We start from the raw sequence: 144,179 nt of genomic DNA, 5'->3' as shown, positions 1-144,179 counted from the left end.
GAAGGAATAGCGGTCTTTTCTGAGCTGTCTGGTAGGGTAAATTTAATACAGTTTCACAAAAACAGTGCTGCCGAGAAGGTAAACGTGATGATGTACAGGATACCAATGACACAGAGAAAAGAAATATGTGAAGAAACTCAGAAAATGATTAATGTAAGTGTTATTAAATTATCCAGTAACCATACACTTGCAAGCAACAAATGTAAACGCTCAGTAATCTGGGTCAATAAAGGCTGTCTTCCATATAAATCCACCACTACCAAAAGGCTTTCCAATCCAACTGTTCCTTTTATTGTACACGAAAACACAGATTTAGCACTTTCATCTCCAAACCTGGAGACCTCATCAGGTTTTGTAATGATATTTGAAAGTACAGTGATATATCTAGAGTTGAAACGTACTCAATGCTCAATGTGCATGAACGTATGCATAGCATAGATAAAGCAAGGTTTCTAGTCACTGTAGATTTCACCAGGTGGCACTTTTAGATTCCCCTGAATAATGAAGTCAAATAAAAAACAGCATTCTCTAACCTGATGTTCTTTTCCATGTAGACTTACTCTTTGGACTTCATGGAGTCCTTGCCAAAAAGGCTCATGGATGAAGTTTAAAACCTCATGCCAGTTACTCAGCAGTATAGCTTGATGACTTAGCAATTCATTCAGAGGATCAGGAGTCTTGTTTATCTAAAGTGAAAGCTGCACTAAATTTGTTGACAGATACAGGACATATGGTCAATGCTCCCAAAAGCAAGCTTTGAATGACAGAGGTCATATAGTTAGAATATGTAGTAGGTAGAGTGGTAATAAAACCACAAGCTGAAAATAGCAGAAAAATTGAAGAACTAACACATATCAACATCTACAAAACAGGTTAAAGTCTTCCTAGACCTGACTGACTATTGATGAAAATTTGTTTAGAATGCTACCACCATAATCTGCTCACAAACTGATTTTTCTTAATTTTTTTGTCCCCCCCCCAAGAAATTATCCCTACAGCAGTGTTACCTAATGCCCTACATCCATGCTGACTTACTCCATAAAACACTGGGGCTGATCATGGAACCTAAGGGTGCCGTGGGGGGGGGGGTCTCAGACATCTTTCCAGCCAGTGATTTCTTTCTTATTATTGCTATCATTATTAGCCACTTTTCTGAAACTCTCAAATTTGTTCAATGACCTCTTTTAATGGCTACTTCCATCACTGAACAACTCCTCCCCTTAGGGAACATTATTGGAGAATGCCCTCTATCCCAGGACAGGCTCGCCCATCCCTCCCTGCAAGCACCTCAGATGTCTGAAATGGTATGCTCACTAAAGAAAGATCCTTTACATCACTGAATGATTTGATAACTTCAGAAGCTATTCTCCTGACAACTGAGTTCTCTACCCCATTTGCAGAGGTTACAAATGCCTCAAAAGTATGTATATGGGTAGTTTTATTTCAGGATATGAATAGAAAGAAACATGCTGTCTATTTCATTAGTAAAAACTTAAGCAAATCAAAACATAGGCAATCAGTCTTTGGACAAGGATGTCAAGCTATTAAATTGGCCATCTAGGTAATTTTGCTGTGCTAGAACCCATAAAATATTGGAGCAGAATCCTTTGGAGAAGTGTACAGCATAGGATTCAAACCCATAAAATGCTGAAATGGTTGCAATATAAGGCCTGCACCTGGACAAAATAAATTCAAGTTACAGTAATACACATGATGATTTGTGAGGAGTTAAAGTAATTTATGTTTCTCAAAAAAAATCTACTTTCAGAAGATGAAATGTGGAAATTATATCTCTAATTTTTATGTGTGATTTCTGGTCATTGCCATCATATCATTATAATTTTAATAAATCTATATATAATCCCCTTCCAACCTGATGACCCTATTGTTTAAGCAATATTTTACTGCCTAATTCTAGCCACATGAAAACAGTTGCATAGATGCATCTGTCCCCTCTGAAGTAAATTCACTGTCAAAGTTATGAAGAAATCTCTGTGGTAGAATTCAAATATAAATATGCTCTATAATAAAACAAAAGAAAATCATTGTATGCCAAAATAAATTTAACTCTCAAGATGATAAAATTCTCTTGCTAAACATAACTGTGGAACTCAGGACCCTGATCAAATCAATGAAAGCCAGATATGAGATAAAAATATAAAACCCCACTCACAAAGAAAATACTACACTGACTGAACATCCTGACATTGTATGCACTGCATTCAGCAAATACTGTTGCTGTTTCTGGGAGATGATATAGTAAAGTTAAGGATGCTGAGAGTAGCAGACCATGTGCCATGCAGTTTAATAGTGTGCTAGACAAGAGTTACTCTAAATGATAATGCTTAGTGAACCATTATCATTCTGAATGTGTGTGTGCATGTGTGCGTGCATGCGTGTGAGTGTGTGCGTATGTGTGTGTGTGTGTGTGTGTGTGTGTGTGTGTGTGTGTGTGTGTGTGTGTGTGTGTGTGTGTGTATCTGTGTGTGTGCGTGTGTGTATGCATGCATGCGTGTGTGCATGTGTGTGTGTGAATGAGAAAGAAAATCAGAGAGAGAGAGAGACAAACAGAGATGTCACAAATATATGCCATTTATTTCTTATTTTGCCTTATCATAAGAATATATGCAGAGCACCAAACAGGCTGAGTACACATAGGTTCAACTTTTGGTAGTTGCTGTTATCATTCAGAAATGCAATCTCCTCAGAGCAAAATGCACTGATAAACTGCAGTGCTCACAGTGTTCTGTGCATTGCTGTTATCACTTCACTACACTCACTCTCTATTCTAGCAGCAGCCATGGTAATACAATATAATGAACATGATTTGCAGTGTCATTCATTCATTCTTTGCAAATATTTCTCTTTCTAGTCATCCAAAGCAGTATTATCTCTGTGTGCCCTGTATGGTACTCAGTACTCCCTAGGACTCAATAAACTCTGTGCTAGAATAGAACTATTCTTGCACGGAGTGGTTCGTGTCCATATAGCACAGCAGCACGCCTTGCATATTCATGAAGGCGTGCTGTTGTTCAACCTACATGGACATGAACCTTGAACGAGTGCAGGGGGCATGTTCAAATAGTGCACAGATATTGAACACGCCCCCTGCACTCAGAAAGAGCCATATGCACTTTTTAATAGGATTTGGCATAATATTCGAGAATTACTCAAATATGATGCCAGAATTTCACTGTTGGGGTAGTCATTGAAATGAAATAAATGATCATTTCAGTGTCCGCGGACACTGAAATACACACAGCATCAGGAAAGCAATGCAGGGGGTGTGTGACAGGTTCTGTGACATACCCAATGCATTGTAAAAGTACCGTATGACACTTCTGCAACCTGCTAAAGCAAGAAATGTGTGCAAATGCACAAATAATGGTGGATAAATCCCTCAAAAGGGACGCATCAAAATTATTGCCCTCACAAACTTAAAAAGTTGATAGAAAACAGGTCATGATTAGCATGAATTACCAAAGGATAGAGGTCTGAAAGCAAATGTATGCCAACATTCCCTGACAGCAGTCAATGTGGACAAAGGCACAAATAGTTAGGGGGAAAAACAATAAAATAGGGACACTTATGATAAATTGCCCTCACACACTTGAAAAGTTGATAGAAAACAGTTTATGTATTAGCAGGAGTCTCTGAAGGATAGAAGCCTGAAAGCCAAATGAATGCCATTATTTCCCAATTGCAGTCTTCAATGACTTGTCAGAACACCACAATACTCACTTATATAACATAATAAAATAATAATAATATTATATATATATTTTTTCTAGGCTAAGGAATGCTTAAGAGTAGCTAAGCGGGTGTGAACGTTATGGCCCACTGCTTACTATAGCTTAAACATCTCATAGGAGATAAATACAAATATAATGTTAAAGTTTTTAAGTTGAGATAGTATAGATGTTAGAGTTCTGGCTTTACATCCAGGTGTTCACAGTTCAAGTACCGAAACCGTGACCTTATTTTTCTATGGGAAAGTAGTGTTAAAATAATTTTTTGTAAACTTAAATTATGTAGCAACTGTTTTTTGTCAACCAGGGTAGTGTAGCTGGTGTACAATGTAAGTGTGAGTGCATATAACATGTGAAACCACCCATGTATACACAAGTGCCCCATACGGTATAGACACATTCCTTGCCAATGTAAGGAAAGTACATAGAGAGATGTCATGTAAAGTATACGATATGCATTTAATAAATGAAATTAGTCCTCTGACATATTTAAAAAATTAAAAGTGAGCAATGGTTAGCATTGTTCAACTATGCTTAGCAAGTATAACCATTGCTAAGATGTGATTGCTAAGCAGCAGGTAGCTCAGCTAAATGGATTTGCGCACAGTTAAACACTGATCAACATCTCCTTTAAGAAGTGTTAAAACTGGCTCAGCGGGTTTGCACAGTGCTTAGCAGAACTTAACCTTTTCAAAATGGTCCAACGACAGCAAAGGGTGGGAATATTGCACTTTTTAAATGGTGCAGGCAGGAATACAGCCATAATCTGTTATAGTCCATCTATGCAGATCCAATGGCTGGCATTGGAGAGGGAGTGCACTTTCAGGCACAGCGCTGGAGCATTCGGGGAGTGCAGGATCATGGCTGGACTCCTTGTTAAAAACCATGAGGAGAGACTGCTGCAGGGCCAGTACCAGGGTTTCCAATACAAAACGGAGGCCTGGGACCATCTCGCACATGAACTCACCAGTGCTACTGTCATCCACCAGACAGGTGAGCAGGTACAGCACCACTATGTTGACCTAAAGCATAGGAAGGGGGTGCTCTTAGTCCAGTGGATCCAAGATGGATGGGCTCATAATGCTCCAGTAGTGTAAGTATCACTACCAAGTAGTTTGTAGCAAATATTAGCCTGAGAATGTGATAGACAGATATGCATAATGTGTGTTTTTCTCCCCTACAGCTGCAGCAGAGAGGGCTAGTAATGTGGAAGGCCATGGTGACAGAATGCTGAGGCTGCACCGACAGGCTGGTGAGTACAAATCTATTTTGCTGTATTTGGTTCAAATAGCTAAGAAGGAGTACATTGCTTACTGCTAGTAGGGTTACTGTTACTGTATGAACTGAATAAATAAAAAAGTATGACTGACATATATTGAAGTCCAATAGACCTTTAAAAAGCTGTTGTGTTTATCCTGGTATGTTGTATATATATATATATATATATATATATATATATATATATATATATATATTGCATACAGGTTATTCACAGCAAATATGGCTGTGACAGCATACATTAACTGAGGTGCATCTGTGAGCAAGCAGTTAGGAGAAACCATAGATGGTGTAGCTGTAAATCGAGATATAAATGAAATTTGAAATATATACTGCACCAAGCTTTGAACCCTGAATAGTAATATGTCAAGTTTCAAAGTGTGTTCCATCCATCATTGCCTTATGTTAACCTTTGCTTTCAAGATTGTAGTAATCCAAATGAATAATGCACGGTACAATAACTATCTGTCATGAATGCAGCACAGAATTATAAGTTTAGACTGTCTAACCAAGAAACTATCAGGCAGAAACCATTGAAACAAAAAAAATAAAAAAAACAGCAGTTCCCCATTAGCCCATTGTGATGAGCAATAGCTTAGTTGTTACTTTTGCACACCCAGACATGGTTCGAATCGAGGGAGTGGTACTAAGATGTGTGCATATCTACACACAAGAAATCAGGAATAAATGTAAAAACAGTCAGGTATTGTTAACAGATATTTTCCCCACAGGTTTTATAGGTAAGTAAATGTTGCCAGTAGCTGTATGAAGGGTATACTAAACTGTGTACAACTGTTCAATTGTCCCACCACATGCCTGCAAATGACAGCAGAGTAGGTATATACAATATGCACTCTTCCTGAATCATACCTCCCAACTGTACAGATATTCACTGAATGTTGAGATATTTGTCTCAGATTTGTGGTCAATTTTACATAAAGTAGTGGCATCATGGCAAATCAGTGGCAAACCATTATAGACTGAAGTTAGAAAATAATGTTAGACATACAAGTGTCATATGTCATATTCATCAGAAAAGCCATGCAAATGCAATACCTGTAATTTTATCACCTTTCTAAGAGCAATATCTAAAAATTGTCCATATTTATGGGCCTTTGTCCCACTCACATGTATGGCTTTGTCCAGATCTCATGCTCTATGAGGTTGAGAAGTATGTTTCCAATACATGTCTCTCAAGTGTCACACTGTCACAGCTAGTGGTCACTGCTGCAAACAATCCTGGACACAGATAGGAAACCAGTTGACGTATGCCTGTAGAACACTCACATAACAGCAGTTCAGGGTACCACTCCTGTGCCAGATATGTAACCCTGACATGTACGAGTCCTCTCTAGTCATGTACCCAGAGTTGTCACAGTTTGCCTCATACCATTCCAGGCTGACAGTTTAATAGGTATGTTTGTACTACATAAGCCATGAAATGTGTTGTTCATGACTAACCAACATATTTTGTAAAATCTCAACACCATAGCGAGTTTGGAAAGGCAGATCCCAGCGGATCCGCCTGTTCCACCTCATCTGGCCATGGCACCAACCTAGATCTCTGTCGTCTGCTGGTCCTGCATCACCTTTGGGTGGAACCGCCACAGGGGATGGGGCCATGACCCACCTGGGAGTGGGTGCAGACTGGAGGACATCACCCCAGTCAGATCCAGGATTTGATGCATAGCACCCTTTGATCCCAGTTTGGAGAGCAGCTGTGCCAGATTGATGGCAACCTGGCACACCTTGAGGAGCAGGCTGCCCCTCATGTTCAGTCCCCCAGCACCGCCACATTTGGGGCCATGAAGGTGCCGTGGTGACTGCCCATGGGTGGGGATCTTAGTCCCATTGTAACCATATGGGGGCCCATGGGCTTCGAATTGCCAACCACCCTCCCCGTCACATGTGTTTACCCCCTCATGTGTCATATACTGCCCCTGTCTGCTGTCTTGTCTGTCTTTTCTGTCTACCTACCCAACCTATCTCCCCAGACATACCTACAATACTTCCCCAACATCCCACTCTCACCTTAAAAAAAAAGAAAAGGGCATTTGTCCCAAAAAAAATATCACCCCATACATAGCTGTTCATTTCACACACATGTCCACTGGACACATGCAATCTGGTCCAATTGGCTTGACAACACATTTTTGTTGTCCTGGCCCCTGTCTCTGGGGTTTGAGTGTCCAAACTCTCCTCCAAATTCTGTACAAATGCACAGCTGTTGCTGTATAAGAAATGGACAGCTACGGCCCTTCCCTACACTGTCCTTCAGATCCCTAGCTATCTTTCATATTGATTTTCCCTCTGCATGCCCCTTTTTCACCACTTTCCTATCACCCCTTTTTTCTTTTCTTTTAAAGAAATTAGCATGGGTGTAAGCATGAGTAAGTGGGAGTAAGCGGGAGTAAACAAGTTTGCGCATTGCTAAGTGAAGCCAACACAGATTAAGCATCTGTACATTTAACCGTGTGTTGGCATCACTTAGTGTCAGGCAAACCCATGCAAACCTGCTTACAATTGCTTAAAACTGCTTTAATCACTGTTTCCATCAGCCACTGTTCTGCCTAGCAACAAAATGTTCAGCCCTACCAAGTCCCAAACCCAGGGCCGTATACACCATGGTCAGAGCACTGTACCACTACACCATTTGAGTTGTAAAGACTGCTGATGTTTTTTCAAACATATCATGCAGTAGAGTCATCCAACAGAAGGAAAAGATTCCTTATAATCAGTCAGGATTTGTATATATACATATACACATGTATATATGTATAGAGATGCATATATATGGAAAAATATATACATAATATAAATAGAGATATACATATTATATATATATATATATATATATATATATATATATATATATGTATAAAGAAAAAACATAATGAAAAAAATATATATTTTATGTATATATATATATATATATATATATATATATATATATATATATATATATATATATATATATACTCATAACATGTAGTGGAGTCATACCTCAGAACCATACATCTCAACCTCTTAGTGCAAGAAATCTGGCCAAAGGCTGTCCCAATGGGGGGACAATGGGCCAGAACTAGGGACATATTTAACTATTGCTCTTATAAATGTAGAATGTTGCCAGAGTGACAGGGTTTGTCTCAGCATACATGTTCTGAAGGATGTGAGTTCTGAAACTGAAATGTATGTCATCATTTAATGTCAGAAATCCTCAGATCATCACAGTGATTGATTTACCAGGGAAATAAAAATAATGCATCTGTGGAACATGCCAGAAATATGAGCAATAAACCTGGACATTCTGAAACAATCCAGCTAGTCATGAGGTAGGCTCACAACCCCTTAGTGCAATGAATCTGGACCAAGCCTGACAAAGTGGGGAGAGAAAGCCATGAAAATAAGGACATATCCAAAGTACTGTAGTAGATAAGCTGACACAGTTGCTGCAGTAACACCCTCCTGTCTGTCCTAACATATAGCGACTGAAATAGCACAAGTCCAGCAGTCAATTACTTCTCACTTGTTAGTGACTTAAATCCTCACATCATCCCACTGATGTGTCAGAACTACACAACACTTATGGGGTTCAGGCAACAGTACATCCTACAAATATCTGGACATAACATCACATTAGGGAAACTATACTCAGCTGCTAAGCAGGTCACCAAGCACCGTTCAAACTACAGTCAGACTGACACAACACTAACCCAACTCTACTGGGAATTAGACATGTATTTGTAAATATATCAGGCACTACAGGGATGTCACAGCACTGAAAAACAGGCACCAGTGTGAAAGTGCATACCCACAAACAATTCCACCACACAGTCACAGTGACATACCCGTAAGCCAAATGAACAGTACAGTATAAGGACTATGTGAACAAAAACATCTCAACATGTTTGCCACTCACACACTACCCTTGCATATACTGGTCCAATTCACAGTGTAGTATGGCACCTGACCATGGTATAGGACATGTTTAAGTCTGCCCCTACAAATGTATACAGCCAACAGACCACCAGAAAATGGAGCAGCATGCACAGGCAGATAGAAAATGAGCCATAACACATGCATCTACTCCCCTCTCTACAAAGGTCTAATAACATTGCCATACGACACTGCTGCACAGTCCTGACAGTCTGTCAGCAATCACCATAAATACACAGACCTCTCAGCTGTTCAGAGTCCCACAGAATGTTTAGGCTTTATCCTCATATATAAGGCCTCTTACACATAACATGTCTAGCAGTCTGATACATCACTGAGATGCTATCAGGAATGAAGCCACTAATTAATGATATACCCTGCATATGACACTCCTACTGCATGACCTCTGGACAAATCCTGACATACTTGAGGGACAGAGGCCCAAAAACAGGGGCATATGTGAAATATTGTTATTATAAGCTGAGACAGTTGCTGGTGTAACAGGGTTTGTTGGAGCATATCTCTACTGAGGGATATGAAGTCAGAAACACAAATGGATGCTACCACTTACTGACTGCAGTCCCCACAGTATGCTACTGATTTTATAAAGACAAAAAATATCTGAAGAACACACCAAAGATGAGAGTCCAAAATCTGGCCATTCTGCAGATAGCCCTACAGTTCAGAATTATGCCAATGACATAACACTGCCAGACTTAACATCATGCAGAAAAGCCATGTCCACACAAAGCTTGTTAAACTAATATTAAATCAACTGTATAACAACAATACTTACATTCTGTCCCTATGTCTGGAATATTCTCCCCCAGTTTGTTGGGTTGTTTCCACAGTTTCGTTGTAAGAGGTATTTCCAACTACCCTCTGTGATGCTGTTGTTCACACACCTCTATGAAGTCATCCTCACAGGCAAGGAAAAGGGGCAACTCCCACATGAAGTATTCAATTATAGGAGACTTTTGCCATGCTACTGGCTATAGGAACAACACCACAGCTGTTCTGCATGCAGTTAGCAAGTGGGGGACACCAGTTGGTGCAAAGACCATCAGCTGCGCATGAGCATTACCTACAAAATGCAAGTTGCTGCCTATGCAAAACATATGTATACCCTACATCTGGGAGAGAGACAGACAGACAGACAGACAAAGAAACCAAGCAACACATATTGTAATAAAACCAACCATACTTGGAGAAAGGAAAGGTATGTCAATCAAGTAAGCATGTAATGGAATGCAATAGGGGGTATGTAATAATGGGAAATAGGTAATTCAACAAATATGTCTCAACAAGACTTTCTGTACTGATATATTGCTGATCACAACCTATGGACATAGCAACTGGGTCTGTCTGCAGTGACATAGATCACAGCTCAGACCCCTGCGTCACCCCAGAAAAAGCTGGCTCATATAGGACTACTACTGGAGTGTGTGTTGAACAATACTGACTGTGGCACTGCTAGGCCAGCTACTGAGATGTCGTAGATATTCATATGTTAACTGTGAATACAACTGTGATATACATGTTTGTCTCAGAAATGTTTGAGACCTATACAGCATATTTTCATAGTGAAATACTGTTGCAGATGTGTATGTTGAACTGCATGTGATATACTGAGTTCATAACATTCACCTGTCCAGTGTTATGCACACTGACCATGTGTGTGCCTCATATTTGTAGTCATTTACTCATAGAGTTGTTATGTCTGGCAAATCATTGGCAACCTGTAAAGACATCTCCTTCTCTTTTTTTTGGCTGTTCCCATTAGGGTTTACCACAGCGGATCATCTGTCTCCATTTCCTCCTGTTCTCTGCATCTTGCTCTGTCACACCAACCATGTGCATGTCCTCTATCACCACATCCATACACCTTATCTTAGGCCTTCCTCTTTTCCTCTTACCTGGCAGCTTCATCCTTACCATCCTTATACTCAGCATCCCTCCTCAGCAGATGTCCAAGCCAACATAATCCCACTAGTCTCTGGCTTTGTCTCCAACCTGTCCGACCTGGGCAGACCCTCTAACATACATATCCCTAATCTTGTCCAGCCTTGTCACACCCAGTGCAAATCTTAACATCTTTAACTCTGCCACGTCCAGCTCTGACTCCTGCCTTTTTGTCAATGCCACTGTCTCCAACCCATACAACATAGCTAGTCTCACTACCATCTTGTGGACCATCCCTTTTACTCTTAATTGTACTCATCTGTCACAAATCACTCATGACACTCTTCTCCACCCTCTCCATCCTGCCTGTACTCTCTTCTTTACCTCTCCCACACACTCATTACTCTGAACTGTTGATCTCAAGTATTTAAACTCATCCACCTTTGCAAACTCTACTCCCTGCATCCTCACCATTCCTCTATCCTCCTTCCCATTCACACACATATATTCTGTCTTAGTCCTGCTGACCATCATTCCTCCCCTCTCTAGACCATACCACCACCTCTCCAGGGTCTCCTCAACCTGATCTCTACTCTCACTACAGATCACAATGTCATCTGCAAACATCACAGTTAAAGAGGACTCCTGTCTGATCTTGTCTGTCAACCTGACCATCACCACTGCAAATAAGAAAAGGCTCAGAGCTGAACCCTGATGTAATCCCACCTCCACCGTAAATGCACCTGTCACACCCACTGCAGAACTCAGAATTGTCACACTACCTTGTACATATCCTGTAGCACTCTTACAGATTCCTCTACCACTCCTGACTTCCTCATACAATACCACAACTCCTCTCTAGGCACCCTGTCATATGGCTTCTCTAAGTTCACAAAGACACAACACAACCCCTTCCAACCTTTTCCATACTTCTCCATCAATACTCTCAGAGAAAATATTACATCTGTACTGCTCTTTCCTGGCATGAGCCCATACTGCTGATCACTAATCCTCACCTCCCTTCTTAACCTAGCTTCCATTACTCTTTCCCATAACTTCATGCTGTGACAGATCAATGTTATCCTTCTGTAGTTACTACAGCTCTGCACATCACCTTTATTTTTATAATCTGTACCCAAACACATTTTCTCTACCCCTCACACATCCTCTCACTTTCGAGGATTACATTAGACAATCTGGTTAAAAAGACCACTGCCGTTTCTTCTAAACACCTCCATACTTCCACAGGTATGTCATCTGGACCAACATCCTTTCCATTCTTAATGCTCTTCGTAGCTATCCTTACTTCCTCATTGGTAATCCGTTGCACTTCCTGATTCACCATACCCACATCATCCAACCTTCTCTCTTATTCATTCTCTTCATTCAGCAGCCCCTCAAAGTACTCTTTCCATCTGCTCAACACACTCTCCTCATTTGTGAGTACATTTCCCTCATTATCATTTATCACCCTTATCTGTTGCACATCCTTCCTAGCTTGGTCCATCTGTCTAGCCAGTTGGTACAGGTGCTATTCTCCATCCTTAGTGTCCAACCTTTCATACAACCCTTCATACACCTCAACTCATCCTTAGCCTTTGCCACCTCTGTCTTTGCCATGCACTTCATCTCCTTATATTCCTGTCTACTTTCTTCATCTCTCTGACTATCCCACTTCTTCGTCAACCTCTTTCTCTGTATACTCCCCTGTACTCCCTCATTCCACCACCAGGTCAGACTCACAATTACCCTTTTTCAGTTCCCACCATTTGATCCTTGGTGGTGCCCTCACACTCCTCCTCTCCTTGATCAACAACATCATCCCACAGACCAACATTCCATGCTGCCTAACTACACTTTCCCGTGTCATCTATTTACAGTCTCCAATCTCCTTCAAACAGGCCCTCCTGCATAAGAGATAATCTACCTGTGCACATCTTCCTCCACACTTCTATGTCACCATATGCTCCTCTGTCTTGTTAAAATATGTATTCACCACCGCCATGACCATCCTTTTTGCAAACTCCACCATCTCACCTTCTGCATTCCTTGGCTTAACACCATACCTACCCATCACTTCCGCATCCCCTCTGTTCCCTTCACCAACATGCCCATTGAAATCTGCTCCAATCACCACAGTCTCACCCTTGGGTACAGTCATCTCCACTTCATCCAACTCACTCCAAAATGTTTCTGTCTCATCCATTGCACACACAACTACCAGAGCATGTGAACTAACAACAGTCATGTTTACACCATCAATTTCCAGCTTTATTAGCATCACTCTATCCAACACTATTTTCACCTCCAAAACACTCTTGCCATACTGTTCCTTCAGGATAACCCCTGCACCATGTCTCCTCCCATACACACCATGATTTGACCCAAATCCAATACACTTAGCCTTATGCCCCTTCCATTTGGTCTCTTGCACACACAATATATCAACCTTCCTTCTGTCCATCATATCAGCTAGTTCTGTCCCCATACCAGTTATACTGCCAACATTAAAAGTTCCTACCCTCACTAACCCACTCCTAGCCTTTCTCCTCTCTTCCTGCCATATGAGCATCAGACATTCTCCAGGGTATGTCTGTGAATGCAGAGGCTACTGTGCTATCAAATGACTTAAGTGTGTTACAGCAATATTAAGAAAATACCACTAATTCTGGCCCATCACCCCCCATGTATGTGTGAACCCTCCAGCTGTCCTGCTCTAACAGGTTGACAGAAATGACTAAGCAGCAAGAGTGTAAATACAGTGTGCCATATTGACATAAAACAGAAATGTATATTAGTATTACCTGTGCATATCTATGCATGAGTAGGTGTACCTGGCTGCTTCATAACAACAGACATGGGATGCAAAATGTCAGGTAAATAATCTGTACATGTTGCACATGTGTGTAATCTCAGTTTCTGTGCATCCAACAACGTTAGATTTCTACAGCTACTGGTTGTTGCATTGCCCTGACACAGACATGGGTACTAGAATAAGCATGATTATCAGGTTGAAATTTCAGAGGTGTCCAACTGTGTTATGACCTTGTGTCCATGCCTACTACAAACAGCCATATGACTATCAACATAGGTATATGGAGTCAACAATACCTTACCTGTAAAACCTGTGTCCACCAAACTAGAGTAATCCCCCTTGAAGGACAGAAGCAATACACACACTACCTAATTGGTTGCTATATAGGCTGTACAGGTCAGAGTAGGAGCAGGCACCAACTTGGAAGTGAGTCAACCTTTGTCTGAATGAGCATATACGGTCACAGATGGATTACTGTAAGGCTAACTATGAGCACAAATTGGACACATCCACCAAGGGCAATCACAAGGCTGTCTTCACATACGTCTGGAATCTCAGAATCAACAACCCAACCCACCCTGTAATGGTGGTCAATCACACCACATACAAATACACCATAGCTATAGCCAACCTGCTGCAGACAGGTTTAGGGCAAACATCACTCCCCTGGCTCACCATCAGTGTAGGTGGATATGCACAGCACCCACACCCCTCCTCTCTTCATCAGGGAGCAGGTGCATACTGCCTAATTAAAGTCAATAAAAGCAAATCTTCATGGGAACTGAGAACATTCCTGTCTGCATCCTACATGAACACAGGCATATGCTTCAACCTCCATTACACACTGTATGCAAGAAAAGCCTGAGCACCATTGATATCCCATCTACACAGAAGACGGCCACTGTCATCCCTCTACACAAATGTCAATGATGAATGTTGGTTTATGCAATGTACTGGCGCTCAGTGGGTGGAACATGACACATCAGGACCAGGAGTGCAATGCAGGTTCATACTGTGCTGATAGATGACAGGGGTATGACGTGGTTGTAAGTGATGGCTAATGATAAGCAATACTGATGTGCTGGCTCTGTAAATAACTCTGGGCAATGTCTGAGATCCTGTGATGTGTTTCTCTGTTTATGTCTTCCAGGTGCCATACAGCATCAGGAAGCATATTCTGCAGAGGAGACTGCAGCTATTACTGAAGCAATAATACAGCACCTCTTTTAAATATACTTAACATAGGTAACTAAATAGTAAAATTTTGATTTTTATGATATAAACCTGTTTTCCTCCTGGAAAAAAAAATAGAAATTGCTACTGTTTATTCTTTTTGTAGCTAGCTGCTATTTGTAATACAAACTGTCTTTGACTTTTCATGTAATTAAATTGTTGTTTTCCTGTTGGAGCTTTCCTCCCCGGGCCTCCACTGAAAATGGGCCCCCAAGCCCAGTGGACCTCCCCGGTAATCAAACTGAAATAAATAAATAAATAAATAAATAAATAAATAAATGTGGTGCTGTTCGGCCAGAGCCGACAAAATCTGCGGGAGCAGACTGCCCTGTTGGATGACATTGTACACAGATTGAACACCATGGGCCACCATGGCTGCACATATGATCAGGTCAGGCATCAGGCAACTGACCTGATACATCATACCCAGCAAAGGGCTGCTGCCGTGGCCAGGGACCGTACTGCTATGAGTGGGGGTCCAGCCACACATGCTTCACTTATGGCAGCAGAGGAGCTCCTTGCCAACCTTTGGGCAGCCCCACACAACACCCAACACATGAAACACCATTCGTGGAGGTGGTGGCACCCAGTCAACAGGCAAGGAGCGTCCAGGTAAGGCCACAGTGCACATCAATTTATTCATGTAGGAGTCATATAGTCTTCAAAAGAGTATCTAGATACATATGTAAGTTCAAACTGCATTTGTGGGTGGGGTTTAGTAATGTACACAAATGCACATCTATGGTGAGGGACAGCAAATTGTGTACTATCATAGCTTGTACTGTACCTGTGCAGACATGTACCATTCATCTTGTACCAATGTCAAATGTGAGTCTGCTGACAATACCTCTCCCCCACAACTACATAGGTACCTCTGATCTGCATGTGAGACAGAAGTCTGAAGCTGGTGAGTATGTGATTTTCCTGTTGTGGCTCACCAGAACCCCAGGCATGTTAAGGTCATGTATGTGACCATGCACACAACTGTTGCTCTTAGCTATTTTGCAATATCTGCATGTTTGCTTGTGGTGGGGTTAACTGCATAGCATCACAGTGGTCATCAAAGGGGCCTATTTGCAGCAGATGTCACATATCTGTAGCATACCTCACAACCTGTCATTGCAAGAAATCTGGACAAAGACTGACAAAATGGGGGGACGAAGGCCCAAAACTAGGGACATATTTTATAAATTAGTGTTATACGGTGCATATAAATGGTGTACTCACACCTGTTACAATGCCAGGTATTTGTAAAATAAAAAAAATGAGAGCACAATAACACATTTCTGAACCCTTCCAGACTTTCATGTGACTTATAACCTGTACACTTCAGTTGTAAAATAAACAAATCTGTTAGGGGAACAATTATGACACAAAAAAATTGCAAGAATCTAGATGCATACATGTGCACAGACTGGCGCTAATACTGTGTTGAAGCAGCTTTCAATATTATTACAGCATTATGTCTTCTTGGGTACACACCTGCCATCAATTACAGAGACTCTTTGATTAACTGTAAATAACCGCCAGCTGTCCTACCAGGATTATCCTAAATTTACTCAGTTGTCTGCTACAGCAACAGCCATAGTTTGCATACAGCTTACGAAGCAGCAAAGGAATCTCATTTGTGAAAGGTATCAGCCCAGAGAAGGGTACACACACATTTCCACAGCATTGCATATACCATAGAACACAGTGAAGACAGTCATCAAATGGTGGTGGAAATATGGGGCAACAGTGACATTGCAAAGAACTGGACATCCTTCCAAATGTTTGGAAAAGACAAGGCTCAAACTGGTCAGTGAGGCTGCCAAGAGACCTACAGCAACACTGCAGGAATCACTGGCAAGTACCAGTTGTATACTACATGTGACAACAATCTCTTGTGTGCTCCACATGTCTGGCTTATGGAGTAGGTTTAGAAGATGGAAGCCTTCTCACACACAGAACATCATCCAGGTCTGGCGAATTTCTCAAGAAAAATACATCGGGTCCCCCAATAGCATGTGGGGAAATGTGTTGTGGTGTAATGTGACCAAGGTTACACTTTTTGGCCACAATACCAAAAGGTTTGTTTGGCACAAGAATAACACTGTGCATCACCAAAAGAACACCATCCTTATAGTCACATTAAACAGAACCTGCTGGAGGGACAGGTTTCAAACTCAGAGACTCCAAATACTCCAGAATAAACTCCCCATTCATGTCAAACAGAGCATCTCACTGGCCCTCTTCAAGAGAAATCTTGATGAGTGGATGAGAAATAGGAAATTCACCCCATGGATCACTTCAATTGCACTGCTAGATAGGGGCACAGGGATCTAATGTCTGGTAAGCCAGATGACTGGGAACACTATTGGGCTAGGCTTGAAATGTCTCCAAGGCCGTTAGTCTACTACTTACCTATGAACCTATGAACTTATGGTGAAGCATGGTGATGGCACTGTCCTACTTTGGGGTTGCTGTTCATAAGCTGGAAGTGGGCCTGTAGCCAAGGTGGAGGGGATTAGGAACAGTTCAAGATACCAGTCCTTTTGGCACAAAATCATCATGAGTCTGCTAGAAAACTGTGGATGGAGAGGACTTACACCTTTCCACACATCACTGACCCATACCATACATCAAAATCCATAAAAAAATGTCTTCACCAGAAGACAATCAATGTTTTGGAATGGCCCAGCCATGGTTCACACATGCATCCAATAGAGAATCTGTGAGGAGCCCTGAAGAGGACTGTGCAGAAGTGATGCCCTCGCAATCTGACAGGAATGGAGGGCTTCTGCTAGGGAGAGTGTACAAATATTGCTAAGTTGAGATGTGCCATGCTAATACACACCTTCCCAAGAGGACTGATTGCTGTTGTGAAATCAAAAGGTGCTTTAACAAAGTATTAGTTTATGGGTGTGCATAGTCATCCAGCCAGCCTATTGTACATATTTCAAATTCTGCGTTACCCCTAACCGATGTATTTTTTATTCAATTGGATTGCACAGGTTATAGGTCACATTAAAGTTGTGAAATGTTATCACATGATTTCTGTGGTCTCATGTCATTTATCAGACAAACCTGTCATGTTAACAGGGATCTCTACACTTATAATATCCCCTGTAAGCTTAGAAGGTTGTTAGTGTAACCAGTTCTGTTTGAACATACATGTACTGCAAGTTTTGAAGTGTAAGACTTAAAATATTTCATTAAATAGTGACTCCAGTCCTCATATCATCCCAGTAATGTGTCAGACAAATACAGGATTTATGATGAACAGACCAGAAATATGAGCCACGCATGTAGACATTCAGCAACACTCTGCACAGTTGGGAGGTATGTTCTGTAGGAGTTGCCACTGTGCTATACAGGTGAACAGCAATTATGTGTACATGGGTGCAGTGTGTGCTACTTGAAGGCCCATCACCTATTAACACTACTCACATATCACAGAGGTGTATATAAGTTGTAACAAGAAGTGGAAAGGGCTGCAATGCATGATGCTGAGGGCCTGTCCAGGGTGTGTATGTAGTGGTCTGACTGTGTTGTGAATGTCACCAGTTGGCTATTTTGAGGTCTGCCACCTCACCTGTATGTGTGTGCATGTGCGTGCATGTGCATGCATGTGTGTGCATGTGTGTGCATGTGTGGCAGCAAATGGTATAGTGCAGGTATTAATTTATATATGTTGTCTTTCCCCCACAGGTGGTCAGGGGTTTGCGGCCCCTCCCGCTCAGTATCTGATTTCACTGTCTTTGCAGAGTCTGGCAATGATGATGGTCATTTTCAGGCACAGCTGGTGTTGTCAGGGACTGAATCCATGCCATTGGTTGGCATCCCACAGTCATCCACAATGTCCCCTGCACACAGTCACAATATCGACACATGCCCCATCCCCAGCCGCCACAGATGATGGACAGTTGGTAGATGGTGGCATGGAACAGTCTAGGGTGGTAACTATGGTAGGTGTGAGTGTAGACACTGTCGATAGCCAGAGTGCAAGCGAGGTCCCACACAGACAGTTGGACAGCGGTGCTCACAGGAGGACTCCTGCTCATCAAGCCACTGTCGCAAGTGTCACAGCAGGTTTCACCACATGCATGCTTCAGGCTGTTATGAATGCAAATGCACATAGTGAATGCAACATCAGACAAATACTCAGGGTGGTGGATGCAACTCTTCCTGATTCACGTGATGACATACGTTACCTTGTTGAGGCCACATGCCAAAATACTGAGGTCATGAATAGACGGAGGTGTAAGACCTTGGCAAACCTCAACTGTAGCATGTGTGTGCTAGACCATGTGGTTGGAGATGGGCATCGGCCATTTGGACATAGGTCAGCACCAACATCATCTGAGAGTCTATGGGGCCATGCACCTTCACACTTCTGCAGTGGCAGTGACACCAGCACTACTGAAGGGGAGTTGCTGTCCACATCACAATGGAGCAGGGGCACGTGGTCCTGGCCGGTCCCATAGATACACAGATCCAGCAGACAGCAGTCACCATCAGGAAGCAGTACTACATCTGGTCTTGGGCCTGGTGATGCCAGTGAGACCCCTGGCAGGACCAGTTCATGTGTCAGTGGCCAGAGATGGTGAACTGGACACCCTGCCATGTACGGTCCACAGCTGTCCAACATAACCCTGTGTAGGGAAGCCACATGGTGTGACTGTGTGCATATACACACACACACACACACACACACACACACACACACACACACACACACACACACACACACACACACACACAGACACACACACACACACACACACACATCTGTATCACAGGCAGGTCACCTTCAGACACACACAGCACTTCTGCACAGCCCATGTATATGATATAGGTTACCCCTCCAAGCACATGCACAAGGATGTCAACCATATGGGCCAGCCAAGGCCTCTGATAAACCTACACCACACCCTGTGCATATGATGATACCTGTGCCACATCCCTGTCATCAATACCATCAATGCAGGGACAGGCTAATATGGGTCTGATGCACAGGGTGAATATAGTACAGAGCAGCTATGTAATACTGTGTAAGGTGCTGTCTCCTTGCAGTTGTTATGGGTACTCATAAAGGTGTATGTACCTTATTAGCCATGACGCATTATTGCTGTCAGTACCACTGACGGAATGTAGTCTGACATGCTGTATTCTGTTTGTGTTCCAAGTTTCTGTGTGTCTGCTGGCTGTGGCCCTGCAGACATTTCCAACATGGAGTATGACAGAGTGGAAATACATCACCCATTTCATAGCCAAGGTACAGCTTTATATGTATGTTTACCAGGTGTGTATGAATGCAACACTGTTGTCAGACAGTGTGACCTGGCAGTCATATCCCTTGTCAAAGGCAGGTAGCCTTCAGAAATGTCACCTCAGTGCTGCGTAGTACCACAGGCTCATACATATGGGACAGGTTACTAGAGTACTGTCAGTAGGTCCCTCACCAGCTTAGCTATTAGATAGACCACAACAGAGTCACATGTCAGCACCTGTTGCCCCTGCCATTTTTTTCAGATACACTCAAACCTGATGCAGTTGGTGAGGGCATGCATGGTACTGTTTATGACAGGTTTGTGGTATGTATTCCTGAGTTCACAGGGTGGAGCGGGGAGACAACATGGTATATTCTTTGCATGCACACAATAAAGACTGACACAGGGGATGTGCATACAGTAACACAAACACAGTTAGCGATGTACAGATTTGTAAACCTACACATCCACTTTAATGTACTATAGTGCTACATACAGATGACATGCCCCACATAGATTATATGCGTGGGATATAACCCACTACCTCTTACAACATGTAATGTTGAGAATGCCTCCATGGCTGGTAAGATAACCCACCAGAAATAGCAACTGGAGTCATCTATTGCTCCTACAAGCCTGGACAAGTGACAGGGTAACAAATATTGTATCAACATGATGTTTACATCAGGTATATTATCTGATGTTGGCATGTGTGTCAGTACACTGTGACCTATTTGGCAACAATATCACATACATGCCATTGTTAGGGGACATAGACCACATATGGGTTGTAAACATCCAGATATTCTGTAGACATCTGCACAGATGACTGGAATGGCCTGTACAATGGTTTAATATGCTGCATGTGAGACAGATGCTATTAACACCCTATATAAAGTAATATCATCGGGAGGTGGTAAACAGGTGTGGATGGTACACACATTAAAATGGTATAACCCACGCAGGATATGACTCTCACCCAAACACAAACACTCTCACACACACAGACACACACACACACACACACACACACACACACACACACACACACACACACACACACACACTTACTTGCCAGTATTGAGATTAGAACCCCTGCCTATTTAGTAATTTGTACTATAGTGTCACACAGTTATCACACATGCTATGGAGCTTACTGGGCTGACAACTGTCTAAAGGCACTGATAAGGGGAATGACATCAGCAGGACTGATAAAGAGGGGCACTGGGAAGTGTTGTGGGTGGGAATGGCCTAAACCTGTTTCACCTACAAACAAACACACACTCCCTCTCACACACACACACAAACACACACACAGTTGGCAGTATTGAGATTAGAACTCCTACCTATCTAGTTATTTGTACTACAGTATTATACAGTCATTGCATGTGCTACTGAGCTTATAGGGGTGATAGGTGTCCAATGGTACTTTTAAGGTGAATGACAGCAGCAGATCTTGTGAAGTAGGGCAATGTGAAGTGGACTGAGTGTGAACAAATACATGTGTGTGCTCACACACACACAAACACACACACACACACACACACACACACACACACACACACACACACACACACACACAGGCAGGTGATGTGATATTATAAACCCAACCTCAGTATGATTACACAATGGGGCTCACCTTTTATGCTGGCACATGCAACTGTTTACAACTAGTATGCAACTGTCCACAGCAGGACATCACTGTATGCCATTCAGGGTATCTATTTGTATGACTCTGTGTCCCTCTGTGTGTGTGTGTGTCTCTCTCTGTCACTGTCTGTGTCTTCCATACATCTATGTGTGTGTATGCTTTACATATGTTATCTGTTGCCCATATATATGTGCATGTATCTCATGCAACAGATGCAGATATATCACATATGGGCCACCTACAGCTAGCTGAGGGTAATCCTGTCTGATGTGTGTGTGGGAACAGTTAAGGTGTACATAGCTGTCTGTATGCACAGACATATATACACAATACAGTCATATATTAAAATGTGGGTTCCAACATGTCCTGTGATTCTCTAAGTGTAGGAGCATGCCCAGTCCGACCTTCTATAGTTAGAGTGAGACTCCATTCCAGGGATAGGTGCACTCCAGTCCAGGCTTTTTGTGTGCTACAGCCATACCTCTCAGGAGTACACAGGACTTTCCTCATGGTACTGAGTTTGTTTACCTGACATTTTCTGACATATCTGTAGTCTGACACTGCAATGTACTGTGTTATTACCTAGTGCCAGACATCTTCAGATCTTCATAGTGCTTTACCAGAGGAATACTAGTTGTATGATGCATAGACCAATATTATGAGGGCAGCTATGTACCGTCTTGCCTAACAAGGTCATTTGTGAGGTGTGGCTACAGCCAGTTGACTGATGACACACTGTGTAAACAGTCCAGCAACCTGGTGATATACTGGCTGGGAATCTCCTACCTGTGTGCTATCTTTCTAACCTGAAATGTCATATTCTTGTGTGGCCATACCTCTCATCTGCACATTTTTTGGCAAGTTGTCCAGGTATTTGGCTAGGGGTTTAATACTGTCTACGTAAACTTGTGTTTTTATGGCAAGCGAGTTACATATAGTTGAAGAGTGATGTTAAAAAAATAATGACAGACATTACTGTTTCAGACTATATAACTTTCAGACAATTCCCACTACTGAAAACCCCTCACCTACCAACTTTATCAGTATGTAAGGGCGATATTTACAACACATGCCTATAATTGTGCCTTTGTTCCACTTTTATTTCTGCCCTTGTCCAGACATCTTGCTGTGAGAGGTTGGGTGTTATGAGTGTGGGTACAGAGTGCATTCTTCTGTGCAGGCATGTCCATTATATGTAAATTCAAACATAAGAAAAAAGAATTATTGAGTATAACCACTGGCAACAGTACCAAAAAGCATTTATATTCACAAAAGCTTGGCACCTCAGCTACACATCCTTCAAGATGTCCATTATATGTGTAGTATATTTCACATAGCACTTTGACTTCCAGGTATGTCAGTGGCAGAGCAGTGGGTGTCACTGACATGCATAACATTTGGGACTGCATTTATCTGCACATGGCCCTGTCAAAAGAAAGCACTGTACCTACGGTACTACATGACAACTGCCAGGAGAATGTGCTGGCCAGATCCTGACAGTATTAACCACACATACACATAGCTCATTGAACCCTGCATATTGTGGACAGGCAACATGTTTTCATGTGTATTGGTGCAGCCCTGCCGATGTGTGCTATGCTGCTATTTCCCTGCTAAAATACATGTTGCTGCATTTCTGTGGGTATATGGGGGGAGGCACACCTGTCAACTGTACACATTTGCAGACTGTGCTGATATTTGCTTTACATTTTGGTTCCATTTACCATACTGTTGTGCCCTGTCTTGGGAACTACAGGCATATCAGCAAAGAGCACAGGTCAGATTGTAATGGCATACATTTGAGTTTCAGACTTCTTACTCTTCATAGCTTTACTGCAACTGTGAGTCCTGCTGTGCTATCACTGTGTGAGTCTGTAGGGAGTAATTCAACAGTTCCACCATTTGTGTGCCTTTATCAGACATTTCCCTTTGGTTTTCTACAGCTGACTTGCTGTATGTGTGTGTGTGAGGGGTGGGTATGGGACCCCCACACTGACATCCATGCCCGTGACCAATGACCCCCCCCCGTTAGTTGTCCCCACACATATACTGCAGTGGGATTTGCCACCTTGGGTATCACTGCATAGTGTGTGGAGGCCAGTTTTGGCCAGGCATTTCCTGGTGTCCCACATAGCTGTCCATTGTTTGCTGCTATACCAGTAGCCACCCCATTCCATTGCATCCATGCAGCATTAACATACATATGCTAGCAAAACATACTAATCCATTAATTTATTGTTAAGAAGACTGACTTACCTTCTGCCTGCAGCAGTGTGAGGATGGTGCTTGAGGGCCCTCTATGTTGGATGCACACAGCACACTGCCTATACATGGTAAGTTACAGGTAATGTGATGTGTGTGTCATCCATTTTACTGTGTATGAGAGTCAGAGAAGGGTGTCAGTCCCTGTGAGCTCCTAAAGTGTCAGTGTGTGTGTGTGTGTGTGTGTGCTATGTGTTGCCGCTTTGCCAAGGCCTGAGCATACTGGGCATACCTCTGTCTGCCTTCAGAAGCAGGCTCAGGGGCCTCCTCCTCTGAGTCCCTTTGTGCCTGTGGGGACCTTGGCAATGGTGGGGGGGGTTCTTTGGCCCTTCCCCATGCTGTTACTGCTGCAGCTGTGTCTGCAGGATCATACTGTGCAGCATGGCACATATTATGAAGATGTGTGCATATGTGGCTGGAGAATACTGCAAGGCTCCACCAAATATGTCTAGGCAGTGGAACAGTGACTTGAGCATCCCAAACACACACTCTATAATGATCCTGGTTTGTGCGTGTGCCTCATTATGGCATTCTTGTGTGGGTGTGTGTGCATTTCTGATAGGTGTCATCATCCATGGCTTCAGTGCATAGCCAGCATCCCCACCAGATGGCCATATGGGATGACCCCACTGGCAAATGCCTGGTACAGCTGTGAAGAATGCCAGATGTGGGAGTCGTGATAGCTTCCAGAGCTGCCAATGCAACACATTCATGATAATGCCCTGGGCATTGAACATAACCTGGCAGTTGATGGAGGGGAATCCTTTGCAGTTTATGTAGACCCTACCCTGTTCACCGGGTGGTGCTTTGATGTGGATGTGCATGCAGTCTATCACACCCAGTACCTCTGGGTATTCTGCTACACAGTGGAAGACGCATATTGCTGGTCCTCTCCTCATGGGTGTTGGGAAGTAAATGTGCTCACCAGCATGTGGTAGCATGGCATCCAGGAACTGGTGGAGTATCCTGGATGCAGATGCCTGTAAGACCCCCATGATGTCCCCAGTAGGTCTTTGGAAATTACCTGTAGCTAGAATTCTTAAGGCTACACATACCTTAGTATCCACTTGGATGGGTTCCCCTCTGTTGGCTCTAGGTCTGAATTGAGGCTGGCACAGCTCGGTGATTTTCTGAAGTATATCTTCCCACCCTTTAGTGTTCTACTATCTCCAGATCATATAGCCCCTCATAAGTTACTCTGGGTCAGAACACTCTTCTCCTCCTCCTCAGTCTGTTGCGGTTGTCAGCATTATCCTCCTCTCCACCCTCAGCCTCTAGTACATACTGATGGATCAAAGCAATGGTAGCCCCTAACATTTTTCCATTTAAAATTCCCCCGCATGTGTACAGGGTGCAGAGTTTGTAGGAAAACCAGACTGTAAGATGTTTCCACAGTTTATAATATAGTGTTGTAAATGCTGCCTGTATGATTGGCTGACTATGATGCATTCCACCTGCTAGCTACGTAATTTGTACTTGATTGCTTTTATTCTGCTATTTCCCTTTTTCTTTACCTTTTTTCCCTTCTCATTTCCTCCCTTTTAAGCCCCGAGGCGCTCCGTGTAAACCCGGTGCCCAAATGTAAGCAGTCCTGCTATTTCCATGTTTTGTTTTGTTTTTGTTACAGAACCGGTGCATGCCATGCAAACCCATTTAGTTAATGTAAACAAGAAGAAATGGCCCTCCCTGGACACGAACACAATCTTCATTTTATGGAATAAGTCAAAACAGCCTCAGACACACCCCCTTGCTTAGCTGTGCTTAGCTAAGCTTATCTGGGGGCCATAGGGCTCCAATGTGCTCACACCATACATGACACACTCCCTTTTCATGTCTGTTGCTCCTCTTGCTTACACGCGGTTAGGTGCAGTTTGGCACTTTGAAGATTTTTGTGATTCAGTAAATTTCCCCTCATTTGCATACCCCACTGCCTTAGCCCATAGTTATTGCACTACCCCAGAGCCTTTCCCCTTAACAACCACTGTTCCCTGGTATTGTTTTGATTCTGCTTGCCATAGACTATAAAGGCAAAATGCCGATTTCCCTTAAAATTGAGTTTCACATTTATTGATCCTGTTTGCGTGCCACTGCACTATGCTTAAACGGCCAGGATCAGCCAAAAAAATAACTTTTAATTTTATGAAAATTAAACACTTTTCAATGCCAATGGCCATATACAAAGATTATAAAACATGCTTTTTTTTGAGCTGTCATGCCTCCGTTTTCATTTTTGCAGAAATGTATTCGGCTAGTAGCCGAATACATTTCTGCAACTAATACTATTCTTGCATGGATGCCTGCCTGCTTGCTGAATCACTAATTCACCTCATTTGTATGTGTTTCACCAGCAAATGAGGTAATTAGCATTATGCAGTGGTATAGGTTCATAGGTTCATAGGTAGGTACTAGGCTATCTGCCCGAAGGCATTTATAAGCCTAGCCAAAATGTGTTGGCTTACGCCGCCCACTTAGAATAGTACCCTGAGCCTCTGTCCAGCAGAGTCATTGACGTGATTCCCAGGGTATACTTTCTGTTTCTCATCAAGGTTTCTCTTGAAGAAGGTTAGCAAGGAGCTCTGCCTAATGTAGATTGGAATCTTGTTCCAGAGCATGGGAAGTCTCTGGGATATTATTGTTGTGGTGAGGTTTAGATCCCTAGAGCGTGCGGCTTGAGGGGGATATGGTTTTCTTTAGGTGGAGCATGTCCATCAATTCTGGGTTGGACATGGCCTTGTATGTCAGGCAGAGGTCACCTCTGAGTAGGCAGTATGCAACCGAATACAGCTGGAATTTCCTCAGTCGAGCTGCATAGGGCATCTGTTTGAGGCCAGTGATCCTCTTGGTGAAGTACTTCTGTGGTCTTTCCAGCTGTTGCAGGTGTCTTGTAAGGTACATCCCAAATGGGGCATTGTACTCTATGATGGGTCTGATGAGTGATGCATAGAGGGGCACAATGACCTCATTTGATCTGGATGCAAACCCTTTTGTGATTAAGTGGGCCACCTAGAAGGATTTTCTAACCACTTTGGCAAAGTGATTTTCAAAGGAGAGGTTACTATCTACTTGGATCCCCAGATCCCTTATTACATCTTCTGTATTTAGGGGGATACCACCTATGTGGTAGATTGTGGGTACTATGTTTTTTCCAAAGGGGATGACTATGCACTTTTGGCATTTAGCTTGAGGCCATGGTTTTGGCACCAGGTATCTGTCTCAGTGAGACCCTTGTGGAGGATGTCGGTGTCAGCTGGAGATTCAGTTATAGCCCCTAGTTTGCAGTCGTCTGAAAACTTGGTCAGCCATAGTCCTCCTGTGCTAGCCTGTACCTCTGAGAAATATATGCCAAACAGGAGGGGTCCTAGGACTGAGCCCTGGGGAATGCCGCTTGTAACCGGTTTAGAGTCAGACCTAGCTCCCGCAACTCTTACCATGTAGGTTCTGTCTGTGAGCCAGTTGGCAACCCATCCCATGACGTAGGGGTTTATGTTCAGGCTGGTGCGCTTGTCTATAATACCTGAATGGGGAATGGTGTTGAAGGCCTTTGCAAGGTCTAGGTAGGCTGTGTGGACCACCTTTCCCTCATTTATAGCCTTGGTAACTGTCTCAAAAAGGTCCACCAGGTTTGAGAGGCATAATCTGCCTTTAACAAAACTGAACTGGGTAGGGTTCAGTGTTTGGAGGTTCCCAATGTCTCTGTTAATGAGATCCATGATGATGCACTCCATAGTCTTGCAGACCAAGCTAGTCAGGCTTTTAGTGCAATAGTTCTCAGGGTCTGTTGTGGCTCCACCTTTCTGGAGCAGAACAACTGTTGCAGGGCATCACTCTATGGGCATGTAGCCTGTAGAGACACTGAGTTTGAACAGTATGTTTAGGTGAGGGGTTAGTTCATCTTTGAGCTCATGTAGTACACAGCATAGGACACCGTCCAGTCCCATTGATGCTGTGTTTTTGGCTTTGGGGAGGGCTGTTTTAACCTGAGTGTCTGTGATTTCAGGGACACTACATTCTTCTGTTATGGTTATGGGCCCTTTTGGGGGTAAGAGGGGGATAAAGTTTGCATTGAACCTGTCTCCCAGGATGTTGGTGATATTGATCACTTCAGTGTATTTTGTGCCATTCTGCACTAACTCTGTGCAGATCTGAGAATTGCCATTTAGATTCTTGGCTAAAGAATGCCTTATGGCTATTTTTGGAGTCCTTGGCAATTTTTCTTTCGAAGCTAGCCTTGGATGACTTTATGAGGGATCATAGTTTCCTGCTGATGCTGATCAGGGATGTTTTCCCTTCTTGGGATTTTACTCTTTTCTGTACTAGTTGCCTCCTTCTATTGTATAGCTTTTTTATGGCAGGGGTCCACCAGACTGGTTTCCTTTTCTTGGAGGAGTGAGTCTTGGTTTTGCTTGGGATAGCACAATGCATGCATTCATGTAGGCGCCCATAGAGTGGATTTGCAAAAGGATTTTGCAGCATGGACAGCATTATCCTTTAGCATGGGGCTTTGAAACTTTCCACCTTGGTCTTAAGTAACGTGAAATTTGCTTTTGAAAAGTTTTTTTACAGTGGTTTCTTTGACCAGTGGTGGGGGCGGAATGTGGATATTTAGAGTAATTCGTTTATGGTCATATCTAACCAGCGAAGGGTTGACCTCTGGTGTGAAACACCAGTCACCCATGTTGGTGATGACCACGTCCAATATGTTGTCAATGCTGATGGGGGTGTTGACCAGTTGATCCAGGGCATTAGAGTTTATAAATTCTAGGAAATGTTGGGCAAGGGAGTTAGTACTTGAGTAGTTCTCCCAGTTAATGTTTGAATAATTGAAATCACCCATTATAAGGGTGCTTGGTAGGACCTTTATGTTTCCCAGTGTTTCCAGAAATGTGGAATGAGGGTTCTGGGACATGGTGGGTGATCTGTAGCAAGTTACAATTTGGATTGCAGTTTTGCCTGTTGTTAGTTGCACGTGGATGTTCTCTGAGGCATCTTGCTGTGCCACTAACCTGGAGGTGTGGGTATCCTTGATGAATATGGATACGCCCCCATCTTTTGTATTTTGGTCTGGGTTTTGTGGACGGAATGTATAGTATGAGTTTTAGCCTGGTAGTGCTGGTGTGCTCTCTGGAGCCTTAAACCAGGTTTCTGTTACTGCACATATATCGATTTTTTCCATACTGAGGAGAGCCTCGAGTGCATGCATTTTGAGGTTTAGACTTCTGGCATTGAGTAGCATTACCCTCAGTTTTTTGTTACTTGTGCTATTTACGGTGGTGGGCTTGTCTTTTAAGTCTTGCCTAAAAAAGGCACTGAGGGGGTGGCAAGAGCCTTGGCCAGTATTTGAAATCCTAAGGGTAACAGGTGCAAGCCATCTCTAGCGAAGCAGTGTGGCTTGTCAAGCATGTCATCTCAGGCTGACAGACACTGGATCCCCTTTGAATGACACCAAAAGCTTAGCCAATTGTTGAAATTGATAATTTTTTCTTTATACCATGGTATCATTCTTGGAGAGGGCAGAATGCTACTCAGGGTCAGGGTCATACCAGCCTGTGCTACATGATCAGAGAGCTCCTTCATGTCTCCTTTCATGTAGTCCAGGGAGGTATGGCTCAGGTCATTTACACTAACATGGACAATGACAGAGTCATATTTGTACTTGTTCTGGAGTGATCTGATTGCTTGTGTTATGTGGCAGATCCTGGCACTCGACAGGCAGCTAACAGTAACCTTCTCCTTGTTCAGCCTAGTGAGTGAGACTTCAGTGTGCCTGACTATAGAGTCACCTATTATTATTGTGTTGGGTATGTTATTTTGCTTTAAGGGCTGTGATTGTGTGGCACACTAGTTTTGTGAAGTATGTGTTTCTTGGTTTGTATTGAGGGGTGGAGGTTGCTTGGATGTCTGCTTTGGTGGTCTCTGTTGCTTTTGCAGATTTTTATTTAGAGCCTCGGAGTATGTTTTCATGTATTTATGTGTGTTTTTTGCCAGTGCTGGTTTCATAGGTCTATGTGAGACTGGTGGTGTGATGCAAGTAATTCCCTTCTTCTCTAGACTGCCTGGTCCAGTCTTGGGTTGAGAGAGCTTAGTGTCCAGTTTGGCTGTATAATTGCATCTCTCGCATGTATTAGTGTTTGGTGGTAGCTGAAGAGGGTTGTCTGTGTACATGAGGCATTTGTAACATTGCCTCAAAATGCCCAAATTCACCAGTTGGACCAGAGAGTACACCTGAAACTGCACTTTGGACATGCCTGAATAGGTACAGTTAACTCTTTTACTGATTGTCTGGTGAGGTCGAATAGAGAGCCTTGTCCATCTCTACAGTATGGGGGGGGGTCTAGTGCTAAAGTTTATTAGTGCTTGCTATGAGATTTGAGCAAGTGCCAGGCTGAGAAGTGATTGGTTTGAGTGCTTAAGTTGAAAGTTTGGCTAGTTCCAAGGGAAAAATTGAAGAGCAGATTTTGTGGAGCCGGGATTAGTTTTACCCAAGCTAACCGGTGCTGCCCTGCATGCAAAGCTGCACTAATGCGGGTTTTATAGCAGGGAAATGAAACAGAAATTAGCTCAAAGTGGCAAATAAACTACTAATTTCTGGGCTGAAACCACTCTTCAAGGGACAAATAGGCTGTTCAAAGCTCCCCTCTTTCACAGGTGAACAGAGAAACTTCCTTCTATCTAAGTAAGGTATGAACAAACACAGAAAAGTGTAACACAGCCCTGAATTCAGCACTAACCTGAAAACTGGACTATACTAGCTTAGAAAAGCAGGAAAACAAGTTTTTTTTTTTTTGTTTTTGTTTGTTTTGTTTTGTTTTTCAGAAAATAAACAGATACAATCAAAAAAAACACTTTAAATGCACAGAAATGGCTTTCACACTTAAATGTGTAGCCTACAACAGTTAAACGGGTAATTTCAACACAAAAATAACTTTGTTAAAGTGCAGGCAGTAAAATAAGTACAATAAGTAGCTGAAACAAGCTTTGTAAATCACAGAAACTCTAAAAAAATTGGTCTTTAGGCAGAATTAGCTAAAGGCAGCAAGAAAATGCAGAAAAATGATACTTAATCACTCGAAAGTCTCTCTTTTGTCTCTCTGCTGATGTAGAACTCTGCAGGGCACCAGGCAGGCGCTTGCTGAGCTGTAGACAAGTGCAAAAACCTTGCAAATGTAGGTTTTATAGCAGGGAAATGAAAGAGATAGAAATTAGTCCAAAATGGCCAATAAACTACTAATTTCTCAGCTGTAAACCACTCCTCCAGGGACAGATAGGCTGCTCAAAGCTCCCTCTCTCACAGGTGAACAGAGGAACTTCCTTCTATCCAAGTAATGTATGGGTGACACAGAAACTTGTAACACAGCCTTGAATTCAACACTAACCTGAAAACTGGACTATACTAGCTTAGAAAGGCAAGAAAATAAGTATATATTTTTTTTGTTTTGTTTTTTTTTTCAGAAAATAAAGCAGATACAATAAAAAACATCTTTAAATGCACAGAAATGGCTATCACACTTGAGTGTGTAGCCTACAACAGTTAAACAGGTAATTTAAACACAAAAATGACTTTGTTAAAGTTCAGGCAGTAAAATAAGTACAATATGTAGCTGAAACAAACTTTTTAAATAACAAAAACTAAAAAAATCGAAATTTTAGGTGGAATTAGTTAAGGCAGCAAAAAATGCAGAACAATCATACTTAATCACCCCAAAGTCTCTCTTTTGTTTCTCTGCTGCTGTAGAACTCTGCAGGGCACCAGACAGGAGCTTGCTGAGCTGTATACCAAAAATTATTAGTTTTTTTTTTTTTTCATGTATTTTGATGTTCATAGGTTAGTACCCTTATGGGCCATTTTAAGCATAGCCAATTACCCCATGGGAGAATCAAACCCTGCACCTTGTGTCTGTAAGGTAAACACCTTAACCATTATGCCAACTTCTCCTCCATGGAGGAACAGCATAGGCAGGCTCATGCACTTCAAATAAATAGTTTACTGGATCACTCAGCGGCCATATCCCATGCAGGAGCAGCTACACTGTTCCTGCATGGAGAAATTAGTTTATTGAATCCGGGGATTGTCTTTTTATGAATCATACTTTCCTTCACAGCCTTGGATCCATGAGTACCATGTCTATCAAAGGCAAGTATGCCTTTAAAAGTAATGGCACCTGCATTAATGCTTGTTATGATGTTCATTTTACTCTGTTGCACACTGATTTGAACCTCTTAACTGCTCATCTCTGCTTACGAATTATGACTGTCTAGAGTGCAATCAAGATGCCCTCCATGCTAAATTTTATTCATAATAAAGTAAAAAAATGGATCCGGACTGGCAAGAAAACGTCTTTAATGAATTAAAATCAGCTTAAAATAACTTTACTAGCGTGTGAGAATATTTACGATATATGCTGTTGTTGTTCATTCTGCCCTTGTTGGAAAAAGTTCCACTCCATTGTTCCTGTTCCCTGTCCCCCCAGCGGCTCTCTGAATAGAAATTCTGCTTCTGGTTCTGTTGTCATATTTTTTCCGAATGCCTGTGGGTCGGAAAGGCTGCTGCTTCTAAAAAATGTTCATCACTGCCATTTTCCATTGACAGCTCACCTTGAAAGTTATCATACCCAGTACCATTGACTGCTTGCACATTATATAATTTTGAACCCCATTACTGTGACACTGGTGGTAAAGGGTACACATTCTTATTACTATATGATCCCAAGTCTCTGTCAAGTTTTTTTAATTTCCGTTCTTTTATGACCCTGATTTTTTTATGCATATGTATTCAAAAAGATGCATAGATTTATTTGTCACTATATTATTATGTTTTTTTATGTTTTTTTGTAGATTGTATAACATATACATATATTTTTTTCTACATATACAGATTCTATACATATTTATATTTATTACTTGATAGTGTCTTAGTTCATATTTGCAGTTTGTGTAGGGGATGATACGTGTATGAGAAACAGATGGTTGTCATTAAGTCATTAGGGCGACGGGCGAATGAAAATGTAAACTTAATTTCATCATGGGTTTTAAAATGAAAAGGAAATGATGTACTTTGTCAGAGGAAGTTTGTCACTTAGGACAAACGAAAGTGCTTACTTACTTGTTCACGAGCATATATTGTAGATTTATGTACATGCTGTTTAGCTGTTTTAAGCTATCTACTTGTTGAGCATATATTGTAAATATTCTTACATGCTGGTCAAGTTGTTTTAAGCTGATTTTAATTCATTAAAAATGTGTTCTTGCCAGTCCAGATCCGTTTTTTGATTTTATTTGGTTTTGGATTCCTGTGTTCATGGCTCTTATCATTTGACTGGTTACAGTTTATTCATAGTAGAGAGAATCTATGAATGCGGTCACATTACCACACCTTCTTTGCACTGCAACCATGTTGCCTTAATCTGTAATATGAAATAAAAAAGTAGATTAAATGCAATAAAAAAGTAGATTGAAAATCAAAAATACATGCAGTCTGTGCCTTGTCACATAACAGAAAAAAATAAAACCAATAGGTTGGCAGAACATGGTCACATAACAGAAGACAAGACCATAAAAATAAAAAATGGATTTTAGATCCAGTTCAGTTGTAGCTTATGTTAGGATACAACCCAACACCCTAATAATGGGTGATTTCAACTACCCCACCATTAACTGGGAAAACTACTCATGTACCAACTCTTTTGCTTAATGTTTTCTGGAGTTCATAAATTCCAATGCTTGGATCAACTTATCCACAACCCCACCAAGGGCAGCAATATCCTAGGCCTGGTCATTGCCAACATGAGCAACCGGTGTTCCACTCCAGAAGTCAGTTCCTTGTTGGTCAGATCCGACCACATGCTAATCACCCTAGACATCCACATCCCACCCCCACCCCCAACCCCACCCCCATTAGGGAAACCACCATAAAAAATGTCTCCAAAGCCAACTTCATGCTTCTCAAGACAGAAGTGGCAACCATCATGACACACATGCAGATGTACAATAGACGACTGTTGAATCCTACACAAATGTGCTTTATAACCACTTACACGAGTGTATGGATCGTGCTATCCCTAACAGAACAAAGATGCTATCCTCCAAAAAAAGAAAGCCAATCTGGTGGTCTCCTGCCATAAATAAACTCTACAACAGAAGAAAGAAACTCTTGCAAAAAACAGTAAAATCCAGTGATTGGAGGAACCCCCTGGTCAGCCTCAGTAGGAAGCTGAGATCCCTCATAAAATCCTGCAAAGCTAGTTACAAAAAAAAAAAAAAATCGCCACTGATTCTAAAACCAACCACAAAGCATTCTATAGCTATGTCAAGAATCTCAATGGCAACACTCAGATCTGTTCTGAGTTACAGCACAATGGCACTAAATATACAGAACCAAATAATATTGCCAACATCCTGGCACATAGGCTCAGTGCTAACTTTACCCCCCTCTCACCCCCTAAAGGGCCCATCTCTATACCAGAAGAATGCAAAGTTCCTGTAATCACGGCTGCACAGGTAAAAACCACACTCTCCAAAGCCAAGAACACGGCATCCATGGGACATGACAACATCCCAGGCTGTGTTCTGCATGAACAACAGAACAAACTGGAACCCCACCTAAGTACCATGTTAAATCATAGCTTCACCTCAGGCTTTGTGCCCAATGAATGGTGCACAGTGATGGTTATCCCACTCCACAAGGGGGGGAGCCACGACAGACCCCGGGAACTTCCACCCCATTAGCCTGATGAGCCTGGTCTGCAAGGCCATGGAATGTATCATCATGGAACTTATAAACAAAAAATTTGGTAATTTCCAAACTCTGGACCCCACACAGTTTGGGATTGTAAAAGGCAGATCATGTCTCCTAAACCTGATAGACTTCTTTGAAGCAGTCACCAAAGCTGTAGATGAGGGTAAGGTGGTTCACAAAGCCTATCTATATCTCGCCAAGGCTTTCAGCAACTTCCCTCACTCTGGAATTATAGAAAATTCACTAAACTAGGTATAAATACCTATGTCACAAGATGTGTTGCTAACTGGCTTACTGACAGAATACACACTGTGAAAGTAGCAGACTCCAAATATGACTTCAGACCAGTGCAAGTGGAATACCACAGGGTTCAGTCCTGGGTCCTCTCTTGTTTGATATCTACTTATCTGAAGTACAGGCTAACATAGAAGGTCTTTGGCTAATAAAGTTCGCACATGACTGCAAACTAGGAGCCATAATTGAAACTCCTAATGATGTAGACATCCTACAAAAGGGCCTCACTGAGACAGATGCCTAGTGTCAAAGCCATGGCCTCAAGCTCAATGCCAAAAAGTGCATTGTCATCTCCTTTGGTAAAAACTCTGTACCCATGAACTACCACATAGGCGGTAGTGTACTTAACACTGAAAGTATAATAAGAGACCTTGGGACACAGATGGACAGTAGTCTCTCCTTTGATAATCACATCACCACAGTAGTCAGGAAAGCCTTCTACATGGCATACCTCATCACAAAAGGTTTCTCATCCAGGAAAAATTGACGTCATTGTTCCCCTCTACTCATCACTCATTAGACCCATTATAGACTACAATGCCCCTTTTGGTATGTACCTCACAAGACATCTGCAACAACTAGAAAGGCCACAGAAATATCTTACAAAGAGGATTACCAGCCTCAAACAGATGCCCTCTGCAGGCTGTCTCAAAAAACTCCAGCTTTACTCCATCGCATATCGCCTACTCAGAGGCGATCTCTGCCTTACATACAAAGCTATGTCAAACCCAGAGCTGTTGGACATGCTCCACTTAAAGAAATCCCAATCTCTCTGAGCCACACACTCCAGAGACCTAAACCTTGTCACCACAATAAACAGAACATGCTGCAGGGATAGATTCCTGTCCCAGAGACTTCCCATACTCTGGAACTAACTACCTATCTATATCAAACAAAGCTCCTCATTAGCACTCTTCAAGAAAAATCTTGATGATTGGATGGGAAATAGGAAATTCACCCTGGGGATCACTTCTTTGGCTCTGCTCAACAGGAGCACAGGAAAATAATTTTCTTGGGTGGCGAAAGCCAGGGTACCTTTTTGGCTAGGCTTATATAGGCCCTAAAACCAATAGCCTAGTACTTTCCTATGAACCTGTGAGCTGCCATAAAATATAAGAGACATCCAGGATGGTATAGCCTTTGCTTTGCACCTTGTATTAGTTTAAAATATTACTTAGAGGAGAAGTAAGAGACTCCTAAAGTTGTGATGCAATGTCTTCCTGAAAAAAATTACTCACACTGGTGTATTGCACACAATTTCAGTAATGACATATGCACATTTATTTTAAAGCAGCAATCATATGCCAGATGTCCACATATCCTATATGGTAGTATAACATCCAGAGAAATCAAGCATAACTGTTATTATTTAAAAAACCTTCATTAAAACTCTGTCATGGTGACAGTGCAATATGCAGCGACACATTTGATCAGTGGGAAGTATGAGAGAAGGAACGGCACCATCATACTGCTCTATGGTGCCCTAAGAAAATACGTAAAACATTTCCGTATTTTTCAGCCAATGTATTATTTTAAATAAACTTCATACTTTTTGCCATCTCTATCCTAAAAATGCATAAAGTACTACAGACAGGCACAATAGCTGCTTTCCATGATAAAAAATATCAATTTTTCATATCTGTTAAAACTCCCACATTTCCTTTCCCTGCGCAGACACTCCACTCTTTCTGGAGGAAGATCAAAAATTGTTACAGTAGTTGATGCCTACAGTGAACTTTAAATCACCCATCTAATACTTGCTGCGACACTGTCAGACTGCTAACTCACTTTCTCATGAGTCAGTTTCATTATTTTACTGAACTGCAGACTTTGTATTGTAGTTGACAGCCATGCAGAAAGAAAAATAACAACTTTTCATAAGAATGAAGAGCAACTGCTTCCACCACACACTGCATGTCATGTTGGCCGTATACAAAAGGACTGCCTGTACTGAGCTATACATAAAATGTTAAAACATCTGAAGAGGAAACGATACAAACTAGTTGTGCACAGTCTGAAAAATCCTGTTCATGTACTCCGTACCTTGCATTTGTCCTGGTGTTCACTGACAGTTTCATTATTAAAGCTTCCATGCATTTTACAAACTTCTCTTATTAGTAACCAAACAGTTTAACTGTATACATCCATTCAATACTTTGTTAAGCTTTCTAAAACATTTTAGTCAAAGTATTTTATTATCATTTAGAACTACACATATATAGCTTAAACAAAATTTTGTGCATCAGCTCATTTCTTGAGATTACAAAGGAAAGTGAAACAACACATACAAGTAGAGGAATAAACATGACTAACAAATACAATACTACTCCCAAAGCATGCAAGAAAGAGTAGAGACATTTGCCAACACTCATAAATGAAAATGATACCCTCCCTGAGTTAAATTAACTACCCTATTTAAAGTAATACAAAACACACTTATTTGTCTAATATTGCACTTGAGGGAGTTAAATAGGTTCATAGGTTCATAGGTTCATACTAGGCTATCTGCCCTAGGGCATTTATAAGCCTAGCCAGAGTGTGGGTGGCTTTCACCACCCCTTAGGATGAGAATAATATACCCATTAGTTTGCTGTGCCTCTGTCCAGCAGTGATACAGAGATGATTCCCGGGGTAAACCTACGATCTCCCATCCACTCGTCAAGATTTCTCTTGAACAGAGTCAGTGAGGGGCTCTGCCTCACATGGACTGGGATTCTGTTCCATAGTGTAGGGAGTCTCTGGGTGATGAATCTGTCCCTCCAGCATGTCCTATTTATATCCGTGTTGAGGTTTAAGTCTCTTGCTCTCGTGGCTCTGGTGGATTTGGATTTTTTGAGGTGGAGCATGTCCATTAATTTCGGGTTGGACATGGCCTTGTATGTCAGGCACAGATCACCTCTGAGCAGACGGTATGCGACTGAATAGAGCTGGAGTTTCTTCAGTCGGGCATCGTATGACATATGTTTGAGCCCCTTTATCCTTTTGGTGAGGAACTTTTGGGGTCTTTCCAACTGCTGCAGGTGTCGGGTAAGGTACATTCCGAATGGGGCATTGTACTCAATCATTGGTCTGATAAGTGAATAATACCGACTATGGATATAATAAATAAATATTACACTTACTTGGAATATATGTATGTAGATATTGCACAAATAAAAAATTACTTATTATGTGTCCAGACCCCTGGGATTAGTGCCGGAGTTCAGAAGTCTAATTACTGTAGGGAAGAAACTGTTACTGAATGTTGTAGTCCTGCAGCGGATGCTGCAATATCTCCTGCCTGATGCCAGATGCTTAAACAGCCCATACTCAGGATGTGTGTTGTCCTGTACTGTGTTGGTAGCCTTTCGAATGCTTCTTGCAGAATAAAGGTGTTGTAGTGATGGGGCAACCCCGATCACTCTTTGTAGCTCCTACCTTTCTGTAACTGTGCAGCTTCCAAACCACACTGTGAAGTTGCAGGTGAGGATGCTCTCTATTGCACCTCTGTAGAAGATGGAGAGAATATGAGGAGGAAGCTGAACTTTTTTCAGCCTTTTTAAAAAGTGGAGGCATTAGTGCACTTTCTTGACCAGTTGGCTGTTGTTTCCCAACCAAGAAAGATCCTCTGGTATGTGTACATCTAGGAATTTCATAGTCTTAGTCCTCTCCACACTCTCACCATTGATCCTGAGCACTGGGTGGTCTGTTCTCTTTTTTCAAAATACAATGATAATCTCTTTGGTCTTGCTTACATTAAGGTCAAGTTTGTTCCCCTTGCACAACTGATCAGAGATGCCATCTCCTCTCTGAATGGTTTCATCCTCCTTTGTGATGACCCCCATGACTGTGGTGTCATCAGCAAACTTGATGATACGGTTGGACTTGTGCTTAGCATAGCAGCTGTGGGTCAGGATAGTAAATAACAGTGGGCTGAGAACACATCCCTGTTGAACACTGGTGTTAATCGTGATGCACTTTAATGTGTTCTTACCTGAACACACCCACTGCGGTCTCTCAATCAGGAAGTCCAGGATCCATTTACAGAGATGTTTCCTGATTCCTAAATGTGCCAGTTTTTCTCTCAGCTGCATTGGTATCACCTATTACATGCAGAGCTGTAGTATATGAACAGCATTTTCACATAGCTGTCTTTGCCCTCTAAATGCTCAAGGGAGATGTGCAGTGCTACTGATATGGCATCAGCCATTTATTGGTTTGCTCTGTATGCAAACTGCAGAAGGTCGAAATCAGGAGGTAGGCATGACAAAAGATGCTTTTTGATCAGCCACTCAAAGCATGAGGTAGGCATGATGAAAGATGCTGTTTAATCAGCCACTCAAAGCATTTCATAACAGTGGATGTCAGAGCAATTGGTCTGCAGTTGTTAGGGCTGGGGGGAGTGTTTTTCTTAGTTAGTGGGATAATGTTAGTTTCCTTGAAGCATTAGGGTACTTTTGCCATAGCAAGAGAGGTAGTGAATGTTTCCTTGAGCACTGTGCATAGTTGATCAGCACAGCCTTTTAACACCTTGCCCAGTATGTTGTCTGGGCCAGCAGTGTTCCTATATTCACTTTGCTTAGCTCTCTTCTTACTTCCTCTGTGCTGAGGCTGACTATTGGATATTGCTCATCAGTGGGTAGCTTTAGTGCCAACTTGTTGCTTCTTTCCTCAAATCTACCAAAGAAGATGTTCAAACTGTCCAGGAATTCGATGCTGTCCTCACACTATGCTAACCTGATTTTGTAGTCAGTGATCACCTGTATGCCTTGCCATAGTCTCCTTGCATCCTTTATTTCTTCAAAGTGGTTCTGTACCTTTCTGACATACTCCTTCTTGGCCTCCTTTTTACCCCCCCTCAAATTACCTCTTGCTACACAAAGGGCTGCTTTGTCCTTAGCCCTGTATGCTGCATATCTCTCCTTCAGAAGCTCATATACCTTAGGGTGAGTCATGGCTTCTGGTTAGCTCTAATAGTGATACTCTTGGTATTTGTTATGCCATCAACACAGTTTAAAATGTATGTTACCACTACCTCAGTGTATTCATCAACGTTCAGATGCTGATTCACAGTGGCTGCCTTCTTGAACATATCCCAGTTGCTTCTTTCAAAGCAGTCTTGGAAGGCCTCCATAGCTCCCTCGGGCCATACCCTGATTTGTTTCTTTGTGGGTTTCTCTCTAACCAGGTTTGTAAGCTGGTGATAGCAAGATGGTATAATGGTCAGAGTTTCCCATTTGTGGAAGTTGAACTGCATTATATGCTTTCTTTAAGTTTGTGTACACCTTGTCCATGATATTATAACCCCTTGTAGAAACATCCACATACTGATGGTAGTTTGGAAGTACTTCTTTCAGATCTGGTTTATTAAAATAACTAGCTGCCACATGTACAAAGTCAGGATATTTTCTCTGCAGATCACCCATATAATTCCATAGTTTATTTAGAGCCTCAGTGGTATTACCACTAGGTGGGATATACACCACTGTTACACTGACCCCATTCAGCTCCACGGGCAAGTAAAATGGTCTACATGTAATGGACAGGAACTCTGTGATAGTATGATTTCACAGTTGCTGCACCATATTTTGTCAACATAGATGCAGACTCCACCTCCACTGGCCTTTCCAAACAGTGCATGTTTTCTGCCTGCATGAAAGAATGTAAAATTCTCTAAGTTTACTGCACTATCATTTATCTTGTTGTGTGGCCATGTCTCAGTAATAAAAAAATAAACAAGTGTTTTTCACCTCGTTCTTATTGGAGAGTTCCATTTTCAAGTAGTCCATCTTGCTATCCAGTGATTTCACATTAGCTAGCAATATAGTTGGTAGTACAGGCCTGTAGGGGTTTGTTTTTAACTTTACATCAATACCTGCTGTGCAACCTCTTTTCCTTGTTCTCTGACATCTCTTTCTCTTTTTTCTTGTCCAGCATATTCCAGAAACCTGTTCTGCCAGTTTCAGGCACCTTAGAGTGTGAAGAGTTAGAATACCCAACTGTTGTAGCCTTGTGCAAGTAGTAGGCCCCAGATACTCTGCAGACTTCAAGACATCCGACCAGCTACATGTAGATGTCGACTGTTTTAATTTCTAGTAATTGTTGTCTACTATGTTATTGTACCTTCAATTGGAAGTGCAGAAAATGATTTATTCAGATTTTATGTAAAAAAGAAGACAAGATATGCATATCTCTAGAATGATCTGACACAGCCACAGCCACACAGGGCCATTTATTTATTTATTTATTTTTTTATAAGAGATGTTGCTGAAGTGGTATATTTGTTAATAATCTATGAAGAAACTGAGCAGGAACACACAGTAACTAAGTTACCATACTTCATTTACAACAAGAACTACAATCCTTGAATTATACCTTCTGAAATTAAATCCCTAAATCAGAAACTTTGTGTTAGTTCCTAAGGTAGCAACTTTAAATGAAATGCTTCAGTCAAAAATTGTTGCTTTTATTTTGGCAATTTTCTTGTGAATCCTTAAATATGTCTATGAAACAGATATGTTTTGAATCACTAATTCTTTGGAGTAAGGAATATCTTTAAAATATTCTTTAAAGTCATTACTTTCAAAAATCCTGCTCCTCTCATGAGCATTTTCATCACTATTGTTATTGCTTCACTACACAGTCTTATATAGAAAAATGCAAATTTACCTTATTTAGTTTTCTTTGTAGCAGTAGTAGCAATCCTTTTGTGAAACCAAACCCAACAATTGCATGTCTTCCATGTAAGTGATTTAAATATGGCACAGATTCTGAGATTGTTGTTGTTGGTGGTGAGGGGGGCACGTTCAGTAAAACTGAGCCAGATTCTAAATGGTCTTGGGTGCAGAGTAACATTCTACACTACGCACTTACTTCCAACTTAATTCCAAAAGTTAGAGCTCCACTAGAGTCAATTCAGTGTATGCTAATGGGGCTGCTTGGTTCCAAAAGGAGAACTGGGATTCTTTCTCTGAAACACTTCAGAATTGTATATTTAAGAAGGTCTCCAATATGCAACCCTGAAACACCAGAGCAGCACATTGAAGTCAATGAGCTGTTCTGGCCAAGCTGCAGCTCACCTTGTATAAGCGAACTGACATTGCAGGCAGAATCTGGAGGGAAGCCATACTGTCTGCCATAGCAAGCTGCCCATGGAGATGAAACTGTAAATTATTGTATGAAAGCAGTAGGTCAAGGACTGTAGATATGTAAAGTTAGGTGCAAGCAATCCTCAAACTTCAATGGATATGGCACTAACAGCCTTTTCCATTAAAAGTAGACTTGGTCAGGAATAAACAACCTTCTTCAGCCAGGTCACCCTACTACTCCAGACCCAGCTGGTTTCAACAATAAAAACTCCAACCAAATCCCTGATGCCTTTAATTGCTACTTCACAGAAGCCATTCAAACCCTAGCCAATTCCTTACCACCCTTCACTTCTTCCCCACTAAAGAACTCCATAACCTCATCTCCTACCTTTCAAATCCAACCTGTACCTACATCTCTCATCTGTAAGCTACTTCAAAAATTGAAGCCTTGCACACCTTCTGCTGACCATCTCCCATCTGAATACCTCCAAATTGCTGCAAAAGCCATAGACTTCCCCCTCTCTATCCTTATTAACAGAACTATCTCAGAAGTCAAAATCCCTACTTTATGGAAAGTATCCCACATCATCCCTCTACATAAAGGTGGACCTTCTAAAGAGCTTTCTAACTTTCACCCCATTGCTTTACTCTCCCCATTAGCTAAGATAATGGAAAAATGTATTCACAAACAACTACTTAACCACTTACTACAAAATAATCTACTAGCAAACTGCCAACATGGCTTTAGACCATTCCATAGCACATCGACTGCACTCTTATCCTTTACAGACTCTATAAACAAAAACCGGAACAACAACTCTTTTTCCTCTGCATTATTTATTGACCTGTCAAAAGTCTTTGATATGGTCAACCATGACTTACTTCTAGAGAAACTAAAGGCCCATTTTCTTGATCCTCACGCTATACAATGGTTCAGGTCTTATCTTGAAAATAGACAGCAAGCAGTGCTTTGGCATAACAATCTGTCTTCTCTACTCCCAGTAAATATTGGAGTACCCCAAGGCTCCATGTTAGGTCCCCTACTCTTTTCCTTATTTATCAACAATCTACACATGAATATACCTCAAGCCACCTGCATTCAATATGCAGACGACACCACCTTAATCTGTGCAGCCAAGAATATAGCCTCTCTCCACTCCCCCACCCAAACCGTTTTCCATAATGTTGAAAACTGGTTTATGCAACACTGCCTCCTCCTCAACCCCAAAAAAACTAAACTACTCATTTTTACTCCAACTCATAAATTACCTAGTCCATTCTTCTCTATAACCTCTAACAATGGCACCAACATAACCCCAGATACCACAACCTGCCTACTAGGTGTAACAATTGATAATCGACTTAGCTATGATGACCACATCAACTCCACCATAAAGTCTGTTAACAAAAAACGTGATACCCTCTATAGAATTAAACCCTTCCTTACCCCTTCTGCAAGGAAAACTATTGCCCAGACCCACCTCATTTCTACCCTCTTCTATACCTCTGTTATATATACCAACCTATCCAAAAATAACCTCTCTAAACTCTCTACCTGTTATAATAGCATAGCCAGATTTTTCACATGCTCCCCCTTCAAAACTCACCACTGCAGAAACCTCAAACAACTCGAATGGCTAGAATTGCAAAACCACATACTCTGTCAACAAGTACTCATCACTCAAAAGATCCTATACCACCCTAATAACACCCCTATCCTCACTAATCTAATTTCACCATATAAAAATCTAGCTACACTTCGCTCAGCTAATAAACTTCTAGGTTCCTCTTTTAAATCTAACAACAAAGCTGATGATTCACTTTTCTCAAACACTGCAGGCAAAATCTGGAATCAGCTTCCCTCTGAACTATCAACCCTTGCTTCAACTTCCCTCTTTAAAAAACATCTTAAAGAGCATCTGAAAACTCATTGGCTTTGTCCATGTACTAACCCAGACTGATATCATTTTCCCCTTCTTGCTCTATTCCTCTAACTTAGGCCTCCAAAATTAATTATTACTCTTTTCTTCTCAACATGACGATCAAATATAACTTCTTTCTTTCTTAACCGAATTGTGCTCATAGCTTCTAGTGTGTTTGATATATTGTTTAGTATAACTTTTACTAAAATTTTTTATAGTCTATAATTTTTAGTGTTCCATTGAACAATGCTGCCTCTATATAGTGCTTTTATCATGTCCTTGTATAATTTTATTTTGTCACTGTTTGTGCTTGGAGCTTTTCTCCCTGGGCCTCTGCTGAAAATGGACATATATCCAGCTAGACTAGCCTGGTCAACAAATGTAAAAAATAAAAATAAAAATAAATTCCTAGCAGAACTATTGGCCCCAGATGCTTCTCCCCTGCCATAGATGAGGAAAATGCAGGCATGCTGTCATGCTTGCAGTCTTCTGTCCTTGGGGAGGAGCTCCAGTATAGGATGGCCTCATGGCCACATAACTCTATTTTTGTTGCACGCTTGGTACTGCAGCCAGACGGGCAGACTCTATGCCTACAAGGCCAATGTTGTCATACAGGGGGTATTGTGTAGATGAACAGCTTTGACTTGACATGGCATGCTACTGAGTCCTTTGGTAAGTTTTCACTACAGGAGGCATAGGTAATGAGATTCATTAGCACAGCATGTGATAGGATCTCATTACTCAATATTGGCAGAGCAGGACTCCCAACCAGTCATCCCCCTCTGCATTGTGATGCTCAAGTTGGGTGTAATCCACCGGCTGGGATGATGTTACTTCCAGGAACAGCGGAGACAAGCCAGTTTGAGGCAGCAGGTGCAGGATGATGGGGTTACTTTACTCCTCTACTCCATTCATTTTTGACATTTGGCTGTTGTGTACACCACATGGAGGAGAAGCTATATGTTAAATACAGCTATAAGATTATTTCAAATTGATAAGAAGGTTACTACTGTAACCCCAGATATAATAAATCAATTTTGTCTGAATTAATGCACAGCTTCAATTGCCAATCAGTCACAAAGAAAAAAAAACTGTAATACCATATAATATTAGACAGAACATTGTAGCACAAGCAAAGTTTATGTATTGCAATACAGCATAAAGCAATACAATATAAAACATAAAGTACAGCAATAAGGCTATTGATTTCAAATAATCTGGCATTTTATTAAGCCTGTCATTCATGGAAACCATCAGTTTTACAACATTCTCCCATAAAATCTCAGTAAGACTTAACATTTGCTATAAAATTTCTAGGCTTTCGTCCACTAAATCATGTAAACCTATAATGCTGTCCAATTTAATTACTGGAATTTCCAAAATACCAGAATTCTTCACACTTCACTCAATAACCCTGACAGGCATACTGACTTATTCATTCACTATACAAACCATTGTATCACCATAAGAACCCTTGTATCACCAAAGAAGCATCATATCACTCTTAGCAAAGAAAACTAACTGAACATTAATAAAGATGTTATATTAGTTCTTACCACTTCACTGCATGGCATCACCACTACCACTGCTGTAATGTAGTTATTAAGCCACCTACTGTAGCTTCATAATGTTCTTTAAGAACTATTCACAAAATGGCTATTGACATGGGACCTCTGGAAAGAAATTTAAAATTGTATAAAGGGATACTTGTCTGCTTTTGGTACCAGAGCATTAAATCACAGAATCATTGTCTGTATAGTTAGATGAGAAAGACAAATGTCTGTTTTTGTCACTGCTAGGATACTTCAAAATTTCAAGACAACATAGGGATTATTCAAATGGCTAGGCTTACCCACCACACCTGTTAGCAAACATAACACTTGGCATCCTAAACAGTTGGGAGAAGTGCACAATGAACTAAAATAAGTCATGCAAAACTGTATTTCAACATGGCCTCACCATATCTGGAATACTGTTGAACTTGCTGTAAATTATTAACAGAGTCATTCTCTCTCTCTATCTCTTTCTTTCACCACACACATACATATGTTTATCTTTATCTATAAATCTATTTATATATTAATCAACAACAAAAAAAGGAAAACTAGTTATACAAAAACGACTGCTCTTGATATTCATCAGATAAAGCATTCTTCTCCTGTAATAACTTCATAAACTATGGTTTAAACAAGCAATTCCAGCTTGAATCCTTTTTTTGTTATTTTTAATAAGATTGCAAAGTGATTTTTGATGCAGATTTCACATAAGAAGTTGTGTCAGTGATGCATTTTAGTAATTCTTATGCCAATATCTAGAGCAGTTGTTCTTGAACAACTATTTTTTATTATTTATTTATTTATTTAGTTATTTATTTATCTGGCCAAAGCATCAGGGAAATTCCCTGTCTCATTAGGAGATCTAAGATGGCAGATAGCACAGAGTTGTACTATGGTGTAGTGTTGTTTCAGCAAAATGTGTTTGCTTTATTGATAGCAAACATTCAAAACAATGATGGATGTTTTATTACAACAATCCAGTCAGGAGGGTTGCATGATGATATTTTGGATGAATTTTATTGCACAACAAGCATGAGAATATAAAACATGTTTAATGGAGTGAAATTATGGACAAAATCCAATCAGAGGAATCAAAAGCCATTTTAAAAGAAGATTGCCAGAGAAAGAAATCATATGCCGAAATTGTTAAGGGAACAGCAGGGAAAGCGATAACAGATGAACACAAGAAAGAAAATGTCATAAATATAAGGACATTTGTGGTAAGAATTCAGAACACAGAAGAAAAAGAAATGGACAGGGGTAATTTAATGGTGACACTAATTTTAATACTGGTTCTGTTCAGAACTCAAATTTATGGAACTCTTATTTAGTTAAAGCATTTCACAATGAAACTAAAAAGAGAATGCATGTTCAATTTTCAACTGAAGTTAAATAAGAGACTTTCAAAGAGGCATTTAAGCAAGCTTTGTAAAGAAGTTATGGATACTAGCAAAATGTATGATAACAGAGGATTAGGAACCAGTGGATGGGACTGACATATTGTACTGAGAATGGTGGAAGAAAAAAAGATGTTCATTTCCTTAGTATTATAAATGTATAGGGTAACGGGTGCTGAAAAATATTTGAAACAGCCTAAAACGTTTTTTTTCCCCTGTGGAAATGATGTTCATTTGATAAGTAACTGTGATGAGGAAATGTTATACTTATAGGGAAACAGGTCATGATGCAAAAAATGTGAAATGAAATGTTATAAATGTAACAAAAATGGGGATTTATGGATATACTGTAATCTAGAGAAAAAGGATGATGAAGAAAAAAACAAAAGTGAAGGCAATATACAAAGGGAAGAACTGGTCCAGAGAAAAGATAAAGAGGAAGTTGGGAAGCACAAGCAGGGTAAAAAGAAAGATGAGAATAAAGAGAAAAATGAAGCAAAAGATATTGTAGAAAAAGGTTCTGAAATAAGTGATGAGGAAGATATAAATCTGAACACAGTGAAAGCTAAAAAGAATGGCAATACTGTAGTTGATGGCTTCACCAGATGCGCAGTAGCAAGCCACGCCCAAAACCCACCCCGTGATATGTCATTCATGAATATGCATTCCCTCCCAATAATGCACAACCGAAGGAAAAAAAAAAGTGCACTTGACGTTGTAATAGGATAGTAAATATAACAGTAAACTGAAAGTAAATTGGCGTGAACCGACATTTAAAAAAAAAACAAAAAAAAACCCACTTTCTCGACCTTGGGGTATTTCAGTTTCTTAAGAGGACTGCCAACTGCTAAAATTATGGATTTGATACAACATGTAATAGCTTCTTATTTAAACTAAAGTGTTTCCGTTGTCACAGTGCTTTTAATAGTCAGTCACCAAAATCTCATATTGACACTTTGAACGGTTATGTGCTGTCAGTATAGCACGCAATCGTAACAGAAGTGTAACCGCTTCTTCTTTCTTTCAGTTGTGGGGTTAAGTCTTTAAGTATTACAGGGTGTTGCAGCATGACTGAACTTTGATATGCACATATTGTGTATAACAGCAAGTTTTAATTGATCTAAAATGTAAAAAAAAAAAAAAAATATAGAATCTACTGCCAGTTTGTCGAAAACCCCAAGTAATATGCAGACCAGTTTGTCACTCAATTTGCGACATGCCCACTTCTGCGCGAAAGGAACTGGTGAGGCCCTCAACTACAATATCGCCAAAAGAATGTTATTGGCAAAAGAGTAAGAGATAGAAAACAAAAGTTTAAAGGGACGAGGGTAGAGGAGAAAAAGGAAGAAAACGGATAAAGCAAATAAGATAAATACTTCAAACGTACAGAATTCCTGGTAAGCTACAACATAGACTGGATGAAAATTTTAGAGTTCTTTCAGTAAATTTAAATAGTATTAAAAAATATAAGTTGAACAATAGGCATCCTAAATTGGTATAGTAAGTGTGATGTCAACAATATAATATTAGAAGATGTAAGATTTTTGACACAAGGAGTGAGATTACAAAGCAACATTGAGGAGGAGATTCAGTATGAATTCTAGTGAAAGAAATTATCCTCTGGCATAGTTATGCTTTTCAGGAAGTCAGTGAAAATATTGAATATAACAATGGTAAAGATGGGAAGATTAAATATCATAGCTTTCAGATGACATAATCAGGTAGATCGAATTATAGCATTGTATGCCTATGTTACAAGTGAAGAAAGGGAAAATGTATTTCATAAAATTTTGAATTATGTAGTAATTAATATGAATATAATATTAGTGGGAGATTTTAATTGTGATTTGAAAAGGACAAAGAAGAAGAAGTAGAGAGGAAATGATGTTAAGAACATTTTTGAATTTATAAAATGTGGCAATTTAAAGATTTGGAATAATAATTTGTGGACATATACCCCAGGATTCACGAAGCCTCCGTGTAAGAGTTATAACTCTTACACGGAGGCTGCAGTTAAACGGAGTGATGTCAGCATGCTTTGCATATTCATGAGAGCATGCTGAATCACACCTAAGTCTAACACGGTCCATGTAAGACAGTAGGGGGCGTGTCCGTAGGCTGAGCCCTGCAAGCGGACACGCCCCCAGAAGTGTAAAAGTGCCCAAAGTAGACACCCACAACAGAGTCCACGGAAATGTGAATAAACACAACACAACACATGCCCCTACAGACTATAAACATAAAAGAAATATAAATGAACATGTCATATTTTTTTTTAAATTGTAAAGATGTTTAACTGTGAGTGGGCTCGTTTGCGCGGGCGTGCCCGTAGCGCAGCTACAGTTAGCAGTCAGTGGGAAAGCATATAAGAACTAAATATGCAAAATAAGCCAGGAAGCAATAGCGTAGCGGTAGAGATGTTGGCTGAAGAGCAGGCATTCATGGTTCGAGCCCCCACAACACCAATTTTTTTTTTTCAAAATAAGCAGGAAACGAGTCCCTGACAAATATGTACACATAAAACCCCAATATATGTAAAATGTAATGAAATAGCCCATGTATACTGAAGAAATGTGAGGTAACAAAAGAATAAAAGATGCCAGATGTGCCCATAGCTGAGCTACAGTTTAACAGGGTGAGTGCATGTGCCAGTAGATGAGCAGTGGTTTAACTGGTGCAAAATGAGTGCCCGTAGCTGAGCAGTGGTTTAACATGCTAAATCTATGTGCCCCTAACTGAGCTGAGCGTAATATGCATGCCGATAGCCAAATGAGGCTTAAACCAGCGTACCCCATTTGCGCGGAGCTGCGCACCGCGCAAACAAGCTAACCGACGGGCAATGTTGAGCAAGCCATATCAAAACTGCCTTTACACAGACACACCCCTCAGCATGTCTAGACAGTCATGAAAAATGAAAAGCAGTGGCCAGGTTCGAACCCAGGATACTATACACCATAGTCAAGATACAGAACCACTAAGCCATGACAGCAGTACCTAGAAATGCAATAATAGCTCATATATAGGAATGAATACAAACTAGAGCGTGACAATGCAGGTTTACTGAAGTTGATACAATTCCAAAATGGCCAATCACAGATATGTGCGGGAAAAACGGACTATATAAGCCCCATAGGCGGGAATACACAGCATAAACGATTGTAGAACAGACCTGCAGGCAGAATGTCAGGAGGAGGAGAGGGTAGTCGCTTTTGAGCACAGAGGTGGGGTGTTGAGGAGTCCAGGTACATGGCCTGGCTCCTAGTCCACAATAATGAGGCCCAACTCATGCAGGGCCAGGTCCTCTGGGGAGCGTACAGGGCTGAGGCGTGGGACCAGTTGGCTCATGAACTCACCAGTGCCACAGGGATTCCAAGGACAGGTGAAGAGGTCCGTCACCACCATGCGGACCTGAAGAGACGCAAGCAGGACCAACTGAACCTTTGGATCCAGGAGGCCCGGCAAACACCCAACACCCCACCACTGAGTAAGTAACATTTAATTATGTATGTAACAAGTTAAACTAGCTGATATTATGGAGATGTGTATTCCAATATTACTTCATTTATATTACAGCTGCAGGTGTCTGTTCTGCGAACCGCAGAGCCTATGGCGATAGGCTGGTGTGGTTGCACCACCAGGCAGGTCAGTAATCCACTACCAGTAACTGTAAAGAAATATCAAAGCATGACAGTCAGCATAAGAGTGCAGTGTAGTCAGTAAGGAATAAAATCTGCAAGTAACAGTGTGAAAGTGTATGCAAGTATTGCTTGATCACAATAGTTTGCAGCCTGTAAGTGTAAGCTAAACATGAAACTGTGCTGACATATATCCTGAAATAAAAATGCCCTGCCTGTAAGAAAATAGTGCACAACCTGCAGCAGGCTGAAAAGTATAGCTGCAGAACATGATAAATCACATGTGTGAAATATATCCCTGTGGAAATACTGAAACATGACAGAAGTGAGACTGCTGGAAAGGATTGTAATAACTACTGTTAAAACATGTCAATAAAGCCTAGATGTACCATCCTGAATAGTAAAATGAAAGCAAGTGAGAGAGTGTGAGAAAGTGCCATGAATCCAGCAATACAGTAGTAATAACCCCTGAATAAAGTATACTGCAGTCAAGACAGAATGAAATGCATGTGAGATTCAAAACCAAACAGCTAAATCTGTTCAAAGTGTTGCTGCATCTGGAATGTGTATCCCAAAATCAGGATATGTTGCTCTCAGTCTGCAATATGCAGATAGGATGTTTGTCTGATATACCATACATCCCCACTTGTCTACAGCCATATAAAGCAAATGTACCCTAGATGTAGCTGAACAAAGCTAGATATGAATGTGTATGAAGAACCATAGAATGTATATTGATGTTGCATTAACAGTCCTATCAACAAGTTGAAATAGTTAACATATAGGAAACTGTAGTTAGAACAGTAGTGTGTATATAACTGTAGCTATTAGAAATGTACAGCATATGCATTGTTATTCGAAGGTGTTAATATTACTTTCTTCACCCCAACCTGTAACTACATATAACCCATTCCACGTGAAAATGGTATGTGCAATCACAATTAATACCCCTGGACGTTTGTCCTGTTGGGTCATATATATTTGCATGTCTGTTGATGCATCTGCCCTGTTCATACATCCACACCTGATGGCCCATTGCCATCAATTAACCCTGCATGTTGTTGGACTGTGTATTTCTGTTCAAATTATGCATGTGTTATGCACGCTGTTCAATGGTGTGAATATCTGGGTGTTTGGTTAATGGGAATACTAATGCATGCTGTTACAACTAATTGTGAATGGTATTATATGTCACTAACCCAAACTGTCATGACATAATGCAAAACATAGAACGACAGGGAAGGCGGGTTCCAGCGGACCCACCTCTCCCACCTCAGCTGGCGAGTGCACCTGGCACTAGTGCCGAGTCCGGACCCTCCTCCGGTGGCCCTGTGCCACCTGCGGGTGTAAGCGCTGCAGGGGATGGGGCTCACCCCCCCTCTGCAAGTGTGGCCGGAGGAGATCCACCACTCACCCTCCGTAGCGTCCGGGCTGTGGTGCGTAGGGAGATTCGTGACTCTGTCCTTGAGCCCCTACGCCAGCTCGAGGCACGGGTGGTGCAACTAACGGGCATGCCCATTGCCCCGCCTACACAGCCCCCAGCACAGCCCCGTCCTGGGCAGTGAAGGAACAGTGGCAACTGCCTATGGGTGGGGATATCAGTTCCACTGTTGCCATCTGTGGGCTCATGGGCTCTGGATATCCAAACCTCCGTCCCCATCAATTGTGTAACCTCCCCACACATGTCATACAACGCCCCTGTATGCGTCTTGTTTGTCTTGTCTGTTAACCTACCCAACCTACCTCCCCAGCTATACCGACTACCTTCACCTGACATACCACTCTCACCTGAAAAAATAAAAAAAAAAGGGCACTCTGTACCCACAAAAAAATTACGCCCCATACATAGCTGCCCATTCCGCACATGTCTACTGGACATGGAACCTATCAATTCCAATTGGCTGTACAACAAGTATTATTGTTGTCCTGACACCTCTCTCAGGGGTGGAAGGTTTCAAATGTCACACCAAATTACATATATATGCACAGCTGTTGCTGATGAAGAAATGGGCAGCTATGAGCCTTACCTACATCCCTCCTGCACATCCCAAGCTTGTTTCCTTACTGTCTTACCCTCTTTGTGACCCCTTTTTCACCACTTTCCTGTCTCACCATTTTTCTTTTCTTTCAAGGAAAATAGCGTGGGTGTGCGCAAGAGTAAGCATGTTTAAGTGGTTGTAATCAGGTGTGCGCTTGTGTGCGCAGAGCTAACAGCCAGTGCGCATGCGTGAGCTCCGCGCAAACCAGCACTAGCCTGGTTACAACTGCTTAAAAGTGCCTTAGTCACTTTGATTGACAGGTCCTGTACTCAGTTCAAAAGAAAAATAAAATCCCACTGTGAGTCCCGAACCCAGGACCTTGGCAACTGTAGTCAGCATGACTTATCACTAAGCCATGACTCATATATAAGAACATTGTGCTAAAGTAAATATATCATGTAACAGTAGGAATGAATGTAAAGGGAATATAGATGTGTAGTACACAAAGCATGACATTTAGAATTACAAACAAAACTGGTGGATTTCCATAATAGTAGTGTGTGAACAGAAACAGCCATGCTAGTTGGAAGCTAGTAGGTAATAATGTCACCATAGCACCTTGTAAGACACACACATACTCACAGCAGGATAAGCACTGCCCATACCCCACAACCTCTTACAGGAACACATCCGGACCAAGTAATAAAGTATGTGGAGCAAAGGCCAAAACCAGGGACACATTACAAATAAAGTTACAACAAACGCAGACAGTTCAGAAAGTAACAGGGTCTACACTTTGTGGGATGTTTGGAAGGGTATGCAGTCTGGAAATTGAATGTTTGTCACCATATTCTGAATTGAGCCCAGAGTGACTTGCCAGATAAAGGTGTGCATGAGATATTGACCAAATTATGAGGCAGAAATGTGGACAGCCTGCAAATATCTGTACACATGACGGGTCCAACACCACCATATTTGAATAGTTAAGAGCCTAGACATAGCAACAGGGAATGACTTACAGGGATGCCCCACAGACCCCATGTGAAATGTACAAACAGTAGGCAGAAAGGTGTAACACATGCAATGGTAACTATGGAGTCCGAAAAGTATTCACCACTTGCATGGCAGAAAAAGTGTAGTAATACATATGCTCATGCTAAACCACAGTCACAACTGCAGCATACCAGACATTTTAATGGGTGTACCCCACTGATATGTACCATTCCATGAGGCACATAACTGATGAACCTGAAAGTCTCTGGGGCCTGCTCAGCAGCATACTCAAATACCCTAATAGATGTCAAGGCCCACACCATGGCCAGACCACACTGCATGCTGTAACACCCTAGCAGATATAGCAAGCATTCCAAGGTGTGAATGTACATGGAAAATAGGAAAGCTACAGCAGCACACTACAGTCAAGACACCTAGCAGGCATACAAGTAGTGACTGTAAAGGGCAACTATTGAAGCCTTAGCAACAGAGTGCAAGCAAAAGTGAAAGGAAAGCACACACACACACACACACATTAACAGTAGTAGTAGTTTTAGTTGTCAGTGTACATACACAGTTAGTACAGGAAACTGGAGAAATGAATGGAGGAATGTTAATCTACAACACACCTGGAAATATGAGAGAGATACCAACCTTTACACTCACAGAGCATTGTCCACAGCATAACAGCATGGTCCCTGCCCTTAACATCTGAAAGGGCTACGCCTATCTCACACACCTTTTTATAGCACTGTTCTGGAATCACAGTGAGAACTGCAATCAGTACACTACTGGCTGCATGCAATTAGCAAATGCTGGCTAACAATTGGTGCAGAGGCCATCACATGGGCATATGCAGATACCTACAAAAGTATGCTGTACTCCATGTCCACGCATGCAATACTTTCATTGCACCCTGAGAAGGACGTGAGAGACAGACAGAGACAGAGAGAGAGAGAGACAGAGACAGAGACAGAGACAGAGACAGAGAAAACTGCATTTAAGCAGACAGAAACAAATTGTTCAGCAACAGCTACCTGAAAGCTGACAACTGGGAAGTGGAGCAGCAGGACAGAGAACCAGACAGCAGCACAAGCAGCTGTGACAAACAGGTCTACCTACTGTGAACCCTCCATATGTGTCATTGGTCTGTATCCATATGTATATGAAGATGTGTAAAGGGCAGGAGACATACAGCAACTATCAGTGAAGGCTGTACATACATTTGTATGTGAGACCATCTATGTGCACATATCAATGTTGTTTGATTGTAGGTTGTAGTGCCATGTACAAATTAGGTTACACAGTTATGTATGTTTAGCTGTATGTTAGTGTGTTTATACAGTATGGTAGACAAATATGTTGATATACCTGTCTAACATATGGATATGTATGTATGTCAACATATGTATGTGCATATATATATGTATATATATATATATATATATATATATATATATATATGATGTGCATATATGTATACATACATAGAGAGAGAGATGTAGGAATACATAGACAGATGTAGATAGAATATTGTACCAACATATCTATGTAATGCACACATGCAGATATAGATATATGTAGATACATATACATAGGCAGACTGATCTGACTACCTACAGGTATGATTGTATATGACGACCTGCAACACAGCCTGTCCCTCCCCCTCTGTCACTCACACACCCTCTGTGCCCCCCCCTCCACATCTATAGCAATATATGTACATCAATATATATATGTCTATATGTATACGGATATATATATATATATATGTATAAATATATATATATATATATATATATATATATATATATATATATATATATATATATATAGATATATCTATATACATATATATATATATATATATATATATATATATATATATATAGAGAGAGAGAGAGAGAGAGAGATGTATATAAAGTCTGTGTGAGGCACATGTGTACAGATGTATTGCAACAGGTGCCTGGTGACAAAGGCATGGAGTGAACACCAGTGTCAAATCCGGAGTACCATACCACATTCCAGATCACCTACACCAGTAACCACCAGATATGTGATTGGCCGCCCACCGCTGCATGTGTCAGGGGTGAGCAGGGTCAGAAATGTGTACAATAGTGGCCCCAATGATAGTCACAGTGGCACACTATCCCTGGAATACCTGCACATGGTATGTGTCCGCGGACATGGTGAGTCAGGTATGGACATGTAGGTCGGTGTACCCCCCACACCACATAATGGATGCCATGGTATGGACCTCACATGACAGCTACAGATATGGAGAAGGACACAGTGACATGTACAACACTGTGACAACGCACACAAACACATTACCAATGCACAGTGACTGACAACACCACAGAGTACACATATGCTACCCACATAGAGGTTACCACTCCCAGATTTACATATGGAGGTCACACCCATGACAGATGTCCAACAACCATAGTAACACCTCCCACCATCCACAACCTAAATGTCTGCTGTGTGTCGTCCGTGCCACTGCAATAGTGTGCACATGTGGAGGTAAGAGTTCCTACCCACAGATAAGACATACCCTGCAATAAACCACACAGTGTTAAGAAGCAAGACTCCCCATGAGTACATGTCACACATACCCCTGCTGAATGTTAGTCAGATAGGTAATATGCCATATGAGTCACCCTGTGTAACTGTGTGACAGCAGCAGGTACCATCACACCACATGTGTCACAATGGTCAGGGTAGCAGAACAGGACGCTGCTGTAGACACAGGGGCAATAGCATATTGTATAGTATTGTATTGTAATGTAATGTATTGTGTTGTATTGTATTGGTATGGTGAGGTGCCTCCTTCATGGAGTGGAACCACTGCTGCTGTGTGCCAGTGTACAGGTACATATCCTGAAGTCAGGCTAGTGTTACATAGCACTTCTATATGTGTGTTTAGCTCCTGTCAGAGGTTATGTAGCATGCAACTGGGGATACCATCAGGTCCCATCCATGTTGTGTATTCTGCTGTCCTGCGGGTGTCTCTCACCTGGACATCTGTGGTGATGGGAAGGTTACAGTCAGCTGGGATAACTATGCCTTATTTCAGGGGAGAGGGCGGGGTGACACCTGCACTGAACCTGTCTGCCACAATGTTGTCTATATCTGTGGTGTCAGTGAAATATTTGTTGTGTACTACCTATGGGCATAGAGGATGGCTCCTGACCAGGTTGCTAACATAACTGAAGAAGGCCTCCTGGTCATCTGTAGTGTCACTCTTGATTTCCCTCTCAACATTGCCCATGTAGTTTGTATGATGGGAAATAGATCCTTACCAGTGCTGCTCAGACATGCCCTCCCTTTAGTGAATGATGCTCTGTCTTGCAGTAGCTTCCATCTTCTGTAATACAATCTGTCTATGGCTGGGGTCCACCAGGCAGGATGCTGTCCCTTTGTGGAGAGTGTCTTGGTCATATATGGGATTGCATGATCCATGCATTCTCGGAGATGTCTGTAGAAAGCAATTGTGTAGGGGTCAGCATTGTGGGTTGTATCTGCCACTGGCCCAGTGGGCTGTAAGGATACCATATCACTGTTACAAAGTGTAAAGTTTGTATCTGCAATGTTATGCACTATAGTCGTTTGTGCTGGTGGTGGAGGTGGGATATGTATATCCAGGGCAATCAGTGTGTGGTCAGCTCACAGTAGTTGCCGATGTAGGCCATACAGTACCTAGATACAAACCCCCAGAGTGAGGAGGTGCTTCTGACCTGAATCAGTGTTCTGACTGCTGGGGTTTGGTAGTATGTCGTATGGAGTCTGCCAGGTACTGTTGCACAGTTGCTGGCCGAGCACTGATACCTGGCCATCTACATGTGTATCCACCAATAGACAGACAGATGCTACATATGCGAGATATGTTGTATCATAACAGTCGAGTAGCATGTGTAGTATGTGTGCCAAATTCTGCTGACATATTTTGCTGATACCAGGTTATTTTCTTTCTCAGGTACATGGCCCACCCGCGGAACCCCACCTACTCCACAGCTGAGGATGAGGAGATACACCAGAACCTGGTGCGGGACTATGCAATACTCTTTTCCCGCACCAGCCAGAATCAGCAGGAGAGGGCTGCACTGTGGCAAGACCTTGTCCGTCAGGTAAATGACATAGGCACGCATAATAGGACATATGAGCAGGTACGACATCACTGCAGTGATTTAATCAGACATGTCCGTCAGCGTGCGTCAGATATCCACAGGCAACAGGTCGCCACAGGTGGTGGGGTGGCTACACATCCCCCACTCACCAGACTGGAGGGACTACTCCTGAGTGTAGTGGCTCCAGTCCACCAGCAACAACAACAGCAGCAGACATGCATCATGATGGAGGCTGGAGCCACACAGCAGCAAGACAGTGAACGTGTAGGTAATATGTCATATGTATAGTTGACTGTTGTGTACACTGGTAGTTAATGCATGTGTGAGGTGTGTCCTTGGTTTGTAGCTGTCACCATAGTATTTAATGTGCAAGTGTGATATCCTCAATATTAGCTGCTGACCTGTGAAAGGCGACTGTTGTACTCCTGACCTGTATCATACTCAGTAACAATGGCACAGTTGTGCCCACTGACATTAGTTTCTTCACGTCTGCAGGACCCTCTGGTATAACAGCAATGCAGCCTATCCATGCTGGTGAGTGTGTATTAACAATTCCTGTAATAGTGTTGATAGTAATAGTACTATTTGGCTCACTTAGTAGTGCTCTTTGTATGCATGTAGGTGTGTCTGTGTCTGTGTGTTGATATCACGCATACTGAGTACTGTACAATTGTGTGAAACTGTGTGCATGTGTGCATGTGTGCATGTGTGCATGTGTGCACCTGTGCGCCTGTGTGCATGTGTGCATGTGTGCATGTGTGCACCTGTGCATGTGTGCAGGTGTGCACGTGTGCATGTGTGCATGTGTGCATGTGTGCAGGTGTGCATGTGTGCATGTGTGCATGTGTGCACGTGTGCACGTGTGCATGTGTGCAGCTGTGCACCTGTGCATGTGTGCAGGTGTGCATGTGTGCATGTGTGCATGTGTGCATGTGTGCACCTGTGCATGTGTGCAGGTGTGCATGTGTGCATGTGTGCACCTGTGCATGTGTGCATCGCTGGTAATGTGTAGACATTGTAAACTGTGTTTCTTGTCTCCTTCCCACAGGTTCTGTTGCTGCTCTGGTGTCATGTAGCAGGGAACCTGAGTCAGGTGCCATGGGTACTGATAATGATGACATCGGTGTAATGGCACAGGAAGGTATGCCAGGGTCCGCCATTGGTCAGCCGATTGACAGTACACAGCTGTCGACCCCATCAATGCGCACAGTTATCCTGCCAATACACCCTTGTCACCACTGTCCCTAGGTGATGGACAGCATACAGTGGGCATTGACCAGGGTAATGTGGTATCTGTGGCACATGCCTCCCCACACAGCAGCCATGGGCATGGCCCAGAGATGGTACCACACAGACAGATGTCCAGGGGTTCTCGTGGGAGCATCCATGGGCGTACTGCCCCTGTCAGACGTGCCCACAGAGGTCTTACAACCTCAGCTATGTTTCGGACTGTCATGCAGGCACAGTCACGTATGGAACGGTACACCAGACAGGGTCTGAGGGAGCTGGCAGCATGTCGCACAGCCATGACTGACAGTATGCGTGACATTGCGGCTGCCATCCGTGATTTCACCGATGTCATAGACAGATGTTGTGGGGACATATTAGACCGGTTCCACAACTACATGTCCATGAGCCAGGGCGATGGTGGGCGGTTGAGGCGTCGCCGTGGCTGTATGCCAGCAACAGCAGCAGCTGGCAGTCGTTGCGGACGACAACAGGGCCGCGGCTGCCCCTGTAGTGCCAGCAGCAGCCCCAGCAATGCTGGGTCTGTGCTGTCATCAGACCGCCCCAGGAGACCACGTGCACATGGCTCTGGCCAGGCCCGACAGGGATCTGTGTCCAGTCAACGAACACCTGCTTCTGATGACAGTACCCAGTCTGGGTTGGTACTGGATACGGTCCGTAGCACCCCTGCAAGGCACAGGTACCGTGTCCGTGGCCAGAGACACTGATCTGTATGACCTGGCAGGTACAGTCTGTGGCTGTCCACAAACACCAGTATATGGCAGCCATGAGGTGGAACTGTGTGCATCCATACACACATGCAAATTGACAACACCTAGGGCTACCGCATACACGCACACACTGCATCAACATTGCCCCACCTTCTACTGCTGTCCCTCACCAACACGCATACACATACATGTCAATTGGTGGTATGGGTGGCTGACTCAGGCATACCAGGTTCACACCCTGTGCATATGATGAAACTGTGCCACCTCCTGCAATCAGTAACAACTGTGCAGGTACAGGTTAACATGTTGCTGATGCACAGGGTGACCACATAGATGTGTAGTAATAGTATCATGTTGTTAACAGTACTGTGCGCTGAATTAATTGTGGGTATATCACAGCATGCCTGATGCAGTAAGTGTGTGATTGTCATGTCCTGTTGTCTACACCCATGGTAAGTACCATAGTGTATCATCTGCACATGTTGGCATACTGGTGGTAATGATGTCAACAGAAGGCTACATAAATAGGTAGCACAGGGGATAGGGTAATGAATGTAGTAATACACAATGATGGACATGTAAATTGCAAGTGGCATGTTGCCCACACTAGACTCTGCTATGGATGTTTGAGGATGTTGATATGTGTGCAGTACTACACGACTGGTACAGGATACACAGGAGCACCCTAGCACTGCATGCTCACATCCCATGCCATGCTAGACAGCCCCAACACACATAACTAACTGTCACAGGAGGGAGAGTCCCCATATATGTCAGGGATACTGTGGTGGCAGGCCAGGGAGCATACATCCTACTAAGTATGGAACCACTGAGTGAAGGCTCAGTGTCTGTTATTTGACATGTGTATTACTGCAGGTATGAGCACATGGGTTTCTATCCAGTTATTGTACATCCTGACAGTACATGCATGGTCTGTACACTTGTGTGCACTGATACTGGACCCTAGCCATCTGACCCGTGTATTTCCATGTACATGTGAATAGTGCCTGCATATTTGCAGTGTTACCTACTGGAACTGGTACAGCTTGTTTGTTGTACAATGGACTACATGCAGCCCTGTTTACTGTATCTTTGTTTGCATGCATGTTTGCTTGCAATTACCCTGGAATACTGATCACACCTGCAATGCATAGTTATAGAGCTTCTGTGGACTCCTAGTGCCATCTGCATAGCCTACTATATGTATGTCCATGTCCCACTTGACAGGTTGTCACTGTTTGTCCAGTTCACATGTACATTGCCTGTGACACAGTGCATATGACCTGCCTGGCATGTGGCCACGTGAGCAGTCATATATGCTACTGCTAACTAATCACAGGCACTACACCTTCACACATTCATCTTCTGTTGAACTACCTGCTTTGCTAGGGACGGCCTGCACCTGTCACCCCTGGCCTTTCAGATATTGGCAAAGGCTCTCGCTACCCCCATAGTGCCTATGTTAGGCAGGGCTCAAATGACAAACCCACCTTCATAGGTATCACAAGGGATAAGACACTAAGAGCAATGCTACCCAACGCCAGATGTCTAAACCTCCAGATGCATGCACCCAAAACACTCCTTGGCATGGAAAACATCGATATCTGTGCAGTAACAGATGCCTGGTTCAGGGCTACTGAGAGCACACCAGCACTACCGGGTGTAACCCGGTTGATTTCATTGGAACAGTCACCAAGGCCATTGCCGAGGGGAAGGTGGTTCACACAGCCTACCTGGACCTTGCAAAAGCCTTCGCAACAATACCCCACTTGGGCATTCTAGGGAAGCTCACCAGCTTAAATATAAGCCCCTATGTCACTAGATGGATTGCACAGTGGATCACGGAGAGAACCCACATGGTTAGCATTGCTGGAGCCATGCCAGACCCCATAACAGTTACGTGTTGTGTCCCACAAGGCTCAGTCCTGGGACCCTCTTGTTTGGTATATATTTATTGGAGGTACAGGCCAACACGGATGGACTGTGGCTGTCCAAATATGCAGATGACTGCAAACTGGCCACCATAATCAACTCTCCAGCTGACACAAGCATCTTCCAAAGGGGCATCATAGCAACAGACAACTTGTGCCAGAGCCATGGCCGTCTGCTGAACAGTGTTTAGAAGGGGAATGTGCATCCTGTAGTCTGTTCACCCAGTTGCCAAAAGGGACATTTCCCTCACACACATTAACCCCCCTCAGCCAAAAACACACACTTGCCAATTGCAGGATTCAAACCCCTATCTGACTATGTTATGACACTTGAGACGGATGCATTAGCAGAGCACGCTATTTGCATTACTGGGAGCTTTTCCTTCCCCTGCTATACTTATAGAGTGCTGACATCATCAGTGTTTAGAAAAGGGAATGGGCATCCTGTAGTCTGTTCACCTAGTTGCCAAAATGGACATAACCTTCACACACACTAATTCCCCCTCATACAGTCACACACACTTGTCATTCACAGGATTCAAACCCCTACCTAACTATGTTATGACTCTTGACACAGACGCATTAGCAGAGCACGCTATTTGCATTACTGGGAGTTTTTCCTTCCCCTGCTATACTTATAGAGTGCTGACATCATCAGTGTTTAGAAAAGGGAATGGGCATCCTGTAGTCTGTTCACCTAGTTGCCAAAAGGGACATTGTCCTCACACACACAAACCCCCCTCAGCCAAAAACACACACTTGCCAATTGCAGGATTCAAACACCTATCTGACTATGTTATGACACTTGAGACGGACACATTAGCAGAGCACGCTATTTGCATTACTGGGAGTTTTCTCTTCCCCTGCTATACTTATAGAGTGCTGACATCATCAGTGTTTAGAAAAGGGAATGAGCATCCTGTAGTCTGTTCACCTAGTTGCCAAAAGGGACATTGTCCTCACACACACTAACCCCCCTCAGCCAAAAACACACACGGCCAATTGCAGGATTCAAACACCTATCTGACTATGTTATGACACTTGAGACGGACGCATTAGCAGAGCACGCTATTTGCATTACTGGGAGTTTTCCCTTCCCCTGCTATACTTATAGAGTGCTGACATCATCAGTGTTTAGAAAAGGGAATGGGCATCCTGTAGTCTGTTCACCTAGTTGCCAAAATGGACATAATCTTCACACACACTAACCCCCTTAGACAATCACACACACTTGTCATTCACAGATTTCAAACCCCTACCTAACTATGCTATGACACTTGAGACAGACGCATTAGCGGAGCGCGCTATTCACATTACTCGGAGGTTTTTTTTCTCCTGCTGTACTTATAGGGTGCTGACATCATCGGTGTTTAGAAAGGGAATGTGCATCCTGTCGTGTCTTTTCCTATTTGCCAAAAGGGATATTTCCCTCACACAAACAAACCCCCCTCAGACAAACACACACACTTGCCCTTCGCAGGATTCAAACCCCTACCTAACTATGTTATGACACTTGAGACGGACGCATTAGCAGAGCGCGCTATTCGCATTACTGGGAGGTTTCTTTTCTCCTGCTGTACTTATAGGGTGCTGACATCATCGGTGTTTAGAAAGGGAATGTGCATCCTGTCGTGTCTTTTCCTATTTGCCAAAAGGGACATTTCCCTCACACACACACAAACCCCCCTCAAACAAACTTACCATTCGGAGGATTCAAACCCCTACCTAACTATGTTATGACACTTGAGATGGACGCATTAGCTGGGTGCGCTATTCGCATTACTGGGAGGTTTCTTTTCCCCTGCTGTACTTATAGGGTGCTGACATCATCGGTGTTTAGAAAGGGAATGTGCATCCTGTAGGGTCTTTTCCTATTTGCCAAAAGGGACATTTCCCTCACACACAAACCCCCCTCAGACAAACACACACACTTGCTATTCGCAGGATTCAAACCCCTACCTAACTATGTTATGACACTTGAGAGAGACGCAGTAGCGGAGCGCGCTACTCGCATTACTGGGAGATTTCTTTTCTCCTGCTGTACTTATAGGGTGCTGACATCATCGGTGTTTAGAAAGGGAATGTGCATCCTGTAGTGTCTTTTCCTATTTGCCAAAAGGGTCATTTCTCTCACACACACAAGCCCCCCTCAGACAAACACACACACTTGCTACTCGCAGGATTCAAACCCCTACCTAACTATGTTATGACACTTGAGACGGACGCATTAGCGGAGCGCGCTATTCGCATTACTGGAAGGTTTCTCTTCTCCTGCTGTACTTATAGGGTGCTGACATCATCGGTGTTTAGAAAAGGGAATGTGCATCCTGTAGTGTCTTTTCCTATTTGCCAAAAGGGACATTTCCCTCACACAGACTTACACACACACAAACCCCACTCACACACACACACACACACACACACACACTGAGCATTTGAAACCCCTACCTAACTATGTTATGACAATTGAGTTGGACGCATTAGCAGAGCGCACTATTCGGATTACTGGGAAGTTTCTTTTCTCCTGCTGTACTTATAGGGTGCTGACATCATCTGTGTTTAGAAAGGGGAATGTGCATCCTGTGGGGAGGCAGACACCAAGCACACTATGGCTAAGCTGTCATTCCCTAGGGCAAACAGCCTAGTGTTGACCTCTACACCCATATGTTTAATTGTCAAATGCACATTATTTGTTGCTGATAGACTGTTTGCATATCTTTATTGCCATAGCATTCCCTGTTTGTATGAACAACTTGTGCATCTGTGGAAAATGTTTGCATATGGGAGGGATCCACTATATCACGTATGTCTCTGTAGTCATTTAACTGTGTGCACTGGGCAGACTGCTGTAATGTGGTTGGTTCCTGGCATAACACATAACAATACCAGATATGTGTGTCCAACTGCTAAACCGAGATTTGGCCTAAGTGTGTGAGCATGCCCAGTTCAGCCTTCCCATGGCATGTTGTCTAAGTGTGTGAGCATGCCCAGTGTGAGCATTCCATATGTTGGACTCTGCAGCCCACCACATTTGTGGATGAGTGTGAACTTCAACAACTATCACCCGTTTATGGTTGTGTGTTGTGTGTCATGTTGTGTAGTTACTGTACAGCTGCTTTGTGTGTGAACACAACAGGATTATACTGTGCCTGCAGTGTTTGCATGGGATGCTTTGCATTCAGTTGTCAACATCCTTTCACACTGACCTAACAATGTAGTACTGTATAGTGTACTGGTAGTACTTTGACTGTGGTGGACAGTATCATGGGCTTTACTGCTATCACTGCTTTACATTTCGATAGTGGGCACAACAGCCTGGTTAGGGGCCAGTTGTGTACATCTGACCATGTTGCATTCTGTTCAGATATGAACTACTTAAACCAGGCTTGTCCAACATTGGTAGTGTATTCCACAACATAGGTGTACAATTGCAAACACTAGCAATGTGCCCTAGTCCATGTCTAATGCTAGTTGGAGAGTGTGTTTGTCCTTCAACACACATTGTAAGAGGAGTTTGCCATGACATATGTCATGGTTAGTATACTGTGCCTCTGTCTACCTGTGACATGACAGTGATACCCAGGATAAATCTACCATCTCCGTCCACCCATCAGGATTCCTATTGAGGAAGATTGATAAGTGACTCTATGGGTAGCCTGTGCTGGGGGTTCACTCATGGGTGGGAGTGGCTTCTGTGTTATGGATCACAGTACAGCTTGTCCTATGTAAGTCAGTGCTGGGGTTCAGGTCTCTCATGTGCATAGCTCACTGCCATTCAGATTGTACAAGGTGCAGCATGTTTATTGATGCCAGCAACACAGGCAACACATGGCATCTGTGCAGGCTGTTTGATACTCCTGATGAGGTACTGTTGGGGACTTTACGGTTGATGGAGGTGTCTGCTGAGGTACATCCCACAGGGGCTATTGTAGTCGATTGTACCGCTGATGAAGGATGACTGCAGAGCCACAATGACCTCCCCTTATCTAGATCTGACAGCCTTCATGATTAGGTGGGTATATGGTATGTTTCTGTAAACACTACAGCACATGTTTGTCCAATGCAGGATATCTATCACCCTGTGTCCCCAGGTCTCTCATTACATGTTAACTACATAATGGGTTAACACCTATGTGGTAATTGGTGGGCACTTACTGTATATCCACCGGGGTTGACTATACACGTTTCTGCACTTAGCTTGCTGACATGGCTATGGCACCAGTTGTCTGTTTCTATGTGGCCCTTTTGTGGGATGCTTGTGTCAGCTGGTGGATCATATGTGGTGAGCAGTTTGTAGTCCTCTGCAAACATGTTCGGACACAGTCCTTCCATGTTTGCCTGTACCTATGGGACATATATACCAGACGAGGGAGATCCCAGGACAAAGCCTTGTGGGATGCCAGTTATATCTGGTTTGTAGTCTGACATGGCTGCAGCATGTCTGACCATGTCTGTTCTGTCCTTGGTCTGGTTTTCAACCCCTCTACTGACATGTGGGTTCATGTTTAAGCTGGTGAGCCTATCTATACTGAACATGTAGGGTATTGTATAGAAGCCTTTGCAAGGTCCAGATACACTGTGTGGAGCACATTGCCCTCATCAATGACCTTAATGACTGTTTCAATTGAGTCAAACATGGTTAGGGGCAGGATCTGCACTTGAGAAGGCCACACTGGGTTGGGTCCGGTGTCAGTAGGTCCCCAACATCTTTATGTCTGTGGTACATGCTGATCCTTTCCATAGCTGTGCAAACCGAGCTTCTCAGGATTCTGGGGTAGTACTGTTCAGTATCCATTCAGGCAACACCTTTGTTGAGAAGGACCACTGTTGTTGTACACTGCTCTTTGGGTACATATTCTGTGGTAAGGCTGACATTGAGCAGTAGTGTGGTTTCCCATTCCATTCATCTTGGAGTCCATGTTGCACTAAGCCCAGGACACCATCTCATACCATTGCTGCTGTGTGTTTTGCTTTGTAGATGTTGGCTGTTACCTCAGCATCTGCAATGTCAGGGGACCAGCAGTCTGCTGGGATAGATATTCTGCATTCGGGGGGGGGGTGCACTGCACCTGTCAGGATGTATGTTGGCAATATGTGTGTGTGTTTGTGATATTTGTGTGATTCAGGGCATATCTGTGAATTCCCAACATGGTTCCTACCATCAGTTGTGTAAGCCTTGGGATTATCCTTAGTGTCCTGTACAATTTGTATCTACATAGGTTCATAGGTTCATACTAGGCTATCCACCCTGGGCATTTGTTAGCCTAGCCAGAGTGTGTGTGGCTTTTGACACCCCTTGCTATGTGAATATTATGGCCATTTATGATTTGCTTTGCTGTGCCTCTGTCTGGACATGACACAGTGAAGACCCCCAGTGTAACTCTACAATCATCCATCCACTTGGCAAGATTCCTGTTGAACAGTGTCAGTGAGGGGCTCTGCCTAACATGGAGTGGGATTCTGGTCCAGGGTGTGGGGAGCCTCTGGATTATGTATCTGTCCCACCGGCACATCCTATTTCATTATTTGTTGAGGTTGACATCTCTCACTCTCACAGCTCCAATGGATATGTGTTTTCTGGGGTGGAGCATGTCCATTACTCCTGTGTTGGGCATGGCCTCCTACAACAGGCATGCAATGCCTCTGTGCAGGCAGTATGTGACTGGATTCAGCTGGGGTGTCTACAGCCAGGCAGCATATGACATATATTTGAGACACTTTATCCTCTTGGTGAGGTACCTTTGAGGTCTTTCTAACTGCTGCAGGTATCAGGTAAGGTACATCCCATATGAGGCATTGTACTAGATTATGGGTGTGATTAGAGAAATGTATAGGGGCACAGTGACCTCTGTTGCCGTAGATGTGACTCCTTTCCTGATACGGTGTCAAATGTAGACAGTCTTCCTAGCCACATTGGCAATGTGGGTGTCACATAACAGGTTACTGTCCACTTGTGTCCCTAGGTCCCTGGTTACTCCTTCCATACATAATGGTTTACCACCTATGTGGTAATTTGTGGTACCTTGTTTGGTATTTGGTGGGACATTCATACTGTCCAGTGTCTTCAGGACGGTTGGGTGGGGTTATTGTGTGTGAGAGTGCGGTCTGTAGCATGCTACAGACTGCACAGCAGTCTTGCCTACAGTTAGTTGCACATGGGTGAACTCCACTGCCTTGTGCATTGTCAGTTACCTGGACGTATGGGTGTCTGTGCTGCCTATGGATACTCACCCTCCTTTTATGTTTTGTTCCAGGTTTTGGGGCCATGACACATGATACGTGGTATAACCTGGTAGTGCTGGTGTGCTGTCAGGAGGCTTGCAGCAGGTTTCTGTCACTGCACAGACATCGATGTTCTCCATTCTGGGAATGGCCTCAGGAGCATGCATATTGGGGTGTACACATCTGGCATTGGTCAGCATTTCCCTTATGTTTCTTCCCACTTATGTTTTCTAGGGTGGTGGGTCAGTCTTTTCAGCCTTGCCTACAAAAGGCTCTATGGAGGTGGCAAAGGCCTTATCCAATATTCAGACGCCCAGGGCTAACAGGTGCAGGCCATCCCAAGGACAGCTGCGTGGCTTGTCAAGCATGACATCCCAAGCAGACAGACATTGGATCCCCTTGGGATGACACCAGTAAGTGTGCCACTTGCTATGACTGATCATTCCGTGTTTGTACTGTGGCATTATTCTTGGTAAGGGTAGGATGCTGCAAACGGTGAGTGTCATACCGGCCTGGACTACATAATCAGATAGCTCATCTGTGTCTCTTTACATGTAGTCTAGGGTGGTACATCTCAGGTCATTCACACCAGCATGGACTATGAATGCATCATATTTCTACTTGCTTTGGAGTGACCTACATATTTCTGTTATGTGGCATATTGTGGCAGCCTACAGGCAGCTTACTGTACCCTTTCCCTTGTTCAGTCTGGTGTGGGACAGCAGTGTGTCTGACTATGGAGTCACCTATTACAACTGTATCAGGCATGTTGTTTCTCCTTCTGGCCTGTGACTGTTTGGCACACCAGCTTTGTGTGCTATGTGTTGCATGTGCTATGTTTGGAGGCTGTTTGATTGGGTGTCTGCTTTAGAGGCCTCTGTTGGTGTGCTGTGTTTGTGATTTCTGCCTCCGGGAATGTTTTTCTGTGTTTATGTGTTTGGTTTGCAGTTGTGATAGGTCTATGTGGGAATGTGTTTGTGGTGTGTGTGGTTACCTTCTCCTACTGACTTGTTTTGGGAGTACTGAGTTGAGGGAGCTCAGCCTCCAGTTTGGATGGATGGTTGCATCTCTCACATATATTTGTATTTCTTGGGTGGAGTTGGGGATTGTCTGTGTACTTGGGGCAGGTGTAACATTGCCTCAGGATTCACAGATTCCACTTGTTGTGGTTGGCCTTAGTGGATTGCATGTGTGGACAGATTTTATTGCCATACTACTGATCAGTAATTACTTCATTGTTCATGTTTGCTCTATCATGTAGTAGCTTCCTCATTCTCTTGCATGTTTTGGTTATGGTTATGGCTGGTGTCCACCATGCCAGGTTTAGGCACTGTGTCTTGTTTTAATTTAGGACTGCATAATCCAAGCATTCCTGGCAGTGTTCAGTATTACAGGTTCTGAGGTGTGGCCCATATTTTGCACCTGCACGGGACCTTTAATGGATTCCACATCAGTTTGGAGGGGTGCAAATATTGCTTAGCACATGTTTTCCACTGTGGTTTTCCGGCCAGGGACTGTGGTCAGGATTTGTATATCCAGTGTGATTACTCTATGGTCTGGTTTTACCAGTGAGCAATACACTTCTCATCTTGACATCCCGTACCCATGTTGCTGATTATCACATCCAGTATGCTTACCCCTCTTGTGGGAGTGGTACGTTGTTCCTGGGCCTTTTGGTTTGTGGATTCTATGAACTTTTGTCCTACACTGTTGGAGCTGGTATAATGCTCCCAGTCTATGTCTGGGTATTTGCAGTCGCCCAATATAATGTGGTTTGGAGGACTTGATATATTCATGTATTCCAGCATAGGCCGGATGCAGTTCCTGGTGTTGGGACAGTAGTCTGTAGCAGGCTATAAACTGGGGGGGCATTTTTAGCCACTGTTACTTGAGCATGGCTAGTCCATGCTGCTTTTTGTGGTGGTACCGACATGGGGGTGTGGTTATCCTTGACAATTCTTGCTAGTCACCCTCCTTTTGTAGCTTGTTCCAAGTTTTGAGGCTGTACAGCACAGTATGAGGTGTAACCTGGTAGTGTTAGGGTGCTGTTGTGAGCCTTGCCTCAGTTTTCTGTTACAGCACATTTATCAACATTCTCCATACTGGGTGAGTTTAGACTGCATGCATCTTGCTATTTCAACTTATCCCTTATCTTATTCTTATCCCTTCTGGTACCTATGGAGATAGGTTTGTGTTTTGAGCCTTACCTATTCAGGGCACACTGTGCGTGACAACAGCCTTTGCCAGTATCCATACGGCCTGCACTGATAGGTGCACGCCAGTCCTAGCAGGTGGTGCATCATGTCATGCTCAGCATGTCATCCCAGACTGGCACACATTGGGTCCCCTTTGACTAACTGCGATACTTCAGTCAATTGTTGCACTTGATCATCTCATTGTCATGTTGTGACATGCTGCTTGGTGAGGGTAGGATGTTAGTCAGGGTCCTCAGGTGTGCATATAGTACTTGGTGTTACATTACTTAACACATAGCATTCATGCCTCAGGTGGTGCTGCAGGGCTGCCTCTGTCGGATGCGCATATTACACTTCCCTGTACATGTTTGAGAGCAGGTTGTGTCACGTTAGGCATCCCTGTTACTATATGAGTGAGTCAGAGAGGGGTATCATTCCCAAGGTTCCTACTGAGCCAATGTATGTGCTATGCGTTGCCTCTTTGCCAAGGCCAGGGCATACTGGGCATGCCTCCTTCTGCCTACTGGGGCAGGCTCAGGTTGTTCCTCCTCCGAGTCACGCTGTGCCTGTGATGGCCTTGGCAATGGTGGGGGGCTGTTTGGCCCAGCCCTATGCTGGTCCTGCTGGAGCTGTTTTCGCAAGATCATATTATGTAGCATAGCACATACCATGACAATTTGGGTACATGTAGTTGGTGTGTACTGCAGGGCTCCACCAGATGTGTCCAGACACCGGAACCGTGACTTGAGCAGCCCAAACACACGCTCTATTACATTACGTGTTTGTGCGTGTGCCTCATTATGGCATTCCTGTTCAGGTGTGTGTGCATTTCTGATGGGTGTCATCAGCCACGGCTCCAGTGCATAACCTTCATCCCCCACTAGGTATCCATGCGGGATGTCCCCATTGGCAAATGTCTGGTACAGCTGCGTCAAATGCCAGATGTGGGAATCGTGGTAGCTCCCAGGACAGCCAGCACACACATTCATTATTATGCCCTGGGCATCACACACGACCTGGCAGTTGATGGAGGGGAAGCCCTTGCGGTTGATGTATGCCCTACCCCGCTCACCGGCTGGTGCTTTGATGCGTATGTGCGTGCAGTCTATTGCACCCACTACCTCAGGGTATTCCGCTATTTGCTGGAAGAGACGCATATTGCTGGCCAATACCTCACGGTCATTGGGGAAATATACATGATCACTGACATGTGCTGACATGGCATCCAGGAACTGGTGCAGTACCCTGGAAGCTGATGCCTGTGATATCCCCATCATATCGCCAGTTGGTCTCTGGAAGGTACCTGTTGCTAGTATTCTTAGGCCAACACATACCTTGGTTTCCACTGGGATGGGTTCCCCTCTGTTGGTTCTGTGTGTGAGGCGTGGCCTGCACAGCTTCACTATTTGCTGCAGGAGGTCTCTGTCCACTCTATAGCGCTCTACTATCTCCAGCTCATGTAACCCGTGGTAGGTGACCCTGGGCCTGTACACTCTTCTCCGTCTCCTCACTGCGGGTTGTCTGGCACCATCTGCATTGTCACCACCCTCAGCAAGTCGCCTATGCCTCATTATGACAGCTATGGCAGCCCCTAGCATTTCTGCTCTGCATTCAGCTTTTTCAGTTTTCACTTCTGATAACTTAACTCCTGTCTTGCAGTTTCTCTTGAGAGGAACATTCTGCACTGCTGTTTGCAGAGTTTTAAGTGCTGGGCTGGGCTAGTATTCTGCCTGTGTAATTGCCTGCATCTAATTGTTTTCACCTGCTTGCTCCAGCAGTATTCCCTGCTAACTTCCTACTACATCTGTTGCTTCCTTTTTCCTTTCTGTTTCCTCAGGGTGGAGCCGTGTGCAAACCAGCAGAAACACGCTCACAGTGGCTTACACGCACGCACACATACTTACACAGTTCAGAATCTGCTTATTTGGTTTTAAACGCATGCACGCCCACGCAAACGGTGTTAAACATCTCCCAACACGCTCCCACATGCTCAGTCTGCCTTACACGCGCACACTGCCTTACACGCGCGCACACTGCCTTACTCACGCTTCGTGGCACGCACACGTGCGCATACACGTCCAGCAAGAAACTTTGGTGTAGGCAACAGTGTACACCTTCCATTTCTTGACTTTCTCATGTTTACTTAGTGGCACACCTCTTTCCTTGATATCTGTCTGACATCTGTCATGTAACTCTAACCTCCAATGAACTGCATCTCTTTCTACCATTTCCCCCCTGTGATGTCACCTATCTCCTACTCTGTTCCTCCCCCTTATGTAACTCTTACACTACTCAGAATGTGCTCATTTGCTATGTGACAGTGGAATTCAGTATCCTTACACTCATTTGCATCAGCTTGCCTACTAATGCTTAGTTACATCTCTTAGACTCAGCTTCCCCCCTTAGCAACCACTACACGGTGGCCATGTTGGTTTTGCTCTGCTGGTCCCTGCATTGACATTCCATGTATTGCATAAAACCTACATTTGTAGGTTTAAAACCTTCGTTTTTATGTTCTATGTAGCGCAGCCCGTTTGCGCGGGGCTGCGCTGGGTTTAAACATCGTCAATCGCCGAAAAAAAAAAAATGATATTTTTAATATATTTGCATAGGGTTACCTTGCCAATGGCCACATATTTGGCCATTGGCATGCTGCCTGTCACATATGCACCCTTTATTTGGAGCTGACATGGCTCCATTGCCGTGTTTGCAGAAACGTACTCAGTTGTCAACTGAGTACATTTCTGCAGCTAAAACGGCTCTTACACGGGCTGTTCTGGGCTTCCTGGATCGCTAATCAGCCTCATTTGCATGCTATTCGGCTGCAAGTGAGGTGATTAGCTTATCCACGCCCACTCTGTGTAAGAGCCGTTTTAGCTTGACTCTTACACGGACTTTGGGCTGTTCCTGGATCGCGAAGGCTGCATGGAGTCTTACACTACTCTTAGACTCCGTGCAAGCCTTCGTGAATCCGGCCCATAGTCAAGGTGTATCTAAAACTAAAATAGATTATTTTATTATATCAAAAGGTTTAAATGTAACTGAGAGACAGACACTTGCATCAGACTTTTTGGGTAATTCAGTCATTTGGATAGAGATACAGGAAAATAAGGAGTAGATCAGACTAAGAAAAAGAATACAAAGAATAAATGAGAAATTATGGAATGAAATGGAAAGAAAATAAGCATACAATTATGGAAACATCACATTTCCACTTGGGTGCGATATAAAACTGGTCCAAGTGGTGGTTAGCTTTTAAAAAAAATATAAAAATGTTTTTAGAATGGCAGTCATATATAAGAAAAGAGGAAAAAATATAAAACAATGCATACAGATGCTTTTGAGGATTTGGAATGGGATGATAATGTAAGCTTACTCTACTATACTTTTGAGTATAGGGGTTTAAAGGGATATGGGTAGAACTTTGAATTATTAACCATAAACAGGTAAATGGACCACCTTCTTAGTTGTGAGACATGGCTCAGTAATATTGAATTTTTTTCTCATGCTAGTCAGGTTTGTTATATAGCTCTCAACTACACAACTGGTGTTTCCCTAACTCATGCCTCTCAATTGCCCAAATTTTCACAGAACATACATATTTTGGGTCTATATTAGAACATCAAGGTTTCAAACCTTCGAATGTTTTAATATCGAACCCTATGCAGCGAAAGCTTAAAATATCCAAGCAACAGAAAACCAATTTTTTTCCAAGGGAAAGAATTTGGTTGTCCATTTCTGTTGCTTCTGTATTTTCAGCGCCGTGGTGGAAAGTTACGGGTCGGGTTCAGGTAAGTGTGCGATTGTGTGGACGTGAGGGTTAGGACGGGTTAGGTGTGTTAGGGTTAGGGCGCAGGTTAGGTATGTGTGCGATTGTGTGGATGTGAGGGGTTAGGGAAGGTCAGGTGAGATAGGGTTAGGGAGCAGGTGAGGTGAGTGTGTGATAGTGATGGACCTTAGGGTTAGGGTTTGGGTCAAGGTAAGTGGATAGTTAGTGGTGTGTGTATAGTTTAGTGAAGGGTTAGGTGTAAGATTTGTAGGTGTGTGTGTGTGGATTGCTGTTTGTTTGGTGTGCTTGTGTTGTGTGTATGTGTTTTGGAACAACAATTTTTTCCCTAGGAAAAAACTCTCTGTTCTGACAGTTTGAAATTGTAAGCTTTCACTTACATAGGGTCGATTAATCACTGTTCGCTTTTTTAAGCAGTCGGTGATCTAATATAGACCCCATATTTCTGCCTCATAATTTTGATCTGTTTTTCATAAATTTCTGTTTTTTCTGGCAAATCACCGAGGATTAAAGTTACCAAAATTGACATACGTTAGAGTTTTGCCCTGGTATTCAATAAACTTTGTGTAGGCTTTGCTCAAAGCCTACAAGGAGTTTACATGTGTGCATGGTGGTATATAGTGAGCAAGAGTTTGCAATGCATATTCATGCCATGTTTTGTTGCCAACCAGGAAACCATGTAAGCGAACACGGATAGTATTCCTGTTTAAATGAGAGCGCTAAGGTTCTGCCGTTTTGCCTGGAATGCCACAATGATTGTTGGGAGGGGTTGGGAGGGTGGCCTAATGGTTAAGGTGTTTGCCTTACAAACACAAGGTACAGGGTTTGAGTCTCACAGGGGATAAATGGCTAGGCTTAAAATGGCTCGCAGGGGCAGTTAGCCTAGTACTAATCTATGAACCTATGAACCTATGATCACCAGGCCTTTACAGATAACTCTCAATTTCTTAGTGCAAGACATCTAGACAAAGGCCAGTATAATGGGGGGACAATGACCTAGAAATAGGGACATATTTGTCATATGTGCCTTATAGAAATGTACTAAAATAACCAGTGGTTTGTGCTAAGGTGCACGTTATGAAGGATTTGAAGTCTGAAACTCAAATGTATCTAATAATGAATCACATCAGCCCTCAGATCATCCCAGTGATATGGCATAAAGTCACAAATTTGATAAATAACACATCTGGACATTCTGTGAAAATCTGCACAGTTGAGGGTATGAATATTAGGTATATGGTCCAAACACAGTCCAGGACAGTGTATCTACAGAGCAGAGTAATGTGATATTCTATTCCTGACATTCTGTACTGAAGCTGTGCAAATGATCTGTAACAGCACATGGACTGCCAAGTAAAATAAACATCGGGGAAGTGTGTATATTGAATAGGAACATACAGATGACCTGTAGGAATGAACACAGGAAAAAAAGAAAGCTGAAACAACCTAATGTACAGCAGATGAGGGCATGTCAATGGAAGATGGTTGTAGCAGCAACACCAATCACATATCTATATGGTACAGTAAGGACTGCACAGTGAAAATGTCTATTATGTGACTGACACACAAGGTGACATAACAATGGGGAGGATGTCTGTGTGAGATAAGCATCCTTGCATGAACAATAGGGAGGGCATCTATCAGGGATCTGACATACAATTGGGGTTGAATGCATATTGTGAAGCTGTGCAAGCTAATTTGCCTGAATGAGTGTAATTTCAGCAGAGATGTCCAACAAGTGGGACACTGGTAAAGGCTCATGGACAACATTAAAAGAACCCACCGCAATCATGGACAATATCAGAATAATACCACCAGAATTTCAAGCTTCTGACATAACATATGTGATTTACAGTGATAAGAGATGAGCCTGCACACACACACTTGAACAACTATTATGATACATGCACACGCTATGTGAATAGCCACACACACTGTCCTGGCACTGTAACATCTACTGGAAGTGTTAGAGGGGACACTGCTATACCTGTATGCAACATTATAAGCAATACAGGCTAGATGACTATATATCTATATGATATATATATATATATATATATATATATATATATATATATATATATATATATATATATATATATATAGGAGAGAGAGAGACATATCTATATATATATATATATATATATATATATATATATATATATATATATATATATATGAGTCACCTTCATTTCGTCGACAAATCATTTCACTGAAAACCAAGTCAGCAGGCCCAATTCACTGACAGTTCATTCCACCAACACTTCATTTCACCGACACTCATTTCGTTGAAAATGATATATGGACTATTCCCCACTGTAGAGCGACCCTGGAGTTAGAATATATAGTAAGGGGGGGTGTGGGGGGTGTAAACATTTTACAGTATACAGATGCATTCTTAGAAGTGCAATGAATAACTATTACCAACAAACCCCACACCCCCCTTACTATATATTCTAACTAATAAACACAAAAAGTGGTCTTTGTGCCCAAACTGTCACTGATAAACAAAGGAAAGGCACAAGAAATCAGCAAGTGAAAGTTAATGACACTCCACACGTAAAATCACCCCACAAGCAGAACCAAACAAAAAATAACGCTGCAACAATTTCCAAACACGCTACAGTATTCACTTCTTCAGAAATGGTAAACAGTTTTAAATGTGTTGTATATATATATATATATATATATATGTCAGCTGTTATTTAACTCATCCAGTAAAACCCCCTACTCACTTAATAATAAAATTGAATAATTAAACAGTTAAACATTTGTCATTAAAAATTAAACAAACCCACAGGTTTCTTTACAACAATACAATATCATAAAACTCACATTTTAGTTGTAACAACTGGATACATATTCTTTGAATACTTTGTGAACTTTACAATGGTCTTAAATACCTTAAAAAAAAATTAAAAACATTTCATGAACTTCTTCTTTTGGCTTTTCCCGGTTAGGGGTCGCCACAGTGGATCACCTGTCCGCTCATGATTGGCAGTGGAGTTTTACAGTGTCGAATTGCCAGCCTGGCACCCAATCTATTTTAAAAAATTTTAAAAATTTTTTCATTAAATTTTTTAAATTTTTATTTTATTTTTTTTTTAAAAAAAATTTTTTTTGGGAAAGCTTTAATTTATTTTTTAAAAAATTTAAAAAAATTTTTAATTTAAGAAAAACCCGCCTTTTTTTGGGAAAACCAAGCACGGGAAATTTCCTTTTTCCCCCCCAAAACCCAAAATTTCTTTTTTTTAAAACCCCAGTGAAAAATTTTTTTTTAAAAAAACAAAAACTTCTTTTAAAAAAAGGGGTAAAAAAAAACCCCCCAAACCTCAAATTTTTTTAAAAAAAATTTTTTCAAATTCCTTTTAAACGGAAACCCGGGAAAAAATTTTTTTAAAAACCCCCCCCCCCAAATAAAAAACCCCAAAAACCTTTTTTTATTTTTTAAACAAAAAAATTTTTTTTTTATAAAATTCCTTTTTTTAAAACCCCCAAAAACCCTACCCAAAAAAAAAAATTTTTTCCCTTTTTTTCCCCTTAAACAAAAAAAAATTTTTTTTATAAATCCCCTTTAAAAACCCTTTTTCTTTTTAAATTTTTTAAAGGCTTTTTTTAAATTTAAAAACCAAAAATTTTTTTTTTTCCCCGAAAAACCCGGGAAAAAACCCCTTTATTTCCCAAAAAACCCCGCCCCCCGGGCCCCTTTTTTCATTAATTTTTTTAACCCCAAAAACCCCCCTTTGGGGGAAAAATTTTTTTAAAAAAATTTTTTTATTAAACCCCTTTTAAAAAATTTTTTTATTAAATTTTTAAAAACAAATTTTTTTTATTTCGGGAAACGTTTAAATTTTTTTTAAAATTTAAACCCCCTTTTCCCCCCTTTTTTTCCTTTTTTTTAAACGGAAAAAATTTTTTTTGGGAACCCTGTTTTTAAAACTTTTTTCCCTACCTAAAAACCCCCTTTTAAAAATTTTTTTCTTAACCCAAAAAGAAAAAAGAAATTTTTCCTTTTTGAAAAAAATTTCTTAAAGGACAAAACTCCTTCAAACCCAAAAACTCCAAAAAAAATCCCGGGGGGAAAAATCCCTGTTTTGAAAAAAACTTTTTTCCCCAACCAAAACCTTTTCTTAACCTTTTTTTTCTCCTTCAACATAATCGGGCCCAAATCCCGGGGTTTGGAAAAATTCCCTGTTTTCAAAAAAAATTTTTTTCCCTCCAAAAAAACCCCTTAAACCTTTTAAAATTATTTTTTTAAAACTTCCAACTATTTTAAAACCTATTTTTAAAGCCAACAACTGTCCTGCCTTAACTAGCATTAGAGGACCTGCATCTTACACCTTATAGCTACACTGAGACTATATATCTATATGATATATATATATATATATATATATATATATATATATATATATATATATATATATATATATATATATATATAGGGAGAGAGAGAGAGACATATATATATATATATATATATATATATATATATATATATATATATATATATATATATATATGAGTCACCTTCATTTCGTCGACAAATCATTTCACTGAAAACCAAGTCAGCAGGCCCAATTCACTGACAGTTCATTCCACCAACACTTCATTTCACCGACACTCATTTCGTTGAAAATGATATATGGACTATTCCCCACTGTAGAGCGACCCTGGAGTTAGAATATATAGTAAGGGGGGGTGTGGGGGGTGTAAACATTTTACAGTATACAGATGCATTCTTAGAAGTGCAATGAATAACTATTACCAACAAACCCCACACCCCCCTTACTATATATTCTAACTAATAAACACAAAAAGTGGTCTTTGTGCCCAAACTGTCACTGATAAACAAAGGAAAGGCACAAGAAATCAGCAAGTGAAAGTTAATGACACTCCACACGTAAAATCACCCCACAAGCAGAACCAAACAAAAAATAACGCTGCAACAATTTCCAAACACGTTTTCGTCAGTATTCACTTCTTCAGAAATGGTAAACAGTTTTAAATGTGTTGTATATATATATATATATATATATATATGTCAGCTGTTATTTAACTCATCCAGTAAAACCCCCTACTCACTTAATAATAAAATTGAATAATTAAACAGTTAAACATTTGTCATTAAAAATTAAACAAACCCACAGGTTTCTTTACAACAATACAATATCATAAAACTCACATTTTAGTTGTAACAACTGGATACATATTCTTTGAATACTTTGTGAACTTTACAATGGTCTTAAATACCTTAAAAAAAAATTAAAAACATTTCATGAACTTCTTCTTTTGGCTTTTCCCGGTTAGGGGTCGCCACAGTGGATCACCTGTCCGCTCATGATTGGCAGTGGAGTTTTACAGTGTCGAATTGCCAGCCTGGCACCCAATCTATTTCATGAACACTTAGTATTTTCTCCATATTAGTACCCTACCACCCTCTAGTGGTGGAACCAAGTAATTAACATTGAAAGAGGTAAATGTTAAAAAATTAATAGTTTAAATCTTATGTAACTTAAGATACATGATGTTTAGAAAAATATATATAAAATTGTATGAAATGTACAACATGTATATTAAAAAATAATTATAACTTGGCTGATCTCAGTTTTAATACAGGTTTTAAATAAATTATTATTATTACATTATAATTTGCATTTTGCGTTTAGCCCTTCTATCGTTGATCCTTTGTCTGCTGTTTTATGCTGCTGAAATAGTTATTTTTGTCACCGGACAAGCTGTTACATTTATACTGCTTCTCAGACTCACTAGCACTAGAGGAAAGACAAGCTCTGGATTTTTGAAGAAGAACCGAGTCACAGGTCCAGTTTGCTTCTTAGAGTCCACTGGGAGACAAGCCAACAGTAAAAAATGTCTCTTTTCCTCCTATCCTGCACGAAAGGACCAGTGTGGTCATTAAGGATCATTTAATTTCTACCTTCAACCATCCCAAAGACTGACCAACAAATCTCTGCTGTTGTGGCGTATAATTCCCTGTTTTAAACAGATCAAGAAACTCTTTTCCTCCTAACCTGCATGAAAGGACCTGGCTGGTCATTAAGGACCCTTTAATTTCTACCTTCAACCATCCCAATGACTGGTGAACAAATCTCTACTGTTGTGGCATATAATTCCCTGTTTTAAACAGATCAAGAAACTCTTTTCTTCCTATCCTGCACGAAAGGACCTGCCTGGTTATTAAGATCCCTTTCATTTCTACCTTCAACCATCCCAACAACTGGCCAACAAATCTCTGCTGTTGTGGCGTATAATTCCCTGTTTTAAACAGATCAAGAAACTCTTTTCCTCCTATCCTGCATGAAAGGACCTGCCTGGTCATTAAGGACCCTTTAATTTCTACCTTCAACCATCCCAACGACTGGCCAACAAATGTCTGCTGTTGTGGCGTATAATTCCCTGTTTTAAACAGATCAAGAAACTCTTTTCCTCCTATACTGCACGAAAGTTCCTGCCTGGTCATTAAGGACCCTTTAATTTCTACCTTCAACCATCCCAACGACTGGCCAACAAATGTCTGCTGTTGTGGCGTATAATTCCCTGTTTAAAACAGATCAAGAAACTCTTTTCATCCTATCCTGCATGAAAGGACCTGCCTGGTCATTAAGGACCCTTTAATTTCTACCTTCAACCATCCCAACGACTGGCCAACAAATGTCTGCTGTTGTGGCATATAATTCCTTGTTTTAAACAGATCAAGAAACTATTTTCCTCCTATCCTGCACAAAAGGATCTGCCTGGTCATTAAGGACCCTTTCATTTCTACCTTCAACCATCCCAACAACTGGCCAACAAATGTCTGCTGTTGAGGCGTATAATTCCCTGTTTTAAACAGATCAAGAAACTCTTTTCCTCCTATCCTGCACGAAAGACCTGCCTGGTCATTAAGGACCCATTAATTTCTACCTTCAACCATCCCAACAACTGGCCAACAAATCTCTGCTGTTGTGGCATGTAATTCCCTGTTTTAAACAGATCAAGAAACTATTTTCCTCCTATCCTGCACGAAAGGACCTGCCTGGTCATTAAGGACCATTTAATTTCTACCTTCAACCATCCCAACAACTGGCCAACAAATGTCTGCTGTTGTGGCGTATAATTCCCTGTTTTAAACAGATCAAGAAACTCTTTTCCTCTTATCCTGCACAAAAGGACCTGCCTGGTCATTAAGGACCCTTTAATTTCTACCTTCAACCATCCCAACGACTGGCCAACAAATCTCTGCTGTTGTGGCGTATAAATCCCTGTTTTAAACAGATCAAAAAACTCTTTTCCTCCTATCCTGCATGAAAGTACCTGCCTGGTCATTAAGGACACTTTAATTTCTGCCTTCAATCATCCCAATGACTGGCCAACAAATCTCTGCTGTTGTGGCATATAATTCCCTGTTTTAAACAGATCAAGAAAGTATGTTCCACCCTGGTCCTAAACATTATAATTGATCTGTTATATTCATACTGCACCTGTTATAAAACTTAGGCTGTTCTTTGAAAAGTACAATGTACCTAGCTTAGTATAAATTTTAGCCACTAAGTCAGGAAGCCATCAGCCAGACTCCTCTCTGTCCTAGCACCATCTGCTTTTCCCCCTCCCTGACTCCTCTTTCCGAGCCACCTCTAACTGCTATCTCTTTTACAGACACTGTATTCTACTCTCTAATCCAGCCTTGTGCAAAACCTTTTCCACTACTTTACCTTGTTTCTCTATCTAAATTTCCTTATCAGTCTCATTTTGTACTTTCCTTATCAGTTTTTCAGCCCTTGACTAGCTACTAACCTTCCTGTGTTATCTCACTGCCCCTAGCATCTCTTTTCCCTCCTCCTAGCTGTTTTTCTAATTATTTTATTGTTCCCACTCCAATATCCTATCTTAACTTTTCACTGCTTCACCACATTCTACTTATCTCTGACCACTTTCTCTGCCTCAGGAATCTTCTCCTCTCTGATTGTCTATGGAAAAGCTTTCATATAGTTGCTCTTACCTCCCCAACCCTCCTACTTACTTGGAACTCTATTTTCTCTAAATCCTCCCCTACCCCTTTTTTCACAACTCTATTACACTCTCACCTAATACTTAGCCCCTTATCTTTATCTTTTATACTTTACTTGTTAAAGAGTACTTCTGAGTAACCTGCCTATCCTGACACCTATGCATGGTTTCTTGCCCCTCCCTTATACACCTGCCCTTGCCTTCTCTGTTTCCTCCCCCTCCCACCTCACATCCTGCCCCAAAGACAAATAGGGGGGAAGTCCATTGTGGCGCCATCTTTATTATCCTTGTACCTGCCCTGGCTGCTGTGTGTCCCTGGCCCCAGAATATCGGCTCTATTGTAAGTACTATAACTGCACAACTTTTCTGCCTGCTTTATCTTGCAGTAAATTGTTATTAGTTGCCTATCACATTAATTAGCAGTAATTGGTAAAGATTCTAGCTCCAAAGAACTTGAAAAGTGTTTTGTTTAGTTGTGTTCTGTTAGGAGTTTACTGCAGCTTATGTATCGTTTGTTTATGCACTATTACTAGCCAATGCAGGTATTTATAGAGTGTTTATTGCCAAGGATTATAATATTTTTGCTCAGGTGAATGTTTAAACAGTGTCTTTATGATAATTAGTGAAAGAGGGTTGCAGGAGTACTAAACGGCTACCTGGAAGTAAGGTGCCTCCCACGTGGACTTTTTTAATTTCTGCTCTGAGCATTTTCAAGTACTGCTCTACCCGTGGTGGCTATCTGCTAGTTATGCTAGCGTTCGACAACTGAGGCGAGTGTTTAAAACGCTGGGTCTAAACTTAGAGTGCAGTCTATTCACAAGCATTTTGTTGGATTTTATGTGGTTTTTGCACACTCTAGCATAGATAATATTATAAGCGTTCTTGCCTAAGCCTTTTTGCTAATCCTACAACTGATGCTCCCTTACCACCATGCGTCTCTAATCGTCTTTGCTCACTGATGAAAAAGAAATATAGCTTAACAGAACCTCTTGTCAGACTGCCTAATCAGCTCCTTGGGTACTCTGCCTTAAAGTATACTATCCTGCAAGAGCGTTTTTGTTTAATTTCAGTCAGCGTTTCATCTTCCTTGTTCCCTGCTGAAATAGGAATAATGTTTAACTGAACCACTTATCTGAGTGCCTATTTAGCTCCTGGGATACTCTGCCTTGAAGTACGCTATCCTGCGAAAGCGTTTTGTTTAATAACAGTTAGCGTTCATATTTTTCTTGGTCCCTGCTAAAAAAGAAATAGAATTTAACTGAATCTGCCTTGATGTACGCTATCCTGTGTTAGCGTTTTATTCAGTTTCAGTCAGCATTCCTATTGCTTTGTTTCCCTGCTGAAAAAGAAATAGAATTCAATTGAACCTCCTACCAGAGTGCTTAATTAGCCCCTAATTGAATCTGCCTTGAAGTATGCTATCCTGCGATAGTGTTTTATTTAATTTCAGTTAGTGTTCCTATTGTTTTGTTTCCCTGCTGGAAAAGAAATAGAATTCAACTGAACCTCCTACCAGAGTGCTTAATTAACTCCTGTGGTACTCTGCCTTGCAGTACACTCTCCTGTGAGAGCGTTTTATTTAAATTCAGTTAGTGTTCATCTTAATCCAAGGTTTATCTGGCCTCTAACTCCATTTTCTCTCAGAGTGACCGATTTAATTGCCTTATTTGTGGATAATGTGTCTGCTTACTACCACCGATGTCTGATTGACTTGTTATGTTCATAGGTTCATATGTAGATACTAGGCTATCTGCCCTAGGGCATTTATAAGCCTAGCCAGAGTGTATTTGGCTTCCGCCTCCCTATTAGATTAGCCTACTGTGCCTCTGTAATGTAGGTCACAGAAGGTACCCTTTTAAGATTAGTTTACTGTGCCTCTGTCTAGCAGGGACACAGAAGAGATCCCAGTGTTGATCTGCCGGCTATCTGTTTTGGTGGGTTGGGCTGCTTAGCTGCTTTTAGCAATCAACAGTATAAACACCCTGTTTAGAGTCCTGACCACACAACTGTTGCTGCATGATCGTTTAATGCCACATTAGCCATACTTTGTATCTGCAATTGCACAGTAAATAAGGACTTATTTCTACTTGTGCGTGCATCCAGAAAGGCAATACCCCCCCCACCAGATTCCAATTTTGCTGCGTTGCTTTCAGATGCTCTTTCTTCCCTTATTAGATCTACAAGTTAACTGCTAAGTGAATGTTCTTTTGGCTAACATCTGTGGGAGTTGCACTCATCTTTCCTAGTGGCTGTTACCTGCACATCACTCAGGGTACTAGACCAGTAATTATTGAATTAGTTATCTTGCCCTAAGTAGTAGTTTACCTAATAATAAACTACTGTGATTAATTGATTGTTATATAGTTTGCATTTTGTAATTCTAATTAGTTTTATGACATCACAAGTCAGGCATTTTTATTTTTTTGCTTACCTTTTACTTATTGTAATTTTAAACAGTATCTCTCCAATTCCCTTGTGCTTGCTCAATATACGAATTACTTAGACTTTGTCTCGGTAGCGACCTGGAAGTACTAATTTAAGATTGTGGTTTTTGTAACCTTACATGTTGTATAATACTGTCTGCACTGTCTTTACCTTAATTGCCTTAATAGTACCACTAGTATTTTTTTATAGCCTTCACACCTAATGTATACCTTATCTTTCTACTACTCCTAGCTCTTTTCCTCCTATCCTGCATGAAAGGACCTGCCTGGTCATTAAGGACCCTTTAATTTCGACCTTTAGCCATCCCAACGACTGGCCAACAAATATCTGCTGTTGTGGCATATAATTTCCTGTTTTAAACAGATCAAGAAACTCTTTTCCTCCTATCCTGCAAGAAAGGAACTGCCTGGTCACTAAGGACCCTTTAATTTCTACCTTTACCCATCCCCACGACGGGACAACAAATCTTTGCTATAGTGGCATAAAATTCCCTGTTTTAAACAGATCAAGAAACTCTTTTCCTCCTATCCTGCACGAAAGGACCTGCCTGGTTTTTAAGGACCCTTTCATTTCTACCTTCAACCATCCCAATGACTGGCCAACAAATGTCTACTGTTGTGGCATATAATTCCCATTTTAAACAGATCAAGAAACTCTTTTCCACCTATACTGCACGAAAGGACCTGTCTGGTCATTAAGGACCCTTTAATATCTACCTTCAACCATCCCAACGACTGGCCAACAAATGTCTGCTATAGTGGCGTATAATTCCCTGTTTTAAACATATCAAGAAACTCTTTTCCTCCTATCCTGCACAAAAGGACCTGCCTGGTTATTAAGGACCCTTTCATTTCTACCTTCAACCATCCCAATGACTGTCCAACAAATGTCTGCTGTTGTGACGTATAATTCCCATTTTAAAAAGATCAAGAAACTCTTTTCCACCTATACTGCATGAAAGGACCTGCCTGGTCATTAAGGACCCTTTAATTTCTACCTTCAACCATCCCATCGACTGGCCAACAAATGTCTGCTGTTGTGGCATATAATTCCCTGTTTTAAACAGATCAAGAAACTCTTTTCCTCCTATCCTGCATGAAAGGACCTGCCTGGTCATTAAGGACCCTTTAATTTCTACCTTCAACCATCCCAACAACTGGCCAACATATGTCTGCTGTTGAGGCAAATAATTCCTTGTTTTAAACAGATCAAGAAACTCTTTTCCTCCTATCCTGCATGAAAGGACCTGCCTGGTCATTAAGGACCCTTAAATTTCTACCTTCAACCATCCCAACGATTGGCCAACAAATGTCTGCTGTTATGGCGTATAATTCCTTGTTTTAAACAGATCAAGAAATTCTTTTCCTCCTATCCTGCATGAAAGGACCTGCCTGGTTATTAAGGACCCTTTAATTTCTACCTTCAACCATCCTGACGACTGGACAACAAATGTCTGCTGTTGTGGCGTATAATTCTCTGTTTTAAACAGATCAAGAAACTCTTTTCCTCCTATCCTGCATGAAAGTACCTGCCTGGTCATTAAGGACCTTTTAATTTCTACCTTCAACCATCCCAACGACTGGCCAACAAATCTCTGCTTATGTGGCATATAATTCCCTGTTTTAAACAGATCAAGAAAGTATGTTCCACCCTTGTCCTAAACATTATAGTTGATCTGTTATATTCATACTGCACCTGTTATTAAACTTAGGATGTTCATTGCAAAGTACAATGTACCTAGCTTAGAATAAATTTTAGCCACTGAGTCAGGAAGCCATCAGCGAGACTCCTCTCTGTCCTAGCACCATCTGCTTTTCCCCCTCCCTGACTATTCATTCTGAGCCACCTCTAACTGCTATCTCTATTACAGACACTGTATTCTACTCTCTGCCCACTATGGGGGTGCTCTAATCCAGCCTTGTGTGAAAGCTTTTCCCCTACTTTACCTAGTTTATCTTTCTAAATTTCCTTATCAGTCTCATTTTCTACGTTCCTTATCAGTTTTTCACCCCTTGACTAGCTACCAACCTTCCTGTGTTATCTCACTGCCTCTAGCATCTCTTTTCCATCCTCCTAGCTGTTTTTGTAATTATTTTATTGTTCCACTCCAATATCCTATCTTAACTTTTAACTGCTTCACCACATTCTACTTACCTCTGACCACTTTCTCTGCCTCAGGAATCTCCTCCTCTCTGATTGTCTCTGGAAAAGCTTTCATATAGCTGCTCTTACCCTCCCCAGCCCTCCTACTTACTTGGAACTCTATTTTTTCTATATCCTTCCCTACCCCTTTTTTCACAGCTCTATTACACTCTCACCTAATACTTAGCCCCTTATCTTTATCTTTTATACTTTACTTGTTAAAGAGTACTTCTGAGTAACCTGCCTATCCTGACACCTTTGCATGGTTTCTTGCCCCTTCCTTATACACCTGCCCTTGCCTTCTCTGTTTCCTCCCCCTCCCACCTCACATCCTGCCCCAAAGGCATATAGGGGGGAAGTCCATTGTGGCGCCATCTTTATTATCCTTGTACCTGCCCTGGCTGCTGTGTGTCCCTGGCCCCAGAATATCGGCTCTATTGTAAGTACTATAACTGCACAACTTTTCTGCCTGCTTTATCTTGCAGTAAATTGTTATTAGTTGCCTATCACATTAATTAGCAGTAATTGGTAAAGATTCTAGCTCAAAAGAACTTGTAAAGTGTTTTGTTTAGTTGTGTTCTGTTAGGAGTTTACGGCAACTTATGTATTGTGTGTTTATGCACTATTGCTAGTCAATGCAGGTATTTATAGAGTGTTTACTGCCAAGGATTATAATGTTTTTGCTCAGGTGAATGTTTAAACAGTGTCCTTATGATAATTAGTGAAAGAGGGTTGCAGGAGTACTAAACGGTTACCTGGAAGTAAGGTGCCTCCCACGTGGACTTTTTTAATTGCTGTTCTGAGCATTTTCAAGTGCTGCTGTACCCGTGGTGGCTGTTATCTGCTAGTTATGCTAGCGTTCGTCAAGTGAGGTGAGTGTTTAAAATGCTGGGTCTATACTTAGAGTACAGTCTATTCGCCAGCATTTCTTGGATTTTATGTGGTTTTTGCACAATCTAGCGTAGATACTATTGTAAGCGTTCTTGCCTAAGCCTTTATGCTAATTCTACAACTGATGCTCCCTTACCACCATGCGTATGTAATCACCTTTGCTCACTGATGAAAAAGAAATATAGCTTAACAGAACCTCTTGTCAGACTGCCTAATCAGCTCCTGTGGTACTCTGGCTTAAAGTATGCTAGCCTGCAAGAGCGTTTTTGTTTAATTTCAGTCAGCGTTTCATCTTCCTTGTTCCCTGCAGAAATAGGAATAATATTTAACTGAACCACTTATCTGAGCGCCTATTTAGCTCCTGGGGTACTCTGCCTTGAAGTACGCTATCCTGCGATAGCGTTTTATTTAATAACAGTTACCATTCCTATTTTTCATGGTCCCTGCTGAAAAAGAAATAGAATTTAACTGAAACTGCCTTGATGTATGCTATCCTGCAATAGCATTTTATTCAATTTCAGTCAGCGTTCCTATTGATTGGTTTCCCTGCTGGAAAAGAAATAGAATTCAACTGAACCTCCTACCGGAGTACTTAATTAGCTCCTAACTGAATCTGCCTTGACGTACGCTATCCTGCGATAACGTTTTATTTAATTTCAGTTAGCGTTCCTATTGTTTTGTTTCCCTGCTGGAAAAGAAATAGAATTCAACTGAACCTCCTACCGGAGTGCTTTATTAGCTCCTAACTGAATCTGCCTTGAAGTACGCTATCCTGCGATAGCATTTTATTTAATTTTAGTTAGTGTTCCTATTGTTTTGTTTCCCTGCTGAAAAAGAAATATAATTCAACTGAACCTCCTACCGGAGTGCTTTATTAGCTCCTAACTGAATTTGCCTTGAAGTACGCTATCCTGCGATTGCATTTTATTTAATATCAGTTAGCATTCCTATTGTTTTGTTTCCCTGCTGGAAAAGAAATAGAATTTAACTGAACCCCTTACCGGAGTGTTTAATTAACTCCTGTGGTACTCTGCCTTGCAGTACACTCTCCTGTGAGAGCGTTTTATTTAAATTCTGTTAGCGTTCATCTTAATCCAAGTCTTATCTGGCCTTTGAATCCATTTTCTCTTAGAGTGACTGATTTAATTGCCTTATTTGTGGATAATGTGTCTGCTTATGACCACCGATGCCTGACTGACTTGTTATGTTTAAGTGTTGATCTGCCAGCTTTCTGTTTTGGTGGGTTGGCTGCTTAACTGCTTTTAGCGATCAACAGTAAAAACACCCTGTTTAGAGTCCTGACCACACAGTTGTTGCTGCATGATCGTTTAATGCCACATTAGCCATACATTGTATCCGCAATTGCCATGTAAATAAGGACTTCTTTCTTTTTGTGCGGGCATCCAGAAAGGCATTGCCCACACCCCCCCAGATTCAAAGTTTGCTGAGTTGCTTTCAGATGCTCTTTCTTCCCTTATTAGATCTACACGTTAACTGCTGTTAAGTGAATGTTCTTTTGGCTAACCTCTGTGAGAGTTGCACTCATCTTTCCTAGTGGCTGTTCACTCAGGGTACTAGACCAGTAATTATTGAATTAGTTATCTTGCCCTAAGTAGTAGTTTACCTATTAATAAGCTACTGTGATTAACTGATTGTTATATAGTTTGCATTTTGTAATTCTAATTAGTTTTATGCCATCACAAGTCAGGCATTTTTATTTTTTTGCTTACCTTTTACTTATTGTAATTTTAAACAGTATCTATCCAATTCCCTTGTGCTTGCTCAATATACAAATTGCTTAGACTTTGTCTCGGTAGCCACCTGGAAGTACTAATTTAAGATTGTGTTTTTTGTAACCTTACATATTGTATAACGCTGTCTGCACTGTCTTTACCTTAATTGCCTTAATAGTACCACTAGTATTTTTTTTTGTAGCCTTCACACCTAATGTATACCTTATCTTTCTACTCCTCCTAGCTCTTTTCCTCTGATCCTGCATGAAAGGACCCTTCCTGGTCATTAAGGACCCTTTAATTTCTACCTTCAACCATCCCAACGACTGGCCAACAAATGTCTGCTGTTGTGGAGTATAATTCCCTGTTTTAAACAGATCAAGAAACTCTTTTACTCCTATCCTGCTTGAAAGGACCTGCCTGGTCATTAAGGACCCTTTAATTTCTACTTTCAACCATCCCAACGACTGGCCAAAAAATCTCTGCTGTAGTAGCATATAATTCCCTGTTTTAAACAGATCAAGAAACTCTTTTCCTCCTATCCTGCACAAAAGGATCTGCCTGGTCATTAAGGGCCCTTTAATTTCTACATTCAGCCATCCCAATGACTGGCCAACAAATGTCTGCTGTTGTGGCGCATAATTCCCTGTTTTAAACAGATCAAGAAACTCTTTTTCTCCTATCCTGCATGAAAGGACCTGCCTGGTCATTAAGGACCCTTTAATTTCTACCTTCAACCATCCCAACGACTGGCCAACAAATGTCTGCTGTTGTGGCGTATAATTCCCTGTTTTAAATAGATAAAGAAACTCTTTTCATCCTATCCTGCATGAAAGGACCTGCCTGGTCATTAAGGACCCTTTAATTCCTACCTTCAACCATCCCAATGATTGGCCAACAAATGTCTGCTGTTGTGGCGTATAATTCCCTGTTTTAAACAGATCAAGAAACTCTTTTCCTCCTATCCTGCAGGAAAGGACCTGCCTGGTCATTAAGTACCCTTTAATTTCTACCTTCAACCATCCCAACGACTGGCCAACAAATGTCTGCTGTTGTGGAGTATAATTCCCTATTTTAAACAGATCAAGAAACTCTTTTCCTCCTGTCCTACTTGAAAGGACCTGCCTGGTCATTAAGGACCCTTTAATTTCTACCTTCAACCATCCCAACGACTGGCCAACAAATGTCTGCTGTTGTGGCGTATAATTCCCTGTTTTAAACAGATCGAGAAATTATGTTCCACCCGGGTCCTAAACATTATAGTTGATCTGTTATATTCATACTCCACCTGTTACTAAACTTAGGCTTTTCTTTGCAAAGTACAATGTACCTAGCTTAGTATAAATTTTAACCACTGAGTCAGGAAGCCAGCAGCCAGACTCCTCTCTGTCCTAGCACCATCTGCTTTTCCATCTCCCTGACTATTCTTTCTGAGCCACCTCTAACTGCTATCTCTATTACAGACACTGTATTCTACACTCTGCCCACTATTGGTGCTCTCTAATCCAGCCTTGTGCGAAAGCTTTTCCCCTACTTTACATAGTTTCTCTTTCTAAATATCCTTATCAGTCTCATTTTCTACTTTCCTTATCAGTTTTTCACCCCTTGACTAGCTACTAACCTTTCTGTGTTATCTCACTGCCCCTAGCATCTCTTTTCCCTCCTCCTAGCTGTTTTTCTCATTATTTTATTGTTCCCACTAGAATATCCTATCTTAACTTTTCACTGCTTCACCACATTCTACTTACCTGTGACCACTTTCTCTGCCTCAGGAAACTCCTCCTCTCCGATTGTCTCTGGAAAAGCTTTCACATAGCTGCTCTTACCCTCCCCAGCCGTCTTACTTACTTGGAACTCTATTTTCTCTATATCCTCCCCTACCCCTTTTTTCACAACTCTATTACACTCTCACCTAATACTTAGCCCCTTATCTTTATCTTTTATACTTTACTTGTTAAAGAGTACTTCTGAGCATAGCCGGCTTTAGGCATAGGCCAACTAGGCAGCTGCCTAGGGCGCCACTATTGCAGGAGCACTTTTGCAGTGTTTATTTAGTGTAGGTAGACCAGGATGGGGGCACCGGGTGGTGTGGTGGAGGGAGCCATGGTGCCCTTTTGCCTAGGGCACCAGTTGACCTAAGGCCGCAGCTGCTTCTGAGTAACCTAACTCTCCTGATACTTTTACATGGTTTCTTATCCCTCCCTTATCTACCTGCCCTTGCCTTCTCTGTCTCCTCCCCCTCCCACCTCACATTCCTGCCACAAAGGCATATAGGGGGGGAAGTCCATTGTGGCACCATCTTTATTATCCTTGTACCTGCCCTGGCTGCTGTGTGTCCCTGACCCCAGAGGATTGGCTCTATTGTAAGTACGACAACTGCACAACTTTTTGCCTGCTTTATTTTGCAGTAAATTGTTATTAGTTGCCTATCACATTAATTACCAGTAATTGGTAAATATTCTAGCTCCAAAGAACTTGTAAAGTGTTTTGTTTAGTTGTGTTCTGTTAGGAGTTTACTGCAGCTTATGCATCATGTGTTTATGCACTATTACTAGCCAATGCAGGTATTTATAGAGTGTTTATTGCCAAGGATTATATGTTTTTGCTCAGGTGAATGTTTAAACAGTGTCCTTATGATAATTAGTGAAAGAGGGTTGCAGGAGTACTAAACAGCTACCTGGAAGTAAGGTGCCTCCCACGTGGACTTTTTTAATTGCTGCTCTGAGCGTTTTCAAGCGCTGCTCTGCCCGTGGTGGCTGTTATCTGCTAGTTATGCTAGCGTTTGTCAGTTGAGGTGAGTGTTTAAAATGCTGGGTCTATACTTAGAGTGCAGTCTATTCGCAAGCATTTTGTTGGATTTTATGTGGTTTTTGCACAATCTAGCGTAGATACTATTGTAAGCGTTCTTGCCTAAGCTTATTTGCTAATCCTACAACTGATGCTCCCTCACCACAATGCATCTGTAATCATCTTTGCTCACTGATGAAAAAGAAATATAGCTTAACAGAACCTCTTCTCAGACTGCCTAATCAGCTCCTGGGGTACTCTACCTTAAAGTACGCTAACCTGCAAGAGCGTTTTTGTTTAATTTTAGTCAGCGTTTCATCTTCCTTGTTCCCTGCTGTAATAGGAATAATGTTTAACTGAACCACTTATCTGAGAGCCTATTTAGCTCCTGGGGTACTCTGCCTTGAAGTACGCTATCCTGTGATAGTGTTTTATTTAATAACAGTTAGCGTTCATATTTTTCTTGGTCCTGCTAAAAAAGAAATAGAATTTAACTGAATCTGCCTTGATGTACTCTATCCTGCGATAGCGTTTGATTCAATTTCAGTCAGCGTTCCTATTGATCTGTTTCCCTGCTGGAAAGGAAATAGAATTCAAGTGAACCTCCTACCGGAATGCTTAATTAGCTCCTAACTGAATCTGCCTTGAAGTACGCTATCCTGCAATAGCATTTTATTTAATATCAGTTAGCATTCCTATTGTTTTGTTTCCCTGCTGGAAAAGAAATAGAATTTAACTGAACCTCTTACCAGAGTGCTTAATTAACTGCTGGGGTACTCTGCCTTGCAGTACACTCTCCTGTGAGAGCATTTTATTTAATTTCAGTTAGCATTCATCTTAATCCAAGGCTTGTCTGGCCTCTGACTCCATTTTCTCTCAGAGTGACCGATTTAATTGCCTTATTTGTTGATAATGTGCCTGCTTACTACCACCGATGCCTGATTGACTTGTTATGTTCAAGTGGTGATCTTCCGGCTATCTGTTTTGGTGGGTTGGGCTGCTTAGTTGTTTTTAGCGATCAACAGTATAAACACCCTGTTTATAGTCCTGACCACACAGTTGTTGCTGCATGATCGTTTAATACCACATTAGCCATACTTTGTATCCGCAATTGCCCTGTAAATAAGGACTTCTTTCTCCTTGTGCAGGCATCCAGAAAGGCATTACCCTCCCTCCCAGATTCAAAGTTTGCTGAGTTGCTTTCAGATGCTCTTTCTTCCTTTATTAGATCTACACATTAACTGCTGTTAAGTGAATGTTCTTTTGGCTAACCTCTGTGTGGCTGTTACCTGCACATCACTCAAGGTACTAGACCAGTAATTATTGAATTAGTTATCTTGCCCTAAGTAGTAGTTTACCTAATAATAAGCTACTGTGATTAACTGAATGTTATATAGTTTGCATTTTGTAATTCTAATTAGTTTTATGCCATCACAAGTCAGGCATTTTTATTTTTTTTGCTTACCTTTTACTTATTGTAATTTTAAACAGTATCTATCCAATTCCCTTGTGCTTGCTCAATATATGAATTGCTTAGACTTTGTCTCGGTAGCCATCTGGAAGTACTACTTTAAGATTGTGTTTTTTGTAACCTTACATATTATATAACGCTGTCTGCACTGTCTTTACCTTAATTGCCTTAATAGTACCGCTAGTATTTTTTTTTAGCCTTCACACCTAATGTATACCTTATATTTCTACACCTCCTAGCTCTTTTCCTCCTATCCTGCATGAAAGGACCTGCCTGGTCATTAAGGATGCTTTAATTTCTACCTTCAACCATCCCAACGACTGGCCAACAAATCTTTGCTGTTGTGGTGTATAATATCCTGTTTTAAACAGATCAGGAAACTCTTTTCCTCCTATCCTGCACGAAAGGACCTGCCTGGTCATTAAGCACCCTTTAATTTTTACCTTCAACCATCCCAACGACTGGCCATCAAATCTTTGCTGTTGTGGCATATAATTCCCTGTTTTAAACAGATCAAGAAAGTATGTTCCACCCTGGACCTAAACATTATAGTTGATCTGTTATATTCATACTGCACCTGTTATTAAACTTAGGCTGTTCTTTGCAAAGTACAATGTACCTAGCTTAGTATAAATTTTAGCCACTAAGTCAAGAAGCCAGCAGCCAGACTCCTCTCTGTCCTAGCACCATCTGCTTTCCCCCTCCTTGACTCCTCTTTCTGAGCCACGTCTAACTGCTATCTCTATTACAGACACTGTATTCTACTCTCTGCCCACTAGGGGCGTTGTAATCCAGCCTTGTGCGAAAGCTTTTCCCCTACTTAGCTAGTTTCTCTTTCTAAATTTCCTTATCAGTCTCATTTTCTACTTTCCTTATCAGTTTTTCACCCCTTGACTAGCTACCAACCTTCCTGTGTTATCTCACTGCCCCTAGCATCTCTTTTCCCTCCTCCTAGCTGTTTTTCTAATTCTTTTATTGTTCCCACTCCAATATCCTATCTTAACTTTTCACTGCTTCACCTCATTCTCCTTACCTGTGACCACTTTCTCTGCCTCAGGAATCTCCTCCTCTCTGATTGTCTCTGGAAAATCTTTCATATAGCTGCTCTAACCCGCTCTATTCACCCTGCGGGCTTACTCCGCTCCCCTACCCTATCCCCAATTTCCACCCACCCCATTGGTCCTAGCTTTATACTTCCATTGCCACACCCCCTCCCATTATCACCCTATCACATACTACTTCCACTTAACAAACACACCCCCTACCTCAACAAATTTTTAATTAAGCCAATTTACCTTTTAGGTCTACTCCCTAACCTTTCCACACCTTACCCTGTATTGCTATAGTTTGCAGCTTTACTCTTATAACCACCTTTTATTCAGTTTATTGGTCACTTCTTCCCTCAAGCTACCTCATCTCATATAACACTTTCTCCTTCTCCCACCTTTATTCCTATCCACCTCTACCACCCCCAACGTATTCTAACTCCTCTTCTACACATCCTAATGGACCCAACATACAATTCTTTAATCACAAACCTACTACTCTTAACTACATCTCTTGCTTCTCTTACAATTCCATACACACTAACCTTCTTTGAACATTCTTCTCTTCCTGAGCAACACCACCCCTACCAACACACTCTACCTCTTTTTCACATAAACTCACTTAAACATAGTTACATAACTGCCACCTTTATCTACATACTTCCAAAGTACCATAGATCTAACCATGCTACTTACTTCCCTGTCAAAAAAACTCAAATCAATTACTACAAAATCCTTAAGTTTGTGCAATATCCTCTACAACACCCCCTATTAGATGGTGATATTCATCCAAACCCTAGTCCCAATACTAATACTCCCAATAACCCACACAATCTAACATTTCCTACTATTACTAACCCTAATAGACCATCTAACTCCCTCCTGATAGCTCACCTTAACATCCGCAGTATTAACAATAAAATTGCCCACCTACATGCACTATTAGAGGTGCACTCATTTGACATTCTCTGTATTACAGAAACATGACTAAAACCCTCTACTCTGGACCAGGAGATTACCCCTCCTGGATATAATATCCTAGGATATGACCACAAAATTAAAAAGGGTGGAGGAGTAGCCATTTTGATAAATCTGAACTCCAATTGTCATCCTTCAATGTGCCACTACCCTCATATACTAATGCAGAAACCCTTACTGCCAAGCTACAAATCAATAACTCCAAATCTATCTATCTAATTTGCACATATCTCCCTCCTGAAAATAATATTAATACACTTGAAATCATGCTTAGTTACCTATCTACCCACCTACCTCAGGAAACCATTGTATTAGAAGACTTTAATATAGACTGGGCAACCTTTAGTTCCCCTAGTCCTACTAATCACATACATCTTCACAGTTTCTCACAGATAATAACCACCCCTACTAGAATCCATAAGCCAAGCAACAAGGAAACCACCCTAGACTGGATCCTTCTCAACAGCCATCTTGATACTTATAAACCAGGAACCCTTCCCGACGATATCAGTGACTATATGCTAACCTATATCATTAAACAAATAATTCACAGCCCTAATACTAATAATTTTAAATCCTCCCACTCCAAAAAAATCTTTATTCCAGACAGCTTCCAAAATGAACTGAAAGCATGTGACTGGTCACCTATGTCTCATCTTCAACTTGATGGAGTAGTGACCTACTTTAATACTAGATACCTTCAAATCCTATATTACCACACCCCCATTTGCTCTTCCTGAATAAGAACCAAAATTGCCCACTGGCTTACAAAACATACTAGGCAAAAGATCCTCCTCAGAAATAAAATTTGGGCCAAATGAAGAGCCTCCATAAGTCCATCAGATCACTTTTACTTTAAACAATTAAGAAATTCCTTCAAGAAAGACATTCTCAGAGCCAAAAAAGACTATTACCTTTACCTTCAACAAACCCACCAACAAAAACCACAACAATTCTGGACAGGCATTAACAAACTTCTTAATCCAGGGCACTCTAAATCTCCTGCCCCTTCAGGATTTAACCATAATAACTCTAACCAGATACCTGATGCCTTTAATAACTATTTTACAGAAGCCATTCTAACCCTAGCTAATACTTTACCACCCATCACCACTCCACCATTAAATACCAATAATACTCCAACTCCAACCTTTCATATTCAACCTGTACCCAGATCCCTCATTTGCAACCTCCTTCAAAAACTTAAACCATGCACCCCTTCTGCTGACTGTCTTCCAGCAGAATTCCTGCAAATTGCTGCTTAAGAAATTGCCTATCCCATCTCCATCCTTATAAATAGAACAATTTTAGAAAGCAAAATCCCTTCCATATGGAAAGTATCTCACATCATCCCTCTACACAAAGCTGGATCATCTACCAAGCTCTCCAACTTTTGGCCTATTGCCTTACTCTCTCCAATAGCTAAAATAATGGAAAAGTGTATACACAAACAACTACTTGCCCACCTTCTCCATAACAATTTACTTGCCGACTGCCAGCATGCTTTTTGGCCATTCCATAGCACAACAACTGCCCTGCTATCCTTTTCTGACTCCATAAACAAAAATCGTAACAGTAATGCTTTCTCCTCTGCACTATTCATTGACCTTTCGAAAGCCTTCGATATGGTGAACCATAAAATGCTTATTGACATACTAAAAGCCCAATCACTCGACACACAAGCACTACATTGGATTAAATCCTATCTTGAAAACAAACAGCAAGCAGTACTTTGGGATAATAATCTTTCTACTTCCGTCCCTGTAAACATTCGAGTACCACAAGCCTCTATATTAGGACCCCTTCTCTTTTCATTGTTTATGAATGATCTACATACCAAAATTCCTCAAGCCACCTGCATACAATATGCAGATGACTCAACTTTAATTTGTTCAGCCAAGTCCATAACCTCTCTCCAGTCCCTGACTCAAACAGTATTTAACAGTGGTGAAAATTGGTTTATGCAACACCCTTTTAAACCCCAAAAAACAAAGCTATTGCTCTTTGCTCCTACTCATAAGTCACCTCATCTACACTTCACAGTAACCTCTAACAATGGAACTAACATATACCCTGACACTACAACCCGTCTACTGGGAGTAACAATTGATAACAACATTAGCTATGATGACCACATTAATTCTACAATTAAGTCTGTCAACAAAAAACTAGGCACCCTTTACAGAATCAAACCCTTCCTTACCCCTTCAGCCAGAATCACTATTGCCCAGACTCACCTGATCTCTACCCTGTTCTATGCTTCTGCGATATATACCAACCTATCTAGAAACAACCTCACCAAACTTTCTACCAGTTATAATAACATAGCCAGATTTGCCACTGGCACCCCTTTCAGAACTCAAAACTGTCACAACCTCAAACAACTGGGATGGTTAGAACTGCAGAACCTACTACTTTGTCAACAACTTATCACCCAAAAGATCCTTTATCACCCTAATAATACCCCAATCCTTACTAATCTGATTACCCCCTACAAAAATCTTGCAACTCTACGCTCAGCTAACAAGATTCTAGTCTCCACTATTAAATCTAACAACAAACCTGGGGACTCACTTTTCGCAACACAGTAGGAAAAAGCTGGAACCAGCTTCCTAGTGAACTTTCATCTCTTGCTTCCACTCATCTCTTTAAAAAGCATCTTAAAGTATATTGTAAAACTCACTGCCTTTGTCCCTATTCTAACCCTGACTGATATACCCTGACTGTTATCTTTTCCCCTTTTTTGTTCTCCTTACACTTCTATACTCCAGTGTTCTATGTCACATACCTGTAAAAAAATATATATATATAAGAAATTTTTACAATTCAATATTTTTTTTTCTTTTTTGATTGCTCTCTCTCAAATGATTGCTCTCAGTATTTGATCTTAGTTTTAACCTACTAAGGACTCTGTATACCTTATCTCAACCTCAATGTAACAATGTCCTGTAATTTATTTTGACTATTACTGTATATTGTAATCTTTGTCACTGCTAATGCTTGGAGATTTTCTCCCCGGGCCTTTACTGAAAATGGACATGTATCCAGTTAGACTAGCCCGGTCAACAAATGTAAAATAAATAAATAAATAAATAATGCTTGGGTTGTGTAAAAAATCCTCCCATGTTTTCCTGTCATTGCAGGTGTTGTCATGGCAATCCTTGGTAAGTTTTGATATTGTCTGTATTATACTAATATCACAGTTGGAGTTAATGATTGTAGTCCTTCAGGCAGCTGTTTGGACCCAGGAAATGTATGTCATCAGTAAAGTCCATCACTTAAATAATGGACAGGAAGGGGCTTAGCAGCCAGCCCTGATGTATGGACCTGATCACTGAACCTAATATATAGGTCACTTCACACATTTCAACATTGTAAAATGCCACATATGTGTTACACTGGTCTACCCACTTGGTGATATAGCTGTCTATGGTGACATCTGACAGTGTTGATTGAATAGCTCAGTGTGGATTTGTGTCATATGACTTGGCCTGTTCAAGTTCCATAGAAAGATAGTGTTGTCGTCATGCATGCCCTCGATGACCTCTTTGAGCACATCTATCAGATGTAACAGACATGATGTAACATTAACAACTCATACAGTTCTGTTGCACACAGCTGGGATATTACTAGTGTCCATTTTGAAAAGGTCCATGATGACATGTTGGTCTATCTCACAGCTGATGAAAGGCAGTATGTGTCTATACATGCATGCATTGGTGCTGCCTCCCAACACAGATGGATGCATATAGATGTACACCCTTGTACAGGAACAAATCCCATGTGGAGGGGATGGTGAAGTGTGTATTCAGCTGTATCAGGGAGATGTATGTGCTGAGTCTGTGATGTTATCACAGCCCATTGATTCTGTGTGATAGGCCCAGATTAAGGTAAGACAGTGTATACTGCCTATCTTGATCTGGTCTGGGGTTTTGACACAATCCCCCATGCAGGTATCACTGTGAAACTCTCACAGCTGGGGATTAACCCTTATGTCACTAAATGTATAACCAACTGGCTCGCTGACCGAACTCATCTTGTGATAGTTGATGAATCTACCTGTACCAGTAGAGCTGTCGCCATTGGTGTACCCAAGGGATCTGTGCTTGCCCCTTTACTGTTTGAACTCTATTTCTGGACAGTTCAAGCTAAAGTATATGGCCTTTGGCTTACCAAGTTTCTGATTCTTGCTTATTGGGTGCAATCATTGAGCCTACCCATGATGATAACATATTACATGAGGGGTTAACATAGACAAATTATTGATGACAAAGCCACATGATCTACAAATAAATTCAGATTTGTCTTTATTTTGTCCTTCTGAAAAGTGGAATTCCATATTAATGACAGCATTGACAACAGGCCTGCTATGCTGACATGCAGTGATACAAGCACTGGAAACACACGTAGATAGCAATCTGAACTTCAGCCACCAAGTGTCTACACTGATATTTAAAGCCTATGCTGTGCACATCATAAATTATACCATCATATTCAGATCTTAGGACTGTATGACAACACTGTACTTGAACCTAATCAGAACACTAATAGAGTACAATGCTCTCTTTTGCATGTACCTCAGCAGACACATGCAGCAGCTGGAGAGACTTCAGGGGGTTTTCATAAAAAAAACACAGGGCCTGCACATCCTGCCATAATGTATGTGGATAGACTGAAAGCCATGTCACTGTAATTTGTATCATATAGGATGAAGTGACTTCTGCCTGGCCTCCAGACCAGTCTGTGACCCTACCCTGGTGGGAATAGTGCATATCCACAAATCAGATATAGCTGATGGCATCAGCAGTATGGAAATAACAGTGTCCCACATGCTGGTGTAAAAGTCTCTTTGTAATGTCAAGCAAGAGCACAAACACATGCACAAAAACCCAGTTGACTGCAGTGAGAATAGACTCCCTACCTATCTAAGTACACAGACTACATAACTCAGTAGTTTATGCAAGCTCCATTGCACAAGTCTGACTTTTACAAGCCTGCAGGTCAACTTATAGTGAATGACATCAGGAGGCCATGTTGGTGAGAAGATGTTGGGAGGCCTTCATGAAATGGATGTGTAGGCATGTGCAACTATCAAAATACTGTCAATCCATTGCATTGGAGTAGTAACTGTAGGATATGCATTTCTGCTCTTCTGTCTAGACACAAATACACACACATGCACACACACACACACACACACACACACACACACACACACACACACACACACACACAGTTGACTGCAGTGACAACAGAACCTCTATCTATCTAAGTACACAAACTACAGAACTCAGTACTTTACACAAGCACTACAGCACATCTGACTTTTATAAGATCAACTTTTAGTGGATGACATCATCAGGCCATGTTGGAGAAAAGATGTCGGGAGGCCTGCATAGGTTCATAGCTTCATAGGTTCTTAGGAGGTTATTAGCATAATGGCCCTAGGGTGTTTACAAGCCTTGCCATATAAAACCATAAGTATACCTATTGAACATAGATGATCTTTGTTAGCAGAGCATTTTTTATGATCAGCACCGACTGGCCCTGCCCTTGAGGGACATAATTATCAGCCTAGTGGTCAATTTACAATCATCCATGCAGTTGTCAAGGTTGCGCCTGAATAGGGTACTTGAGGAGCACTACTTCACATGCAGTGGGAGCCTATTACAGAGGAGTGGCAATCGCTGGGAGATATATCGGTCTCCCCAGCATGTTCTGTTTATGTCACAGGCTAGGCTGAGATCCCTGGAGCAAGTTATTCTCATCCTATTTGATTTAAAGATGCCAAGCATTTCCAGTAGGGCAGAGTCTGACACTGCTATGTAGGCTAGGCATAGGTCACATCTCTGCAGCCTACCTGATACTGAGTTCATTGACAGGTATTTCAGTCTTTCCATATATGTCATGTTTTGGAGACCCTGGATTCTCCTGATCACAAACCTCTGTTTTCTCCAGTTGCTGCAGGTGTCTGGTGAGGTGGAGACAGAAAAGAGCAGTGTACTGAATTAGTGGTCTGATAAGAGTAGAGTATGGCAGAGCTATGACCTCCCTGGTCTTGGATGCAATGGCTTATTTTGACATGAGGAATGTAAAATGTCTGTCTGACCACTATGGACATATAGTGATTGAAGTGTAGATTGCTATCAACGTGTTCCCAAGTCTTGCAACACTGTGTTTGAGCTTAGAGAGGTGCTATGTATAATTAGCAGGTGTACTTTCTTGCCAAAGGGAGCAATGAGACACGCATCTACCAGCACACTTATGATATAGGGAGAGGTAACAATAAAAATGCTTTAGCAAAACACCTCTTTCAGTTTCCTGAACATAATTTTAAGTTCCATGTACTAGAACATGTAGTTTTGGATGATAGAGGGGGACCCAGTGACACCTTTTTAGAGTATAAAGAATTGCTGTGGCAATTGAGGGTCAATGCAGTGAACTCCCCAGGTTTAAATGAAGTTATATTGTTAGTTTTTTAAAACTCAAATCAGAGTTTTATTTCTAATTTTATGTTAGATATTTTAGGGTTACTATATCATAGTTTTATTATATATTTAGGACATAATAGATTTTTTTTATATATATATGAATATATATGTATTATAATAGAAGCATAGGAAGTTGTGTTACATGATGTACTGTTTCACATGTGAATATTTTTATTATGAGTGTTGGCACTTTAAAAACTAATGGCAACTTTTCTAATTAATTAATTAAGGTTAGGGTGGGGTTATAAATATATATATATATATATATATATATATATATATATATATATATATATATATATATATATGTGTGTGTGTGTGTGAGTTTTTTTTTACTGCATTTATTCTGAAGAAGTCATAGTTCACAACCACACCACTCAACCTGGAAACATCAAAAATCTGGACAAGGCCCATGAAAAATAGGTACAAATCTGTACGCTGATTAACATAAAACTTGCATACATAATTACGTAACCTCACTCACTCCAATAGGATTGTTGGATACCAACTTTCAAATGCAAACTGAAGAACAGACAACCAAAATATGGCACCAGAGTCCCCCTGCAGCCATTCCAATGTCCCATTACTTGGCTATTTCATCCATTTACCATAAACACCAATGTGTGCATACTGCTTTACTAATACAGTGATTATTTGGATTTTATTTTTACATTTTACAGCCCAATGCATAAACAATAGACATCTGCTAAACAAAACAACACTGTCTCACAACAAAAATAGACTTGGCATTAAAACGTCTCTGCCCTTGAAACTCACATTCATTGAAACAGCATTGAAACCCACACCAAATTCAAAGAAAAGGCATTTGGTCAGTGGTGGATACTGTTTTCAAATCACTGGCCCCTTGCACACAAAACAAGAAACATACATGTTTTCTTTGATACACCTTCCTGACTTTAAATTATATTCCTTGTATAATACAGCACACTTCTTGGACTATAGGGCTTTTGCTTAGGCCAGGGATGTCCATTCCATGCCCCATCAAATGAATAGGTCAACTGGGTATAGCCAATGGTGCCATAAGGCAGGGACATATACAAGTGGGAATGGGGGAAGTGATTTTAAGCCTGAGTGTAATTTGTAGTCATGCTGCTCTGAAGTACAATCTACTCTGCTTAGATAGGGTGAGTTACACCTCTCCAATTTAATACACTTCATATTCATGTACAAAATGCATAGCCCCGGATCACATAAAATAGAATTTTCATGACTGAGAATCACCTAGTTAAGTAGTTTGTACAACTATATCACATGAAATAGAATTTACATGACTGAGAATCACCCAGTTAAGTTCATTGTACAACTGCTCACCTGAACACCCTGTTGTACTGCAGAACTAAATAACACAGGCACCTTCAACAAAATGAAAAGGCACACACCACCCTCACACACACACACACACACACACACACACACACACACACACACACACACACACACACACACACACACCCTACTACTGCATTCAACTTACTTCTTTCTGTTCAGATAAATCCTTCCCATTTAACCAGATCTGAAACAGCCAAGAGGACCGAACCTTCTAAATACAGCCAGAGCTTCTAAATAAAATAAATCCTTGCCGAAGTGACAGGCGAGCAGTCTAAATCCGTTCCACACAGCCAGAGCTTCTAAAACATTCAGCTAACAGCCAGGTGAGCTTCCAAATAAAATAAATCCTTCAGCCAGGAGGAGCGAGCCTTCTAAATACAGCAGCCAGAGCTTCTAAATAACATAAATCCTTGCAAAGCGACAGGCGAGCCTTCTAAATCCGTTCCCGCTCACAAAGCATTTGAAACACATCTGGAAACCCGTAAATACATGCGTTGCAAGCTCAATTCCGACAGGCTGGTGGTAGCCCTGATGAGCTGACGTCATCGATGATGTCAGCTAAAGCGCGAAAAATGAAAAAGTGCAAAATATAAAGAAATAAAATTGGAAATGAAGGGGTGCCACTCGGGGATCGTGGCACCCCATTAATTGGACCCCAAAACTCGGTAAAAACCAAGTAATTCGGGACAGTTGGGAGGTATGTTCACAACTGACAAAAGCGCTAAATAAATTGTTGATTCCAGCTCGTGGCAGTCCTGTGCCTTTGTGAATTTTTGGCTCTTGGAGTTTGGCAGTCCCTGTGGATAAGGTCATTGCTGATTCCTTCCCTAGCCTTGAAGCTAAGGCTTTTTAGTCTGATAGGTCAATATTTCTATTTCTGCATGTTAAATTGATATGCATTGCATATCACACGACATTTGATATTAATTTCTGTAGTGTAGATAATATATGCCTGTATGGAAAAAGTACTGAGACACCAGGGTTGCAGTGCTTGGGGGTAGGCAACACGTGGGTGTATTGTAAATATGTGACATATTGTTAGTTAGTGCCTTTAGTTTGTTATGTTTCCACATGCAATTTCATGTCATAGACAGGAAATGAACTGTAAACATCAGTACTATATAATAATAAAACATAACAACAATCATTCTGTTACTAAAGAAGTTTCCACCATCTTGTCTAAATGACTACCGCCCTCTAGCCCTCACCGCCACGGTGATTAAGTGCTTTGAAAGGCTGCCCACGGATGTCATAATGTCTGGGCTTCCTGCTGATCTTGACCTTCTGCAGTTTGCTTACTGAGCAATCTGCTCTATGGCAGATGCCATTAGTACTCCAACTATCATTGGAACACCTTGAGAATAAACCCCCCTACGCAAGGGTACTATTCATTGAATTTAGCTCTGCTTTAAATACGGTCATCCCTCATCATCTGGTAATGAAGCTACTCCAACTAGGCATCAGCGGTCCACTTTGTGACTGGATTCTTGACTTTCTCACAGACAGACCTCTGAAAGTGTGTGCAGAAAATAACTCCTCTGATAGCATTGGTCTTAACATTGGAGTTCCACAAGGATGTGTACTAAGTCCTTTGCTGTTCACCCTGTTAACACATGATTGTACAGCCAGGTACAATACAAATCACATCATCAAGTTTGCTGATAACACAACGGTGGTGGGCCTCATCCATAATGAGGATGAAACAGCATATAGAGATGAGGTGGAACAACTGATTACCTGGTGTGTAAATAACAACTTAGCACTAAATGTGAACAAGACAAAAGAGATAATTGTGGACTACAGGAAAAATCGCAAGGAACATTCTCCCCTCGCCATCAATGGGGAAACAGTGGAATGTGTGAGAAGTGCAAAGTTTCTGGGAGGGCACAGTCAAGAAAGCGCACCAGAGATTGCACTTTTTAAGAAGGCTGTAAAGAGCGAATCTCTCATTGACAGTTCTCACTACGTTTTACAGAGGTACTATAGAAAGCATCCTGATGAACAACCTCGTAGTATGCTATGGAAGCTGCTCTATCTCTGAGCATAAATCCCTTCAGAGAGTGGTGAAGACAGCAGAGAGGATCATTAAGACCACCTTACCACCTGTCCACAACCTGTACTTAGATGTCTCAGCAGGGCCAGAGAAAAAGGTACTTCTGAAGTATACGTTGCAGAACTACGAGATTCAGGAACAGCTTCTTCCCTAATGTCATCAGGCTGCTGAACTCTAGTAACGACTAGCCTCCATGATGTCCACCTGGGTCAATATAAACTGTCTCAGTGTGTTAATCTGGTTACCAGTCTCATCTAATACTTAGTGCAATATTCACCATGACTATAACTTATAGACCACCTAGGGCAGTAGCAATGCAGTACAATATCTCTTCTTTCAGTGCAATACATGTTGCAACTTTGTAAATTAACTATAGTGCAATACTTAATGTCCATAGTGTAATACTGTAATGTTCACACTGCAATACTCAAATGTCTCTTTCTGTACAAAGATCGGTGCAATTTCTTAACCAAGTACCTGTGCAATACTAAAGTCTCATGCAAGTAATTGTTCACTTTGAAAAGTGTTAAAATGTGTTTCTAATTATGTGCAATATTAGTCTGTCTACCTGCATGTCCATGATGTAATAGGTGATATACAGTTTGTGTAAATGTCTGTGAAAATAGTCTCTATGTTGTCTGCACATCGAGTCCTGAGACACAGAATTTTGTTCAGTTTTTGCACTTGTGCATTTTCTGAATGACAATAAAGTTTACTTTGACTTTGACTTTTGACTTTGACTTTAATATTTGCATTTCCATAGCGAGGTGAGCAGTGGGTTTGCGTGACAGTTGGCGAAATGTTTGAGCATGTGAAATACACATTTCCAGTACTATTAGTGTTTGTGTATAGCTAAGCAGTCTGCAAATGTGAGACAGTTTGCTAAAGTCTGAGAGTTAGTATTGAGCCTATGAAACACACCTTACTGCTTAACTGACTCTGTGGCATCAGGTGTAAATGCATTGACACATATGTTTTTGACCCCATATGATACTGGGTTCAAATTCAGGTATATCTAATACTTCTAAATACTTGTTAATAAACATTGATAATGCAATGACATGAATTCTTTATAGCATGTGTTGCTGTGTGTTGGCATAATGCAGAGGGGTTAAGTGGCATTCTGTGGAGGTAACTGCAGCATTTTGCCACCGCACACCATCGTTGCTCATTGGTGAGCGATGTGCACCTCCACTCATACAGCCCAAAAGGTGAAGCGATCCATTGTTTTCTGCTACTTATGTGTGTTGTGTGTGATTCTAATATTTGACCAGATTAAAGGTGTTAAAATGGGGTAGATAGGAAAGTGGTGAAATGGGGACCAAGCAGCAGGAAGAACAAAGAGAAAGCAGTACAGGAATGTGCAGGATGGAGGTAGAAAGGAACCATAGCTATCCATTTCTTTAACAATGTAAACTGAAATATGTGAAGATTATTAACTGAATTTGGACTGTCGCTTCCAAAAAGAGGAGTGACCACAAGGCAATCATGCTGTATAGCCAATTGAAAAGCCCAGTAGTAAAACACAAAAACAGTTTTAATATGAAGTGCTTTTTGTCACTGTTTATACAGTGACTTCATCAGATCTGATGAAGTCACTGTATAAACAGTGATGAAAAGCGCTTCATATTAAAACTGTTTTCGTGTTTTACTACTTGGCTTTTGGATTGGTTTTGTCTTGGTTTTACATTGTTTTGTGCTTATTTCACCAGTTTGTTTGTGTGTATAGCCAATTGGACCAAATCAATTGTGTCAAGAAGACAGGTGTGTGAAATGGAGAGATATATATGAGATGATTTTTTTTTTTTTTTATTGAATAAAATAGGAATGTTGGGGAAGGGACATAGATACGTCTGGGTCAGGTCAGTAGGTTAGGTGAGGAAGCAATTGCAAACATACAAGACAAACAAGGCAAGATACAGGGACATTGGTGGACACAAAATGCTGGGAGACATCATGAGTGGGGTGAGCAAAGGGACAACATAGGCCCATTCCCATCAAGCTTGGAGATAGTGAGAATCAAGTCCTTACCCACTGGACTATCATCACTGTCACCTTACAGCTAGTGGCTGGAGTGCTTGGCATCACCTTCTCCTCTTCCTATGGAACATGAAGGAGAGCAGCCTCTTCACCCAGCATAGGTGTACATCAATGGTGTGGCACATGACCCTAAGCACCAACCTTGGCACCGCCTTCACCACTGTTCCTGGAGGGTACCACTGCACGACCTTCCAGGCTAGGACTACCTGAGGGTGCAGGTAGTTCAGTGGCAGCAGACGCAGTGGTGTCAAGTTGGGTCCCAAACAGGCTGGGCATTGGTGTTGGAGCCAGTGGAGTGTGGCCAGGCTGATCCACTGGGGCTGTCCTACCTGGCTGTGCTGTGGAATGTTTACTGATGTGGTACACTTGGATGACATGGAGAAATGTTGATGACACATAACAGAAAATAAGAAAGAGAGATAAGGGTTGGGCTGAGAGAACAAAAGAGATAAAAATAGTACCATCATATGTGACATACAATGCATTACTACAATTATCGAACTTTTTTATCTTAAGTATTACATTTAAGTATACCTCCTAACAGATACATACTATACTACAGATTGCTGAAAGTAACCCTTGAAATGTGCATATATTGCACATATGTGTATTCCAATTATACAGATTGCAATTTACAGCAGGCCATTTGTGCCACTGGTATAATGTTTTTGATTTAATATAAATATTATTGCTGAAATAACAATATTGTATATTGTATAGCTGTGAATTGTGGTATTTGAACCCACAACCTCTGAGTACAGTCTAATATTCGAGTCTTAACAACTGGTTTGTGCTACAGACTAATGCATGCATACTTGCTTTTATGGTTGGGATATGCATGCTCATTTTGATACAACTTTATAAAATACCAAAAACACTATCTTTAACTTGTAATGCTTCAATAACACTTCTCTTCTACTGCACACATACCACTTGCTTCCCTCAGTCTCTCCAATTAAGCAAAATGGGCCTCCACATTGAAGTCATACTCCCTGGCAATTGGAAATAGAACAGAAAAGAACAGAAGAGCATTATACATACTAGTCATGCCTACATTAAGTTTTCTAAATCTTACAAGTGCTGCTTCATTTCATACTAACACAGTTGTGGGATGTTTGCAGTCTTAAATTCCTCCAACCAGTGGTTGGGAGTATCCTTTTTTCTCCTGTGTAGGTCATTAAAATAATGCCTACATTGCTTTCCAGTGCATGGGATACCAGTGGCCCTGGACACAGCCTGGGTCAACTATTACACACCTCAGACTTGTGCTGGGTGCCACAATAGTCCCCACTGCAGAATCCTTTAGCTGTGGTGCTTTACCAGGAGTCCAATAAATATCCTAGACTCCTGGACACTGCACCTCTGTGCCCTAAACCTGGCAACTTCCCCACTAACTCCGGCCAAGTCTACCAGCATAACTAGAGTAATGGAGACTGATTCTTTTCTGCCAGTTCCAGTTTTTGCATTTACTGGTAATGTGCAAACCTGAGCAGCACATTTGTGTGATGTTAAATGGAGAGCAGCAGTGTCAAGCAGTGACTAATTAAATAATTGCAGTTGGAAGGTTAATCTGCCACTTGGCCTTAGTTTGACAAGTACTTGGCCTTAGTTTGATAGGTGTCTATTGATGTAGCCTGGAAATATATATTGCAAATTGGAAGGAAACTGTTAAGTACATTAGGCTTGTAGACATGCATTGACAGCATAAATGTAATGACCTGGCACATTTGTTTTCACCTTTATACAATGAGAACATTGATTTTTACACTGTGGGATTCAAACTTAGGCATTAGGGCAAAATATTTTCTTTCACAGCATTGATTTTCCATCTTTGCCACACAAGTGCTCCTCAGACATAGTTGGGAATCATACATAAATACAAATTACCATATCAGCTGTTATACATGTATGGGTTTGACCTGACAAGGTTATTGGATATAGATCCAGTTGAGTATGTGTCTTAGGCAAATGTGATGCCCATGCAAGTCCAGATTGCAGAATTATACTTACAGAACTATACATTATACTTACAGAACTATAGTACACAGTATACCCTCAGCCGTGTATCTGAAAACACAATAAAGGTGTCTCATCTCTCATACATATAATTCATATCAGCTCCACTATCTAAAATATTATATGTGAGAGTGAATATAATGGAAAGTGGAATAACAGTAAAAGTATATGGAATATCCTTTATTCGAACCCAGGACTATGTGTTTGGTAGTCTTACATTTAAACCTGTTGCCACAAGAATGTTGAAATAAGACTTGTCTACTTTTGAGTTGATGGCTATAAACTACACTGTCACAACACTAAAGAAAAAAAATTGCACACCCTGTACTAGATCACAGGACCATCTGTACTCCAGCCCTACACTTACACCTGTTGCCACAGGACTAGTTGCAGGACATTCCCTAATTTATTAAGCATTCTTAAGGTCTCTGTGTTAACTGCTGCACAATGCCAATTAGCTGGTTTGTGTTGTGCACAATAGAATTAATTGAATGAATCTGGTTTCTATTTTGGATCCTGGCAGCAGGTCTTCTCTCTGCTTTCTGGGTGGTCCAGTTGTCCAGTTTACATGCTGCCATGATTTGCGCAAACAAAATAACCCAACCAAACCTGACCTTCACTTCCTCCATTTTTCATGATTGTGCTAAGCACAGCATCACTCAAACACCGGCTAAAAAATAGAGAGAACAAAACAAGAAAAAAGGCACACATAGTTGGAATGAGGAAAATCAATCTATGACATACACACTAAAAATATTGGTACACATGAGATATGTCTACAGGGGTCTGGATTTGAACTCTCATGCCAATGAACTTTCAGAATGCAGCAAGGAACAAAAATCATTCTGCATGCAACCACCTGCATCATTATCTACAGTAATATGAAACCATACAATTGTTATTTGTACATGTATTATTTTTGATATAGTACATTAAGTGATCAGACAACCAATTATGACTATTGCTTGCAAATATATAGCTCTGTCTTACCACTCTGTATTTGTTGGTCATGCTTCCCTTTTCTGACCAGTAATCTAAGATATGTAGTCTGTAAGCCATTCTATATCATTGTCCTTAAAAATTGTGAGGCTATTAAATGGAAATTATATCATATGCAGTTGTTGACAAATGAAGGGGAGGTTGGATGTCAATGAACCAAACCTGTGAATTGTTTGATTCTTACTTACATTTCCAACCTTACATCTAACATTTTGTAAGTTTACTCTGATGCACCCACTGGATGTAGGGCAGCCTGCAGTGCTGTTGTGTTTTCCTTCTCCAAACCAGTAAAAATTCACAGTTGCAATCCATTAAAACAAACACTGAGGGAGCATCTGTACTATGTTTACATCTGCAACACAGAGCCAAGTATTTGGGATTCAGCTATTCTAATCAGTTTACACCTAATTTGCATATTCACCATGCTAATAGCCTTGAATCTACACCATATGTAAAGGTAATCATGTAGCTAGACAAACTGAAGGTGAGAAGACTTATGTGGAGAACATAGAACAAAGGCTATTACTATGCAATATATCTACACCAATGATTACTGAACTTGAGAAGACATGCTTGCATTTTGTCAGCTACATACTGCACATGCTGAAATATAATTAAGAAAAATCTGAAGCAAAGGCATTTACACTTTTATCTGTATGCATTAGCTAGAACTGTACTAATGCCATGGGCATGTTTGTCAAGGGATTTCACAGTATACATGAATGGCAATACCTTAAAATGGAATGTTCTGTGATAAATCTGTAGACAAGTTTCAAAGACAGTTCATTTGATAGCACTTTTAGGATTTCAAAGATGGTTTGTTAGCAAAATGTGTCATTTGCCTGTTCTTTTTTTTTTTGGGGGGTGGGCAAACTGCATTTCTGTAATGGCACTAACAAGAATATGTTGCTATTGTTATGCTCTTTTTTGCATCCAGATTGCTGTTTGTGTTTCACATTTCTAGACTGTTTTATGTTTCTCCAGTGGGTAATACTGAGATGTTACCTTTTCTGTTTTATCTGAGAGCAGTTATTTTGTAGTTATGTGATACCTATGTGTATTATCCTTATCTTGTCTTTTAGGACATCTAGGTGTCTCAATCCTTGAAAACCATCCTTCACTGATGCTGAAAACCATGTTATCATTGACACTTTTAGGCAACATGGTGAAGGGAGATATTCCACACAGAATGTAGATTAGGTGTCAGATTGTCAATGATGTTAATGTCATGGGTGACCATGGCAGGACTTATGAGTGGGTGTGCCATAGTGCCACTGACATGATCACATCTGCATGGAGGAGAGCAGCTGCAGTGTGCCATGACTGGTTGGGTGCTGGGGTGGCTGCTACAGAGCCACCTTTAACAGCAAATGAGTTTATGTCTACTGTTAGAAATCCAGACTGCTCCTAGGAAACTGCAGAATAGCATGTCCTCAACATTGGTGTGACTATTTCAGGGACTGTAAGCATGTTCCAGGAAGAGCTTTCAGGTAGGCTTTTCTATCTCAATTATTGAATTCTGTTGTATAGTAAAACATTTTTATTTATTTTAAGATTTCTTTACTGGGAAAATCCAACTTGGAACGAAGCCAATTTTCAGTGGAGGCCCAGGGAGAAATTCTCTAGACAGATGTCTTTGTAACATGGGAGGAAACTGGATTACCCAGAGAAAACCCACATGAATGCAGGAAGATCACGCAGATTCCACACAGAAGGCACTTTAGCTGAGAATCGAACCGGAGAACCTCTTGCTGTGAGGCGACAATGCTACTGCTGTACAACTTGGCCATGATGTAAATCAATACATCACTTCTGTTTCACAAGAATTTATTTTTGTGGGGGAGATTGCAGATTTCTACAGTTAACAACACATTCTGTTTGAATAGCTTAGGTTGGAGTTGTCATCCAAGTTAACGAGGCAAATGCATATCCCCCTGTGTTACTATTAATTGTGATGATGTCCTTACCTTTTACTTAACTTCTTCCAGGACCATCTGGTTTGCAGAGGATACCTTATCTGCACATAGTAAGCCAAACATTTTTATGTCAGTACTGATGAGCAATTCTAAGAAATATTTTACTGTGTGATGTTGATGTAAGAACTGTTGTGTATATTGTTGTACTGTGCAATAGTGGCAGCATTGTTGTTTTCTTACCATATATTGGAGAAGAGTAGTTTAGGTATTACTTGTTCCTGTGTTTGTTGCTTATTATCACAGGTGATCATGACAGTGGAAGTGTGGGACTTCTACCCCCTGATGTCAGTGTTTCAACAGACTCTGACGATGATGATGGTGGTGGCCAACTAGAGGCACAGTTAGGGGGTTCAGAGGTTGAATCTGACACTGAGGTTGACATACAGCCATCCCCTGCAATTCTTTGGGGCACAGCCAGTAGGCCTATGCCAACCCATTCCATTGAGCCCTCAGATATTGGACAGGTGGAAGGTGAGGCTACTGACCAGAGAAGTGTTGTTACTGCAGCTTCAGTGTCTGTTGACTCTGACCATAGCCAAAATCATGGTGAGATGGCATGCAGGAGGGTTGTTAGGGGTGCTCGGAGGAGGGCTGCTGTCCATCCTCCACCTAATCCAGGTGTCTATTCCCATGCCACTCAACACACGTTTAGGGCCATCATGGATGCACAGGCATGTTTCCATAGCTGATCCAGAGAAATGCTTAGGGTTGTAGATGTGGCACAGGCTGACATGTGTGATTGCCTCCACCATGTTGCCATTTCAATGGATTGGATGAATGACACGTTGAAATGAGGGGTGTCTGTGATGGAATGAACTGTGTCTATAATGGAACATCTGATGAGAGGGCAACAGTAATTCTCATGGGCATATGTCAGCCACATCATGTCCTGTTAGCCAATGTGACCATGCCCAATCATGCTCCCATAGTGGTAGCACTTCCACTGCTCCATCAGTTGGTGGGCTGTCAACACCTGGACATGACAGGCCTTAGGGTCATCGTCCAGGGTGTCCTAGTGAAAGGAGCTTGTCCAGCAGGCATCAGTCACATTCAGGTAACAGCAGTGCATCTGACTGTGGGCATGGATACGCCAGTGCAACTCCTGGCAGAGACAGTTCTCCTGGTCAGTGGTGACAACAATAAACTGCCACCTCCACCATGCATGTCTCACACCTGTCTGACATACCAAGATGTAGAACTAGCACAGAGTTTGGCTGTGTTCATGTATACATTCGCACACCAATTTCACCTTTAGAACCTCTACAGACACACACACACGCACACACACACACACACAACAATTGCATTATTCAGCCATGCAGCTTAAAACTCATTTTGTCTCATTGGCCATTTGTTGGTTTATCCAAATGTCTGTTTGCTGTTCATTCTTACTCACACACTCACCGACCTTTTGTGTCAGTCTAGGCTTCCTGTCCCTCCACAAAACACCCTGTGTAAGTGATTATAACTGTGCCATATCCCTGTTTGGTATCTTTTGGATTCAAGGTACATAAGCTTTGTGTCTGATGCTCAGGGTACATAGCTGACAGGGCTTAGTATATCTGCATTTGTGATGCTGAACTGGTAATTGTACCCTTGACTTATATTGGTTTTATTAGCATCAAAGTTTCCCAACTTTATTGTGAATAATCTTGTGAGGGTTGTGAAGTCTGAAACTGCAATGTGTATCATTATTTTCTAACTTCTGTATTTAATGATTTTCCAGTACAAATGTATGCTGCTAAACAGAGGACATGCAGTGACCATCACTACTTGTGAGAAGCAATACCGTGTGAACTTTTGATGCCTGAGGCCTGCTACTTAATAATGGACACATATAAGTCAAATACGTCTCTGCTGTCACATGTTAAGGTCATTTCTGAAAAATCTCCCACCTTTTACTTGCTTACACTACTATGTAATGAAATGAAAGGATATCCCACTCATTCATATTATTACACAATGCACTCCATGTTCAATACTTACCTTGCAAATGCAGCGGTTACAACAGTTTTAGTTCAGGGCTGAATATGTCTGATGCAAGCAGTACATAACCAATACATAAAGGTAAAGGTTGTGAGAGTTGGCTGGCATCAATATTACTATATGCATGTGTGTAGGAGGAAGGTTTTAAGCCCTTAGCTGGTGAGTAAGTGTGCTATGCATTGTTTCTTAGCCAATGCAAGGTTATATTGAGAATGCCTACATCTGCCTACACCCACAGCAGCTGCTGGTTCCCCCTCTGACTTATAGGTTCATAGGTTCATAGGTTTATACTAGGCTATCTGCCCTAAGGCATTTATAAGCCTAGCCCAAATTTTTGTGGCTTACGCCACCCCTTATTTGAAAAAATACTGTGCCCATTAGTTTGATGTGCCTCTGTCCAGTAGTGACACATAGATGATTCCAGGGATAAACCTACGATCTCCCATCCACAGGTCAAGATTTCTCTTGAACAGAGCCAGTGAGGTGCTCTGCCTCACATGGACCGGGATTTTATTCCACAGCATAGGGAGTCTCTGAGTGATAGATCTATCCCTCCAGCATGTCCTATTTATATCCGTGCTAAGGTTTAAGTTGCTTGCTCTAGTGGTTTTGGTGGATTTGGATTTTTTGAGGTGGAGCATGTCCATTAATTCCGGGTTGGACATGGCCTTGTATGTCAGGCACATGTCACCTCTGAGCAGACGGTATGCAACTGAATAGAGCTGGAGTTTCTTCAATCTGGCAGCATATGACAGATTTTGGAGTCCCTTTATCCTTTTGGTGAGGAACTTTTGGGGTCTCTCCAATTGCTGCAGATGTTGGGTGAGATACATCCCGAATGGGGCATTGTACTCGATCATTGGTCTGATAAGTGAAGAGTACAGGGGAACAATGACCTCGCTAGATCTGGATGTGAATCCCTTCATGATCAGGTGGGCAATGTAGAAGGTCTTTCTAACCACTTTAGCAACGTGAGTGTCAAAAGAAAGGCCACTGTCAACCTGGGTCCCCAGGTCCCTGATAACCTCTTCTGTGCTTAGTGGATTGCCACCTATATGGTAGCTTGGGGTTACCTTGTTTTTCCCAAAGGTTATGACTATACATTTTTTGGCGTTTAACTTCAGGCCATGGCTCTGGCACCAGCTATCTGTTTCTGTGAGTCCTTTCTGAAGGATATCCGTGTCCGATGCACTTTCCACTATGGCGCCCAGTTTGCAGTCGTCAGCAAACTTTGTCAGCCAAAGTCCTCCCATGTTGGCCTGTACTTCTGAGAAGTAGATGCCGAACAATAGGGGGCCAAGGACCGAGCCCTGTGGAACACCACTTGTGACCGCCTTGGAGTCTGACATAGCGCCAGCAACTCTAACCCTGTGGGTTCTGTCCTTAAACCAGTTTGCAACCCATCTTGTGACATATGGGTTTACATTTAAGCTGGTAAGTTTTTCTACAATACCCGAGTGGGGTATTGTGTTGAAAGCCTTTGCAAGGTCAAGGTAGGCTGTATGGACTGCCTTTCCCTCATCAATGGCCTTGGAGACTGTTTCGAAGAAGTCGACCAAGTTCAAAAGGCATGATCTGCCCTTGACGAAGCCAAACTGGGTTGGGTCCAATGTCTGCAAGTCCCCTATATCTTTGTTTATGAGCTCCATTATGATCCTCTCCATAGCTTTGCAGACTAGACTTGTTAAGCTTATGGGGCGGTAATTACCAGAGTCCGTAGAGGCACCGCCTTTGCGGAGTGGGACCACAGTTGCCGTACGCCACTCCTTAGGCACGTATCCTGTGGTAAGGCTGAGATTAAACAGCTGCCTTATGTGCGGGTTTAATTCCTCATTTAGCTCGTTTAGCACACAGCCGGGGACACCATCCGGTCCCATTGATGCTGTGTTTTTAGCTTTAGAGAGAGCAGCTTTCACCTGTGCATTTGAGATGACTGGGAGGCTACACTCCGCTGGGATAGTTATCTCTCCTTTAGGGGGGGAGAGGGGGGTGAAGTTTGCACTGAACCTGTCTGCCAGTATGTTGGCAATGTCTGTGGGTTCAGTGATTTTTATATCATTTTGGACTAATTCTGAGCATATCTGGGAGTTTCCACCCAGGTTCCTAACATAGCTGAAAAAGGCCTTATGATTGTCTTTTGAATCCATGGCAATTTTTCTCTCAAAATTGGCCTTAGCTGATTTTATGAGTGCTCGTATTTTTTTACTAATAATGATCAGGGGTGACTTCCTTTTTATGGATTTTGTTCTATCATGTAATAGCTTTCTCCTCTTATTGTAAAGTTTGTTAATGGCTGGGGTCCACCAGACTGGACGTTTGCCCTTTGTGGAAAGAGTCTTGGTTTTATTTGGGATTGCCTGATCCATGCAGTCCTGGAGGTGTTCATAGAAGGCATTTGTAAGGGCTTCCAGCTTGGGTTGTGGTTTCCACTGGCTCAGGGGCCTTGAAGGATACCACACCAGTCTTGAGTAGTGTGAAGTTTGCTTTAGAGAAGTTCTTCACTGTGGTCTTTTGTTTGGGGTGGGGCGGGATGTGGATTTCCAGTGAGATTAGTTTATGATCAGATCTCACCAATGAGGGATATACTTCCGGTGTGGAGCATTTTGTCCCCATGTTTGTGATAATGAGATCTAGTATATTTTCTCCTCTCATGGGAACAGTGACTAGCTGTTCCATGGCATTTGAATTTATGAACTCCAGGAACCGTTGGGCTAGAAAGTTAGGGCTTGAGTAATGTTCCCAGTCTATATTCAGGTAGTTGAAGTCACCCAATATGATGGTGTTTGAAGATACATTTATACCCTCCAGTGTCTTCAGGAAGGCTGTGTGGGGTTCCTGAGTTTGAGAGGGTGGCCTGTAGCATGCTACAATTTGTAGAGCAGTTTTGCCTATGGTTAGTTGCACCTGGATGGTTTCGAGCTTGTGCGTTGCCACCAACCTGGAGGTGTGGGTATCCTTTATGAATATGGATACACCCCCTCCTTTTGTGGTGTGGTCCAGGTTTTGGGGCCGGAATGCATGATATGAGGTCAAACCTAATAGTGCCGGGGTGCTCTCAGGAGCCTTGAACCAGGTTTCAGTTACAGCACAGACATCGATGTTCTCCATACTGAGAAGGGCCTCGAGTGCGTGCATTTTGAGATTTAGACTTCTGGCATTGAGCAGCATTACCCTCAGTTTCTTCCCATTTTTGTTTTCTAGGGTGGTAGGTTTAGAATTTGAGCCTTGCCTAAAAAAGGCACTATGGGGGGGGGGGGCAAGAGCCTTAGCCAATATCCGGAATCCCAGGGGTGACAGGTGCAAGCCGTCCCTTGTGAAGCAGCGTGGCTTGTCAAGCATGTCATCCCAGGCAGACAGACACTGGATCCCCTTTGAATGACACCAGACATTAAGCGAATTGTTAAAGCTGATCATCTTGTCTCTATATTGTGGCATCATTCTTGGTGAAGGAAGGATACTGCTCAGGGTCAGGGTCATACCTGCCTGGGCTACATAATCAGAGATCTCCTCTATGTCTCTTTTCATGTAGTCCAGGGAGGTACGTCTCAGGTCGTTCACACCAGCATGGACAATGACTGTGTCATATTTGTACTTGCCGTGGAGTGACCCGAGTGCTTGTGTTATGTGGCGGATTCTAGCTCCCGATAGGCAGCTTACTGTGACCCTCTCCTTGTTCAGCCTGGTGAGTGGGACGTCAGTGTGTCTGACTATGGAGTCACCTATGACAAGTATGTTTGGTGTTGTATTTGGCCTTAAGGGCTGTGACTGCTTTGCAGACTGCTTTTGTGGTTTATGTGTTGCTTGTGGGGTGTCTTGAGGTAGCAGTTGTTTGGGTGTCTCCTTTGGAGGCCTCTGCTGTTTAGGTAAATTTTTACTCAGAGCCTCCGAGTATGTCTTTGTGTGTTTATGTGTTTGATTCAGTGGTGTGGTAGCATTATGTGAGGCTGGTTTTGTGGTGTGTGTAGTTGCCTTCTCCTCATGTCTGGTCTTGCCAGTCCTGGGTTGAGAGAGCTCAGCCTCCAGTTTGGCTAAATAGCTGCATCTCTCGCAAGTATTTGTGTTATGTGGGAGGAGGAGAGGGTTGTCTGTGTACATGAGGCAGTTATAACATTGCCTCAAGATTCCCAGATTCACCAGCTGGACCGGAGAGGAGATTGACAACTGACCTTTGGACATGCTAGAATAATATTGGGAATTCCTTAATAATTGAAAACAAGGGCCAGTGGGGAGTGAGGGTGTAGTGCTTTTAATTTTTAGTGCTGACTTATATAATTGCTTTAGTGAGCAAGTGCCAGGTAACTTGAGTGCAATGTGTTACAAGTAACTAAATGCAAAAACGACAAACAGTAACTTTCAAGTGAAACAAGGAACTAGTACAGTAAGCAATGCAGATATCACTAATGATCCACAGAAGTGCTGAGAAGCCGCGTATTAGGTGGAATTAGCTTCCAGGGAAATAACAAGCAAACAAAGAACAAACATATAAACAAAGCTAGATTCAGCTTTGTGTGGCTGTGATGATCCTGGCATTGGTGGTTAAATGTGTGCTCCTTCCCCTTGTTGATTCTGAAGAAGCTGTTGTCTCAGGATGATGTTTTGTAGCATGACACACACACTGTGAATATTTCAGTACATCTCCATGGATTGTACTGCAGGGCTCTCCCAGATGTATCTAGGCACTGGAACGTTTAGCAGCCCAAACATGCACTCTATGATATTTCTGGTTTGAGTGTGTGCCTCATTATGGTGTTCTTCAGTGAGTGCATGTGCATATCTGATGGGTGTCATCAGCCATGGCTCCAGTGCATAACCTGCATGCCCCAGTAAATGATCCCGTGGGATATCCCCCCAGTGAACATCTGATACAGTTAGGAGGTGTGCCAGATATGTGAGTTGTAGTAACTGTCAGGGTTGTCAGCACATGTTCAAAATGATTGCCTTGTCATTACACATGACTTGGCAGTTAGTAGAGTGGAAGTCCTTTCTATTAATGTAAAGCCTTTCCTGTTCCCTGGGTAGTGACTTAATTTTTATGCGTACAATCTATGGCACCCAGTACTTTAGAGTAGTGTGCTACACTGCAGAACTCCTGCATGTTTTGCCCCTCTCCTCAGGACGATGGGGGAAAATATATGTGATCACTGGCATGTTGGAGCACAGCCTTCAGGAATCAATGGAGGATCCTGGATGCTGATGTCTGTGACACCCCCAGCCTGTCCCCTGTTGGTCTCTGAAAGGTACCTGTAGCTAAGATTCTAAGTGCTACACATACTTTGTGTACACTGGGATGGACTCTCCTTAGTTTACCCTGGCTCTGAGATGAGGACAACAGAGGCTGTAGAGTTCCTGTAGTGTGTTTCTATCCACCCTGTAACATTCTACAATTTCCACATTCTGTATGTTGTGATAAGTTACCCGGGTCTGAAAACTCTTCTACTTCTTGGCCTTGGTCTATTAGCAGCAGCAGCAACATAAGCTTCAGCCTGTTGCACATACACATGAATTAAAGCAACAGCAGCACCTAACATTGTTTCTGGATACACTCCTTTCCGTGGCTGTATTCCAGTAGGTTTTGGAATTTGCAGGGGAAACCAGCACTGAGTCTACACTGTTGCTTTATAGCTTGTTGAGTAGCTCCTACATCTTGGATTGGTTGATTAGCATACAATTCAGCTGCTTATGCTGTAAAGCATGCCACAGTGTTTATCTTGTTTGTATGGCAGTGTGCGCTGCTTACTCTGTCCAAAATGCTGTGCTACCATGTGCGTGCACAGTGCTACATGCACAAGGTGTAAACAGACCATGTATGCTTTATTGAATCTGGCTTTTGGACTCTGTATCCTTCAGAGAATGCATACTAACAAAAAGCATGTTATTCTACTAACCTTTTAAGTTTATAAAAGCAATATTTAAAATGTGTCCCTATTTTTGGGCCTGAATTGTATAATAATCAACCAATCCAAGATGAAGGAGCTTTTCAGTGTTTGTCCCTCCATTGTTTTAGGTTTTGTCCAGATATCTTGTAATAAGAGGTTGAGATAGTGTTTAATTGCATACAAGGGCATGTCACCTTCCATAATTGAATGGCATAATCCCATAGATTACATGTTAACTGTTTTATCTATGTGCTTTAGAGAACTGAATAGGCCTATGTGCTCCTTTAAGAGGACACTGCTAATTTGGCACTAGCTCTGTAGGTCCATTCAGTCATCCTGTGCTAAAAATGGACCCTTCCTCTATTCTTGGTAATTTTGCCCAAAAAACTCATGCTAAGGAGCAGTACACTTACTTATTAGTATATGAAGGTCAGAAGTTAACAGTATGCACCATTCTGTTAATCATTCAAAACATTTATTTTGTTAAATACAAGAATTGTGTTGAGTTTGATTACCCACAGTGCTCTAATATGGTGACTACTTGCAAATTTGACATGCCTTACAATGAGCAGAGGACAAATATGGTAGTGAATACATACCTTGACATGCCAAGATTTGCTTAAATGTTTAAAAGAGACCATTACGATCTCTTCCTTAATGCATCAGAAGTGGCAGTCACTAGCCCATTATGCTCTAGAGTATCAGGCTAGTTTCCATTTCTAGAAACATTAAGAACTAAAAGTGGTGATCATTTTTGCTAATTCCTAAATAATATTTTGATCATTACTGAATAATATCTCTACTTAGAGGTGTATATTTCTACACTGTGCCCTTAAATTGTTTTTTTTTTCCTACAAGTTACTATTTTGCTGTTGAATTATTTGACTTCTTAATTATGCATTCTTTTTACTTAATGGCCTTAAAATTCTACCTTAATGGTTTTTTTTTTCAAAATATTCTTTATTATTGTTTAAATACATACATACAAGTATTTCAGGCACAGGCAATAATGCCTTTCTAGACCGTCAATATACCAAAACAGTTATTCCCATAAGTGTCCAGGTTGTTCTTAAACATATCTAAACTACTGCTTGTTTGAATGTAATTTGGTAGTCTATTGCATGCATTAGCTATTGTCTCAGAGAATCACTTAGTACATTTTTCATTCCTATGTAATCATCTGTCTGATGAGTCTCTGCTACTTTTTGATAACCACAGACATTCCCAGAGGTAGCTGCTTTTAAATGCCTTATATACCTGAATAAGGTTTCCTCTTAAATATCTATATCAGACATTATGGAAGTTTGAATATTTTAATTTTTATATAAAGTTTAATCCATGGATGTCCTTGGTATATTTCCCCATGTGCTCTTTCCAGTTTACTCATGCTTGTTTTCTTTTAAGGTTACCATATTGTTATTCCATACTCAAGTTTGGGTCTAATGTAACTAATAATAAATTATTTCATCATTTCTGATTTCTTAGACTTTATAAATGTTTTTATACAACCTATAGTTCTATAACTATCATTAACCAATTGGTTGATATGCTTAGAACAAACTCAAAGTTGGAACTACCTACCCATATACCCAGGTCCCTAAATGAATCTACAATTTCAGTTACTGTGTGCTGTATTAAATATGCATATAAATCATTGTATATGAGAGATAAAAGCTGTTGAGCAACATGTTAGTTGTGTAGACCTATAATATGCCTCATGACATAAACATGTATGAGCCATTTTCATTATGAATGATGAATAACGTCTAATTAAACTGAAACATTTGTCCCTGATGGTTCACATCCCAATCATATATCACCCACTACAACATTCTGCTTCAATAACTAAAGCATGGACGTTTTACAATCTGATTCAGTTCTGGAGAAGCTCTGATTGTGAATATCAATGACAATGTTTTATGCAAAGTATATGACTCATTCATCCTTGTACAGGCTTTATCCATCACCTTACTTCCCCTCATCTTTTGTTGGTTACAGCTGCAGTGACCAGCTAAAATCCTCTAATGTATACTACTAAATTATGAATGTGAAAATCAATCAGGGGATAGTGTAATGCCATAATACAAGAATTGTGATAAACAATAACTCAATTGTAGGCAGGTTGCCACCATCATTCATTTAGAAACAGCTACGCAACTTTGTTATTTAAACATCCTTATATACTCTCAGAGGCCGAATACTTAATTGGTGATTTAAAGAGTGATTGAGAAAGAAAGTCCAATAGAGAGTGAGAAGGATACATATTATGGGGTCTATATTAGAACACTGACTTTTTAAAATGTCATATGTTCTAATATCAACCCCTATTCAGCGAACGCTGACAACATTGAACATGCAGAACAGCAAATTTTTTCCAAGGTAAAAAATTTGCTGTTCCGACACACATACACACAACACAAACACACCAAACAAACAGCAATCCACACACATACACCTAAAATCTTACATCTAACCCTACACTAAACTGTACACACACCACTAGCTATCCACTTACCTTAACCCAAACCCTAACCCTAACCCTAAGGTCCGTCACTATCGCACACTCACCTCACCCACGCTCTATCCCTAACTCACCTACCCTGCCCTAACCCTCACATCCACACAATCGCACAGTTACCTGACCCATGCCCTAACGCTAACTCACCTACTCCGCACCCTAACCCTCATGTCCACACAATCGCACACTTACCTGATCCTGACCCGTAACTTTCCACCACAGTGCTGAACATAGCAAAGCCACAGGAACGACCAACCAAATTCCTTCCATAGGAAGAAATTTGGTGTTCCACAGCTCTGTTATTTCCAGCGTTCGCTGAATAGGGGTCAATATTAGAACATTTGAAGTTGTGAAATTTCGATGTTCTAATATAGACCCCATATTATGTTGTCGGACAATAACAAGTTCAAATGCCATATTATTGAACCCATATGTTCGAAAGTTCAAAAGTTCAAACATTTCAATGGGGATTTCCATTCAGTGTGGAAAGGGAAGATTTCCCTTTACTGCACCATAGTGCGATCTCAGAGTTGGTATATTTAAAGAGCTGGGGGGGTGCAGCAGGGCTTGCCCCCTGCTTACAACTGTCAGGTAGGTTTTTTTCTGTTTTTTATTTATTTTTTGACATTTTTGAACTTTTGAAAGTTTGAACATATGGGTTCGACCATATGGCGTTCAGACTTTTGAAAGTTTGACAACATAATATGAACCCAGTGAGAAAAAACAACCCATTGGTATACAGTGTGTATAAGGGGTGGGAGGGATAATCTTGCAGAAACACATTACCACTGAAAGATCTTTCATTTTCATCAACCTTTAAAAAGTTGTAGCAGTGGCAAAACAAAAAGAGATGGAAAGGAAAAGAAATTTTAATCAAGAGACATTGCAAGGGATACAAGTACTCCAATCAGGTATAATGATCGACAGTAATGCAAACATCATGATTAAGACAATTTAATACAACTATACCATCACACATAATTGCTACAACAGATGGAAAGACTGAGATAATCACAGCAGGAAAAAAAATAAGTGTTAACTGATAGGTTTAAGGTTATAATTTTTCCTCTAATTTCAAAATAGGCATCCAGTCTGGACCCAATGCTTGCTTCTCTTAAACTTTTTTTTTTTCAAGCAACATGGTATATGTATGATAGAGTAGTGTTTCAGCAGAGTTCCAGTTCAAAATACCATGCGGGAGGTGGGGGTAACACCCCTACATCTTTGTAATGCATTTCAAGACAATAGAGAGAAAATGTCCTAAAAACACCAGACATACAAGAATTTCATTTATATTGGGAATGTGAACTTCTTTACCACTACCAAAAGGATGACAAATGTGCTCCATACTGTTTGACAAACATTTCCATCCTGATGCCAGAAATGAAGGAAGTAGTTTGGGGCATAGAGTGAAGAAATGGTAACAGTCTCTCAATGTTCTTTCATGGTACCTCCAGTACAAGGAAAAAGGAAAATCAGGCAATTTCTTTGAGGAGCAAACACAGAGAGAGCACAGAGTGATAGCAACCCATCTGTAGATACATATGATGGTATACCACTGTGGAAGTGATGCTGTCATGACTATTATTGCTTGTCTTTGTTATCTCATATCTGGGACTGATTGCAGCATTCCTTATCAACATTTACATCAACAATTTTCCTCTGCTTACTCATGAGACCCCGAGGAAGCAATGACTTTGTGAAAGATTCAATAAAGAAGGCCTCATAGTAAACCGCCAGGTGCCACCCATTCAGGTGCCGGAAACAAAGAAGAAATCTGAGCAGGCAGATTAAAAGAAAAGAAAGTAAACAGGTCTTTTTAGTCACAAATTGCAAGATATGCCTGCTGGATAGTAAAAACAATCTACCATTGATTAGTTTTTTGGCATGTGTCGATAGATTTGGAGAAAGAAGAAACTAACAAATTGCCAAATTAGTCTTAGTGATGCCAGTAAACTATCTTCCCTCCAAATAAAAAAAAAAAAATACTGTCTTAAACTTTACAGTATTACTTAATTAATTTATTTATTTAGGTATTGCTTTTCTTTACCGGTACAATCCAGCCAAGCACAAATCCCATTTACTGCAGACGCCCAGGGAGAAATGCTCCATTTTACAGAATGAGTAGAAAGCAGTTATACAAGATTTATATAATAAATCTACATACATGCATAGACTAGTAATAATATATTTACAATCAAAAAAATAATAAATGTACATACACAGAATAGTAAGTGAACATACATGGAATTGCAATGATATGCCAGTTAATAAAAACATGCTAATATCAAGTGTGTAAGATTCTAGTTGCTTTCAAATGGAATCAGCTGAAAAATAGATATTGAGTAGGAGACTGTGAAGTAATTATAGGATGAAGGTGGTTACAGATTATGAAGGAGTATTGAGGAGGTCAATGTAAAAGGGAAACAGAGATAGTGGTCGAGAGGGGTAGATGATAGTTAGAGATTTGGAACAAGTAGCTGTATTATAGCCAGTTATACAAAAGAGTGGTGACAGTAAGGGTGTGGAGATCATCCAGAAACATAACATGTACAGAGTTGTCAGCTGACTGAGTAGGACTTCAGTTGAGTTTTAAATGATTTTAGGAAGTATTTTTGTCATATTGCTAGTGGGATGGAGTTCCAAGATTTAACGAAGTGGTGAGAGAGCAGTGATTTGCCAATAGAATTGCTGGATTTGTAGACGTGTAATATCTATATGCCAGATGGGCATAGTAGCCTAGAAGGGTTATATAGTTGTATGTGGTAGTCAATGGATGGACATTTACTGGGTTTATACCCAGTATTTATTATGGGTTTGTAGAAGTTGTGAGTAGGTTAGATAATGTGTGAATCCCAGCCACTGTAATTCCCTTTAGGTGGCACAGTGATGGGTTTTATTTGGGAGGTTGATAGCAATCCATGCTATTTTGTAATAACATTGCTCAAGTTTGTCTGCTATTTTGTAATAACATTGCTCAAGTTTGTCTAGCAAGGTCACTTGGATGCTGTTAATGATAGGATCAGAAAATATTAAGAGCAGGCAAGAGAAGAGAAGAGGCAATTGGTTTTCTTATAGTGCCTGAGAAGAAGAGTTTGGCTCTGTTGAGAGAATGTCATTTTTGGTATAATTATTTCAATATATTTTGGATGTGTGTGTCAATGTTTAATTTCTAATCAACACAGATGCCTAGCAATTCAGTGCATGTGACAAGTTCAGTTTTTGTTTTGTTTTGTTGGATGAGGTAATTGAGAAGGAGGTTTTGTTATTGTAAGCTGTTTGGGAGTAAATAAGAGTAGTTTGAATTTACTTGGGTTAAGGAATAGCTCGGCGGATGTCAGCCATGTTTCTGTAAAGGAGAAGGACTCCTGGGTAAGGTCTTGTAGCTTGTTGATTTTTTTTTTTTTTTTGTGATACAGATAACTGTGGAATCATCTGCATACTGTACTTGGGATGCAGTTTTACAGGCTTTATGTTGGTCATTGATGAAGATGTTAAAGAGAATCGGTTCCAAGACTAACCCTTGTGGTACATTGACTGGGATAGGGAGGAAGGATGAAATGTCTTTTTGCCTGTTATTTGCAATTACTGGGATCACATAGGTCATACGTGTTTCTTTCCTGAGTACAAGCAGAAGGAGATGCACAGATTTAAGCCTCAGCTTTTAGCTGAAGCAGTGCAAACCATCAACAGGGAATAGCAACTCGTACTTTTGATATACAAGCGTGTATTAACAATCAGGTTGAGACTATATACATTTATGAAATGAACAAGAATCCACCAGTAAAATCTAGCAACACTACTAACAATACTTAGGCTACTAGGTTAAGCCTATAGAAAATAAACAAACTGATAAGTGTTTTGTGTAACAATATATAGCAATTGGCAAAAAAGTAGCTATAGAAATCATTCATTATATATTAGCATAACTTGGGCAAATAAATAGCATCATATCAATAACTTTTGTAGTTTTAGCCCAAAAGAGCAATATTTAACAACAATTGCTGACTTCAAAGTCTCTTTTATTTGGCCCACTTTTCTTAGAAGCCTGAATTTTTATAAAATAAAATTATACAGTTATATATTAAAGATATTCTAGGGACTTTCCAGTTATTAATAATGAATGATTATCAAAAACTAATAAATGGGCAAACCAGCTCCAATAGAAACTTGACAAAGGGTGACGAGGCTTATGTAGTAAATGTTCTCCAGATGTGCCTTGTTCATAGGATGAGTATATTCAGAACATCTCCGGTAATATGAGAGGCACACAGTGATGTGGGAAGTGCCTTCTGTGTGGAGTCTGCATGTCCTCCCCACGGTTGGGTGGGCGTTCGAAAGACATGTGTAAATGGGCTTGCCTTTATTGAAGGTTGGACATTAAGCTCAGCGTTCGTGAAAATCTACTGCCAATCATTAGCGGACCGGAGTTCCACTGTGGCGACCCATAACCGGGAAAAGCCGAAAGACAAACAACAACAGTGACTTGCAAAGCTATTGCCTGTTTACCCAGATGCTCTTGGGTATTGATAGTGGCAGAGAAGTTAAAAACATGATGTCTTTGCCATGATATCAACTGCAGAAAAAAAAATCATGAAACTATAATAACTCATTTAGGCCTGAGCTTGAGTTAACACTTCAAAGCTTAAAGCATTTACAAAACTCTACCTTAGGGAAACTTTTGGTTCAATTATGAAAATGGACAAATGGCTGGGAGACAGCAAAATCACCCTGAGGGTGGCACCTATGTTCCTCATGGCCAGGGGGAGTTGGTGTTAACCATAGACTAGCTCTGCAAAATATGTTCACTTAATAAGGACAGATGGGGCAACTTGGGATTAACATGGCTAGGCTTGTAAGGGTTCTAGGGCTGCTAGCCTAGTAACCTCCTATGTACCTATGTACCATCCCTTGCATTTCTTTTTGGTATATGTCCTTCATAAAAAAAGGCAGACTAGAACACACATTCCTGTACTTCTCAGTCCTATAAAATACCTATCAACTACATGATTAATAACATTAAATCATCATCATCATCATCATCACCCCCCTTTCTCATTTTTCTACATTGGGTCAGGGTGTCGTGTTAATTGTCACTTTCTCTAGATTTTGCACTACACTTCTGCCTCCTTTAATACTCATACATGACTGTTGCAGATCTTGTCTCACACAATCTATGCACCTCTTTCCTGGACTCCCTCGTTTTCTCTTACCTTCCTCCTGTCTGTCCCAAATCTTCATCAGATTGTCTTCTGCTTTTCTGCACATGTGCTCGAACCACTGTAATCTGTTGTTTTTGATCTTTTCTGCAAATGGAGCTACTTTGGTTTCTGTTTTTATGTCCTTATTTTGTTGTCTGCCCCACAGTGTGCATTCTACCACCCATCTCAGGCACTTCATTTCCATCAGCTCTAGCGTTCTCATCTACTCTGCCTTTACTACCCAGATTTCTGTACCATATAGTAGTACTGGTCGTAGCACTGTTTTATACACCTTACTTTTCAGTTTCTTTGGCACTCTGCTGTCATACACTACACCTGAGACTCTATGCCAGTTAGTTGCAGTTCCTCTGATTCTAGCTTTGACCTTGTCATTCAGATTTCTCTTCTCCTCAACCACCACTCCCAGATACTTGAAGCTATACCCTGTTTCCCTGTCTTCCCTTCTATTTTGATTTCCAGCTTCTTCTGATTTCCCCGGTTTGCTGTCATTACCACTGTCTTATCTATACTTAGTTTCATCCCATGTGCCTTCAGTTTTGGATTCCATTCACATATCCTTTGCTGAAGTTCTTGTTCAGAGTCTGCCTGTAATGTCACATCTTCTGCATAGAGCAACTTTGTGAATCTGTCCCCTCTGACATGTTTGTTAATGTAGTCCATCACCAGTATGAACAGCAGTGGACTCAGAGCTGAACCTTGATGCACACCTACTCCAACTGGGAACCCCTCTGTGAGACTGAACACTATTCGCACTTGAGTCATTGGGTCCTTGTACATAGCCTGCACTAATTCTACCAGTGTTTCTGGGACTTTGAACCACCACAATACTGCTCAAATCAGCTTTCTTGGGACTTTGTCATATGCTTTCTCCAAGTCTAGGAATGCCCAGCTGGACTCTTTCCTCATCTCTAACTTCTTCTCAACTGTCTGTCTCACTGCAAACATCAGGTCAGTTGTGCTGCACCCTGATCTGAATCCAAACTACTTATCTCCCGTCTTACTTTCTACTGCTCTGTGTATCCATTTATTAATCACCATCTCCAGAACTTTCATGCAATGTGACAGGAGTTTAATACCTCTGTACTGCCCACAGTTGTGGATGTCCGTTTTGTTCTTGCAAACTGGCACTAGTATGCTTTTTCTCCAGTCATCTGGGATACGCCTTTCTCTCCACACTGCTATAAGTACCCCCAGGAGCCATTTCTCCCCTATCTCGCCCAGCATCTTTATCATATCTTCTGCGACCGCACCTGAGTCTGCTGTTTTCCCTAACTTCATTTTCCTTACTGCTCTTCGTACTTCTTCTAGGGTGGGCTGCAGTTCTTCTCTCACTGTAGGCTGTGTCTGGGACATTACAGCTTCTGTGGGGTTTTCTTCATTTAGAAGCTGTTGGAAGTACTCCTTCCATCTGTCTTTGATGTCCTAAGGGCTGATGAGCAGGTTTTTGCTGGCATCCCTTAAGAAGGGTGTAAGACTCTTCTTTATCTTTCTGTCTTTGCCTTGCAACCTGATCCTCTAATTACAAGATAAAAATGTTTATGCTTTAACTGATTAAGAATATGGAAAAAGTTGTCAAAGAAAGCAGGCAAAACCATCTTCATTAGGAACATGCAAATAACCTATTATCAGAAAGCTATTTAAGGTAGAAAATTGAGTTATCAGTAACCTTCCCTCTTTATCAATTTGGCAACTATCTAAATTCTATCTAAATCTACTAGTCATATATAGTAGTGCCTCTGTGTGAAGGCTTTACTAGACATTTCAAAATAGTACAAGACACAAGTGGTTAAATATACCTGCTTTGCCCTCAAGTTATTTTAGCTCTTGATACTTCAAAATATTTTGACTAAAATGTTAAAGTGTTTAACATGCATTAACACTGCATGCCTTTTGACATGTGAATTAAAATATCCTAACTTTCATATCCATACACTCAAATTGTTGCATTATAAAACAGAGCAGTCAGAAATATACAGCTATGTAGACATATCCAGTTGTGGAGTAACGTACTATTGCTATGGATTCTTTACCACAAAATGTGTCAGGAAATGTCCTACTGAGAAAGTTGCCTTCTGTTCATGTCTATGGAAGGAGAGCTGCTGATGAAAAAGGAGGCTTAGGTTTATAAACTGAGGAGTTGAACCCAAAGGTAATAGTGATACTTTTTTGAGTATTGTAACTTATGGTCATTACTGAACAGCATTCTTTTGGTGCAAATTCTAGATTGAAATAAAGTCATACTGAAGTTGCTTATTGAGTAAACTTTTTTTTTTTTACCCTTTAGGGAGGACTATGTCATCAACCTAAAGAAAGTATTTGATCTGTAGGTGATCCAGGGGCAGATCATTCATTTATAGTGAAGAGAATAGAAGAGAAGAGAAGAGGATGAAGCACAGATACCTGTTAAATAGTGTGTCCAATAAGATGAACAGCGCGCTTTTTTGGTGGAGGGAGTGAACAGAGTTTAATGAGTTGGTAGACTGACTGCTCTGTCAGAGGTATTGGGCAAGTACATAGCTGTAAGCAAGGAAATTATTGATCAACAGGTCACCCTGGAAAAGGCTTTTTGCTGAGCTGGTTTCTATTATAGTCAACAAAATGCAAATAAATAAATATCTTTTTATATGAGTATATCTGTGTTCAGCTCTTAACAGCAGAAAGTAAGATCAGAAAAGAAGATATAATGAAATATGTAATGTATTTGGCTGTATGACACACTGGAATATTTACAGACGTTAGCAAAACTACACAGAATGGTTCTGATGGAGAGATGATAAAATCAGTAAGCAAAGGAAAGTAATATAGCTGAAATTAAATTCATCTTCAAGTATTGGTGAGTACCTTCATGGGGTGGATCCTGTTTTTTTTTTTACAAAAGCTTACTAAAATGACACTGATATATAGATTCTATTTTATATAGCATGTATCATGGACAGAAGTAGGTTAAAAAGACAGGCTGGGTGCACAGGTCCCAGGACAAAAAAGTGCTTAATCCTGGTATGTGCACTGGTCCCAGGACTGGAGAAAAATACAGTGTAGAATCCTCAAGACATGACAAACTGATAGGCCAAAAAGAGCCATGAAAATGATAGAGTGGACTATTAAGGATAAGAAAGAAATTATGTATTATTACTATTATGCAAGAAGCCCAGAATTTCTGGCTAGAAGATATTCAAAAAGATTAAAACAGAAATTGGAGGTAAAAAAAATACTTGAAAAAAAAGATGTGTCAAAAGCTTCAAATGCAAATTTGTGTTCATTAATGACAGATTAATGAAAAACTTTATATAGACCAAGGATCCTTGTGCCATTTGGAAAAAAGTAGCGACTATGGAAGTGTGAAAATATAAACAAAACCTAGAGATTTTTGAAAAGTATGAAAAAAGAAACATAGACATGGTAAAAGGAGCGAGATCTGATGTAGTGTACTATTCATGCAAAGGAGAAAGCCAAATTTATTAGTGCAAAAAAAGCAGCTCCAAAGATATTTGAAGAGAAATACAGGCAAGGACACCCAGATATGGAAAATTTCACAATACAAAAAATACGATCACAAAGGGGGAATATAGAACAGCAGATTAATAAAGTAGAAGCTAATCAGACAGAAGCTAAAGTTATGGAATACTCACAAAGTGAAGGCTTTAGTGTAGAAAGTCTAATGCATGTTATGTCACAGCATGATGGAACAATAAGCCCCAAAAGTAAGTAGAAACAGGTGTAGTGGGAGACATCTGAAGAAGAAATATGGACATGGGAAACAAAAAGAGATTTAATATTTTTCAATATTTATGCAAAGGAGAAAGCAAAGCTAATAAATACAAAAAAGCAGCACCAAAGATATTTGAAGAGAAATACAGGCAAATGCATCCGGCTATGGAAAATTTTAAAATACAAAAAAATAAGAAAACAAACGGGGAAAGAAGAAAGGATGATTAGTAATGGAGAAGTTAAAGAAATAGAAACTGAAGTTATGGATTACCTGCAAATAAAGGATTTAGTTTACTAAATCTGACTCTGGTAATGTCACAGTATGATGGAACAGTAAGTCCTCAAGTTAAGTAGAAACAGCTGGAAAGGGAAGCATCTGATCAGTTGCCAAATGAAGATATTCTGGATCCTTCAACAGGAAACCAGTATAAAAGTTCAGCTGGAATTGTACAGCAAGGGAAGGAACAGGAAACAGTGGCAAATCTGATATAGTCAGTGTTGTGGAGTGATAGGTCAGTGAGTCCCCATATGAAGGAGCAACAGATGACGCAGGATGCAGCTGAAGAGAATATGTCACATCAGGATGTTCTGGAACTTTCTGTAGAATGCCCACAGGAAATGGAGAACAAAGAATGTACTCTCACTTTAGAAGAAAATGATCAAAGGGAACAGTTTCTTGATTAAATAGAGATGGACAGACATACTGATATCAATGAAAGAAATAGACTAGACAGTCAAAAAAAAAACAAAATGTTAGAAGTCTGTTAAAACAAATAAACACGATAATCAAAACTATTAACAGAAATTCATATGTGACATAATAAAAGTCAATAGGATATATTGCTGTACAGCTAAACTAATAACAGGTAAAGTATTACCAAAAAATACAGGATAATAAGGGAAAGGAAGGGAAGAAATCAAATGCCGTCATGGAAGTATTGAATACAAAAAACTATAAAGTAATTAAGACAAGATTGTTAGAACTGACATTACACACAACAGAAAAAAGACACACGGGGGATTCAATAACCCCTACATGGTCATTTTTCACAGTGTACATATCAGTGGCAATGAAATTTAGATTCAGCAAGCGCTGTGTAGAGGTGCACACCCTCGCACAAACAACATAAGAATTGTGGCATACTAGTTACAGCACAAGCAACTGAATTGCATGCTAATCAACCAATCCAGCACAGTGGAGCTATTGAACAAGCTATAAGGCATCCATGTAGACTCTGTACTGGTTTTTCCTGTGAATTCCAACAACTTTTGGAATATGGCCATCGAAAGGAGGCTACACGGACAGAATGTTAGGGGCTGCTGCTGCTTTAATGCATTTATATGTGCTACAGGCTGAAGCCAATGCTGCTGCTGCTGCTAATAGGCCTAGACTGAGAAGGAGAAGAGTTTTCAGGCCACTTTTACCTTTTCACAACCTACATGATGTGGAAATTGTAGACCGCTATAGGGTAGACAGGGACACAGTACAGGAACACTGTGACCTCTGCCATCCTCAACTCAGAGCCAGAGCCAACTGAGGAGAATCCATCCCAATGGAGACAAAGGTATGTGCAGCCTTAGAATCTTAGCTACAGGTACCTTTCAGAAACCAACAGGGGACATACTGGGGGTGTCATAGGCATCAGCATCTAGGATCCTCCACCATTTCCTGAATGCTATGCTCCAATATGCCAGTGACCACATATATTTCTCTGTAGTTCTGAGGAGAGGGCCAGAAATATGCAGGAGTTTTATCCTGTAGCATACAACCCTGAAGTACTGAGTGCTGTAGACTGCACACATATAGAAATGAAGGCACAACCCAGCACCAGGAGAACAGGGTAGGCTCTACATAAACAGAAAGGGCTACCACTGTTATCAACTGCCAAGTTGTGTGTAATGTCAAGGGAATCCTCTTGAATGTGTGTGCTGGCAACCCTGGCAATTACCACAACTCACATATCTTGCACACCTCCCAGCTGTACCAGATGTTTGCTAAGGGTGATATTCCACAGGGTCATTTACTATGGGATGCAGGCTATGCACTGGAACCATGGCTGATGACACCCATCAGAAATGCATTCACACCCATTGAAGAATGCCATAATGAGGCACATTCTCAAACCAGAAATACCATACAGGGTGTATGGTCTGCTTAAGTCACAGTTCCAGTGCCTAGATACTTCTGGGGGAGCCCTGCAGTACAGTCCATAGACATGTACAGAAATATTCACTGTATTTGCCATGCTACACAACATCACCCTAAGAAACCAGTTTCAGCAGGATCAGCAAGGGGAAGGAGCACACATCTCACCACCAATGCCAAGGTCAAGACAGCCACAGACAGATGAGGAGTCAGCGGGGGGAAACAGCAGCTGGTGTGGGTGTGGGCAGATGTAAGCATGCTCAGTATGCCCTTGGATTAGCTAAGAGACAATGCATAGCACACTCACTGACCACTTAGGAGCCTAAACTCTTCCTCCTAGTCACATTCATTTAGTAACATTGATGCTAGGCAACTCACACAACCTTTACCTCCCATGCATTGTCTGTGTACTGCTTGCATCAGACAGAGCAGCCCTGAACTAAAACTGTGGCAACTGCTGCATTTACAAGGTAAGTCCTGGACCTGGAGTGTATTGTTTACTAATATGAATGTGTGGCATATCTTTGTATTTCATTAAGTGGTCCAGTAAGCAAGTAAAAGGTGGGAGATTTGTACAAAAATTACCTTAATATGTGACAGTAGAGACGTATTTGACTTATATGTGTTCATTACTAAGTAGCAGGTCTAGGGTATCAAAGATTCACACACAGTCATGCCTCTCAAAAGTATGGATGATCACTGTATGCCCACGGTTTAGCACCATATGTGTGTACTGGAAAATCATTAAAAAGAGATGTTAGAAAGTAATGATACACATTGCAGTTTCTAACTTCACAGCCCTCACAAGATCATTCACTATAAAGTTGTGAAATTTTGATGGTATCAACTGTCTAACTTTCCAAGGCCAATATAAGTCAAAGCTAGAATTTACCAGTTCAACACCACAAATGCATATATATAAGCACTAAGTTAGCTATGCACCCTGAACATCAGACACAAAGCTTATATATTCCTTAGTCCAAAAGACAGAAAACAGGGATATGACACAGTTATCATCACTAGCACAGGGTGTTGTGTGTGTGTGTGGGGGGGGGGGGGCAAGGCTGACACAAGAGTTCAGTGAGTGTGTGTGAGTAAGAAAGAGAAGCAGGCAGACATTTGGATAAACCAACAAATGGCCAGTAAGACAAAATGAGTAACTATTTTTTTTGTGTGTGTGTGTGTGTGTGTGTGTGTGTGTGTGTGTGTGTGTGTGTGTGTGTGTGTCTGTAGGGATCCTCCAGGTGAAATTGGTGTGTGAATGTCTGCATAAACACAGCCAACCTCTGTTCTGGGTCTACAACTTGGTATGTCAGACAGGTGTGAGCCTTGCATGGTAGAGGTGGCAGACCATTGTGGTCATTCCCAACCATGAGAACTGTCTCTGCTTGGAGTTGCATTGGCACTTCTATGCCCATGGTCAGATGCAGTGCTGCAGGGCGGCCCATGCTATTGGACTGCCGGACTGCAGCCCCCCCAGCTGTAAAAGTAAAGAAAATAAAAGATAAAACAAAAAATTAAAATTTGTGGACACATTAGCGCATGCACACTAGTCCGGACTGCTGCTGAGACAGTCTGGAGCATGCGCAGACTGTTTCAGCAGCAGTCCGGACTGGGAAATATGGAAGAGCAGAGATCCCAGAAGTCTATGCAGTTACAACTGCATAGACTGTCACTGGAAACGGATCGGGCCTGGACCCGGACTGCAACGTCGGCAGGCTGGAGTCTCATGAGGGGAAGAACATCTCATGTGGTGGATGTGCTCCAATGGACATAATGCGAGGGGCAGGGTTTGTAGTGCACTAACAGCTATCGGATAGCTATGGATTTATTTAATGGCACAAAGGGATGGGATCCACATCGCTCCAGGTAAGTGTGTGTGTGTGGCTCCAGGTAAGTGTGTGTGTGTGGCTCCAGGTAAGTGTGTGTGTGTCTGCGTGTGTGAAAATGCCCCAGTTGCTATATACTGGTGGCTAGAACAAACTCATGGTGGTGTGGTAGGGAATACCTCAGGCTTGGACCCTGTACCTTGTATGCAGGTATTAAGGACCTGAATTCCCTACCCACCACCATTTGTAAAAACAAATTGCAGATTTTTGCCTCGTATTTGATCTGATCTGTTCCTCATAATATCTGTGGTTTCTAAATGTTGCAATGATTGATATTTGATGGTGCAGTGGTAGCATTGTTGAGTCACAGCTCCAGGTTCTTAGGTTGGATTCTTGGCTGGGGTGCCTTCTGTGTGGGGTCTGCATCTTCTGCCTGTGTTTGTGTGGGTTTGCTTTTGTGTCCTCCCATGTTACAAAGACATGTCTGCATTATTTCTTCCTGGGCCTCTGCTGAAAATTGTTTTTTTTTGTTCCATGTCAGACTGTCCTGATTAACAAATGTTAAATAAAATTGACAGGCATTTGAATTTCAGACTTCAGGTTTCTGAATGTTTAATGCCTTACATATTTGATGGTGCAGTGGTAGCACTGTTGTCTCACAGCTATAGGTTTGCTGGTTTGATTCTTGGCTGGGGTGCCTTCTGTTTGGAGTGTGCATCTCATCCCTGTGTTTGTGTGGATTTGCTCTGATGTCTTGCCATTTTACAAAGACATGTCTGCAGTATTTCTCCCTGGGCCTCTGCTGAAAATTGTTTTTGTTCCATCAGAAGTAAAATTGACAGGCATTTGAATTTCAGACTTCATATTCTCAGAAAATACATAGTAACACAATGTTTTATTCTAGCAATTTTCTAAGTTTATAAGATGAATATTTGAAATTTGTCCTTATTTTTGGGACTGTATTACCCCATTATTGGCTTTGTCCAGGTTTTTTATGCTAAAGTTGACAGCTGTGGCAAGAACTGATTTCACTGAATATGTCTGAGGGCTGTATTCCCTCATTACTGGGTTTGTCCAGGTGTTTTGTGCTAAGAGGCTGACAGCTATGGTGAGAACTGAATTCATTAAATGATAGCCATTTAAGTTTCAGTCTTCCGCTCTTTCACAAAGCAGCTGATTTGGCATAGTGGTATGCTGCTCTGACTCATTTGCACAGGGGCCTTGGCAGTAAAATGTATAGTGGTAACACCGCATTTTATTCTAGCAACTTTCCAAGATTATACAAGCAATGTTTAATGTGTCCCTGTTTTTTGGGCTTTTGACCCCCCCCCCAATAAATTTAGCTTTTTCCAGATTTCTTGGGCTGCGAAGTTGAGATGCAGTTGAGTATTGGGTAGATTTTACAAGGAGCTGAGAGCTGCAGGTGAAGAGAAGTTTAGTGCTGCTTATGTTAAATCAGCTTGCATTGTTAATAGCACAACAGGTTGTGTACTTGCTTTTGATGCAGAAGGTTGTTGGTTCTACTCCCACAAGGGGTGAATGCTGGCGTATTGAAAAAGTTAAGATACTAACTATGAGCCTGTTATCAGTTTGCCATCCCTTTCCTATTGCAATATTACTAGCTTATCATTTTTAATGTAATATAGGCAATTTATTCCTCAGGGGCATCAGCCACTTTATTTTTCGATGAAACCATGAAATATAAAGGTGTTTGCTAGCAGCAACCTCTTCATTAGTTACAGATTTATTTAATGTGGAATTATTTAGATGACTTTTTTATTTCTTCAGAGATTGTGCATATTTACTAATAATGGTAGACTGTAGAATTGTGCATATTTACTGATAATGGTGGACTGTAGAATTGTGCATATTTACTGATAATGGTGGACTGTAGAAGTTTGAGTAGACTTTTATGATGGAAATGTTCTGAACTGGGCAGTTTTGTCATTATGGGTACATGCATTTTGTTTCATTGTTTACTGGAAAGATGTTCTGAATTGGGCAGTTTTGTCATTATTGGTGCATGTGTTTTGTTTCATAGTTTACTGGAAAAATGTTCAAAGCAATAGGAAGGTGTATCAAAGAGCACATGTATGTTTCATATGCAAGGGCCCTATGATTTGAAAACAGCCCAGAATTAATCTTTATCTGCCACTGGTAAAATGTATTTTCTTTGAAAGTGGGTTTCAATGCTGTTTCAATGAATGTGAGTTTCAAGGGCAGAGAAGTTTTAATGCTAAGTTTGTTTAGCAGATGTCTTAGTGTTTGTGCAGTAAAATGCAAAATAAAACTTTCAAATGAAGTCCAAATCATCATAGAAGTAAATCAGTATGCACATTAGTGTTTATGGTAAATGGAGTGAAATAGCCAAGTAATGGATCATTGGAATGGCTGCAGGGGGAGGCTCCATTCGACCATGATTTTGTGAGGGGAAGGGCAAACTTAAAGACAGCCCCAGCTGAACTATACCTCCCAACTGTCCAGATTTTCAAAGAATGAATAGATTTTGCTTCTTATTTTTGGTTTGTTCCTCATAAAATTTGTGGTTTTCTGGCAAATCATTTAGGAATTAAGTCACTAAATAATGACACACTGAGTTTCAGACTTCATAACCTTCAGAAAAATGCATGCTAAAGTAAGACCTGTTGTTCTATCAACTGTCTCAGTTTATACAAGAGCAATTTTTAGTACTGTTTATATGTTCCCCCAATATATTTGACCTTGTCCAGATTTATTGCATTAACAGGTTGAGAGGTACATGCAAATAAATTGCTTTATAGAATTAGGCATAGCCAAACCTCTCAACTGTCCCTGATTTGGGCTCAAAATGTTGCTCTTCCCCCTAATAATCCCTCTGCAAAATAGCAATTTTGGAAGAAAACATGGAGGGTTTACAATTAAGAAATAATTGTAATAATCAGAGTTATAGATTACTTTTATTTCAGAAATGCATGTAGATTCTTTTATTTTGTCAGCTGCTCAAGTTAGCAGTACTAATATTAAAGTGTCCCTTCTTTGACAGGTTCCCAGCTGTATTGTGTGGCTATTTTATATTTTTACATCACATTTTTGGTCCGTTTTTCATAAAATTGTGTTTTTTTTTTGGCAAATTAGTGACAAATCATTAAAGACTGAAGTTAGAAAATAATGACAGACATTTGAGTTTCACATTTCATACCATTCAGAAAATTCATACTAATGCAAGACCTATTCTATTATCTTTCTAAGTTTATAAGAGCAATATTTAAAAATTGTCCTTATTTTTGGGCCTTTGTCCCACTTCTTTTTATGGATTTGTCCAGATTTCTTGCTCTGAGGTTGAGAGGTATGACAAATGTGTCAGGGCCATCACAGTCAGCCAGAGACATTTCAAATTGTGACATACTTGTTGCACCCCACTCCCCCATGTAGTGACTGGATGCGTCGAAGCAAGGCAAGGAGTAGTTATGCAGTGTAAATGTGCAGAGTATCCCCCCATCCAAAGTAGACACAAGTACTAGAGTGGCTTTTCATCTGTCCTTGATTTTTGCAGAATGGTCTGGTTTCTGTCATATTTTTTGTACTGTTGATTTATGCTTATTACTCAAAGTGCCTGTTGCTCTGTGTTTAAGTAGCATTACTTTAATGACCATCAGGTTAGCTTGGCTGAGATCGTAAGATGCAAGTAAGCTTTAATAAGCATATTGTTAAAGAATTGCCAACACTGAAAGCCTTTCTATTGTTGCCATGTAGAGAATACTTAACTAGATAATGTATAAGCCTTGGGTATTGAAATGCATATGACAGTATTTGTAATAAAGGACAGGATTACATTATTTTAAGAAGGTCATTACACTTGGAGACTTCCAGTCATCTCTGCAGGCTTTACCCATAAACTAAACAGAATGCCAATTGTTTGGTCCATAACTTGTACAGTAATCCTTTTAAGCAGTGTATCTTGAGCTTATTTCTTGTTTGCTTTTCATTTTTTACTTTGATCATGTTTTCCCCATGAAACAAGTAGATAGTTGTCAGGCAGCGGGTCTTTTTTTGGATAAGAAACATTTTTACAAGTGGGGGCATCAGAGATTTCTACTTTCAGCATGTTACTTGGTACTTTAATAAAGCTGAATATAAATTATAATTAGAACTGCAGTGCAAGAGGTGGTTTGAGTTGAGTGCTGCTTGTTTTTCTTATACTTGAGTTTGACTGGCATTCCATTAATGTATTTAAAAGTAATTTATTTTTTCATGCCTCACAACCTTTTTTTTCCATCTAGATATTAAGTAAGCCGTCATGCAGCCAATGCATTGAAATATTTTTATTCTTCTACACTTCATTTTGTCTTGATTGGACTCTCATAATGACGGTTTGGCACCCAGGGCAGTGTATTTAGTTAATTTTTGTGGTTTTGAGCATAGCTCCTCCCCTTTCTAGTTGGCCACACCCCTTCCCATTGACCCCACCCATTCATCTGTCTCCTGCAGCCCCCCTTTGATTTGAAATCACCAGCCACCACTGTGAGTGCTGCTACTTGAATGTGACTGATGTTTGCAGGATGAGTTCCTTCACTGGGATGCCCAGGGCCATAACCCCATGGCCTGCCACTTCTGGGTATGGACAACACACTCACTGATGGAGTACTGGGAGTACTGCCTCTGTGGGAGCAGGATCAGTCATGGCCACGATGGCTAACAGCAGATGATGTAGCTGACCTACTCCTACAAGGATGTTGTTCCACTTCCAGCAGATGTTCCATCACAGACAATGCTCTTTCTGTGACAAACACCCCTCAGTCAGTCACAGACAACCTGTGTTCCAAAGTGTCATTCACTAGATCCATTGAATCAGCAACATGGTGGAGGCAGTCACACATGTCAGTCTGTGCCACATCTACAACCCTGAGCATTTGTCTGGAGCTCCTATGGGAATGTGCCTGTGACTTCATGATGGCCCTAAACATACATTGAGTGGCACCCTCCTGCATGGCATCTTGCCCACAATTTGGCTATGGCCAAAGACAAGAGGTACTGAAGCTAGAGTAGCTAGCCTTTCCTGATCAATGTCCTCACCCTCCATCTGTTCAATATCTGAGGGATCACTGGGAGGGGTAGGTGTGGGCCTACTGCCTGTGTCTGATGAAATTGCAGGGGATGGCTGTATGCCAATCTCAGTGTCAGATTCAATCTCTGCACCCCTGACTGTGCCTCAGTTTGGCCACCATCATCATCAGGGTCTGCTAATACTCTGACATCAGGTGGCAGAGGGCCCACACTCCCACTGTCATGATCACCTGTGATAAAAAGCAACAAACACAGGAAGAAAATTAATCCCTACAGTACTATAGCCCAATATATACTAACAAAGTAATAGTGCTGCCACTATTACAGAAAGTAGAGCAATACACACAACAGGCCTGACATCAATTTCACACATTAAAATATTTCATTAAATTACTCAGCAGTACTCACATAAACATGTTTGGCTTACCATCTGCAGATGAGATAAGATACTCTTCTATAATCCAGACATCCCTGGAAGACATTAAGCAAGAGGTAAAAGAAACATTATCGCAATTAACAGTAACACAGGGCATTATAATTTTTATCCCTTTATATGTCCATTAAGTATATTTTCAACAAGAACATGGCTGACAACTCCAACCTAAGTTAATGTGTAGCAGTCTTCAATCCCCCCACAAAAAGACATGTGACACAGAATTAACTTATTGATTTCAATTGTTTTACTATGCAACAGTATTCAACAGTTGAGATAACAAACCCTACCTGGAAGCTTCTCCTGGAATGTGCTCACTGTCTCTGAAACTCTTGCTCCAACATCCAGCACAAGATGTACTGCACTCTCCTGGGAGCTATCTGAATCCCTGATATTGGCCAGGAACTCTTCATTGGGTGTTAAAGGGTAGTTCCCTAGCAGGACCTCATCCAGTAACCATATGTCATGGCCCACTGCAGCTGCTATTCTCCATGCAGATGTGGTCATGTCAGTGGCTCTGTGGAGCACCTGCTAACATGTCCTACCATGGCCACCCATAGCATTCAGATCATCCACAATCTGTTGGTGAATATGCATCCTGCATGCCATATCTCCCCATCTCCTTTCCAGCAGAAAAGCACTATGTTGCCAAAAGGCAGCCACTATATACTGGCTCTCAGCATCATTGAAGGGGTACCTGAGGATTGACATGCATTGGTGGTATACTCCTATGTGTCCTAAAAGACAAAAGAAGGATAATACACACACAAGTATCACATAACTACTAAATTATTGTTTACAGATAAAACAGGAAAGGTAGCCCTCAGTATTACTACCTGGAAAAACATACAACAGTCTACCAATATGAAATATGAACAGGCAGGATGCAAACCAAGGTGAATAATCAGAGCAACATATCCTTGTGTGCGCCATAACAATAACTTACCTTTGCTCCCCCAAAAAGAACAGAAAAAAATGACACATTTTGCTAACAAACCATCTTTGAAAATCTAAAAGTACTATCAAAAGAAATGTCCTTAAAGCATTTGTACATATCACACAGCATTTCATTTTCATGAATTGGCAATCATGTATACCTCTGAAATGGCTTGACAAACATGCCCAGGCCAACAGTACACTTCTAACTAATGCATACATTTAAAAGTGTAAAAGTCTTTGCTTCAGATTTTTCCTAAATACATTCCAGCATATGCAATATGCAGCTGACAAAATGGAAGCATACCTTCTGGAGTTCAGTACTCTCCTCTACAGATATATTCTGAAGAAATAGCTTATGTGCAGTCTTCCCAACATAAACAAGTCTCCTCAGCATTTGCCTATACACATGGTTGCCTTTTTATATGATGTAGCTTTAGGGCTGTTATTATGATGAAGATGCAAATGAGGTGTGAACTCATTACAGCTGCTGAATCCCAAATATGTGGCTCTGTATAGGAGATGTAAGCATAGTCCAGGCACCCTCCTCAGTGTTTGGTTTCAATGGATTGCAACTGTAAATGATTAGTGGTTGGGAGAAGGAAAATACAACAGCACTGCAGGCTGCCTTACTTCCATTGTGTGTGTCAGGTTCGATCTACAAAGTCTTAGATGTAAGGTTGGAAATCTAAGTAAGCAGCACACAGTTCACATGTTGTGTGCCTTAATATTCAACCTGGCCTTTATTTGTTGGCAACTCTATATGATATTATTTCCATTTAATGTCCTCACACGTTTTAAGGCCAAGGATAATGCCTTACACACTGCATATCTTAGACTACTGGTCAGATAAATGAAGAATGTCCAACAAACACAGAAATGTAAGGCAGGGCTGTATTTTTAATTTTTATTTATTTGCAGCTTGTTAACCAGGAATGTCCATTGGGACAGAATGAGCTGGTTTTCAATGGAGGCCTAGGGAGAAAAGCTCCATATACAATTATTACAAAGCTAATAAAGTTAACAAGTACAATACAAATTTCAAAAACTACTAAAACACAATAATATAGGAGACAGAATAATAACATTTGAGCAACACAGTAATATAGAAGACAACATAATAACGTTTGAGCAAGGTGTTATAACATAGCACTGAATGAAATTAAAACATAAGTATTTTGGAGTACATAAGTATAATTTGGAGTGCAGGCATTTATGCACTCAAAGTTTCATGAGGTGTGAGGGGAAGAAGAATTAGAGGAGGAGAGTAGAACAGTGAAAGGTGAATAGGTTAACTTATGAGAAAGGAAAAAGGGGAGAGGGAGTGGAAATGAAATGAAGGGAGTTACTAGGTTGAGTTTTAAGAAAGGAGAAAAAAAGGATGGGAGAACAGAAATGATAAAGAGGGAGTCAGGTGGGGTGAGAACATGAGCATTCCCAGTGAAAAGAGAGATGATAATGGAGCATGGTCTTGAAGGTGGAGTGGATTTGGGTGATTTGAATTGGGGGGAGGGGGTGAATTCCATAGACAAGCAAGGGAGAAAGACAGTTGAAATTGCCCAGGTGCCCATAAGAATTTGTACACTTTGAGGAGGTTATGGTTACTAGACCTGAGTAGTCTGTCAGGATGATGCAAGGTGAGTATGGAGGAGAGGGAAGTGCAGTTAGAGGGTTTGAAAATGAGTTTGTGAGTAGTTAACAGTTGAATGTAAGAGAGGTAGTGGGTGAGTTCCAGCCAGTTCAAGGAGTAGAGTGCATCACAGTGGTGAGAGGAAGATTTGATCCCAGTAGCAAACTCAGAGATTTTATTGTACCAGGATGACAGTTTTGACTTTAGGGAGGATTGAAGGTTGCTGAGGAGAGGGGCTCCATACAAGAGAGAGGATAAGGTAGGAAATAGAGAGTATATGTTTGGATGAGGGAATGAGATAACGGCTGTGACGATACAGCATTCCGAGCTTTTGGTGTGTTTTCGTAATACTAGTTTGTATATGAATGTCAAACTTTAAATGTTCATTGATGATAACACCTAGAAGTTTTGTACGGGAGACTATTTCAATCGGAATCTTATCGTGACTATGGAGAAGGAATTTTAATCAACAGAGATGTTTTTAGATGGGGTAAAGATCATTATTTTGGTTTTGGATGCATTGAGAGCAAGGTGATTATTCAGCAGCCAAG

Source organism: Protopterus annectens, chromosome 3.part0, assembly GCF_019279795.1.
Source record: "Protopterus annectens isolate FY-2018-M chromosome 3.part0, PAN1.0, whole genome shotgun sequence".
Taxonomy (NCBI): domain Eukaryota; kingdom Metazoa; phylum Chordata; order Ceratodontiformes; family Protopteridae; genus Protopterus; species Protopterus annectens.
Note: the sequence above shows the minus strand (reverse complement) of the source record.